We start from the raw sequence: 143675 nt of genomic DNA, 5'->3' as shown, positions 1-143675 counted from the left end.
GAAAAGTGTTCTAATGGCTTGATAAATCTGAAACAAAAGTCAAGTGTATACCTATTACTGTTGGGATATGTTGACAGAAAATCTTGTGAAAATCTTCTGAAAGATGATTTAAATTGTTTTGTGTTCCCGCATTACAGCTCGCCAAAACAGAGAAATTCAATGAAAATGGCTGAGTAATGGATAATATGCGCATTTAAAAGTTGTGGAAATGTTTCTCGTTTGCGAAGCAATTTTTTTTCACCATTAGTCAGATGACTTGTCTAATAGTTTGCATAATTGGTAGCTGCTGTTAAACAGACCATCCTCCTCTCAGCACTTTGGCAAGGAGCAACATTCAATATTTCAGAGCAATTCCTTGCATTCATACACATTAGTCTCCAGCTTAAAATGTCCCGTTAATTCCTGGTGTGTGATGGTCTGTACCAAGGAGTGGGAACCCAACACGAGCAGGAAGTAATCTCTGAGTGAGTCATAACAAAGTGATAAATCAAATTCCAGTTTTCACTGCATTTAAATAGCTTATTTTCCCGTAATTTGTTGTTTTTAGACCATCTGTAGTAGTTAATTGCAACCAGGGAGGGCAAACTCTTCGCCTTTCTGAACCCAATTTATAAATACAGCCTGTAAAGTACTTAGGGACACGATTGCAAACTGCAACTCCACCCCTGACCATAGTCAGTTTCTCTAAATCCTGTGTAGCGTTTTGTTATATCTGTATTAAAAGCACAAAAGACTGTTAATAATCATACTATTGCAAATCATATGTTACTTGTCACATGATTTACAGTGTTTGTTTTTTATAAATCTGCAGCTGTGTCCATGTCCTCGATGACATCAGAGAGTGACTATGCCATCCCTCCTGATGCCTACTCCACAGACACAGAGTGCTCTGAACCAGAGCAAAAACTCCCCAAAACCTGCTCCTCAGCCAGTGACAACAACAAGAGCGTAAGTTAATTCTATATTTAAAGAATAAACCCTGGTTTCAAATACATCTGCAATCCCATTCCAATTGATAAACACTGTGATGAATTTTGAATTGTGGAGATTCTTTCGCTGTCTTTTAATGTTCGTATATGATGATCATTTTAGCATATCCTGCAGTACTATACAGTACAGCACACTCAACTTGTACTTTGGGATCTTGTTCGATTTTGTGATTATACATTAAACAAAGGATGATTAATTTTTAAACACACATTGGTTACTTCAGTCTTTGAATTTTGCTTGCAAACCAATTTCACGTTTGTGTTTCACCTTTCTGTGTACATCATTAGTATCATGTTGGATTTTTTAAGCTCCTGGGCCAGATTGATGCATCTGTAGACTTTCACGCTGAAAAGCCCGTTTTACATGGATTCATCCTGCCTCGATTGCAGTCGCTCACCTTAGTGTGATGTGCACAGGCATCGAGAGTAGACTTGGTAGAGTGTGACACAGTTCTCCCTTAAAATAAAATCAATTGACACAGTTAATCTTTTTGGTTTCACGGTGGGAGAGAAGGAGATGTCGTCCTAAGTATCCTGAAAGAAAGAATAGCATTTTTCAAAAGACAAATAAAACAATGAAAAAAGAAAAGGTTCAAATAAAGTGTCAAATCATTTCTCAAAGCTGTCCCGTTTCGTATAAAACCTGTCAGGAGGACATTCGAGAGGCAGAACTGAACGTAGTTACATTTTGTAGGAACCCATGGAGAAATCAGGCTATTTGTTGAAAATGGTGAAGACGTGGAAGAAAACTTGGAAGAGACGCTGGTTTGTCCTCAAAGATGGCGAGCTGCTCTACTATAAATCACCCGTGAGTATAAAACTGTGCTTGGTGGAATTACACACAGTACAGTGTTGGAAGGGGGAAGTGGAGCAACTACACACACAGCAGCATTGACAGATTTCACTGTGCCTGAAAAACACATGTTGCAAAATGCTGGCCTCCCTTTCAAACTAAAGTCTTGAGATATTTTTCATTATCTAATAAAACTTGTTCATTTTCAACTGGATTTCATTTGTTTAATTTGATCTAGGCTGCCAGCTCTGCTCAGCTACCAGGAGCGCAAAAACTGTTGATAGCAAATTTGATATCAAAGAGAGGTGTATCTGTTAACCTTATACAGGTGTATCTGTTAACCTTATACAATTAAATCCACTCTGAAGTGGAGCAAGAGAAATCAATGCTTTGAGATGAATAAACATCCTGCTAATAAAAAATGGGATTAAAGTTAGAGTTAAAGACTGTCATGATTCAAAAATCAATGAAAATTCCGCTAAATAACACAGCAAGAAAGGTGGAACAGGGTGTTGTTGCTTAAAAGACTATTTTTGAGCCAAAAATAGAAACTCAAATGATATGTTAATTACATTAATTCTGCATTCTGTTGGATTAATGAATCTCATTTTCTGAATCTCTCATCTTTCTCTTGAATTTCATCTCCACCGCTAAACAACTCCGTGTTTGTTGCATACTAGATGTAATTCTTGCCTGTTTTATGTCTGCAAGATGAGTCAAACAGGCTAGATGTATTAGGAAATATTCTCTTTGGTCTCTAGTTGCTCATTACTGGACACCGTGTGCTATGTAAATGTTTGCAAGTATAAGAAGTTTCATGCGTTGACGCAACGAGCCGCCCCTTTAACCTTTTTCCTCCTTCTTCAGAGTGACGTGATCAGGAAGCCTCAGGGCCAGATTGAAGTCAGCGCAACCAGCAGCATTGCACGCGGAGAGGGAAAACAAGTCCTCCAGGTATTCAGCCAGACTCATCAATTGCATTGGAAAGACGTGTAAAACAATCTTCACCTGCTTCATTGTTCATTTAAAGTGGATTCACAGAAAATAGCAGAGTTGATTTTCATCAGACATCAGATGGTTGGTCCTTACCCCTCCTTTTTATTGTATTGTTTTGCGCAGATTGTGACCGGGAAGCGCGTGTACTACCTGAAGGCTGACTCTCCAAACCTCCTGGAGGAATGGCTCAGAGTGCTGCAGAGTGTGCTAAGAGTCAAAGCGGCAAGTCCTCTCTTCACACAGCCTGATATTCGGCCTGGCATGAAGGGATTTCTGACCAAGGTTAGTTGACCAACCTGAATAAATATCTTTTTTTTACTTCTGAAAGATACATTTTCAATTATTCATTTCCCATTAGCTTTTCAGGGAAGTCACTGCTGTTCTGTCACTCTCAGGTAAAACATGGCTATTCCAAGAGGGTTTGGTGCGCTCTGATTGGCAAAACGCTGTATTACTTCCGGAGCCAAGAGGATAAGGTACCGCTTGGAACTTTTCCACCATGCATAAACAGACCTGAAATAATTCTTCATGTTTTTATGTCTATATATTGTGCTTTTTTTGTAAACTATCCAAAGGATTTAAAAATAGATGATGCATTGCTCGACAACATCTTAATCAGAATCTCATTCTATTTATGTGTTCTCAGTTCCCTCTGGGTCAGATTAAGCTCTGGGAAGCTCGGGTGGAGGAAGAGGACAGGTCTCGGGATTCAGATGACGACCTGAATTGTGGCCGGGGCTTACAGGGGGTTCCCTTTACCATTGCCATCCATCCACAAGAACATGGACCAACTTACCTGCTTATTGAGTCCCGTCATGAAAAGGTCACTCATTCCCTATTTATTTATCACCGGGGCAGGTTGAGCCAATGATTGACTAGAGCATATTTCTTTGATTCTGAATTAATGATGCTCAACTTCTTGCTTTTGGAAACTGTGATTATTACATGTAATTTAGTGCATATTTTTTCAATCAGCCAAATTCAAACTTTTTTTTAGTGGTGTGGAAGGTCCAGACTATCATGACTGGATTGATATTTGCGATCCGATGAAATTGACAAGAAAAAAGGAAATCTTGTAATCTTACTTTTTTGCCCAAGCAAAATTCTGAATAATTTATGTATGCTTATGTTCAAAGTGGTAGGGTTGTAAAAATACTTGAGAAACTTGTATTATATAGGAAGAGTGCAGGCAAAAAAAAAAAAAAAAATACAGGTTTAACAGCCGATTTGAAGAGAGCTTGGATCATTTCAAGTTTGCAGCGTTTGAAGTTGGCTGCATTTTACAATAGGTCCTGGCTTTTTTGCAACATTTTGGTGCATCATAAGATAAAAGTCAGGTCAACAATGAAAACTTTACAATTTTGTGACTAAATGACAAGTGAAGCTTGTATTTTATCGAGAAATAAGAGGTGGTGGGCTTCATCTTCTTCTGTCGAAACATAGCATTTGTAGTTATTTTACACTCTGTATGCTTCATGGCCTGCTCATTTTATTAATTAAATTTAAATAGCTGTGTCAGTCTATGTGTTTACAGTTGAAAACTCCAAAATGTAATCACACTGAAAATGCTGCACACATGATCAGGACTTTGTATGTACACATTTCATCGCATGTTAATAGTGATCCAAGTCTGTAAAAGCCTTCAAGATGGAAATGTTTGCTCAAGGCGAAGGACATGATAATACAAAATGAGATAGTATAAAATCTAAAAGGGTCATGTGGCTTGTTTTGTGATCACACCTGAGTGATGTTTGTGTTAAAATGTATCGCTAAACACTTACAATTGTGCCGCTATATTGTAGGACTCGTGGCTGTATCATCTGTCGATGGCGGCGGGTACAATGGTCGGCAAAGTCGGCACTGAGTTTGAACAGCTGGTTGGGAAACTTTTTCATCTGGACGGAGACCCAAGTATGTGGTTTTTCTACAAAATCTTTGCACTTTAGAATACCATCACACTAAAATAACCAGCCCTCTGAATGGAATAGCTGCCATTTATAAGATTTGCAATGGAATATGTGTGTTTATGATTAGTCTAGATCATGTTTATTTCTGCTTTATCTACTTATAGGATGCGGCTTCAGTTACAGTCTGTTTGCCCTTCAAACACTTTTTCATAATCACATATCCCTTGAAGGCTTCCAGCTAATTTCTTCAAACTTCTTCATGTTTATTCAAGGAATGAACACTGGCCCGGATTGAAATATTTAGCCTTTTATTGCTTCAAAAACCTGTTTAACTTTAAAAACCTACCAAACAAGAAATAGGTATGTCAAGTGGGCACGGCACTGTTGGCAGATAATTAGCAGCGACATGAAATGATGATAACTATGAAAAAAAAAAAAAACTTGTAGGGTGTTGGTTGAGACATTGATCAAGTCTTTGATTTATGCCTCAATATTTTAAATTTAGGGGGTCATGATGGCAAATTGGTTGGTGCTGTTGCCTCATAGCTAAAAGGCTGGTGGTTTGATGCTGACAGGAAAAGAGTTTGCACGTTCTTGTGTCTGCAAGGGGGTTCCACGGTTGTATGAATGAGAGAGTTGTTTGTCTCTATATGTTGCCCTGTGATCAACTGCTAACCAGTCCAGTGTGCACTCTTGCCCAGTTACAGCTGGGATAACCCCCCCCCCCCCCCCCCCCATCCTGAGTGCAGGATCAGCAATATACTGTAGATAATGAATGAATTGATATTTTGAATTAATCCGTTCTTGATGCTTTCAGAGTTTCTTCTATCTGCACTTGTATGATGAACCCTGCTTTTAGTTGAGTTTGTCTCCATCTTGCAGGCTCTCAGATCTGGAGACATCCCATGTTATGTTTCAGTAAGGAGGCTCTGTCATCTCCCCTCACCACGCTGCCCTCACAAGCTCTGCAGACAGAGGCTGTCAAACTCTTCAAGGTACAGAAATCTCGATGGTGTTGAAGATAAGATAAGATAAGATAAGAACAACTTTATTAATCCCGAAGGAAATTGTTGTGCCAGAGTTACAGAAAATATAACAGTAATAAATAATAAAAAGAAAAGGCAGAATTAGAAATAAAATAAACTATAAACTATAAAGTGTCTCAGTGAAACTATAAAGTGTCTTAGTAAACAAGTGATAAAACTATAAGTGTCTTAGTAACAAGTGAGGTAAGGAGTGCACAATAGTATGATAAAGGAAAAATTGTCGTGTACTGTTATGAAATGAAATATTGCACAGCTCTGAATATTGCACAGTGAAATGAAATATTGCACAGTTTTTGTGCCAGAGCATTTTATCCAGATATGTCATCCTTTTAGTTGGACATTAATCCTCTGACTGCTTTTTATAGATAAAGTATTTTGTTTGAACTTAAATTTTATTAACTTGGGAATCCTTCTCAGATAGCGCAGCTCATTTTGAAATCACTGTTTCCCTTCCTTGTTTTTTGTAGACTTGCCAGCTTTTCATCAATGTGGCTATCGACGCCCCGGCCATCGACTACCACGTCTCTCTGGCCCAGAGTGCCCTGCAGGTGTGTCTGACCCACCCAGAGCTACAGAATGAGTTCTTCTGTCAGCTCATCAAGCAGACCCAAAGGAAGCAGCCTCACAGCCACCCTGGACCCCTGCAGGTACATTCTCAAACCACTGGGTGGCAGCAGTAACCTGTGAGATATGTGAGCAGGAAGCTTCATAGAGAGACTCATCTTTCCAAACTGTCCAAAGATATGTCAAATCCGATTAATGTTGCAATATGATTGCAGATAATTATTCACAAGTTGAAACTCGCCCTGTCAGTACCATTCATACTCCTGGCAAACGTGCTCTTTAAATACCTCAGGAACCCTTTTATTGAATCTTAAGGGGTCCATTCCACCGAAACACAAGTGTACCTTTATCTTCTGCAGGCGAATCATAAGCAGAAGTCCCACATTCAAGTTAAAGGTGTGGAAGGTTACATGAATTCTTTGGAAATATGAATTTGGCTTCCCATAGCAATGGATTTGAAAGACACATATACAGACACATCGTATAGTTGGTGGACTGATTGACAACTTGAGTGCCACAATGCTTCAAAATAAAACACTGATATCGGTTTGTCTTTGCAAATTGATACTTCCCCCCTTAAAAACTCTCAACATTATTTTTGTACGCACACACGTGTGTGTGTTTGCGTGTGTCATCCCCTAGGGCTGGCAGTTTTTAGCCCTGTGTGTTGGACTGTTTCTGCCTCAGCATCCATTCCTCTGGCTGCTCCAAGTTCACCTGAAGAGACACGGAGATGCCAGGTGAGAAAACAACACAGACCTTCTTCTACTTCTTCTCCTTTCGGCTTTTCCCTTCAGGGGTCGCCACAGCGAATCAACCCTCTCCATCTAACCCTATTCTCTGTATCCTCCTCTCTCGTACCAGGAACCTTCATATCCTCTCTCACTACGTCCATCAATCTTCTCTTAGGTCTTCCTCGAGACCATCTGCCTGGTAGCTCCAATTCCAACATCCGTCTACCAATATATTCACTTTCCCTCCTCTTTACATGACCCAACCATCTCAGTCTGGCTTCTCTGACCTTCTCTCCAAAACATCTAACATGTGCTGTTCCTCTGATAGACTCATTCCTTAGCCTATCCATCCTGGTCACTCCCAAAGAGAACATTAGCATCTTAATTTCTGCGAACCCTAGCTCTGCCTCCTGTCTTTTCGTCATTGTAACTCTTTCTAGGCCATACAGCATCGCTGGCCTCACCAGCAAGGACCATGCAGTACAAAATGTACCAAATCTGTTTGCGGTTTTCCGTTAATCAAATCAGTCAGGCACATCTGACCCATGCCCCATGTCATTACTAAAGCTGTCAATAAGAAACATGTCAATATTTTCTCATAAGTTACAGTCAAATAGCAAAATATTACTAATACATGTAAACAATGATCGACCCTAAGGATTAACTATTTAATCCCCTCAGCTGCTGAAAAAAATCATGTAGCCAAATCTTTCAGATGAAGCCTAAAGGGTATTGAAGTATGTCTTGTTTTGTTTTTGTTTTTATATATTTTGTCACTGAATGCTTGTGCACTTTTCAGACCTTGTTTTACAAAATGTTTATATTTACCACTGTAACAATGCAGATGAGGGAGAGACATTCTCTGTTCTGCTTTTGCAACTTGTGGGTGCAGCGGTTCTCTCAGTTAGGCTTGATCAACATGTTTTTAACCCCAAGGTCCACCGGTTTCCATTAAAAGTCTTCAATATTACTTTTAGTATACTGAACTGAAATGTATATTCCAGAATATGGAGGAGCAAATTGTTGTCATCCTGTCTTTCGCCTTACTTTCTTTTATTCTTTTATTTATTTGTGGATTTTATTTTTGTCTTGCTATCTCCTGTCTTCTGCCTTTCTATTTCTCATATTTATAGTCATATTTATTTGCTTTTTTTGACATTATTTCTGTTACGCTGCTGTGACAAAGGAATTCGCCTTACGGGGATCAATAAAGCTTATCTTATCTTATCTTATCTTATCTTATCTTAGAATTTGAGTGTATTGAAACTTCAGCCTTGTATAATTTATTGAACAGAAAAATGAATTGCGTGTGTGAATGAATTGCTTGCATCATTACACCGCTGAGCCCCCATTATTTTACCTCCATTGCTGGTTCCAGCATTAAAACCATTCATAAAACTCTTTATCCCGTGTCCTCATCTTTGCAAGCTATGCAGCAATTGCTAAATTAATTATTCAACCATATGGTGCCATAAATGTTTGTCTCTCTTGGCTAAGTACCTTCAATAAACATGCAGATTCATGTCATATTTTTGGTCTTGGTTTTGCTCCGTGTTAAGTTTTATTATGTGAAAGCACTTACTTCTTCTCTTTCTTTAGAAATGAGGTGGGCAAGTATGCTATCTACTGCCAGCGCTCGATGGAGCGCACCCAGCAGAAGGGCGAGAGGCAGGCCAGGCCGTCCCGCATGGAAATTCTGTCCATTCTGCTGAGGAACCCTTATCACCACTCCCTCCCCTTCAGTGTGCCGGTCCACTTCCTCAATAATACCTACCAGGTAACATCTGATGCATCGTATGACGCCGAGTAGAGGATAGCAGAGCTTGTTCAAAAAAAAAAAAAAAAAAAAAAAAACCCTCACTAACCCAAGCTTACTGCTCTTTGTATTTCCTGTGCATCGTGTATTTGCGAGTGTATTTGCAGTCCCTATGTCCTCTATTGTAAGTCGCTTTGGATAAAAGCGTCTGCCAAATGCAATATAATGTAATGTAATGTTCATGCTAACGGTTTGAGTGGTGTTGCAATTGTCTTTGATTACATAATGACCAGTTTAATACTTATCAATCAGTCTATCTAAACAGCCAAGCAAAGATTCACCATGCTACTTCTCTGTTCACTCTGACATTTATTGTATAATTCCACCCATGACTTCTCCTGTCGTGTTTTGTATCTTACGAAATTTTAAGAAATAGCCAGCTCTTGATATATATGTTACAAGGATCCTGTTCCTTTTTTTTCTACAGATGGCTACCTGTAAAATGACTTTAATAATAATAATAATGACGAAGGAAGAAATTACCTCAATTGCAATAGACTGACAGAACACTCAGCAAAACATTGCTAGACTTTGGTCAGGAATAAGGAAGAAATCGACACAAAAATCAGCAGAAAGTACCAGGAACCTGGAAATCACAATTAGTATCGTTTTCAGTTTGCACCTTTAAACAATGCTAAAAATATTATTGATTCCAAGCAAATAAAAACTAATCTATCAATCTCCTCTCACTTCTTTTGGCACAATTTGACAGCCTTGAGATTTTACTTTTGATTGTCATATCGAGATATAGCCGTAACATGAATGATAATGAGTAGGCTTTTAAAACAAAGATTCACTTTTCATTTGTTTGTTGCGTAAGACCTTCACCTCACATTGTGTTCAAAGCCTGACATACAAAACGGACATACAGCATTTTATTTAAAATTCTTGAAAATGATGATGCACCGATGCATTTATAAATTAGTGTGTAATATCCGTAGAGCAAAGAGAGAGAAGTAAGTGTGAGAAATAAGGGTGGCTGTGAACAGTTTGCAGAGCAAGCATGAATGTAGAAGATTTGGTCTTGCTGTATGACGAAAATGCAAAACATTTCAGGCATTTTGACTCAATCTATATCAAATAGACCCCTGTCTTAGTTTGTACCTTTAAGATGTCTTGGATGGAAATAAATCATCTTTCACTGTGACAACAGACTTATTAGAAAACACATGAATCAATAGTTGATGAAAAGCTCAGGGTTCACAGCTCGCAAATCTCCTGCAAATCGCTCCGGCACTTACTGCAGGTGGTGAGCTTCGATGCCTCGACCACCGTGGACGAGTTCCAGTGTCGCCTGAACCAGGACACTGGCATGAGGAAACCAGGCCTGTCGGGTTTCAGCTTGTACACGGACGACCCCACCGGGAGAGAGCTGGAACACTGCCTGCATCAGGGAAGCATCAAGGTGCACCCGCCGTTTACACAAACACCACTTGATGGCGTCCCGACATAGACTTGGTCAGTAAACATTTTTTCCACCCACCCCTCCGGCAGATTTGTGACATCATTTCCAAATGGGAGCAAGCATCTAAGGAGCAGCATACTGGCAAGTCAGAAAACACCAGGACAGTCCGTCTCACATACAAAAACAGGTAGATATAACGTGACTAAGTCGGCCTCTTTAGAAATGAACTAAATCCCTCAAAATTAAAAGTCCCATCTGTGTGATGCTAACTTCAGCTCAAAAAAAAAAATCTCCTGTCATTATCTCCTTTCTACCTCTTTCCCCTGTTCTATCCCCCTGCTCTGCCTGTCCCTCCCCAGGCTGTACTTTTCAATTCAGGTGAGGGGGGAGTCAGAGAGGGAGCGGCTCCTGCTTGCTTACCAGACCAATGAAGCCATCGCGGCGGGCCACTTCCCCGTCAACAAGGAACTGGCTCTAGAGATGGCCGCCCTGCTGGCCCAGGTCTGAACTTTTTTTTATTTTTCGATTGTGTTTGGCTGGTATTTCCCACGCCCTGTGAGTCAGTGCGTCATCAAGATGTAGAATGTGGCCCTAGAAGCACATAAAAAAACAGAAACCACACCAGGGACTGTTGTTGATGTGTCTGTGTGCAAATTTAGTCCCTGATATGATAAAGGGCAGGGCTACACAGATGCCACAGTGATAAGCACTTACGCTTCACAACAAGATGGTCCCTGATTCAATTCTGACAGCTCGCCTTTCTTTGTGGAGTTTGCATGTTCCCCTCGCATTGTCCAAAAATATGCAGTAGGTTCCTTGGAGACCCTAAATTGCCCAGACATGTTAATGAGAGAGTGAATGGTTATACACTGCTCAAAAAAATAAAGGGAACACTTAAAAAACACATCCTAGATCTAAATGAATGAAACATTCTTATGAAATACTTTGCTCTTTACACAGTTGAATGTGCTGACAACAAAATCACACAAAAATGATCAATGGAAATCAAATGTATTAACCCATGGAGGTCTAGATTAGGAATCACACTCAAAATTAAAGAGTAAAAACACACTCCAGGCTGATCCAACTTTGATGTAATGTCCTTAAAACAAGTCAAAATGAATCTGTGTTGCTTCCTGAGTGGACACTATGATTTCACAGAAGTGTGATTGACTTGGAGTTACATTGTGTTGTTCAAGTGTTCCCTTTATTTTTTTGAGCAGTATATATGTCTACATATGATTGAATGGTCCCCCACCTCACGCTCAGTTAAAGCAGGGAATGTACAGGATAAGCAGTATAGATAGTGAATGAATGAGAATAAAATATTTCTTGAGAGAACGGTTAAAAAATGAAGTATTGAAAACTATTAAAGAAGTGCCTTTTTGGATAGAAATTGGCAGATGATGCCATCTATGTTGCCGTGTAGAAAATGGCAGTAGATCAGGTTAAAGTTAGCCTGTATTCAAATGAAATAGAAATTAATTTTTGCATGTTTTAATACAGATGTATGTTACAGTAAATAGCACTTGAGGGCGTGATTAAGTCATTGATATTTTTGTCAATTGGTGTTTGAGATCTAGTAGAAGGGAAGAGTTAGGAAGCAGAAATTAGCAGTCACATCAGATCAGTTGCAGATCAGATAAGTTAATGTAAATTGGGAAACGTTGACCTACAAGTACAGAGTAAGAAACATTACATAACTTTCCTGCCTTCGCTTTCTTTATTGGTGTGTTCAGGTGGAGTTTGGGGATTCAGAACGTCAGTTTGCGGCTCCTGGTTCGACCCAGACCAAGTCCAACCAAACTCTGAAGCAGGTCCTGGACAGATTTTACCCCAAGCACTATCGGCGGGCCACGTCTGACGACGTGCACAGGTAAAGGCATATGCTAAATCCCGGCTCTCACTGATCCTCCCTGTCTCATCCATCTCATTCAGACTCAGTTATCAGTGATTGGAGGATGCTCTCCCACCCTTTATTCATGCTATTCCAGTCCTATTAGTTCTCCATGAAATATAAAAAAAAAAAAAAAATTATTTGCTGTTATTTGTTATTACAATTACACAACAGCGAGCTTTCTAGCTGTGCAGCACAAACAACTTTAAGGATGCTTGAAGCCGATCTTCTTTTCCCTTCAGCTGTTCCCTTCAGAATCACCTGCCTACATCTAACCTTGTCTTCTGTATCTTCTTCTCTCCAACCAACTAACCCCAAGTCATCCTTGACTCCTCTCATAAATCTCCTCTTTGGGCTTCCTTGAGCACTCCTGCTCTACAGTTCCAGCCTTGAGGTCAAAAAGAAACCTAATCTGTCGCTGTGTCCCCTTCCAGACAACTTCTCCAGCGTCTGTCGGCCCGTTGGGCCTCGCTCAGGGGTCGGAGCTCATCAGAATGTGTCAGGATTTACCTGACTGTTGCCAAGAAGTGGCCTTTATTTGGTGCCAAACTATTTGAGGCAGAGGTAAGTGTGTGTCCCGCTATCTCAAGTAAAATCGAGGTTATCTCACACATAGTCCTTACACAGCTGTATTTGCTCTCAGATGAAAAAAACTGCAACTTGCACAATTGATATTGTTTTTAGGAACTCAGTCGCCTAAATGCAACTCAAGGAAAAATGTACTATCTGAACAATGTGTAGGTTCTACCACGAGTAGAATACCATAAGATACCATACCATAAATGTATAGACCAGATCACTTGCCGCATTGTCTTTATAAAACAATCTACCATTCGCTGTGGGGTTGTTAAATAACATATACTTTTATGATTTTTATGTAGTCTATCACGCCGTCTCCAGACCAGGGCGTACGTGTTTGGCTGGCAGTACATGAAGATGGAATCAGTGTCCTGCAGTACAACTCAATCGTGAGTATATCTGACGGAACCGGTCATTGCTCTTAGCTGTCATAGGACACACCGAAAACAGAGGACCGTGCAGGCTGGGAAAACCTGTGCATGTGTGTGTGCATGTGAGTATGTGCGTTTGTATGGTTGGGCAGGAAGTTTGGAATCTTTATTGCTGATTATTACAATATGTAGTCTTTGTTTCACCACATAATAGCAGTCAGCATTCTTTTCAGTTGTTCACGAACGTTTAAATGTAAAAAAATGAAAACAATTGAGCAAAGGGGGATATGACCAATGATTGTAAAGAGCTACGGGAAATCACAGACAAATCTACTTAAAATGACAACAGCAAGTGAAATTCAAATGAAGTATAGCAGCATTTAAAAAAATACTAATATTCATTTAATTATCTTGTCAATGTTGTCAGAATATATAAATATAATGTAAATAGTCATTGTAAAAGTTTCATTTAGAAATTATATAGGTGTATACACTTGTATGTGTGTGTCTTCAATGACAGTATTTAGTATTTACTTGTCTATATGTAGTCATATAGTTACTAATCATGACTTTTTTGGGTCTGGATCTAAAAATTGAGGGGTGCTCTCCAGCAGTGACTGATCTGAGACATTTAGTCCAAAAGTTCAAATCAAGGAAAAACTAAGGTTACTAAATCCACAAAAATGCCTCATGTCAAAACGTCTTTATCATAACTCATGTTATATTCAGTGTATACATAGCGGCAATTTACACACAACATATGCAATGCCAAGTGTGCAGCTTTGCACATCCTGCATGTTTTTGATCTAATACTGTCTTGATGTTAACGATTGTGTTCAGAAGCCATTGGTGTCCCACCCCTATAAGCACCTGATGACGTTTGGAGGCTGCAAACAGGACTTCATGCTGGTGATGGTCCAGAGTGCTGGGACCAACGCAGCCAAAGACAAGCCATCTGAAAAACATCTGTTCGCTATGGACGCCTCCAAGGTTTGAGGGAATAATGTACATGTATATCTATCTATATATAAAGATAGACAGACAGACAGACAGACACACACACACACACACACACATACAGTATATATATACTGCTCAAAAAAATAAAGGGAACACTTGAACAACACAATGTAACTCCAAGGCAATCACACTTCTGTGAACTCATAGTGTCCACTCAGGAAGCAACACAGATTCATTTTGACTTGTTTTAAGGACATTACATCAAAGTTGGATCAGCCTGGAGTTTGTTTTTACACTTTAATTTTGAGTGTGATTCTTATCCAGACCTCCATGGGTTGATACAATTGATTTCCATTGATCATTTTTGTGTGATTTTGTTGTCAGCACATTCAACTGTGTAAAGAGCAAAGTATTTCATAAGAATGTTTCATTCATTTAGATCTAGGATGTGTTTTTTAAGTGTTCCCTTTATTTTTTTGAGCAGTGTATATATTTATATACCGGTATATAAACACCAGATATTGGGTGCTTATAGTGTGAATTTGGACCCAGACTCCATTTTTGTCTCTGACGTTGAGTGACTGCAAAGCCCAAAGCATGGTCAAACATTGTTAAAGAATTACACCAATTGCCAAGAAATAATGCTTGAAATACATACGATAAAGGGCCCGAAAACTCGATCCCTGGAGGACTCTGATCTCCCTGTCGTTTTTCATCCACAGATCAGAGAGATCACCCTCCTCATCTCCAGTTACATCAACAGTGGTCATCAGCAGAAGGCGGCCGTCCATCACCTCTCAGCTCCGGCCCTCATGGTGGCTCAGCCCATCAGTCTGAAGAGCAAAGAGTTGAGGAGCAAATCCCCGCCAGCACTGGGACGTCCCAGCAAAGCCCCCACGCTGCTGTGATGGACAGCAGTGGAAAAACCCTCACTTCAGTTTACTGACTTTTTATATTCACACATGAAAAGATTTTGTTCTTCCGTCATGAATTCAATTTTACTTGTTTGGACAGATTTCAGGTCACACTGGAAGTGGCACCTCAGCGTGTACCATACTGGATTTCTGGGAGACGGTGGCCTCTTGAGTGATTGATTTCAGTGTATGTAGCCCTGTGTCAGATTTATGAACCTGAGAGCTGCGACCGACCTTTATAGGTACAAAGGTCTTTTTGAAAACAACTCAGCGTCTTTACCCGACTATCAGGTTGTCTTTGCCTCTCCATGGTATGTCACCTTTATGACACCAAAGAGAAAAATCAACATAAAGTTGCAGAGTGTCTCATCAGTCTGCATCGTTTCTACAGGTGCTGTTTGTAAATACCACAACATTTCTGATATAAAGGCACTAATGATGCTTTTTTTATCAAAACATAATTTAATTTTTTTTTTTAATTTCGGGCAAACACCCTTTTAACAAATGGTTGTTTTCATGAAAGGTACTGAACACTTTAATGTGGCAGGAGATAATAACCAGCAGCCAGATATAATTAGACAAAATGAAAATAATGCAACTGTATTGCAATAGAAGTAACTGATAAGCTCGTGGTTTTAAGACTGGTTTTGTCAGAGGATATATGTTTCATACCAGTATGAGGTTTAGTTACTGAATAGCCAGAGTTGAGGAGGGGAGTTCAATCACTTACAAATACTGTGAAGCCTTTCTACATTTAGTAAATGTCACTCTGTGGGAGATATTGTGGTGAAATGCAAATTCTGAAAGAGCATCGGGGAAGATCACGAGGAATTGAAACTTTGGTGAAACAATAAAGTTTGAAGGAGATAAAGAGAAACAGAACGTTTACACAGCATTTGGCATTCGTAATAACGCAGTGTTTACCACAGCCTATGTCACAGATAAGCAATATACAGGACAGTTCTTTTCTTGCATCAAGCTGTAGTAAAAAAGCGACATGCCAATCACCACCCAAAGGATTTAGCTACAAAACCATCGATCGACACTTGAGCGACTCTAAAATAATCTGACACTTGTTTTCTGCCACTTCCTGGTTTGGATCAGTGACGTGCTGATACCTTGGACAGATGAAAGGAACTGACACACCTCATTCCAGCTCCGAGTTGGGGGGGAGGGGTTGATATGTGATACCTACCTGCCTGTCTCAACAACCAAGAGACCTGCCTTTGTCACTGTGTTGCCATGGTGTCAAAGAGAGGGAGGGCATCAGGGAGGAAGTGGGTTAGGAAAAAGGGAAATGCATAGACAAATAATTTAACCTGGTGCCACACTGTGATTACTGATAGCAAGCGCATGTATCAGAAGTAGAAAGAGGAAATTGGTATGGAGTTGGTAAACTGATGTGTTCCCAGAATAAAGTGAAGAAGACCGACTTATTGAATATCAGGGTGTTTCAGTGTTTCTCTGCTTTGGTTATTCTTAATTTGCAGAAGAGGCTTCAATGGGGACTGTCTAACACTGAACATATTGCTGCAAGTGTTCTTCCCAACACTCTGTTTAGGGAAACGCTAACACTGAAATGTGTGTTTGTGTCTGTACAAACTACATAGGGAATTTATGACTAGATCAGAACAGGACCAACAGGTTAGACACAGAGCCAGATCGTTTCAGAGAGACAAGCTTCCCCGGCAAGAAAGACTCACCCTTTTTAGTTTCACCAACAGATAGTGTTTTTTTTGTCCTTCAACTGCCATAATATCTCAGTGAATGCAGTTAGACATGAAGTCATCTGTGGCTTTAGACAATTATTAGTTAGTAGAGACCAAGAGTAGAAAAAATTAACAGGTGGACAAAGGGGTGCCAAGAAAAATCACATGATTTAACTGTCGGAATGGAGGTTTTATTATTCTCTGGCTTTAAGAAAGACATTCAGTAAATATCACATTTTGTTTGTTGTCTAAACTGAAAAAAAATCTTCAGTTTTGCAGCAAATTTAGGGACTCGACAATGGGCTTTAATAAACTACATCAACAATTTGCTCAGCCATTTTGAAAACATGAGCTGGATGATACTCTAAACTTATTGTTCAAATATGGTCTGCAATCACAGAGCAGGACTGAGAAATTTGCACTTTCCTCAGGCACTAGGGCCGATGCACACCCCTTCATTCCCACATCCAGTCAACCTTTGTTGATAGTTGGACATATTATCCCCTCGGGAATAAACTATTTGATTTATAGACAGGATTATCCTCATGTTACAGGTCACGCATTTCGACTTTTTTTATTAACCCTGAAAAACAAACTTTTTTTTTTAAAACGTTTATTAAAAACAATCCAATGAAACACATTAGTAAGAAACTGTACACGATGACAGAATTGATACCATTCAACAAGTTCTAATGCTAAAATCCATCATTTCTGATGTAGTTTTTGTGTTAAAGCATCATTCTTTATGGCAGACAGATTAGATATTGCTGAAGACGTAAAGCAGTTCATAAATAAAAAGGCTATTGCGAATAGTGCCGATGACAAAAAGCATGTTAATTGTTCATTTACATTTTGATTCCTCAAGTATGATGGCACAGTCCCACAAAAGGATGTTCACCCAGGTGCTGCTCATTGTCTCCTGCTGCCAGGGAGAGATTACATGGCTTCCATCTCCCTTTGCTGGAAAGAAGAACAAATAGATGAGGGAAAACTTTCGAATCCATGAAAACTTTCAACGGCAGGAGGGTCATCTTACCTGAGCTTTGTTGTATTGCTGCTGCCTCCTTTTGGTAAAGAACTGCACACAACAAAAAAGAACAACTTAACAACTGATTTCTTTTTTTACCTTAAAAGATACCAATGCTTTGAGTACTGTTCACTTACAAGGATCAGAAGGCCTGCAACCACCGCCAGTACCACCACCACGATGACAGCGATTATGCCACCAGGCAGATGCTGCATGGTGAACGTCGGGGCCTCCTCGTCGACGTAGTATACCAGAATGTTCTCCATCTGCAGCTTCTGGTCACCCACTGTGGGTTCAAAGTTTTCCTGGTTCTTGAAGAGGGGCAGCACCTTGACCTACAGGACCATAGCAGGATGTGCTCAGTGAAACTGACAAGAAAACTGAGAAATTAAATGAATAAATAAAATTTAAAAAGTGACCTACATCTTTCTCCATGTAGTAGGCCATGTTGGTCAGGTCAAACTCGCGATTTCCCTTTGGCTTCTCCACATCGACCACGATCAAGCGGCCATCGGCATCGTACTGCCAAAGGGATAGAACGCTTTACAAATGTGTCTGGGACACCTTTTGAAATTGGAAACCACCATTAACTCATTCTTCACTCACCTCAACGCTTTTCACCAGATCCTTATTGAAGTTGTCATAGCGATTGTACATGGCGTTCGCAATGGCACTGTGACATAGACATAAAGGTTATGATTGAGTAACACGTGTTAAATTGTGACAAAAGCCATTTTAAAGTGTACTTACTCCTTCAGGAGTTTGGTATCTACTGGTTTGTTCACTGCTTTGTGCTTCAGCTGCAGGCGAACCATGCTAGGCAGAGGAGGAAAAGAGTTAATGAGACTGAAATCACCTGCAACTCAAAACTGAAGGTGGTTGAGAGAACTTACTGCGTCTCCACCAGCTTGTCACATTTGAGGTTCGTGTCTCCCTTATCGGTTCGGCGAACGCCAGCGCTATTAACACACCAGCACACTTCGGTGTTGTTGCACTGCTTGGCCCGAAATTTGCCGTCGGCCTCACAATCAGGGTCATAGATGCCATCGTTGTCCACAAAGGCTGTCTCCACTGGCTTGCCACCAATAAGGCGGGTGTCCCAGCCTTTTTTCGCTCTGTACATCTCGGCCTTCATCAGGAAGCACTTGGGGATCACTGATGGAGAAACATAAAGTGAAAAAGCGCTGTGGGGGAGCAAGGTTACATTGTTTAATGTAGAGGTTTTACTTACATTTGTCGCAATTCAGTACTTGTTTGTTGCTCTCACCAAGAGGTATGGAACACTTACAGGGATTTCCATCACAGGTGGCCCACTTCATGGAGTTACATGAACCTATACACACACACACAAAATCCCCTTAAAATACAACTATCACTGACAAGGACTTCAACCTCAACACAAAAAGCCCCAACACACAATTACTTTCATTCAGACAGTTAAAAAATATTTTTGAAATGAAGCACACAAACGTAAGCTAACTGCATGCCACAAATATTCTGGTTAATGGCTTTTCAAAAACCGAAGAGACAGAACAGGTACACCTGCACGACAAGCACCTGGGCGTTGGTTTCTCCAAACAGAGTCCCCGGGGGAGCGGTGCTAAGCGTCCCAACCCCCACTCACAACGAGATCTTGATTCAAGTGCGGTTTTAGGTGAAGTTTTCATTTTTTCCTGATTATATTTATCTATAAAATCATAAAAATGGCCACGTCACCTACATTTCCGGGTTGAACTCTTTTTTTTTTTGACGAATTTAGGTTTTCAGATAAACAATTATTTTTAGAACAACAATTCAGGAATACATACATATATATACACACATAAACATAAAAATATAATTAAAAAAAAACTCACCAAAAATAATAAATTCTTTTGATACTAAATTCATCGAAAAAAAAAAGTTCAAACCAGAAATGACAGGTTTCACTAAAGAACTAGGCCTCCCGGAGTGTTCGGCCATACTCAAATAAAAAAGGTAAAACGAAATACTTACAGCTTTGCGCAGAGGCTCCGGACGCAAAGGCTATCAGAACGAGAGCTATCCACACCTTCATCGTCGAAGTGTTAAAACTTTTATAGCGGGTAAATATTAAAAAAAACAACAACTCTTCCTCGACTTCCTTTCCGTGCGTCGTCCTCAGAGATCGAAGATGGAGTAGCGTCGAGTCGCTCGAAGCTTCCTTGTCTTTCAGCAGGTGTGTCCCGGTCAAACCTGTTTAGAGAGGAAGACGCGGCAAAATTGAAGGACGCGGGGACGATACAAGTTACTCAACCCGCTCCGAAGACTACAAATTCAAGAAGGCAGGTGTTGTGATCACTGATACAAATGAGTCTGGAACTACATTTATAAAAAAAAAAAGACCTATCGTCTGATGACGTCATGCTAATTTGCATACGCGATGGGCTTGCCGGTTTCAGGCTCACCTTGTTTCCGCTTTGACCATATATGGTGTCTCTCGCTCCCTGGCTCTCTGTTGACATACCGAAACGAGCGAATCCTTCAATAAACAGATCTTTGCTGTCGACAAAGTTTTCCACTCTGAACTACAATAAGAAATAAACAATTAACTGACTCATTCGTTTGATATAATATATAAACGATCCATTTTACTGGGGTTATTGTTGATTTTCCAGTTACCGCGAGTACCCCCAGGGCAAATAAAAAAAAGCCTACATCTACCTCTGTGGATAACATGTGGAGTCTTGTCACTTCATTAGTTGTGTCTTTTCAAGTAATAAGCCGTCACTAAGCTAATACTACATCTTAGTGTGCATCTTATTTGTTGTGAAAGAGATACCTGTGACATCACAAGATCAACTGTCCTGCTTATTTCAAGACAGAAACCTGAGGTTGGGAAAACATTTTTTCTGGTGGTGTGAGTCACATGGTATGAATGAGTCATAACCTTAAGTGACAGAAATCATTCTCAGAAAGAATTAAGGAAATATTTTTTACCATCTGTTTTTCAATGGAGGATATACTGTGTGTTAACACAACTTCAGTGTTGAATATAGGAATACTAGAAGCTGAAGTCTTTCCCTTTTCAAATACAAAAACACGGTAGTCCACCGTACAGACATTTCTATTTATCTTGGGTTTTAGCAGATTTATTTTCTTTTAATAAGATCCCCTTTGGTAGATTGTCTTCTTAATGTAGCTTTATACTTTGTTGCCTGTGATTAAAAAGTGTCAGGATCCCTTTATTCTCTTTGTTGATACTGTAGACACATGTATGTGTATGAACAGTATTCAATTAACCAAGTCTAATTTAATACACCTTTTCATCATAAACATGCCTGGCAGACACCCGGCAATTTCAATTCATCTTCTATCACACTTTTAATTTAGCTATATTAAAGGTCAAAAATTTAAATCAAACAACTACATGAAGATAATGACATGTTGTCTTTGGCATTTGGCAAAAAAAGTTATAAAAATAAATCAACCTGTAAATTTAAATTATGAATCTTAATATTTAGTTTTCATCAAATCCATTTGAGACCTGATGATATGTTTAAGTGTTTTTGAAGAGGCTGCATGTGCTGCTGTCAGTTTACTGGGTCAAAAAAGAAGCTGTGTCGTATATTAGCATGCATCACATTAACATTAACTGTATATTTGACATGAAAAGTATGAGAGTATTAAAACATCTTCGACAATAGCACTTTTAAATTACAATAGTTTTATATGCATCCAGGAGGAACCCCAGACAGCATTTCTCAGCAATAAAACAATTATTGTTCAAGGCAAAAACTCCACATTCTAAAACAGATCAAGGACACCCACAATGTATCTGATCATGGGTAAATTCGTCTGAGCTTAGGATATATAAGTTTCTTAATTCTATAGAGTCTTTAGGGTTTATTTGATTATCAGGTTTTGCATGTGTTTAACTCATTACTTTGATTTGAGTTTGTAAAGTGTTTAATTGATATCACGTGATGTGTTATAGTGCTAGGATTTTTTGATTCTAGAATCCAATTGTGAATTTCAAAGGATCGTAATTTTGTGTGTCTTATTTCACATTTGTGGAAATCTTCCTTTTTGTGTCTCTCAAAATAATTTTTCATGCTTCTGTTTTGAGGGAAAAAGGAACATGAGCAAATTGTTGATCTGCATAAAGTATAACCGCACACTCTATAGGTTTTAGAGTACCATCTAGTGGTGACAGTTAAACTTACAGGAGCGTTTTGGACTTCATCCATTCATCCATTCATCCATCCATCCATCCATCCATCCATCCATCCATCCATCCATCCATCCATTGTTTGCTCTGTATCCTGCACTCAGGGTCGCGGGGCGAGAGGCGGATATACCCTTGGTCAATTGCAGGGCCACATATACAGACAAACAACCATTCAGTCACTCATTCATTGGGAGCAATTTCCTGAGTAATTTCCCAGTTAAGGGCTATGGGAGGAGAGCTAACGTCTGCGCCACCGTGCCGCCGCATTTGGAACTTTTGAAATTTTATTCAAATTCCGAAATGAAACCCCAGAGTGTCATTGAAAGTCTTCTTTCTGTTTACAAAAAATGCTTTATTGGCAATTCAACTGAGATGACATCATTAACTGAAGAATTATTTTACACTAAATGTGCGCCCCCCCGTATTTTTCCATTTCCTATAACTATGTTATAAGGCTGGGAATTCAAAACAATTCATGCAGAGTCACAACACATTATGTAAAGGGCAAAAGTTCAGGTTAGTGATGCAGTGTCAGATTTTCTTTTTCCAACCCCTCCCTCAGAACATTTTTATTAAAGGATAATTTAGATAGTCTTATTTGAGTAAACACCTAGTATTGATTGTATTAATTACACAGTAAAAGAAAAGAAAGCGGAATCTTATGTACATGATGTCTATACATGAGGCATCTGACTCTAAATACAGTACATTCAAACAGTAAATATCACTTAATTCCACTTAATCTTCTTCTTCTCTTATAACAGTGATTTTGGATACCTGCCTTCCTCAACTAAGGTGATTAGACCCTCGGGGAACTGCTGTGTTTATTGTGTGAGAGCTGACACATAACCAGGGCAATATGGGTGTTCCCCTTCCCAGAGGTTTAAGATGTCAGGGCAGTGCATGGCAGGTTGAGGTGGGCCATTGTCCATGGTCCCTGGGGCGGGGGAACCAAGACAGAGTCAGGGAGAGAAGGAAGAAGCTACTGGAAGACAGAGATTCAGCAAATAGAAGGGGAAAGAGCAGAGAGAGAGCAAGTGGAGGGGAGACCACACTTTCTCCCCCAAGAACTACTCAAAGGCCGCCAACAGAAGGGAAGATATGGGGTGAGAGAAAATCTCCATGGGCTACTGTATTATCTGCTTTTGTTTTACTTTGCAATTTATTTTTCAAATGTTTTGACGTTATAAAAAGACTCAATTGGTTCTGATTTAATCAAAGATACACTTAGGAAAGAACAATATGATTTAGATTCTTATGCATGTTTTATGACGGTGCCATTATATCATCTTCGGACTTTATTTCTAATAGTTCATTTTGAGGCTACAATTGATTTGCTTTTCTTACCCATATTTACTCATGTGTACTTATATTTTTTTAATACTCCAAATGCCTGAGTACAATGGTACTAGGATACATTAGAGTAACAAACATAAGTACACAAATACTGCGGCCGAAAATGAGAATAATTTAATGGGCAGCAGCCAAGTCATATGATTTCGGACATACAAGGAGGAGTGGGGAAGGACATAAAATGTAAATAAAAAGATAAATGTATGGATTTATATCTTCATTCAATGGACGCTATTTAAACATCGTAAATCAATAGTAAAGTGCTCACCATTGGCTATGCTGTATCCTGCAACCTAATGCCATGAATTAAAAGTTATTGAATAATTCGGCATTTTGAAAGTAGTTCACTGGTTTCTTGTATTTGTTATAAAGCCTGCTTGCTGTTACCTTAGCTCAGTTTTAGGACCAGACGCACGAGCGATCAAAAAGTGAAAATTCAAAAACAAAGTCGTGTGGAACTATTTGCTTAAAAAGAAAACCAATGTTTGAGAAGAATAGAAAACCCAAATTGAGGCATTGGATAAATAACCAACTGCACCTCAACAGGAAAAGATTTATCTGAGTATCAAATGCTTTCTATGGGCTAATTGTGAGATGAGGGGTATTTTTGCAGTCTCTGTTCTCCGTCCTTCAGGGGAGGCTCCATGTCTTCTACACTCGACTGTTGTGCTTTTATGTAACAGGAGTCTGCCGCCGTTCTCTCACTGTTCGCCCAGAGCCCTCCTCTCTCTCTCTCTCGACACGTACAATAGCCCTCCGTGGCCAGGAAGAGAGCTGACATTTATATTGTAATCAAATCGGAACTAACACAGAGACCTGTCATTTTTCTAATAAGCCAAATGAATAGCCGAGCAGTTGGCTGTAGAAGAACTGAGGTGACTGACAGAAATTTTCAGCCCTTGCCGTTCCTCATTAGGTGGCCATTGTATTTTTAAAACATCGCCCCTTTTCACAGTGGATTGTTTAATATGTCAAGAGTAGTGGAGGCACAGTTGGAAATTGTTACATTAATCATGGCTGCGTTCAATTTAGTTGAGCCAGACAGGACGTGTGATTGACTTAGGATGAGTTCAGGTAAAATCCAGCACTACCTCTCCATGACTCTGTGTGGTGGGTAAGATTTATACATTATAACTTAGCGGGATGAGTGCGTTGCCAAAAAATTGTCTGTATGAGTAAATATGAATTAATAATCAAAATCATTCAATTTTATCCAGTAGAATTAGTGTGTGATGTACTTGCAGAATGGCATTGCATGACCTCTTTGCGTAGTGTGTCAGGGTTGGACTCCACTTTTGTCCTGGTTGTGGAAACACAAAACTCTGCACAAAGGGAAACAAATACCCTACAAATTAGGTCGAATCATGACTTTACATCCTATTTCAGGAGCAGACATTCATGACATATACTGGCTTCATGTGATACACCACTACATGAAACTTGATGCAGTTTAAAATGTTATGCTCTTAAAAAAAACTACATATATAAATACATGTATCCATTAAAAAATTATTGCAAAAAAAAACAAACATACACACTGTTATTTTTTCTGACAGATTTGTACCTTTGTGGCTGATATCTGTCTTTACGGTGCTGGAGTGCTGCTGGGCAGGTGAGCAGTTGCATTAAGGGCAGAAATTAAAAAAGAAAAAAAGTTATTCCACATATCAGATTATCTCTTTCTGAGTCTCTTTTTTTTTTTTTATCCCCTTGTTATAAGTCGCTGACCTGCGGGACTGTGAGGCAGCGGGCAGCAAGTGCCACGCCCAGGCCGAGTGTTTGAAGGCCACCAGTAATTTCACCTGTGTGTGTCGAATGGGATACCAGGGGGACGGCGTCCTGTGCAGAGATATCGACGAGTGTCTCAGCGGCCTGCACAGCTGCCACCCCAGGGCTCACTGCAACAACACCCTGGGCAGCTACAGCTGCGTCTGTCGCAACGGATACGTCGGTGACGGCACCGAATGCCGAGATGTAGACGAGTGCCAAAAAGAAAATGGAGGTTGTCACGCTAACGCTGGCTGTACTAACTCGGAGGGAGGGCGACAGTGCCAGTGCAAAGTGGGATTCAAAGGAAATGGTTTCCAGTGCGATGATATAAATGAATGCAGCAACCAAAGGATATGCCACTGGAATGCAACCTGCACTAACAACCCTGGATCTTACGTGTGCACCTGTAACACCGGCTACAAGGGCAACGGGAACTACCTGTGTCTAGATATAGATGAATGTTCAGAGACTCCACACGTGTGTTCGTCTTCCCTCGGCTACAAAGGCTGCAAAAACCTGCCCGGCACCTACCGCTGCTCCTGCAGCAGCGGCTTCGAAAGTAACGGGAGGAGCTGTGTGGACATTGACGAATGTGCAAGCGGCATCTGCAGTCTGTACGCAGAATGTGTTAACACCATCGGGTTGTACCGCTGCACCTGCAACAGTGGCTTTGTAGGAAATGGACTGACTTGCGCGGACGTGAATGAATGCAGCGAAGGCAATGACTGTGACCCGAACGCTATTTGTATCAACAGGATGGGGAGTTATGAGTGCTCCTGTCTCGGGGGGTTTGTCGGGGACGGGAGAGGGTGCGAGGACATTAATGAGTGTGCCACACCCAACATCTGTCCATCTACCACGACCTGCGTCAACACCGGAGGGTCATATTACTGTGATTGCGGCAGCGGCTTCATCTTTAATAACTCCCAGTGCCATGATATGGACGAGTGCGCGGCAGGCCTCTGCAGCCTCCACGCCACCTGTACCAATACCCCCGGCTCCTTTGCTTGCCGGTGTGCTGAAGGTTACAGGGGTGACGGCTTCACCTGTGCGGATGTGGACGAATGTTCGCTGGCCAAGCGGTGTCACGCCAACGCTCTCTGCATTAACCTGCCAGGAGCTTACAACTGCTCCTGTCGGGTGGGTTACTTCGGAGATGCCGCGATCCAGTGCGGCGATGTGGACGAGTGCTTGGTAGATAATGGAGGCTGCAGCAACCAGGCCACATGTATCAACAACCAGGGTTCTTTCATTTGCCTGTGCCAGCCGGGCTTTGTCTTGCTTAACAAGACCATTTGTCAGGATACGAACGAATGTGAGACACTGGACAATCCTTGCAGAATAAATGAAGAATGCAAAAACATCGATGGGTCTTATGAATGTCCCTGCCAGGTGGGTTATTACCGCCCCGCTGCAAACATGGACTGCGTGGATATCGACGAATGTAAACAAAACCTCTGCCATGTGAACGCAACGTGTCTCAACACAGTGGGGTCTCACGTTTGCGCCTGTAAGCGAGGATTCAAAGCAAACGGCACCTTGTGTGAGGATATAGATGAGTGTTCTTTGGAGGGAACCTGCCATTCACGTGCACTCTGCACCAACTTCATCGGGGACTTCTTTTGCTCCTGCCAGCAGGGGTTCATCGGGGACGGTTTCACCTGTGAGGATGTGAACGAGTGTGTCCTCTCCGATTCTATTTGCCCGAGTTTCTCCACATGCATCAACTCCCCAGGTGCCCACGTCTGTTCCTGTTTGAATGGTACGGTGGCTTTTAATGGCACCTGTGTGCCTCCCAGTCTGACATGCAACCCACCTTGCCACGCTAATGGACTGTGCCACCCCTCGCCTGCTGGATACCAGTGTGTGTGTGACCTGGGTTACACAGGCCATGGGAGGATTTGCTCTGATATTGATGAGTGCCAAAGAGAAAACATTTGCCCGGAAAACAGGACCGCTTGCGTGAACATCCCAGGATCGTTTACCTGTGTTTGCAAAAAAGGCTACATTCTCAATGGAACACAGTGTATCGGTAATACACACTTCTTTCTGGGTGTATTTATTAGCCGAATGATGTATTAAGAATGATAACATTTTCATACTTTATTGACTACCTGGTGAATTGCAGTGATTGTATACAATTGGGAAGAAGAAGAAATACCTTTATTATCACATACAGTTATACATACAGCACATCAGCAAGATTTGACCGCTGCATTTAAGCTATCATGGATGAACTATGAGCAGAAGGCGCCATATTCGGCATCCTTTAACAAGGCTCATATCAACATTTGAAATTGATTTTATTTTGTTTTTTTGCTCATGTTGTGAATCTATATAACCTTTGTCACTCTTGTGTGCAAAATGTACCTAATGCCCTGAAAAGTACTTATTATGCAGATACCCACTTCATCACTCATATAATCATTACTTTATTGACAGTTGAGAAGTGTTTTTGAATGTTCACGTATCAGGGCAAATTTCGAGATGTGATGCCGAACAAATGGCGAATAATTAGCAGCAGTGGACATTTAATCATCATACGTTAAACTGTAGTCGAAAGCATTAGAAAAAATGTGGAGAGCCAGTGTCCTAACTTCAAATATGAATCATTACTTAACACCAACAACTTAAGGTCATACTAAAATTTGACGTTTTCTATGTTAACATGTGATTATTTGGAAGATGATGGATTTCATTTTACTGAAAAACAAATCTTCCAAAATTCAGCTTTATTCGAGTGTGACAATGTTGGTTTCCACTTCGGTGCCCGCTGGGTATGTACATACAAACTGAAAACATATGAGATGAGATGAGATGACATGAGAACAACTTTATTAATCCCGAAGGTAATTGTTGTGCCGGAGTTTCAAGTAAAAAACATAACAGTAATAGATATTAGTAGAAAGGAGGAAGAATAAGAAATATAATGAAATATGAATTGTCTTAACTGTTAGCAGTAACTACAAAGACTGAAGATTCCCTGCGGCTGAGGGAAGAGGAATTAATTAAATATGATTAAATATTTTTATTTTCATTAAATATTTTTATAATATTTAATATTTTTATTTAATATTTTTTTATTTTAATTTTTATGATTAAAATTAAATATGTCACTAATGAATATATATATATATATATATGTATTGATCTCGTACTTACATATTTGCCAAGAATATGCTGATAATGATACATCTGAATGCACTATCAACTGAAAAGTATGGTCTTGCTGATGAATCGGTGGGGTTCCGGGTTTTGTTTTCGATTACTATTGAATATCTAATTCGATGATAATGAGTATTTGCAGTTGTTTTCCCCTCTGTTCCCGCTCTCTGTAGATGTGAATGAATGTGAGACAGGACTGGACGAGTGCAGCCAGTTTTCCCTATGTGTCAACACTGTCGGCAGCCACTCTTGCTTCTGTCTCCGTGGCTTCACTGGCGATGGAAAGAACTGCTCTGGTGAGTATCGGCGTCTCATCATGCACACTGCTATTAGTTGGTCAGTTTGCGCTCGTGTGTTGACTTTCTTGTGAGTTTTCTTCAGTGCCGCCTGGGGCTGTTTCCTTGACACTGTCCCATTTTGGATAAATTATAGACCTTGATGAGTGCCAAGTCCAAAATGGGGGCTGCCACGAAGTCGCCAGCTGCACTAACACACCTGGATCTTTCGACTGTTCCTGTCCAGCCGGGATGGAGGGCGATGGCTTTGAGTGTCGAGATGTAAACGAATGCGAGCAGAATTCAACGCTGCACAACTGCAGTGACCAAGCATTTTGTCGCAATACAAATGGGTCCTACCTATGCCAGTGCCGGGATGGATACCGAGGCAACGGCTTTATTTGCGAAGATATAAATGAGTGTCAGGTGGACGCAGCATGTAGCATGAACATGACGTGCACCAACTATCCCGGATCCTTCACCTGCTCTTGTGTCTTTGACATGGTGTACGACAGGGGTACTTGTGTGACTGAGGACACCTGCAAGAACGCTACTGATGCCTGTCACCCATTTGCAGAATGCCAAAAATATCAGGGTTCCTTCTACTGCCATTGCACAGATGGTTTTCAGGGAAGCGGCACCGAATGCCGGGATGTGAACGAATGTGAGCAATCACAAGGGCAAATGTGCCCCCCCTTTTCCCGCTGTGTCAACACTAACGGTTCCTATATATGTGACTGCTGGGAAGGGTTTTTTGCCAATGGGACACACTGCCAGGACGTGGACGAATGTGACACGGGGAATTTCACCTGCCCTGTTAACAGCTCCTGCGCAAATATAGAAGGAAGCTATAAATGCGTCTGTGACACGGGCTTCTCGGGAAATGGCTCCTTGTGTTTGGACATCGATGAGTGCTCCCTCGGACTCACCCACTGTCCGAATTCTTCTAATTGCTCAAACACAGTGGGATCTTTCTACTGTGACTGCTGGAATGGTTACCAAGAAAACGGTACCGACTGCGAAGATATCAATGAGTGTCTCGACAGCGCTATCTGCCCCGACTACAGCTCATGCATCAACACCAATGGTAGCTACCTGTGTGTATGCGATCCCGGATTCAGCGGTGTGGATTATTTATGTGAGGACATTGATGAATGCAGCATGGAGATGGACCTCTGCACCAATGGGACATGCATGAACTCCGTGGGCTCTTATTACTGCCAGTGCTTCGGTGGATTCTGGGGCAACGGTACAAAGTGTGTCGACGTGGATGAATGTTCACAGTCCCTCAACTCTTCAGTTTGCCAGCCCCACTCAACGTGCATCAACATCCCCGGCTCTTACCACTGCCCTTGTAACAAGGGTTTTTTTCTCAATGACACAGTGTGTCTCGACATGGATGAGTGTCAGAGCCCAGATGGCCCACCGTGCCCTAATAACTCATTGTGTTATAACACAGCTGGGTCTTTCTTTTGTGTGTGCTCTCCCGGGTACGGACCCAGCAGCTCAGGATGTGAGGATATTGACGAATGCGAGTATAACACCACCTGCCGCTCTGACCAGGTGTGCACCAACCTTCCCGGAGCTTACAACTGCTCATGTCCAGGGGGTTATCACGAGAAGCATCGGGCGTGCGTCGACACCGACGAGTGCAAGGGTTCACCGTGCCATTTCTTGGCACGCTGCTGGAACACTCCGGGGTCCTTCTCCTGCCACTGCCCCCTGGGCTTTGCTGGAAACGGCCTCTGGTGCGAAGACGTCGACGAGTGTATCACCCTGACCAAACCATGCCACCCTTTCGCTCATTGCCATAACACCCCCGGGTCATTCATGTGTGTGTGTAAGGCCGGGTTCATTGCAATCGGATCACTATGTGTGGACATTGATGAGTGCCAACAGGCGAAAGGAGGGTGTCATTCTGCTGCAATTTGCATCAATCAAGTGGGGAGTTATACATGTTCATGCATCGAGGGCTGGAATTCTACCACGGACAATGGTCGTGGAAGAGGAGGATGTGTGGATTATGATGAGTGTGTATCTCCCACAGTCTGTCCCAGGCAAACCTGCAGAAATCTGCCGGGGTCTTACAGCTGTTCCTGTCCTAAAAACAGCACGGAGTGTGACAAAATGTCTCAGAAGGGTTGGCTTTGTTTTTGTTTTGTTTTTTACCAAGCTTACATGAAAATGCACTGATGTTTCTGATTTCTGATCTATCCTGTCTCTAATTTCTAATCTCACTGAATTAGCAGTCAGGGGCTCCGTCATTAACTTTTTTAAAGAAATCAAATATAATTTGAAAATGATCAGAAATAGCTTGCTTTTGAATTTTACCAAAAGGGATAAATGATCAAAACACAGCAAGCTATTACATTGTTACCTGTTGCTTGGCATGAAGTCTTTTGGCATTTGGTTCAATTAAGATATCTTAATAAATACTTGAGTAAAGTAATTTTAGTTTTTTAGTAGTTTACCTTAACGCAATTCATGTAAAGTTTTCAGGGATTGCCATGCAATACTTATCAATCATATCAAAATCAACCAGAAACTATTAAATATCAGTCCTCTTTCCTACATAGTGGTCATGATATTAATTTGATAGTCAGTGGCTAAACTCTGGGATTTTTTCCAACCAGCCACATGGATATCCCATTTAAATGCATTGACAAATAGATGCACTGACTAATCATCAATTTCATGTAAATATAAAAAGATGTAAAAAAAAAAAAGCAATCTGCAGGAAGCTGAGATTCAAAACAATATTTTTCTTTTTAGATGTCATTTGTTATCTGTGGTATAGTTTCATTCAATGTCCAGATCTTAAAGAATGACCTATTTGGCTTGCACTGAGTAGATGTAGAATTTACAGTTGTTTCTTATTCAAACAGACAATGTTTTATATTGCTATTTTGTTTGTGTTTCCCGATTAGAGAGTAACATGTACCCCTACGGAGCCGAGGTCGGCGATAAAGGAGTTAGAGTGGACACGGAAGATGGAAATTCTCCATACATCAAGCCACCTATTGGTTTTCCCTTGATGGGGAAACTGTACGACAGGGTTTACGTAAGCAACAATTTCGACGACGGCATTGGAAGTACCGCTTAGAGAAATGCTTGCATCTGAATCCAGATGTGATGATCATTCGCAAATGATTTTTAAAATCCTAGATTTACACCAGAGAGTATAATCTAGCTTAAAACTAAAATTTCATTGTAACGTCCATTGTTCATATTATCCTCCAGTAGGAATTTCATAGTTGTCATAGTTGATGGCATGAAGGCATGGCTTACTTATACATGTTGATGCCACTTCACAATAGCACAATTCATCTATAATTACATTTGATTATATTTTTTTAAATACATAACACATTACAAAATGTATCTCCTCTCTCTTTATCTGCAGTTTTCTGACAATGGCCTGGTCCAATTTCAAACTGCCTCTGAAAACGAGCAGTACTTGTTTCCTGCTCCTTTATCTGACGGTTTCCCTGATGACCTGAATGTGTCTCTGCTGGCTGTGTTCTGGGATGATGCTGACCTGACTAAAGGCGATGGACAGCTGCACTATCAGGTTAGATATCATGTGCATGGGCCAGTGCTCCGGATTCCAGCTGAAAAAAATGACTAAAACCAGACAAAGAGAGATGTGGCCGCAAGTATTTGTACACTGGATTGGGTAATATAACAACATTATTGTATGAAATATGATATCAAGATATTTTTAACAGAAATTGATTTGAAATGTTTTTAACGTTTGCTGTAACCTACATCTAACTATTTTCAAAATGCTAGGATAATATTGGGACCCCTCAAACATAAAATTTGATCTTAAAAGACATCAGTCAACCAATGAAGCGTCTTAAAATCGGCAATGAAATAAAAATGTGAAAGAATTATGCAAGGTCTATGTTTACAAAGCAGTAACAACATTAGCTGGGAGAAATAGCAGCACAACCTTTTTTTAACTTCTGATCTAATTATAATTACTTATTTAAACTACCAGATTGTTGATTCTGCATCAGCAGAGATTTTGATGTTCATACCCAAGCTGATGTAATTGTGATAAAATTAGATATAAATCTATCCCTTGAATATGTTTAATTGTTTTACATATCCACCAAGTCCTATTTTTACACGAATAAATGATCGTTTTTTTAATCTTCACTTTGATCCAAATATATTTAGGTCAAATGCTTTCAACTGTAATTCATCCTAACTATCATCAATCATTACAATTATCCCCTTTTTCAAGGAGTACCATAAACTGGATGTGCCAGATGTTTACGCCCAGATAGTGTTTAACCGAACAGCAGAGGAAGTGACAGCCTTCAAGGACAGGAGAGGGGAGGAAACATTTACACCGGTGTGGATTCTCAAGATCACGTGGGACAAAGTGATGCCCGTGTCTTACCAGATGGTCAATCACTCCGAGGTGAGGAGACGGTACAGGTCTTGAGAAAAACCCCACTGTAAAAAAATAGAATGCTCTGATTTAATAAATGGACTTATCAGTACGGACGATAATGATCGGCTTGGTTGATCATTGCACAAATAAACAAGATTGAACCAATTTGTTTATTTCATTTTTTTTTTTTTTTTTACAGACAAACACATTCCAGTGTATTCTGACCACTGATGGCATGCGCTCCTACGCCCTATTGCGATACGGGGAGATGCTCTGGGGTCCCGGTCAGAGACAATATCACGACGCTCTCATTGGGTATACGGATGGAAAACACGTCCACAAGGAGACCACCGACCCCCCTGAAAACCTATTCGGCCCCGCGGGCAGGTATCGACCTCAGGAAGTGAAAGGGACATCGGGGAAGTTCGGTCAGCTGGTGTATGATTTAACGGGACCGCCGGGATCTGGCAAGGATCCGGGGTTCATGTGCCAGGCATGGGCCGCAAAGGAGCCCGACCCCGCCGAGTGGTCCACCGGTTTGTCCTCATGTCCCTGTACCCGCGCTCAGGCCCTGGAGGACTTGTCGTTCCTGCAGGACACCACTGACCCAGGACCTAGGGTGAAGATGCTGAGGGGTCAGCAGTGGGGCGGAGCCAAGGGGCACGTCTTCCTCTCCGTTCTGGTCAACGGTCATGGTTCCGGGAAGAGGTGTGTCTATGAACCTGAGGGACCTTTGCTGGCAGGATACACTGATCGCTACTTCTCTGCGCATCGTCGCGTACAGAAACATATTGGTATGGGACTCCGTTTTCTCTCAAATGTTTCACAAGTAAAACAGCGGAATAAAAAAATTAAAACAAACTGATGAGTTAATAGATATCGCTGTCATTCATCTTCTTTTTAACCGTATATCTAAACTGTTCACAAACTGATCATTGCACAAATACCAGAAAAAGAACATCGTTTTAAGACTGAATTGTTTATTGCTATGACAAGTTTATAATCTGTGAAATATTGAATAGATTTTGTAATTCAACATCTCCCCGTAGACGAGGATCTCCTGCCGTTCCAGTACTGCTGCCTAGAGTCTCCTTTGTGTCACCTGTACCTCAGCAAGAGGCCGTTGGATCGCTGTGACGGTTACAGCTGGACATCGTATGGCCGGGTTGCTGCAGACAAGGCCACCCAGGGCGCAGGTGAGGGGCGCCGATAAGAAAATATTTTGCAACTCAAAACCAGAAAAATGGTTTCGGCATCAAAGCTAATGCCGTCCAAGCGTTTACATTCAGCTGGCAAGTGTTACATTATTGGACATTGTTCCCATATGCCTTTCTTGTAACTGAATACCACAACTGAAGATGAAAAAAAAAACAAGTTTTTCCTTTATTGAATGGTTACCATATTGTAGGCTGGGAAAATAAACACTTAACATTTAATTAATAAAGCAAGTTCATTTTAATGATAGTCTTAAACATACAACTACTCAGTTATTTGTACCTTTTCATATGTGCTTTGGTACTACCAGTTGATAAATAATCGGTTATCACATTATGTCAGTGATATGTTAACCCATTATAACCCATTATGGTTGTAGTTTTTACTAAACTGGTTAGGCTACCTCACTTGTATTATCATTATTATTATTGATGTTGTTGTTATGATTATAATCATTAGTAGTAGTAGAAGTCACGGTACACCCTCTCACAGTTATACACTTAAACACATTATACACAACATAACATTTATTCATCCATCTGTTCTCCCCATATCTGCGCGGGTTTCCTCTGGGTTCGTTGGTTTCCTCCCACATTCCAAAAACATGCAGCAGGTTAATTCGGGGAAAAAATGGGAAAATTGTATATGTATATGTATATACACACAAACACCCAGACAGCTTGATGGACTAAAGTTTTTCCACATTTCCGCGGCAGGGATGGTATACGGCAGCCTCCATTTCATCACCTTCGATGGAATGGAGTACTCCTTCAAGGCCTTGGGAGAGTTTGTGCTGGTGCGTCTCTCTTCCAACACCGGATCTAATATCTTCACCCTGCAAGGACAGACGGAGAGGCTGCGCAGTGGCACGGAGGGGATCATCGAGGTCCCGGTGGTGGTACGCATGGCTGCCTTCCACCAGGGCATTGGCAAGGTCGGTGTGTTTGAGTGTGTGGAGGAGGAAGGACAGTATACATGTCTTCATAAAAGTGTCTGTGTGTCTGTTTGACAATGTTTTGCTTATTTCGCTGGTTATTTCTATATATTTTCTAATGGGACTTAATAAATGTTTATGGGAAATCCAATCACAGTTCTTTTGCAAAGTATAAACATTTGGTTATTATGATTATAGCAAGTAAAATTTTGTGTGACAAATTAGATACTGTAAAAGAACAACAATATGTAATCAAAAACAGATATATTTCCCATCCCTACAGGTGTCATGTTTTCATATTTATTTACTCTTGATTTTCATATTTTTAAACCAATTAAACTGTCCAGTGTTGCTGGGCTTTCCCAAACAGTGTCCTTGAGCAACAAACCGTGTTTGTTCTTGATTTAACACTGTCAATGTGTGAATGTGTATATTGTGTGTAAATGCGTTAGTGAAAGTAAACACCCGCTCCAGCCTCGTCTGCTGTGCGCGAGTGAACGTGTAAATGGAGCAGTGGTGTAAATGCACTTGAGCTGGTCATCGGGATGAGAAAAGCAGTCCGCTTATCTTTTATCGAGCTGGAATCATCTTCACCTGTTCTCATGTTACCTTTGGCTTCATTTTTTTTGCGATTACATAAACTCAGCGTAATCACCTGTAAATAGTGCGTATTAGAAACTCCAGGTAAAATTGATTGGAAAATTAAAAAAATGCAGTGAAACACTCCAAGTATGTCTGAACAACAGACTGAACTTTTCCATCGCAAGTAACCCTTTTGGTTTTAAACAGATGCAGTATTTGCTTTAAAAATGTTGATAAAGAAGTCCAGAGAAGGTCAGCGGTGGCTGCACCATGCGTTTGTAGATTTAGAAAAAGCATACAACAGGGCATTGAGAGAGGAACTGCGGTGCTATATGAGGAAGTCTGGAGTGGAAGAGAAGTATGTTAGAATGGTGCAGGACTGGTGTGAGAGCTGTGAGAGCCATAGGTGCAGGGGAGAAGTTCAAGGTGGAAGTAGGACTTCATCGGGGATCAGCTCTGAGCCTCCACTTGTTTGCAGTGGTGATGGAAAGGCTTACAGATAAGGCTAGAATTGACTTTACACGAACCGTAATTGCAGATGACACTGTGATCTGTAACGAGAGCAGGTGGAGGAAAATCTCGAGAGGTGGAGCTACGACCATTAAGGGAGAAGAATGAAGTTTACCTGCAGCAAGATGGTATAGGTGTGTGAAGAGAAAAGTGGAGAAACGTTTCAGTTGTTATGTGTGATAAAAGAGTTTCAGGCAGAATGAAAGAAAAGATGTAGAAGCGGTGGTGGGGCCAACACTGCTGTATGGTTGAGACACATTGGTATTGAAATAAAGTTGGTAGCAAGAGCTGGAGCTCGCAGAGATGAAGATTTTTCGGCTCTCTTTCTAAGTGAGGATAAGGAATTAGTCTGTCAGAGGAGAAAGCGTATGTAAGTTGTTTCGGAGAAGTCAGAGGCCAGACATGTGGTTTGGACATTTACAGAGGACGGATCAGGAATCAATATATTGTAAGAAAGATGCTGAGGTTGTAGCTGCCAGGACGGAGGCCTGGAGGAAGACCAAAGAGGACATTTATGAATGTTTTGAAGGGACATGAAATTAGTTGGTGTGAGAGAAGAGGATTCAGAGAATACAGTTAGGTGGAGGAAGTTAATTCGAACCCTGAAAGGAAAAGCAGAAAGAAAAAAAAAAAACACTATATTCCGCAACAACATCTCTGTAAACCCCTATATTTTGAGTTGCTGGATAAAAGAGGATAAAAGTTTAATTTAACCCTCTGTATTTGCATGTTACTTCCAGATTGAATGGAGATGTGCAGAGGACAGGGAGGGACTACAGATTTTTGTGGACGACATCGATGTCCAAGTAACTCTTGGTAATAACATGCACTTCTGACACACTCTGGAAAGAGTAAATATTCATCCTATATAGTTGTATTATATCTGTCATTACACTCTTTGTAAGTATGTGTCATAGCTCCATTCGCTTCTGTTTTCCAGGTGTTGTTTACATGGGCGAGAGGGACTTTGCCGTGCGCTGTATGTCAGTGGATCGTTGCGCTGCTGTGTACGCTGGGGGTCTCCACGTGGTCGTGTGGCGCGTCACGGGTTACTGCCAGCTCGGAGCCATGGCGGAGGTTCCCCAGACGTTTTACAATCGAACTGTTGGTCTGATGGGTCTCTGGAGTTCCAACCGCTCTGATGACTTCCTCATGTCCGACGGCAGGGTCCTGCCCCTGACTCACCTCAATCCCCCTTCAGAAGAGAAACTGCATTTTTTCGGAATGTCCTGTGAGTGGGCAAATCAAGAATCCGTTTTCGAAAAGTCCTCTTAAATGGGGAATGCAGATGATTTTAGCAACATCACATATGCCGCATTTCCAATTTGGCATAATTGGAGAGATATCTCTACCATTTTAGGGATGTAATTTCCAGCCTGTAGAGACAACCCTGTCCATGGGAGCTTAAGTTTAGTCGACTGAAATCTAATAATGGTTTGACTGTTGTTTACCATGTATGAGCTGAAATCCTTGAGTAATGTAAAGTATCATAAGAAATGATTGAAGGTTAATGCAAATTAAGGCAACTAAAAGCTTGAAACCAATGGAATACATGTAAAGTTGCTGCAGTTCCATCAAGGGTTTTTGCTGAAAGATTCAGTTTGGACTTTTACCTCTGACAAAAAATTATGAACTTAATCCTATTTTCATTTTTTTTTTTTTTTTATCGACATATGTCACGTACATAAGAGGATTATCTAAGTCGGAAGTCTTTAGTTTTTGTGATTGATTTCTATGCTCGTGCGTGTCTAGGGGCAGTTCCGGTACCGGAGAGCCTTCTGTTCTCCATACCTCCACTGATTCCCTTGGACCCTGTTTCATTTGAGGACCTGCTGAAAAGAGTCTCTCCCTCCACGTTGGACGAGCTGAGAAGAACCTGCAAAGGCAGCATGCAGTGCATTCATGACTCCTTAGCATCCGGTAGCTCTGACCTGGGCCTGTTGACTCTGGATGCCAAGAGGAATTTTCAAAATCTGGCTCTTATCTATGGTAACATGTTTATTCACTTTTTTTTTTTTACAAAGAAAGGAGCATTCCATGCATTTGGAATGCAAAATTGACAGAGTTTATTTCATGTAATTTAATGTTGGCTTTGGTAGGAAACATGCCTCCTATAGTGACAGAACCAACCATTGTCCGGGGGGTTGTTAACTCCACCGTCAAGATCCAGATCCTCGCACAAGATCCTAATGGAGACAAAATAACCTACTCCCTGCTCTACCCCAGACCTCTAGGAGCTACCATTGGCAGCAGTAAGACTCATACAAATACAACTTTCCCAAGATATATTGATACCATAGAGGCCCCATGGATAAAAACAAAAAGAATATCGCAATTCAATTATGATGTCGTTTTTCTGATGTTGCTATACATCACAATATCAGCATACCAAACTCATATGTCAGATACAGAGTAACTAGAGTAGGACTCCAGCATAGCATACTTTAGTTTTATGTTCATTAGATTGCTGGTTAATGTTTTCACCATTTGATATGAATCTTCAACTACATAATTCACTTGAACTTTTGAATATTTTTGACATTATCAGATTGTTGGATTAGTTTTAGGTAGGTTTTTAATGTTTTTTTTTTCAGGATCAGGATCAGGTTTATTTATTATTGCATTGCCCAGACAATTAGACCCCTTCTTGCTCTCTGCCTCAGGTGACGGCTACCTGACCTGGATGCCTTTGAGCATCCAGCCAGTCCAGCTGACGATCAAGGTCAGCGATGAGTTCACCAGCTCCCTCCTCACCCCTGTCCTACGCCTCTGCAACTGCCTTAACGGTGGAAGCTGCCAGTTTGAGAGCACCACCGAAACCCACCTGCAGGGAAAGTTCCAGGTGAACCTTTCAGTCACAGAAATAATCTTGCTGATAAAATGCAATAAAAGCAACTTAAAATCTGTTTTGTACCACATCTATTGTATCTTGTTAGATAACATAACATAACATAACATAACATAACATAACATAACATAACATAACATAACATAACATAACATAACATAACATAACATAACATAACATAACATAACATAACATAACATAACATAACATAACATAACATAACATAAGATGTTGACCATGTGATCTGGAGTGGAGGGAATTCACAACATTTATGGTAGTTTGCAGGTAATTAATCTTTCACAGCTTGATTAAACCTTTGGGAATACCTGATACAGCAGCTGCCAGAGAAATTGTCTAAATCCAATTTAGGTCAGGTCATACATGTACACTTAAGAAACAGAGCTGCATCTATTTATGTGTGTTCATTCCTGCCAATGTAAAAAAACAAAACAACAAAATGCTTTTAATATTTATTTTTGTTTGTATTTATCACTATGAATAGACCAGAACTTTATTCATTTACAGTAGTATTGGAAGCTAATTATATTATCCATGACATTTTTTAATGTGTTAAGATATGTCTCAAAAAAAAACCCCATCTTTCTGCAGAATTATGGGATCAAATTACAATAATTATTCATTACCCCAAATCGGGGTAATATGACCGATCCACGCTGAACCCCACCTCTTGTCAAATGACAGCTGGGATCGGTTCCCTGAGTGCAATATAAGCAGTATAGATAATGAGTGAATGAAAAAAAAAATCTTTGCACATAAACATCAGCTGCACATTGATTACAAATATTGATAGAACATGATGTTATCTTTTTAAATATCCATAGCCTTATTTCTGTGTATGTTCCTGTCTGTAATTTCTCAGGTGGTGGGCTGCCTCTGTGCAGAAGGATTCAGGGGGAAGTTCTGTGAGAGCATTTCAGACGTTTGCAAAGGCAAACCCTGTTTCCGAGGGGTGCAGTGCCTTTCCCAGTCCCAGCCCGACCTTTTCACCTGTGGAGAGTGTCCTGATAATACAGTCTCCAGTGGGAAGCAAGGATACAAGTGCTTTGAACATAGTCAGCAGAAAACTAAGGATATTTCTTTTTAACAATAATTCTTGTGCAACTCCATGATTGGATTTAGAAAAAAAAAAAATGTTTCTCGTCTTCACATATCTTCTCAGACATGTGCATGCCTCCTTTTACCTTTCCGTGCCACAAAGATGCCACCTGCTCCAGCACCAAACAAAACTACACCTGCACATGCAAGCCAGGATTTTCTGGAGACGGATTTAACTGCACAGGTACCGAACATCCGAAGCATTAAAAAAGGGAGCTCTCTCGTCCTTGACGGAAGTAAATAAATGGCACAGCTGTCTCTCAATGCAGATATAGACGAGTGTGCCCAGCTCTCCACCTGTCCCAACGCAAAGTTTGAGTGTAAGAACAAAGCTGGTTCTGTCGACTGCTTCTGTAGGTACCAGAACACCAAGGACACTGATGGGTGTGGTGAGTGTATGTCATCCATTTAGCTTTGCCTCCGACATCTTGTGTTTTTTCCAAAAAGTATTCTACACTCTTAGCCCTCGCTGTCCTTCTGAGCAATGAAACTAAATTACAGGTATGTGCTTTCTCTGGCGCCCCCTTGAGGTCAAAACAAGGGATGAGCTGAACCAGAATGAATGACAACGTTCAATGTTATTTTTCATTTTGTTAGAAATTAATGTTGTTTCTTCACTTGCTTGGTTGATTCTAATGGATATGCTGGGATGACACCTTGTGTGGATACAGATGAAACAGAAAAGTTAGCTGCACGGTCAGCGTGACCGACTGAGCAAGAATAAAAAAAAGTCCATCAATAGTGTGCTGTGAGTTGCACTGGCATTCAGGAAGTTATGATGCCTGGTTAAACAGTTACAGACAGTTAAAAGTAAATGTTTTATACGAGTGTACTTTTATCCCAGCTTGTCCGCTGCAGTGCCAGGTTTTTATTGAACCCTGGATGAAAGTTTATCTTGAATATGTCAGTTTAAAATCAAATTGCTGCATACGCTGATTAATATTATGTGGAGTTATGTGTAAATCTGACTTCTTTTATTATTTTACAAAACTGCACAAGTACTGTGCGAGAGACCAGTAAATTACCAGGAGGCTTTTATAACATGAAAACAGTGTAAATGTACTTTAAGTTTTACATACGCCTTCAGATACGACATTTAAATAGTTGCTACAAGTCCAAATCAGACTGGTTAACCCCCATACGCACAGATGCACGCATATACTCACAAAGGTCAACTCATGGTACGGTTACACTTTATGTTGCGCAACGTTTATCAATGAATTATATCGACTTCATTTTGAGGGATCCACAATCACTTTCTTGTGGTTTTCATTGGTGTTCACTTGCTTGTGGGTAGGGGAGGATCACAAATTTTTTCAGGGTGGCTCCAGATTATTAATGAGTGTAGATGTCAGATTATTTATGTGTGGTGCCAGCAGAGCTGCAAGAAACTTTACGTTTTTTTGAGCAAAGTGGTCCAATCTTCAACACAAACATGTGAAACTGATTTTTTTCGCAATACGAAAATTTGTGAGAAAAAAAGCAAAACGTAAGCGCACAATGAAAAATTGAATTTTCAAAATAAAAAAAGAAACAGTTTGGAAAACTGCAATATATATAGGGAGTGTGAGTTTTATAGCCGAGGTAACTTTGTGCTGGAGTTGAAAGTACAGACTTTGAGTGACCTACTCCTCTTATCAGCGAACAATTGTGATTCTGTCATGAATTTCATTTGCTTCTTTAATCATTGACAGAAAGGGCTCAGCTTTCCTTTTCAATCTGTGAAAGCAAAATACAGTTTTGCTTTGATTGCTCAAACAGAAGCATAATAAAATAATCAACCCCATTAGCCCTACTGCCAGGCAGGAGGAAGACCAAAGAGCAGATTTATGGATGTGGTGAAGGAAAACGAAGTTAGTTGGTGGGAGAAAAGGGGATACAGAGAATAGGGTTAGATAGTGGAGGTAGATTCGTTGTAGCGACTCCTGAAAGGAGCAGCTAGAAGGAAAATAATAATAAGAAGAAGCCTTGTTTCCTCGAACACCCAGAGTTATCTGCTCACTTAAGTGCTTCGTCAGAAAATGATGAACATCGCTTCTGTCAAACATATTAAAAGACATGATTAAATGAAGCCAACTCAAAGGAATTATTTCAGAATTTGATTTCTGTTAAGAGCAGTTCTGTAATTCATTACCAATAAACTGAAATACCAATGAATTTAGTTTTACTTTAATATACAAGGTGACCAAGCTTACCTTTCAAGTCTTTGTTGCGGTACAAGTGTATCATTGTGCAGTTAACATACATCCACTAAGCCAGGAGTGTATTCAGATGCATCTCTGAATATTGTGTGTCTCTGCAGGTGACTCTGCCAATCCTCCAGGTAAGACATCCTCTGCATTACCCTTGCGATAACCCATCTTTGCCTTTGCTGTGACCATGGTGAACGGCCCTGTGTATGGTAGTAAATGGTCACCAGCTGTCGCTCCCTTTATGTGTCCAAAGGAGGCAACGTGTTCAACGTGTCTGTAGGCTGGAAGAGCCAACCTGATGGGCTCAAGCAGGTGTGATGCTGCTATTATTAATGTATTACAGTTGTAACGTTACTTGCATAAATGCATACACTGCTTATTTGTTCTTTGGTGTATTTCCTCAGCTGGTGGACATCCTGTCCATGGGTTTCCAGAATAAATTCTACAATGCCAGTAAAAAGGATGTTGGACAGGTCTCGGGTTCCCGGCTCGCCGAATACCGCATCAACGTGTCCAGCGACACCCCCCACTGGTACATCAGAGATTACCTGGTCAGAGCAAGTGGCCACTATGACATCACTTCCGTCGATGTGGATGGTAACCTCGCTTCTTTCCAGTTTTGCATTTTTTTCACTTATCATTTAAATGCACTGTACTGTACCACAAAACCACTTCTGGAAAAGGCTGTTGCTTTGGGCTGTTTTGACCTTAGGCTTTATGGAGTTTAGGAAATAAACAATTGTAGGACATCGATAGAACCAAGCAGAGCATCCAAGTCCGACTAATAAGAACACACAGAAAATTATAAACGTGCAGAACAGAAAAAAAAATGTCCATGGTGCTAAAACAGGCAGCATCATCCCTTCCATGCTGTCTTTGTTTGACAAGCGAATTAACCTGATTAATTATCAGGAAATCTGGTCTGGAAATCAAATCATCTATATTTCTAGATTGCATGAACTATGGTCAAACTGAATAGATGTAAAACTGCATAAAACATTAGATTATTACATAATACTATATGATCAGGAGTGCATCATTGATGAAATAATGAGTGAAAATTGTTTTCATTATCTGATGCTTGTATCAACTTAATGGACTTGTGCAATGAATGTTGAGTAATCAATTTCTGGGATTGAAAAACTAACACATCCCTGTTAAACACACTGTGCTAAGATCATGGCTACATGGGAAATTAATCTGTTGTAAGTCAAATATGATCATTGGTGGCAGCATGGGGATGCAATGGTTAGCGATTCTGCCTCACAGCAAAGTGGTCCCTGGTTTGATTCCGACAGGGGACTGTTCTGTGTATGCATGTTCTGCGTGGGTTTCCTCCAGGTTCTCCAGGTTCCTCCCACAGTCCAAAAACGTGCAGTGGGTTCATCTGAGATTCTAAATTGTCCAGAAATGTGAATGATGGCACTATGTCGTTATACGTGGCCCTGTAATTGGCTGGCGGCTGGTCCACGGGTGAACCTTGTCTTTTGACCAGTGACAGCTGGGATAAGCTCCAGCTCCCCTATGACGTTAAATGCGAAATAAGCAGAATAGATAATGAATGAACGAGCAATCGTTTTTACTCGGACAGAACATATTCTTCAAACATACATTGTTGTTTTGTTTTTTAAAAACAGAAACAACTGAAGTGCACCCATAAACTGAGATTAGTAAAAGGAGAACTGATTAAAACCTGGAATGTAATACAAACAATAAGAGTACAGGCACATTATAAAACAGGAAAAAAAACATAATGGAAATCTTATCCAATAAAACTAACACAAACAAGGGAAATATGGAAAAACTAAGGTACCAAATGAATAAGGGACAAACTTAAGAACCAGATTAAAAAAAAAAACAACTCCCAAAATGGAAAATCAGATGTCCAAATCCAACTGAATAACATGATATTTTTGTGCAACAATTAATATTAGATTGTCCATTGTACTGGGACCTTCAGCATTAAATGTGTGTATTTTCCTCTTTAAACATCTGCATAAATAAACATTAATATGGCAAGTCAGAGTAATTTATCGCCGCATCAAAAAGCTTGACAGCTCCCAGAGTCATTACTGTCACTGAAAGTACTGTCAGTTTCAGAAAAACTAGTTTATTTTATTTTATGTGTTCCTTTGAAAAAGACAATTGAAAAAATTCAGGATTTTTTTTTTCTATCTGAACTGCAAGAGACAATTGACGGTTCTCAGTCATCCAGATCATGGTCTCTTTTTTTCACTGAAATCTTTTCATGGCAACTGAACTTTGAATTTCTTCCCTTGAGGACATTTCACCTCTCATCCTAAAGAAGAACTGAGGAAGCCTCTCTGATGAGAGTTGAAACATCTTCAAGAGAAGAGATTCAAGTCCAGTTGCCACAAAACGATTTTGACAACAACTGCTATGAGATATGATGCTCTGCTATTCTTATTCATTAATACACTGGACAAGTATTTATGACTAAGAATAGCAGAGCATCATGTTTCTGCTGTAGTTTAATAAAAACCATCCTTGCAGTGTTTGCTGAATCTGTCTGTTATTTCAACATACTATCAGTTATATTTGTTTTGTTGCGGTAGTTGCGGTAGTTTTCTCTCCCACTTGCTCTCTGACTGTCCACACCCACAGATCTGGATGAGTGTAAGGCCAAGGAGGCGGTGTGTGTCCATCCTGCCCTCTGCACCAACACTTACGGAGGCTACAGGTGCATCTGCAACGGCACAACTGATGTGGATGAAACTCAGTCCTGCGTATTAAGTGAGCTTTAACTTCCACACACACACGACATGAATGCACATTCGGTCTTGACAGAGTTGTGTATGATGCACCTTTATGTGACACTCGACAGATCGGGACCAAATGGGCGATGCAGAGCTGGACCTTGTTCTGGGATTGGTTCTGGGCATTGGCATCCCTCTACTCCTGTTGCTCCTGCTTGCCGCCGTGGCCTTTTTCTGCTGCTGCAAGAAGAATGTGACCAGAGAGTGAGTAGTAGCACTAACTTCTCTGCACAGAAGCTAAACTGTGATTTTTTTTTTTGCACTGGTGAAGCATGCAAAACATCCATTACCTAGACATAATGATTACAGTTAACCAGTACTCAGTGTACGATGGCAATATTCTACATGTGAAGTTTGATTTTCCTACTGATGGGAAACTGGTGACAAATGCGCTCAGAGGAATACTTTTATAGTATTTTTAAGTTGCTGTTAATTAATGAGTCTTTAAAGATTGCGGTTATTTTAGACAAACATTCAAACCTGTGGTTCCGCTGGATGATCTGTAAGATACTTTAGTGCGTTTGCCTCGCTAAAAGTATCTAAAACTCCATTTTCTCCTCTTTGTACTGTCCACCTAGTAGTTATGCACCAAAGAATGATTATCTTCTTAAAACAGGGCCTGTCAAGAGGATTGAGTTTATTTGGCAGGATATGAACATGTCCTCCACGTGAATGAAGAATGAAAAATGGACAAGTGAAAGGATGTGAGCCACATGGTGATGGCTCGACAACTGGGTCAGAGGATTTTTAAAACTATAGCCTGAGTGAAGTCTTTCTGGTCCCGCAGTGGTCGGTAACAGTCTGCAAAGGTGTCAGAAGGCACAGCGCTTCCCTTTGCTCAATGTTCCCTGGTGGTACTGGCCGTCAGAATCATTAACCTTGGCAAATGCAGAAAAAAAAGGTTCTGGAAAGGTGCAAAAAAATGCATGGAGGCCCCATGTATTAACTTTTAGGACTTCAAAAAATCTGATGTTTTGGTAACAAAGTCCCCTGATTGAACCTTCAGAGGTCTAGAGCAGCCCCTGATCATTTAGCACCAGGCAGCACAGAAAGAATAAATAACTTCCATTATTTTGGTTTTATTTATCATCCAAGTCTGAACAATGTTTTATTTTGAAAAATGACCAAAGTCCCTCCGTTACATCTGTCTCGGACTAACTCTTGACAGATGTCAAGATGCTTGTCTTGGTCTTTGGAGAGTTTCTTTGCAAAGGAGAAAAAGCCCAGTGAGGAGACAGACGAAGAGCCTATGACCACTAAGAAAAAGAAAACTGCATTAAACAGACAATAGCAGGAGACCTACTTGGATTTATCACGACAGGTTATTAACTCTCACCAAGCCCACTCAATAATATGCGACGACTGGTTCTCAAATGATGCAATGAAGTCTTCAAAACTGCTTCGCCACTTGGAGGCCAAGCAACCTGCATTAAAAAAAAACAAGCCTTTGTAGTATTTTGAAAGGAAAAATGTGGGAATATTTATATATTAATCTGTACTTATTCGCCACGCCTTAAAGGCCGGTCTGTGAAAATATTGTCTGATATAATGGTTGATATTAAACCGGTCCGTGGCGCAAAAAAAGGTCGGGGACCACTGGTCCAGAGGACTCTATGCCTTAAAAGGTCAGGGCTGTTTTGGCAACAAAAGAGGAAGCCCCAGAATATTAGTCTGGTGGTCATTATGTTATGGCTGATTTGTGCATTTTCTGGTATTTGAGGATAATTAAAAGTTTTTCGAAGACTACATTTCACAGCTGTAGTAACGTCATAGGAAATGAAAAACCCTAATGAATAAATATGAGATGGGTCAGTCACTCCTTTGGGCAGGGTGAGTTAGAGTTCAGTGCAGCATAAGACAGAAAATACCCCTGTAGAGAATAACCAGCTGACTGTATAATGCACACACAGACAAAGACAAACACACACCAAACCCTCTACAGAGTGTAGAGTTGAAGTCCTGTTCTGACGCAGCTGCAGCACCGTCTTCCTTGTGTTTAACTTCTTCTAAACTGGAGGATGAACTGCCCACTCTCTTACTATATATATTAAACAAAAAAAAAAAAATTCTTCTAACAGCTTTGGTCTCAGTTATGAAACTGCATTTGGTTTGTACTGAGGGGTGTTTCAGAGAGAATATACAATAATCATGATGCAGGAAAAGAAACTCATTAGAAGTAATGCAAGGAAGCGGCATAATACGGATTAGAGAAATAGCATCAGCACAGCATCTAGTATTACTTCATGGCATAAAGCATGTGATAATATCAGATTACCAATTTGATACAAATCTCTTAATCAAACACATTGAATCCACATGATATGTTAAGCGTGCACAGCAGCCTGTTCTGACATTGTGCTATACGATGTGTCCTTGGTTGTGGCATGTGTGCTGAGATGTACGACATCTGGACCAGGTGTTAGAGACATATAATCCCCTTGGCGACTGGCCCGCTTTCTCTATTATCAGTGAACTAGACCCTATGGATTTAATGGATGCGCACGGCACCGGTACTGTGGGATTACGTTGTTAGATGAGATTGAATGAGCTTAAACTGGGGAAGTGCTGTTGTCTCTTTACGAGATACAGAGATATTTGAATCGCAGTGTGCCATGATACAATGATACTTCCAATCCAGATGTGCGGATGTGCTTGGAGGAAGCCAGTCTCAAAGATATCACAGTTAAAGGTGAACATTTTCACAATGTGAAAATGCAGTATATTTAATAAGATCTGACTTGTGCACAACACACGTCAACCTTGAATCATTGAGAGCTGTGTTATTGTGCAGCCGAAGGGCACGTGAAAGTATCGTCTGCAACATGGCTATTTCTCTCATTCGCTGAATGACTCGTGATTCCCTGGTTTCCCCAATCAGTACCTCAATTATCGCAGAGGATATTTGCATGGAGAGAAACTTTTTAAACTGCAAATGAGACAACAACAAGGCATCTGGGATGTGCGGTTCATGTTTTTAATCAGCTTTGTTCCCAGATTTCAGCATCATACGACACTGAATATATCTAAGCTAGAGCTTGAGTGAATATGCATGAGAGGCTCAGGATTTCACAAAAAAGCGCTGTCTGTCCAATCACTGGCATGCCTGAAATGGTTGCAGAGGAATCGGAGAATCTGAAGCAGGGAATCATTTGAATATGCAGAAAATGTGATTCTACAAAGATGTTTAGAGGAGACAATGAACATTATGCATCAGTTCAGCTACTTACATTTTCTGTAAAGCTGCAATCAACTGCAAATTTTTGCTACCTTTGAAAGACTGATCATCAGATTTCACTTTAGGTTTCATCTTTACTTTGCGAATTTTGATTGGCTTGTGTATTCTATTCCAGCCGGCCTCACCTGCTACCAGAACACATCCAGGAACAGCACAACCCTCCTCCCTTCAACCACTTGGACCTGGCCCTGCACTACATAACCCACAGCAGCCCGCGCATCATCGACAACATCACAACCAGACCACGACACAGATAGCATATGCTGAATCGGTACACACACACACACGCACACACGCACACACTTATTCACGTGGAATGTGCTTATGTTCATCAAAAACACCCACAATCTGAAAGGCTGTTACAAACTCAGTACAAGCACTTCGGGACAATATGAAGATGTTAAATACAACAAGATAAATGACTCTTATTTATACTGTAACAATCCCTTAATTACAGCTGAGAGACTTGGAAAGTTGATCTTTCTCAGTCTGTCCGCTGATCAATGGAGCTGCCAGGTTTGATTAGGATGTTGTTGTTTTTTTTCTCCCCTGTGGTCAACAGAGTCTGACCAGCAGAACAACACAATCTGTTGGCTGTGAGATGGTGATAAAAAGTAAAACCACTGCAGGGATGTTTACTTTTAGCTTGATAACAAGCCATAGACCTCCTTTACAGCAGCAAGTGGTTCGAATAAAAAGAGGTCTAAACAGGCAGCTATCTGGGTGCAAAAAGATGTGCAATTTTAACAAATGAAAATGCCATTTAAGGAAAATATTATCGAGATTCTAATCTATGAATAACCAAGGCGATACATGATGAAGTGAAGCTGCTGATATCTGATGCTTTCTGTGTGTAGTTAATGACAGGTTGGCACATAATGGTCTCCACTTACATCAACTGCAATGATAATAAAAACCACAGACAAGCAGATTGTATCAAATATTTAAAGGTAATAATAAATTGAAATAAAACACCTTACTTGATTTGTATATTTTTTCTTTCTCATTCATCTAATCACCCACGGTAATGTCAAAATTACCAGCAGCATTATTTTTTTCAATAGATTATTTTATTGCTTCCATAATATAACCAGATTTTACCATTGATCATCATTGCGATAAAGAAGTCTCATAACTTTAAAACAAGTTTAATCATTTTATATTGGATGTGTTTGTGTGATGCAGTAAGTGCTATACTTGCATTTTATGAATTCTGCATTACAGGTGCAGCATTTTTACATCACCATTAAGAAGTGGAGATGAGGGTACAATTAAATTTCGTATTTTTAAAATTTCAATCAGTTGACTCAAGCTGTATCTGTTAGCAGATAACTGTTTTTCTTCTGTATATAATGGGATTGAAAGTGCCTGATTAAAAGAAATAGCTCGAAAGTTAACATCAAACTATAAACAAAAAGTTTCTAACAAAAATAATTTAAGTATTTGCAACTGTAAAGTATTGTCATGACCAGAATTTCTCCTCTTGCCACCAGATGTCGCAACCGAGTCATCCACCCAATGCAGATCGATCACGTTTGTTTATGAGTTTAGTTTTTTTTCACAGAAACGGACACACGCAGACACACGCAGACACACACATACACACACACACACCCACACACACGATTCCTCACAGGCAAGGAGACACCTGCTCTGCAGCTTTCATCTTGAGGGGCCCCAGCGTGCAGTGGTGCTGCTGCCCCCTGCAGAATGAGATCATCGAAGAGGTGCAGGCTGAGACACCCTTGCGGTCTCTGACACCGCAGAACCAAACCTGGCCTACACACCACAACTCAGGTCATGAACAGGGCGCCGCAAGACACTGTGATGCTGCCAGTTCGGAATTTGCAGCAACACAAAAACTCTTGGCACATCCCCTGTCTTGTATTTTCCGCTTGTTACACTTTCAACATGACTGATTAAAAGAGTAATCTGAGATCGCCCCATTTGTACCGCATGGAGAATGTGTGGGGAAACTTCTGACAGCAAGGACCATAAGACACGTGAGAGACATAGACCAAAGCGACGGGGAAAAACAGCTTCATAGGAGCGCATCTTGGACAGCAACACACTTCTGGAAGGTTCCAAGTGGCACTGTTTCATGTGCTGCTAAAGGCTGCAGTGTCTGAACCCAAGCTCCACGACGACTGCAGCAGACAACCTGGAGGCATGCCAGCGAGGGAACGAGGGAGCCAGAGAGGGGACAGAGTCAGATACAGACATAGAGATAGAAAGAGGACAGATGAGTGGTAATGGAAATAGCAAGGGTGAAGATAAACCGCAGGAATTTAATGTGACAGTCTGTAAGTGGTTTTGTCCCTCAGATCACCTGATATGTGCAGGTTTCCAGACAGCTGATGATGTAGTGTTAGACCCAAACATAACACGTCAGGCAGATAGAAAACTAAGTGCACGCTTTACACTATATCCATTTCATCATAACATGATTGAAATAGGCAGGGAATAGCGGCTTCACCAAATCCTTTTATCCGATTTGAGGCCATTAATCATTTCTGCTTCATGATGTAATATTTGAAAACAAGTCATTTCTCCGTAACAGGTAGGCCAGCATGCCTGTGTGATTGGCTCAAATGCGGCTAGCCTGTTTCTGGACTTTATACGGCTAATACCCTTATTGCACGACTGCTGCGCTTACAGGTGCTGTTCGTGACAGGCTGTTAACTTTGGGCAGACCTTTTTGCCGCTTACAGCTTTCAGGTCATAAAAACGATACATAACGCGAATGCCTTCTACGTCACGCTCACCATCAATCCTCAGACAGAAAAACAGCAATGTGGGCTGGCCTCCTATGTACTGCGGTTTCAAAAACACTTGACAGCAAACACATGCAATCCTGCTCGAGCCAACGCTGACTACACACAATGTAAAGGTCTTTTCATGATTGCTGGTTTCACATATATGCTATGCAAACAACTGCCATTCTCTCCCATGAAAGGGGATCCACTCCCTTGGCAAAGGAGCAGCAGGTGCATTACAAAGCCTCTTTCATTAATGATGGCAACTGCATCTTTTAGTTACTCAGGTCAACATCTTTTCATCTGTGTCACTGGACCTCAAAGTCCTCGCAGATACAAATGCTGGCCTGTTTTTTTTTTAATAATGCGATTGCACAATATCACCATTCGGCAAAGTTAACACCCCATATCTTGTGCGCTGCATGCCAAGTTGCCCTTGCTGCCAGAAAGAACTGACATGCATGTTGATGTTTTTTCTGCAACGTGAACAATGCAAACTGCTATCAGCGGCAGTAATGTTACAGGCCATTTGGAGGTGGCAACAATGAAGATGGAGGGGTAGACTTCAGTCCTGACCATTGGATTTCAGTCCTGACCACTGATCGGAGACTGTCAAGTACAAACGAAAGCTGCCATATATAAAGAATTTCTGGGTTACAGCTTGACTGATAAGGGCTCATTATATTCAGAAGTTACATATTCACAGAGCTGATAAAAGTGAATAGCCACAAAAGAGAAAGTGAGCATTGTCCTCAATTCGGTTAAAAACTGGGGGACATCTAGAATCTCGCACTGGAAAAGTCTTGTGATCCTTGGCTCCTATCATGAAGATTAGTTTCTGGTTTTATGGACTATCAAGTCATGTCTCCTGGATTCAACTATGGCCTTTCCATAGTAACCTGCAGCCTACGATCACCTTTGACCTGCAGCTGGTCCCTTGGGACCCGGGGATCATTGAAGGGTGTGTCATCAACCAAGCAAAGAGCTGATTCTGCATAGCAGATGAAGTGCGGCTATAGATATTGAGCAGGAGGACAAAGACAAAAGTCAGTCTGATTTTGAAATATTTATGATCCGACAGCAAACTATTCTCCCTGAACAACCATTTTATTATGGCAATTGACCTCTTACGTTGCATGGTCATGTGTGGTACACCGTCTTTCACAGAAAGAAGACACTGAGTTAAGAATTCATGGCTACATACACATATTACATGTATGAACACACATCAAGCCATTTGACTGAGGCACGTGGTGCATTCTTACACCACATACAGTCACTCTCACATGCATCAGCTGATCTGCGTCTTGTGACAGATTTAGGCTTTGACTCGTCACCTTTGACATTACATAATCTAAAGAGTTACAAAAAACAACAACCTCAAATCAGAAAAAAAAGGATTGAAATAAAAAAAAAAAAAAAAAAATTAAAAAAAAAAAAGAATCCAATGTGCTCCAGATTAGGCCCCGGCTGATTTTCGAGGCTGCTCAGCTGCGCACATGGTACAGGCAGTATCACCTCTGCAAACAGCACAGATGGATGTGGGAACCACTTCTGTGCCTCGGGTCTTGCATTTTTTTTTTTCAAGCTTTTTCATAATCCCACCTCTCTTTTAAAAGTGTGCCATTTAATATATATGTGGAGAGAGATAGATAGATATAGATATAGATATATACATGTATGCCAGTCTAATTGCAAAAGAGCTTTCTCCAACAGGTAACTCAAATCCATCACCTGGCACATCTGTCTTTCTACCTGCACCTTCTCCTCAGCGTCTCCCAAAGGATTCTGTCCAGAGACAGATGGTCACTGGGAGATGGTGAAGCAGTCAGGCATAAGTAATCATGCTATCTGATACTCTCATTCCCTCCAGCAGCATAATTAGATTTGAGAATCCACAGCTATACATGTCTAATACTATATAACAGCTTGCACATGTGCAAAAAAAAAACAACCAAACACCTCATATGAGGCCTACAAACTAGTCCACACAAACAATTTAACCCTGACACTGCATCTTGTTGTGCGATAGACTTGCACTAAAGACAAGATAAACTTTTTTTTTTTTTTCTGCATCGCTCCATAGTGGTTGTTGGTAACCATGTAAACAACAATTTCAAGCATAGCCTCTGCTTCTACTGCTACCACTGCTGCTACTACAACTGCCCACCACAAAAAAAAGCAACTTAAATAACCAGAAATGACTGCAGCAACAGGCAAATCTGAAAACTCCAAGAAAAACAAACTGGATCATGAATAACACAGTTGTATATGATAACAGATTCCAAATGGTGAATCTCCTAACAGCAGTGTTTCATTGGGTCTCCCTAAAAATAATGACTGTACATATGCACACTTTGCAACACGCTTGCCTGCTATGTGTGGCACTAACCGGGGTTTCTATGGGTAGGATGCAGCGGCAGCGCAGACCATGGGAGTGACGCATTGCAGGTACAAACACACCAATCAGAGAGCGCCATTTCTTTCCGCTACGTATTTTGCCGCATCACAGCGTAGCAGAAAGTATTCCTACGCCGTAATGTAGACTCTCAGCAACACGGATATTATTTTAATTTCGTGGCCCAAACAGCACCAGAGACCGCACGGATCTATATCAGGTATATTTTTTAATCTATCCACATAGTCAACGAACCTGTCAGAATTCGTGTGGGTAATTTTGCCAAGTCGGGAAGAGGGAAGTTGGCGGAGTGATACTGAAAAGAGGAGGAGTTTAGAATAACCGTTAAAGGCGAGTCCAGTAGCTTCTATCTCACTGTGTTCATACTGATTGTCAGGCCGGTGGGTTGACGTCGAGACTAGGACGCTTTGCGGATTTTGTCGTTGAACAGCAGCTGCATTTACATTGACATGGTAAGAAAAACCAACCGTCGTCTCCATTCTCGTTTGTTTTAACTCTAAATCCCCGTATAGGTTCTTACCTTTACAAGTAAACATTTCGAAACCAATACGAGAAACCTCACTTGCAACAGAAATGAAAGAAACGTTGATGGTGCGACGTTTTCCCCTCACTGACGGCTAATTAAATATCTTATTATTATAATCTTATTTGGGGAACAGCAGAGCTATCGTTAGCCATCAGTTGTAAGACGTGCCCCCTGCGTGAACGGAGTTTTGCTCGGAGTAGTGTGTCACTGTTACATTCTTTATCAAGCAATTTAAGATCTCAAGACCAGAAGTAATATTCCGTCGTTAAATTGTAATGTTGAGCAGACAAGCGCCTGTTTTCTCTCCTCACTCCCCTTACTTAACTGATAGACTGTGGCTATTTACCAACCTACGAGCTTCATTTCGAACCGGCACATAATGGAAGCTCTCTTTAGCTTTCCTCGCTAACGTTTACCGCCAAATTGGAGGCTGTGCATTGTGCATAGCGAAGCTTTCCCTCTCGAACACACGAACGGATTACGATTTTATGTGAAATATACCAGCCACGGGGTTGGACGCTTAATTGCATGCTTTAATAAACGCTCATTCAAATGACTGACGGGAAAATCGTGTACAGTTTGTCCCATATTAGCCGTTATGTGTTGCAATATGTATTGCAGCGGCGCGTCTACATGACTTTCTTTTACTCATTTTGACATATACTTAATTGCTCGGTTTTTCTTCTTTTTTTTAGGCGGATCAGCTTACAGAGGAGCAGATTGCCGGTAAGACATCGCTGCATTGATCTTCTACTTTCCTCAGATCCAGTAAAGACGCCTGCATTATGGATCTTTGCATTTCATGCAGTGGATTTATACTTTTGCCTTTTAAGGCGTACCACAGAGCGGCCTACTGGTCATAAAAAAGGAATGAATGAAACTGCTGTTGCTTGCTGCCTGAGGAGCGCAGGAGGACTCTCTCATGGAAAACTTTGAATTTTCATGGTTTCCATGTAATAGTGACGAAATCGGGAAGGGCTGTGTGCTCTGGTGAGGTGCTGCATGATGTGTCCTATTGCCCTGGGTGTGTTTTCATCAGATGGAATGCTTCAAAGGGAACTACTGTAGACACTCAGGTCAACCATTCCGATGTTCTGGGGTAAAACTCAGCGGTGCTGTAAAAGTCATACAAATGGGATGTCTTTGTCGATATGGAAGTCAATCTGTGATCAGATACATTGCAATATCTGCAAGTTGGGATGACACAAGTGTAGTGACTTAATTATTACATTGCTCAGAGCTGCTTTTATGGTTGATTTACAGTTGTTTTTTTTTTAAACACAGTGCTAACTGTATTGTTTCTTTGTATTTTATGGAGTTAGTTTCACATAGATGCTTGTGCTGCCATGACGTTTTTTTGATGTTTCACATTTTCGAATGATCGACATGCTAAAGGTGCATGAAACGGCTTGTGCCGCTGCACAGCAATGCGGCTTTATTGAGCAGTCTAAGATTTTTTGGTTTTTCACATCCCAAGACTTTACGCACACAAAAATGGGTGTTGCTCTGTGTGTTTGACCCTTAAAATGGCAGGGCAAGTTGTCGTTTTATGATGCTGACAAGCTGCTGCATGACACTACAAATTGCCCATTGGCCTCATCACGCTTGATGAGTGTGTCATCCTTCATGGCTACACCAAACTACACAGGCTATTTGCTGCACAGACTCTCCTGAATTGTAGGCTCTATCCTTGTTTACCCAGACACAAGAGAGCTGAAGCAAAAACAGGGGTCATCAATATGCTTTAGTTTATAATTGAAACATTGGTGATGTAATGCCCTTTTAGGTTTTAAGTGAACTTGTGCTGGCTCTGTTGTTAGCAGTGTTACACAACAGATGACAAGTTTATTGAAAGTCGGGGGCCTTTGCTTTTAACAGCGTCCCATGTATCGTACTATCTCTTACAATGACTTACTACTTCACCTGTTACTTATGTTTGAGCTTTGACCATTTGTTTTTTGCACTTTTTGAAATCAGAATTCAAGGAAGCCTTCTCGCTCTTTGACAAGGATGGAGATGGCACCATCACTACCAAAGAGCTTGGCACAGTCATGCGCTCTTTGGGGCAGAACCCAACAGAGGCTGAGCTGCAGGACATGATTAATGAAGTGGATGCCGATGGTGAGAACCTGGGCTGGCGTCAAAACTTGCTAGCCACGTTTAATTTGGAGGCACCGGAAATATCACTGGTGTCTTTTTTGGTCCGCAGGAAATGGAACGATAGACTTCCCTGAGTTCCTGACCATGATGGCAAGGAAGATGAAGGACACAGACAGTGAGGAGGAAATCAGAGAAGCATTCCGTGTCTTTGATAAGGTAAATATTCTCAGCCATACATGTTTCGCATGTATGGTTGCGATAGAACTAACTAACTAACTGTTGTGGTTTTCAGGATGGCAATGGATACATCAGTGCTGCTGAGCTTCGTCATGTGATGACAAACCTTGGGGAAAAGCTAACTGATGAAGAGGTGGATGAGATGATCAGAGAAGCAGACATTGATGGAGATGGACAGGTCAACTATGAAGGTTGGTGTTTTCTCTAAATGCATTTTCTGTCTTTGGATCCAGGGTTAGAAACAGAGTTAAAGCATCTCTCTCTTCTTCCTGCAGAGTTCGTACAAATGATGACGGCGAAGTGAAGGCCTTGTACAGATTTCGTATATAAATAACTTGCCTTTTTCTTTGTGTAATTTATCTGTAAAATCTTAATAGCCCCCTTCGTCCCTGCCCTTTCTGCTGTCCAAAGGAACTGCATGTAAACTGCATAGGCTCTTGTCCCCATGTCCCTTTCTTTTGCTGTCATGGTGTTTTGGAGTGACAAATGGTCATACAACCAGATGCCTGTGGCGGCCCCTGGGAGCCGGAGAACTTCGTATCTTCAAGTCTTGTGCTCGGGGCCCCTCCACGCATGGCGACATTGGAAACCTGTCAGCTGGTTGTCACTTGGCAACACTGTTGGCATGGAAACAATGTAGAGGAGTATAAACTCTGCATGGACTATGGACAAAATATATATGGAAAATCTCTCAGCATTGCACTACTGCAAAAAAATGACACGGGTGTATCTCCTAGGTACTCGTACAAACTCTTTTTGTATCTGCTGTTCTGTATACCAGAAAACTACTAATCTTACCATGCTTTTTAATGTTTTCTTCACTTATTTTCTTTTTTTTTGTTTGTTTTTAATGGCCTCTAGCCATGTCTCAAATAATCCATTCCAAGTTGTATATTTTTGTTTTCCAATAAAATTTACAATCTACCCGGATTTGAAAATTGTCTTGTTTTCTCAGTTCTAATGGAACCTTGAGTTTGTATACCCTGTAATAATTACCATTTTTGTATTGAGGACAGGATGCTCAGTTTTTGATAGGATTTTTTCTTTTTTTTTTCTGAGAATACTCTTAAATGTTCCTCATAAGTGTCCCCTGTTTAATTCCCATAAGCACTGAGGAGCATCAGCCAATGCCTCTTAATGTCAAGATGAGCTCATCAAGCAAATGTCATTAAAATAGGAGTGGGATCAAAAGGGTTCTATTTCTGAAGTGGGTGTGATGGATCTCCAGGTTCGGTCAGCCCTGTTCTGTCCGGGTCCCTCACTAACTGCAGGCTGTGTGTTGTCTGCTACTGTTGGCACAGAACCATGTAGAAGCTGCCTCATGTCTTAACTTGACATTTGCCCCACTCACAAGGTGCAGGTGATGGAACCTACATCAGAAACCATGGTGTAAATAGATGTAACTTTGTTTTTCTTAGTTTCCGAGTTTGTTACAGTAGCTTGCAGAGATACTAAGTTTGTTATTTTGAATGACAAAATAAAGCTCTATTGTGGACCTCTGCTCTGCCTCCCGTGGATTTTGTGCTAGGTTCTTTTTTTGTTTTGATACTTAATACCTGTGTGCTTAACTAAAAAATCCTATAAGTAAGAATGTGACTGTGCTGTTCAACCAGATTTGTCAGCTGGCTCTTTGGCTCTGTCAGCCATGCTGAGAATTCATATTCAAACTGCTCATTCTAATACAGCACAACACAATGTTACTGAGTGAATCTTCACCTGGAATACTTATTGTGTGTATAAATGTCTTTGAGACAAAACTTCAGTGTCACAACAGTGTCAAATGTAAATTGGTGACACAAATAGTCTGAAAACCAATTATCACAATCCTATTAAATTGTCATTACTGTCCATGTTTTCATACCTGTTTATTACTCAGTAACTGCCCTACCACAACGAGGAAGTGGCAGTGGAGCCTCAATCAGACTATACAACTGCTTAAAGAGTGTGTGTGAACATATGTATACTCGGGTCACGTGATGTGCTTCCTTTGCAAGCACTGTAAACATAAATTTTTGACTCCATGTTGCCTGGCAACGAGGCCAAATGTTGTGCTTTTTTTCTGCCAGAGAGAGATTTCTCTTCAGGTGATGGGCTTAACTTCTGCTCCTGAGAGGCAGACTCTGTGTGTATGTGTGTGTGTGTGTGTGTGTGTGTGTGTGTGTGTGTGTGTGTGTGTGTGTGTGTGTGTGTGCGTATGTGTGTGTGTGCTTGCACTCGCACAAACATGACACAACAGGAATGCTAGAAGAGTTGAGGTACTTCAAACTTCATAGAGCATTTGAGAGTGATGACTGTTTACCATGTAAAAAGTAACTTCATAATGTTGGGAGCAAATGAGGAATATTTCACTTTCAACCTGCCTGAGACAAAGAAACATTTTCTCACCCAATATAGAAAATGTAACTACATTAGGGACGTTACAAAAAACAAATGTGTAATTAAATGGGTTATTTTTCTCAGTTGAAAACAAATTACCAGTCTCATTGGTTGTGAGGGCATGAGCTCTGGGTTGGTCATCTGATCTGTTGTTGCAACTCTCGAGAGGTATATTGTTCTGTTTGGACATTATGTCATCAGTGTTGGGATGCTGTACTATTCACATATATAAAAAAAAATTAAAAAATATTATGAAAACAAGAAATACATTTATCAATGATGATGTTTGTTATAGCTAACTTGGGTAGTAGTTTGCTAGGAAGTCTTAGAAACTTAGAAACACTTGCAAATTTAACCTCAAAAATCTGCCTGAAATTACTTGAAAATCATTTGGAAATTACATCAAAAAAACATGAGAAAATTGTCTGAAAATTTATAAAAGAAAGAAAGTAAATAAAATTGTCCCTAGCCATTCATCCTAACACACACATGGTTAATACATACTGTATGTGTTTGTATTGTTGTTAATATTTTAATCATACATCTGCAGATTCAAAGATATGCAGTCTATTGATTTGCGGGAAAAGAAAGACACAGTATATATCTTCTATTTAGATTGCATCCCCAATCCACTTTTGACACATAACAAATTATAGAGGGTATGAAAGTACAGATAAAGCTACTGTATACAAATAAGGGTATTGGAAAGAGTGATGATATCTGAAAACTAACTCATTTCGACCGTTAAGTCTTTTGGAATTTTTTTTAAAGAAACAAATCCTTCTTAAATGCTATACCCTTCATGTCTCAATTGTAGTTATGTCACCATTTGGAAAGTCGGCTCTATGTCCTGTAGGTACTGATATGGTAGATATATTGATGAAGACCAGTGAATAACTGCAGTGCGCACCTTGCTTTTGTGTCCTCCTCTCAGTCAAACTCTAACCAGTGGGTCTAAATTTAGACCTCCACCGGGCCAGCTTGTTGAAAAATTGATCGATAGTAGAGTCGCTGCTATAGTAACGGTCCCAGTTTTAATGGTGGTCAGGTGTCATTGGATCTCCAGTCAAGTAGGCAGTGAACGGCAGGGAAATGACTACCACGCGGGATAACGAAAAGCAGAAAAACATGGCAGACTGTAAATTCAGCAATATCTCCAAGGAGGCTAAAGCGGGAGACAAGGTAAGGCTCTAAATTCTTTGGTTCATCTGAGCAATCAGAACTGGTAAACATGAGGTGATTCACATGATGCATCAACACATTGTTGGCGTGGTAAAGCTATTAGAAGAGAGACAATCCACTGTGTCTTGGCTTGCATCCTGTGTTTATCTCCAGGGTGATGACAAGGTGGACCTGTGTGGCCGGGGGAGCTGGTGGCTCGGAACACTGAGAGTAGGTGTCTGTCAGACTGCAAGCTCTGCTACTGAGCAGAGGCTGCCATGTTGTCACCTAGTCAGGCAAAACACTTGTCACTGCTTTGCCAATTAGTGCTCGTGCACAAAAATAACAGCGCGTCTGAATTATGCCTACACACACCTTCCAATAGCATAATAAAACACGCCTAATCTACATATCTTCCTAATTTAATGGCTTTTATGGTACAGAACTCTCCCACCGTTTCAATCCAAACTGCGCGGTCCATTAAACATAAATTACTTTCATTGCGGTGAGTCCAGTCTCCTAAGTGCCTTACAGTGCATTCATGGTAATGACACATAGACCAAATTAATTATCAGTTAATCTTAATGTGATCCCGGTTTTCATTGTCAGTTGGCTGCCCTCTCCTTTACGAGGATCTTAGAGTGCTTGGATTGGGTCATATGGCTTGTAAGTCAAGTAATATTAGTACCTGAATGGCAAACATAGCACACTGAACTCAGTTTTACATTACTGCTGCCTTTTGAGGGTGTTTTTTTTTTTTTTTTTTGGTGTCTGTTACTCAAAACTAACAAGCTGATTTTCAGCAGGGGCAGTGGAGGAGCGATTGACCAAAGGGACAAGGAGGAAGGCTTTATACTCTCAAACCGATAAGAATCGCCCGCCTACGTTGGGGGGATAGAATAGGTTAAGCATCGTGAACTGTCGCCAGATTCAGTTTAACTCATTCTCGCACCCATAGTTTTAACCGTTTCGTTTTAACCAAGTATTTTTTCATATGCATCAAACTCATTTTATGTTGACTTCTGCACAATCATAGCATGCTCTATAACCTTTCAAGTGGTGGCACTACAAAAAAAAAAAAAAACATATCTAGTTAATCAATGCAATTTTTTGATTGTCATTCAGGAGAACTCTGATGAATCCTTTTCTCCTTTACTTCAAAATATGGGTGTGTTTGCACAGGATCTGGCAGGTTAGTGAGGTGCTTTGTGGTGGGATTATTAACCTTTTTCCCTGATCCTGTGTGTTATCATGTGAGGAAGTTATTGTTGCAACGCTAGTGTTAAACTACATTTAGTCTCCTGACAGTTTTAAATAAATGCATGATTTACCAAACACTTACAAAACACAGACATTTCTGTCATTGGGTGCTACATTGAGTAATATATCGCCATGTCTAGTTTCTAGTAATTTGCCAGCGTCCCGCTGCCCATCTTCTTCTCAATACAAGAATTAATCTACGCTGTGTGTGAAGACGCAGCTGCTGTTCTCATTTGGAACACAGCATACTTAAAGAGATATGTGACAAAGTAGGTCATCATACATATAATTGAATAAAATATCTAGTCGTGAACATAAGAAGCTGTGGAATCTGCCTTGACTCCCTGTTTCTGGACATTTGAATTAATTGTTATGTCCTCTCTGCACTTTAACTATGAGACGTCCACATCAATCTTTGGGCGCAACACTAAATAGAAATTCTAGGCTCAGAGGCCTTAACAGAAAAGCCTCACTTTTACTGGATTATTTGATGGAACAGTATGAAAGGTGAACCTTTCTGTGTACTTATTAACACATATGAAGTATGTTCAAAACCTACAGTCAAGAGTTAAATCGTAGCACTGACCAATTTCTCACATTCCCCAAACTGCACTGCTCTCACCTCATTCCAGGACACCCCAAACCCAGGTCTTTATCACATCCGTGACTTTATCGAGGAGGCCGAACTAAACCCAGTGAGGAAGACCTATGGGTTCAAAGGTGCGGGGAGAAAAATGCCGATCACCGGTACACGCAAGGGAGAATCGCTGCTACCCGGGGCCTATAACTTCACCGACTCCACCCAGGAGATCCTGAAGCATCAGGCGTCCTGCTCTTTCAAAACCTGTCCACGACCGGAAATTGTTACCTTGGGCGTCAGAGACAAGGTGGGGCTTGAACATTGTCGGCAGAAGATGGATGGATAAAATGAATGGATGATGGATGGATAAAATCGTAAAGTCAAAACAATCTAAAATCTTGAAATTAAGACAAAGAAGTAACCTCTGCTCCGTTTGTGACTTAGACAAAAGCTCTCTTCACCTTCTTTCTCAAAATATTTCCCTGTGTGGGTTTTGCTAAGCAGTTGTTGCTACGATGTTGATGCTATAAACAATAACAACTGACAAGAAATTATGAGACAAATAGAGACAATTGTGTAACCTTAAAGTAGAACCTGTATCACTGCAGTCATTTTAACCCTTGAAGGAATTGTTCCATGCTTATATAGATACTTGCTTTGATTGGTATTAGCTTTTGACCACAAGCAATGGAAGAAATAAAAGATGGGTTCCAGCTACTGTTGATGTACCAAAAAAAAACAACCAAACATGATAAAATATGTTCCTGGGCTTCTTAATTGATTGTTCCTCTAAAAAGAACAGAATAGAATTTGTATATCGGGAGCATAACTCCAAAGAGTACCTTTAAAGTCAAGGCTAGAACCAGTATCAGATTAGTTTAGATTAGCATGAAAACACAAGGCAGCTGAAGAAAGTTAGCTTAGCTCTGTTCCTAATGCAGGGAAAGGGACACACACAAAGTATATCATTGCATGACATCTTCTGTATCCTGTGTGCAAGAACATTGAGGTATTGCTTTGCCTCATGACTGGAACAGGAAATAGGTGTATTTTGGAGACAAATTTACAGATTACAATCTTCATAATTTTCTGCAAGGAGCTTGGGCATGTAGAGCGAGGGCCGAGTGGAGTCGATACAGTGACTCAGTACGACCTCTCGAGTTGGAAACTTTTACAGAGGCGACGTGCTACCGCTCGCTGCTCGACGGATGAGGTCAGATGGTTAGAATTCTATGGGAAATTGACCCGGCTTTTCTCTTGATTTACTACTGCAGTAAAGTTTTAAAGTTAGGGTCTTTGTCAGTGGTTTCAAGACAACACGTTAGCTGGTTGTTGATTCAGTACTATGGTTTAGCCATCTACAGGAGGCAATCGCTTTTTCGGGTCAAACCGGAGAGGGTAGTGCAGGGTATGCTTCGGGAGGTGATTGACAGGTCCTTGCCATGGCAACCTGTTGATGTCAGACACACCCTTTGTAGTTCTTCAACTCAGGTCTGACAAGTCTACCAAGTCTAACACTGCTGGTCAAAAGCTTGTCAAAACAAGTATATCTTTAGGTATTGCATTTGGGATTTAAAGGAATGCAGTTACAGAATGTTTCTACCTTGAAGCCACAAATCAGCAATTTGTAACTAAGCAAATGACAGAAGTCTTTTCATCCTTTTTTACACACAAAACAGTGTGACATTTGTTCAGTAAAACAAAACGTAAAACTTCGAATGGGTCATGTTATATTTTGCAAATAACTTGCTAATGTTGTTGAAAACACAGAGAGATGTTATGTTGATACATGGTATCGCAGCAACTAGATTAGCATGTAACTTGGAGATGTGCCACCTTTCATCCAAGAGGCTTCTTGAGCTGGGCCGAAACATTCATTTCATTTGTAATCATTAATTTTATTCCAATTTTACTTACCTAAGAGGCTGTGCCCCCCGCAGTGTCTTTCTTGAGGCTGGCCGATCCTTTTTTAATATTTTTCTCTACCCAGTGACGCAAATGTCAGCAGCTTGACGAGACACTGAGCATATGTCATCACTTCCTGGTCAACTGAATTTGAAATTTCGTACTCATCACTGTCACTTTTCATCCAACCTTTACATTGCAATGAAGGAGTGCCAGGAATAATTCCACATCGTCAATCCATCATGAACCCGCAGCGACTGACAGTTCCTTTAAGCTCCTTGCCAGATTGAGTCTTTATTTCATTCTCATCAAGGGCTGGAGCAGGTACCGAAGAGTCAACATTTCTCTTCTCCGGTCATTTTGCATCATACCTCCCTATTTCTCTGCCGTACTCCAAATTTCCTCTTACTGCAAGTTTTTTTGTGGAGCACCTATGAAAACACCTTTAATAGGCAACAGCCTGGGTCACTCAGGTATATTTTATAGCCCCTGGGAGCCGTTTATTTGAACAATATCACTCGATCGCCCTTTTTTTTTTGTGTGCATATCAGTCACACTTGACATAATCACATTTCCTGTCAAAATAGCACAGGTGACTGCGGTAGAAAAAAAAAGACAATATTTGTTTTAAAAAGAAGCCTTTTGGTAAAAAAAAAAAAAAAAAAAAAAAAATGAACTGCCTGCAATAGTAATACGAATCATATCGATATTCATATTACCATTAATGGAAATGGTGATCCTTTCGTAAGAAAATACTGAGTTCATATGTATTTCCTTTACCAGCACGTTAACACTTCACCGTGTGATTACAATGTGGCGTCGAGACCGGTGGAGAAGATGACCTGCAAGTAAGCACTCGACAATCAGCCCCTCTGTTACTCTCAGATCACACTGGAGCAAACGTCTCATAAATCACCCCTTGATCACTGAGTCCTTTCTCCTCACACAGCGTCTCCTTCCCTCTCTCATCTCCTTACAGCACAAAGATAGAGGAACAATCACCAACCTGCTCTCTCATTTTCTCTGCCTCTGATCACGCATGGCCTTATTCCTTTGCTCTATCACTCCTTCACTCACTGTTCTTTTCTTTTTTATGACAGCCCCCTCCCTCTCTCCTCTCCTCTCCTTGCAGGCATGTGATGTTTCGGTCGGCTGTGCAACGGATCAGCTTTCCGCCTGTAAGTATCTAGTCACCGAGACTTGTTATTAGGACCAATCAGTCTTTCCGCTGTCCACAAAAAGGCTTCATGACAATCCACTATCAATAGGTTTTGGTTACAAGCTGCCGTGATATGTATCTGGTATGTGCTTTACATGAGTGGGTTATGACAACCACAAGGGCCAGGGAAAACTGATCCCAGAGCCTGTCTTATTGTATCATTTTCCCCATTTGAGACCCTGTTATGGCACTGTCCTGGCTGACCAGTCAGCTTTGGTTCATGTTGCAGAGTGTTGCAGCCTTAGCTGTGTGTCCATGCTGGTAGCTGATGGATATTGGAGCTGTGTTGGCAGCTGCTGTGTGTTGACAGAGAAGGAAAGGCGCAAAGAAATCCCAAGGGTGTTATTATGGCTGAGATGGGAGCAGTTTTTCTGCTGTTAGTGGTGTCAAGGTGACTCTCAGACAAGTTAATTGTCAAAGGTTAAGCAGTTACACAAATTGTATAGCTCTTTCTTTACTGAAAGAGCCATTCATTCAAAACAACTGGCCTGATAAAGGCCAAAAGACAGTTGTAGGTCAAAGAGGAAGTTAATGGTTTAATATGCGATCTCTCGATCCACGTGGTGTATGCTTTTTTTGTGAATTGTGATTCAATTTCTCCATTCTCGGAGTAGTTATTTGTTATATGTATGTGCATATAAGTTGTGTTTATTACTGAATCTACTGCATACAACTGAAACTCAAGCCTATTTGAACCCAAGTCCAAATGCATGGCATTTCTAAGTGAATTGGCAACCCGCTGCTGCGGCATACAAGAGATTGGACTATTTAGGACTGCTGCATGAGACCTGCCTACCCAACAACACCCGTCTCATAACCCTTGTTTCCTCTAAATTTTGGGGACACCGAGTCTGAGCCATTTTACGAGCATAAATTTTGAGGTCGTCTGAACCTTTCATTCTCAATTTTGTAGGATGTTGGGATGTGTGGGTAGATCTTCCCAGCAACAATAATTGCATGTTTCAAGGCATGTTAATGAGTTGTTTTTGTGCAGACTTAGCATAGTAATCAGAGTAGTGCTTTTTTATACCTGGTTTACTGATATTTTGTGATAGCGAATATAGACTCACGAGTCAGAATGTCTGTCATTATTGACCATCTGGCCTTTCTCTGCATTTACCCGTTAGGCAGCTTACACTTGCAAATTAGTCCTGTCTAGTTGAAGTTAAAATCTCCAATTCATCATTGCTCACCTGAGCCATAATATAAAGCCAGAATCCCAAAACTCAGCAAATCACCATATTACTGTAATTGGGTTACCAACATTGATACAATACATGCTCTTGTAACCAGACTAATGATTGCTTTGTATCATCCAAAGCACTGAGTGCTAACTTCATCATGGTGCTAAAGTGAAAGTTAGGGGACATAGTCACACCGAACGGTACTCAGCATCTATTACTCTACTTCAATATGACCACTGCTTCAAAAATGCCAGCCTTGCATTTTGAACAAGGTTATTCTGTTAGACCAATAATAAATGTGAATTAATTAATGAGTGAAGGAAACTATTGGTATGCGTGTTCCTTCTGCATTCCATTCAAATTAAATATGTTGGTGCAAAGTGCCTACATATTATGTCATTGATGGAGCAGGCTAAATGGGATCTCAAAAGCACTATTTACAGGAATAGATTGTCAGAGATCTGCTCATTTTTCTGAGTAGAGCACAAATTACAAATGTTTTTACTGCTGCAGTTCCCAACACTTTGCCCACTCAGACATGACTGAAGAGATCCTGTACGTCCAGCAGTGGGAAGCTCCAGATCCTGTCGTGCATTCGTAGGGTAGACTGTTGCCACAACAATGCAATATTCTTGTAGACAAAGTGGATCAACTATATGTCCTGACAGTTCCCATTGGTGATCTATCTACAGGTTGAAAATGACGGCACAATTTTGGAAATTTGTCGGCCTGTGGTGTCCCTGTTGGGTGTCACTGTCAGTGATCATAACAATAATATAGAGACCATAAACAATGGCTTCTATATTAACATTACTGCAACCATTACAGAACGTTGAAGTATCCTGGACTTCACAGAGCCGGAAAACAAATGATAGTAATATCGACCAAATATCGTCCATCCATATAGTAGTCTATCCTTACATGGCTGAAAGATCCTATCTCTTTTCTCACTTATGCTTTACATAAGTGGGACTGAAAAATACCCCAAACTTGGATAAAATTCCCTGGATCGCTTGGATACATCATCTTTGTTTATTCATTCAAGATGTTCATTCATTTTTTAGGATGGCGATATTAAATGTCACTTCAGAGAGCAACAGGGTTGTTTCATTGTAATTTACCCACAGAAACTACAACAAACAATAGCAAATAATCCCTATAAAATTAAAGGAGGAGTCAAAATTAAAGGTTTCTTTCTGATGTGAGGGACGGCATGCTCCAGGCTGCACATTAAAAAAAAAAAGGTCAAAGATTAAAAGTTTAATAGACATTCTCAGCAGGTACCAGTTACCTTTGCCATACAGGAAAATGTTTCAGTTGGGCAGAGCCACAGTATGAAAGTAGGCCAGATGCTTTGGGTCCAACACAGACACACATAGACAGACACGTAATGTTCCTTAAAGGCGCTGCTCGTCCTGTCCACCTCCTCCCTTCAAAAACACCTGCATTTACACCTCTCGGAACACAGGCCATGGCGCAGGGGCAAGAAGGCCAGTCGCTGAAGATCAGGGGAACTGACAGCTGGGTTCAAATGGCATGTCTTGATACCATCTCCTCCAAGGAGCGGAGTGCAGGAAAAGACACCTTCATGCGCCACAACCGCATAGTGGCTGGAAATGAAAGGCTGGTTCTCCGTTCAGGGACCTGGAGACAGTTTTATGTATGAGGAGGAGGGTGGTCGGGGGGGTGATGCTATTTCTGCATGCCGTGCTGCTGGTTGTGACCAGTATGTGTGTTAGTGGGTAAGAGGAAAGGAGAAGTGAAAGGCAAGGAGAGAGAGGGGGGAATGACAAAGAGTGAAGTCACTCAACTCTACTGACAAAGGCCATAAAGACCACAAATGTCATAAAGTCAAATGATATGCCATAGCTGTCAAACCTATTGGATCAACGGTGCAAAATATCTCTGGTGTATATTATTGGTACATCCCATAGATGAGTAGAGTATCAATGTGGTTTAACAATAGGTTTTCACGAGTACAATTAAAATCTCTTTGAATACGTCGGAGGTCATGATGCACAGAAGAACATTGTGCTGAGCTTGAAGCTCGGTTAAGTACGAATGCGGTGGCTCTTGAAAGAAACCGTCATTCTATATAGTCAGTGCTTCAAAAGCGATTGATCGCTCCGGCTGTGTCCCTGTATGCCCTTGAGTTCTGTGAAAGAGTACAAAACTATACTAGTGCTATGAGCCCAAAACAGTTGATTATGTTTATTTAAGTTACACTAGTATGCAGTCCTCTACTGGAAATATTAACTCCAGTTGATTAAACAATATCCTTGCCAAAAGCCTTGCCAAGTTAACGTCTGATAAAGGTTACTTTAAAATTGAAGAAAACGAAGAAGAAGAAAGTTGAACCAACTTTTTGTGATATAGCTGGTCATGCAAACAAAATACTGCAAAGGGAACTTTGATATAATTTGATTTTTAAATGGTCTGAGAACAGAAGGAGATTGTTCACCTTGTGATTTAAAATTCAAGATGAGTATCTATGAATACGAGTTATGAGACCCGTCTACTTCCCAATTGTTTCTGTTATGTCGGACTAACATTAAATGCAAGCGCTCAATTTTTGTCATTGTCATTTGCTTAAAGCTACACTTGAACCTGATTTCAATGCTTCCCCTTTGTAAATGTAAACACTGAACAATGATATTCACTTCAAACATGATGACGCATTCTGGACTGGAGAGAAGTGGCATCAATTCACATCATGGATATATTTTTTTAAGCAGGCAACGTCTTAGAAAAAACGAGAATAACTTGTTCTTTTCTAAGTTGATGGAGAAGGCAAAATGTGGCAATGCCGCATGTTCTGCATGTGTAAAGTGCACAAGGTGATAGTGCAGAAGGGTTAAGGTACGTAATAACCCTAATAATAACCCTTTTCCGAGGCTAATTATCTGTAACATGAGCCAACTAGTACAACAATGTTACTTTATCACATCATACATATATCATTTATTCACACAATTATCCCCTGACTAACATGATATGCAAATGAAGGTACCGGTTGGGAAAAAAAGCGTTTACCCACCTAAAATTTGCTTTGAGGTTTAATCAGTCAGTTAATAACTTATTACAATCATATCTTTACCTTCATCATCTCTATAAATAAAATCTTTTCTTTCTTCTTGTTCAAGAAGGAGGGACTTGCTCCATGTCACTATGATCCCAAAACCAGAGAAGCAAACGGCATCACTTCCTGTTTCAAATCCACATTGCCACGGCTCCACCATGTTGTTTCAGTAAGTTCTACTCTACTCTGCTGTTTGCGGTTTGATTCCCATCCTTTTTAGGCTTTATATCCTCTTCACGGCACTGTGATTATGGAGATGGGTTTTTTGATTGTGATTTTTGGGAAAGACCTCCAATCAAAACAGATTTGTTGATTAACTTGCCGTTCCCATCATTATGTAACATGCAGAAAACACCCTCTTGATGGATAAGCGCAGGGCAAAGGTATTCAAAGACCTCAGCACCAGAGCACAGGCAGTAAACATTATCTGTTTGAAAAATCCACAAACTATCAGAAATGAAAAGAAATAGATAGTTATAAATACAAGGAAAGCATGGGCCTCCACCACAGCTGTGATAAGTAAGTAAGCTACAGTAAAATAAAATAATACTAAATAAATATTTAGGTGAATGTAGCTTGTAGCAGACAGGTAAAACCAAAAAGATGTGAGGGGAAATATTGTGTGTATTTTTTTTTTTTCTGCATTACAGGGAACCCCAGGACCAGGGGCCTATGGACCCAGCTGGAAGTTCGGTGACCGTCTGAGCATGAAGGCTACGTCGGAGCCGTTGTTTAGCTTCTTCTTTCGTGACATTCCCTAGGGTGGACATTACTTGCCAGAATGCCCTGATCTCATCATTTTCTCCTCTCCTTGTCATTTAACCGTCAGATCGAATGATTAAATGAAAGACGTATCATGAACGTACCAATGAAAGGCAGTCTGTAGTCTGTTACTTCCCACACTGATGTTGATCTGCATATCACCCAGGGATTTTGTGATCTGCCAACAACATAACAAGCTGCATTTTTTATTCTGAAATCACTTTAGTGACTCCAGCCAGGGAAGCAGAATGATCTTATCAGCAACAAAGGGTACTTCATTCCACTTAACTACATGTTCCCGGTATTGCTCTTCCCCCTTCATCTCTTCTCTCTCGCTCCTCTCTCTTCCTCTGTGTTGTTGGCAGTCAGGCTGCTTCGCCTTCCTACTATCTCTGCCCTGCGATGCACTCAGGAGGAGGAATGCTGCTCAGCCATGCGTCACATGCACATAGCTTAGTGTGGCATGCTGCACCCTCAGATAACACATTCAGTATTAGGGGCCAAGGCAGTGGCACACAATAAAACAGCTATTCTTATCGCTACCTACTCCGCATACCCTCTCTTTCTCTGGACAAAGCAAACAAATGTCTCCAATAATGTCAGGGTATGGTGAGAAGCAGTGATAGGAATCGAGTCGGCGTAGGACAATAACAGCGGGGAAGATTATAGCCCGGCAGGGTGTAGGTTTATGAGGTAAAAACAAACACACTGCAAATTTGTTATTGGTGTGATCCTTTTTTTTAAATTGTGTATTTATTGGAAGAATGGTTTTGCTGACCATGCTTACTCAAAATGTCCATGCCTCTGAGCAACAGAATTCCTCATCGCAGTTGCTGAGGGAGTGGAGAGTTACACTCATCCGTTCAGCCCACACAACTTCTGCTTCGAGGTTAAAAACAAACAACTGTAATTACAGCCCACTTTATTTGGACGGTTTTGGTTGAGGTTTAAATGCGTGAATAATCGTCCAGAGCCACTTATAGTACAAGGAAACACGATGTCATTATCACAAAAGTCTTACAGCTCTCTTTCACAAATGGAGCTTTTGGCTTAGATTGAAAAGCTGATCTTTAGTTTGTATTGTGGCAGACGTTCAGATAACGGACTGATATTAATGTAGATGGAGATAAACACTGCAATATTATTAGCTGTGGATCACACCAAAAAATGCAATGTAAAAGCAATAACAAACAAGCATGTCACCCCTCCACCCATAGGCAGCTTCTTTCATAATCTTTTAGTATATTATTTTGGTTCACCTTCAGTTCTCACATCACTTACCATCTGCCTGTTAACTATGAAATAAGAATGTTAAATTCACCCTGGATGTGGTGGAAAACCAGCAAAAATGATCCATGTAATGATACATGGAACTCTTTCCATTAGATACTTGTCCAAAGTGTCAGTTGGGAACTTAACGTGATGAAATAATGAAAAGTATCAAATGAAAGTTAGTGAGGGAATTGTACACATTCTTAGAGTCCTTGACGGCAAAGGCAGTTTGGCCTAAATCTCTTTTCTCTTCAGGTATCTGATGGTGTTGAGTGAGCATGAGTGCGGCCGACAACCTCAACAACAGGCCCGCCGTCTGTGGCCCATCCTCGTCCAGCCCACACAATGTGAGCCATGACCAAAATCAAACCTGTGTTATTTTATCAGGTTCCCTAACATCCGTCCTGGTGGAGTGACCGAGCCAAATGTGTCCCACATTAGGGCTGCTATCTGACTTCAAGCTACTGGGGATGTCTTGCTCAAGGGCACCAAGTCTCATGAACAAAGGGATAGGACAGACTGGAGAGGCCTATTTTGGCATTGTGCGATTAGCGACGAGTGGACTCGAGCGACGTTAAGATCTATATTATATCCCATTAGTTCCCGAATTGCATCTTCTGCATGTTTTGATAGTAGTTAAGTATTCAGCCTGGGACAAGAATCATGCGAGTTGTCGTGAATATTATGACATGAAGCGTCTAGCAAGCTCCGAATTTAATCCCCCACCACTCTGTTTTCCTTTGGTTGCCTACCCTTAGGAGCTTGAAGAGGTTCAAGGGCTGCCCTCTTATTATCCTTGTCATTATCAGAGAGACAAAAGAGAGCGCAGTTCCACTGGAAGAGGAAGACAATCTTATTATCGCGGGGTTTCAAATACGAACTCTGGAAGGCAGGGCATGCGGTACTTGTGAGGAAGATTGTCCATGGCAAGAGAAAAGTAATGAGACACGGGAATGTGTGTTTGCAAGTTGTGAGCAGCTATTCTTCCCGTGGCCAGGGCATCAAGCCCCGACTAATCTCTGCCTCTCTTAACCCTCAGAGCCCTGCCTTCCTTCTCATGTCAGTGATCCCCACAGTCCAGCAATGATCTCTGACATATGCCCCATACTGACGACTTAACACCCTCCACCTCCTACAGTCTGCCTCAACTGCAGGAACAGTGAGGCACCCGCTCTTCCACTGCCAATCAAGCTCTGCCTCATAGACACACATAGTTTCCGAGAATACCCACAATGCGATGAATGCACACGCACAAACACACACACTCAGTCATCCTTTACAGCTTTTCAAAAGCACACACGCGAACTAATGTGTAAATGAACACTGGCACATTCTCACTTCTCATAGGTTCTTTGCACTACCATCCACACTGGCTAGTGAACATTTCAAATAGTTGTCTGTAGAGTGTTTTTGTTGTATTGAAGCTTTGAAAGGACATCAACGCGGCGGTGAATCGGCACAGCGGTTTGAAGGCTGAGGTGAGGCTTGAGAAAGAGGTTTAAGATGCGAGTTGTAGTGGCACAGTGGAATTATATCATTGAAAGGTCATGAGAACATCTGGTGTCGGGGAAGGTCACAACAACAGACACAAACATCAACTTTGGTTTCCCAGAACGGCTTAATGAGATCCGGTCGACATTCAGGAAGCAGTGCAGCACATCAGTGGGGTAAATCTGTGTTTTTGGCAGCTTACAACAGGAGTTGACCCCAGTGCTCCGCAATACAGCTGTGCAGGAGTCAAAGATGACAAATTAACAAGTAACTCATGGCAACACGCTGAGAAAATGCGACGTTTGTTCCAGAATAATGACATAAGAATGCAGGTGGAATTAAAAAAAAAAAAAAAAAAAAAAAAAAAAGCAAGGTTACATGTAATTGCCCGCTATTCAATTTCGATGAAAGACAGAAGCCATTATCGGCGTCTGGGTCTGAGCGAAATGTTGCCGAACAGACAAACATACAAAACACAGCAGCCATTGTTTTCACATTGACATTGTGCCGAACTAAAATAGCCCCCCTATATTCTCTCGCCTGCTGAGTCACACAAGTGCCTTCATAAACTGCAGCGAGAGAGCGCAGCGAAAAGGTAACAGGTTTTTACATCAGGTTTCTTTTAAGTTCAGGTCACATTCCCTTTCAACGCCACATCCCACACTGTGGGTGATGACTAGCGAGCTGAGGAATGTGGCAGGCAGAGTGACAAGCCAGGCGGGTGACCAGGTATCCTCTTACCCTCCTCGAGCTGCTGACAGACACATGGGAGCAACATTAGGCTTCTATTAAATGGCATGTTAAAGTTTAATCAGCTCCAATGGGCAACTTTTGGCAAACAAGGGGGTCATTGTTTAAGCGGGTAATGGTGCTGGCACTCTCGGGGTGTGTGTGTGGACGTGGCCCAAGAGCGTTGGAGGGTGATCAGGTGAGTTTGGAGTGACTGATGAATAAGAACACATGGGCTGCCAGATGACCGATAACCGCGACAGCTGTATTTGTAATTTTATTTCACTGTACAGTTTATCATTATATATGTAGTTTCAGTTCTTGGTCATGTTGTCCCTCATGTTTGTTATTAATAACAGAATAATGCCGCATAATGAGGCGAAAATATTTTTACTCATTCACTTCGAACAGATGCGGCTTATACGAGTTTTTGCTAAACTTGCTAAACTTGATATAAAGCTATAGGTAGCGTCATTGCTTAAACACTGGAAAATGACAAGGACTGCTACACAGTGCATTAATAAGAATAAAAAACATGCATTGGTGTCAGGAAGTCTTTCAGTTTTTCTTCAGTTTTTTTTTTTTTTGTTGTTTTTTGAATACCACAGATGTTGTTCTCTCTTAAGATTACTGGCTTTGTATTGACAACTCCGCGTGTCAGTTGTTAAACTACAATGTGGTTGTTTTTTTTTTTTTGCTAAAATTCAAAACTTTATTTTCCCATGTGATCAAAAGCATTTTTTCCATATACTGCAGCAAAGATTTCAGGAAACCATTAATGTTCAGTAATTTCTGACTGTGAACTGCCAATGAAGTTTTTTAAAGTATAGCCTGCTATAAGTAGCCTGTTAGTATAAAGAAAAAATATACACTATTATTCTGCTTTTATTAGGGTTTGGGTTAGATAGATATAATGTTACAAGATACAATGACTTCAAGTATTGACTTTGATCTGATATTTTTAACTTCATACTGTAGATATACTATGTGTTCTGTTAGTAAAAACTAAATGTAGTTGGAATTAAAATGTAGACAGCATTGCTGTTTTCTTCTGTTTCAGCATCACTTGACAACTCAAGTGTAAGGAAAATCAATTCATCCCATTTTGTATTTAATTTATTTAGGAAGCTTATAACAACCTTTATCAATAAAAGGAGATCAAATATCTTACATATAAACACTGTATTAACTCTACATAACAGGATTAAATTAGATAACTGGTTCAAACAACTTCATTTTTTTTTTCCATTTTATATTAATCTTCCATGTATCTGCTGAAGCATACAGTATGTTTTACTTAATGTTTCTTGACTGCATTTTTACTACATAGTTTGCTGACCTGTGAACATTAACATCATTCCCAATCCTAATTTCATTTATATATCAGATCATGGACCCACATCTGATCCAGTTAACCTCCCTCTCATACCCCTCACTCTTCCATGACTCCCCATCCTTCTTTGGACATCACAATGATGGTTTATGGTTTCCTTCTTGGCACCAGGCACGACCCAGCCTATGCCCTCCATGTGCCCCTGCAGGGTTGGCAGAATCACGCACATACACAACCATGACCTGAATACCAGGCATGCACACATGCAGACATGCACGCCCCTTGGTTTATTGCTCAGGGGCACTTAAAATGTGAATATTTCGGGCGGGAGAAGTTCTTATATTTTGATAGGCCCTCTGGACCAGGGAACTAGCAACATGTTATCTACAATTTGCGATTCTTTTACATTTGTTTGAAGGGGTTTATGTTAGGCATAAAAATAATAATAGTACACTTTATCTGTTCTGCCCACCTAAAATCTCATGTCACACACAGCACTGTGATGTTAAAGTATAACAGCATGTGTGATAAGAGTAACACATACATATAGCTACCATATGATATGATGCATTTGGCTCATTGATCCCAGGTGAACACATATTTCTGTGTGTGTGTGTGTGTGTGTGCGCGCACCTGTGATGTGTGTGTCTATGCGCATGTCATGACATTCTGTCCGGTGAATAGAGCTTCATCAGCCCATTGTCATTCTGAGAGGCTTTACAGCAGGCCGCTTCCTCCATTAATCTGTCTCCTTTTAGCAGAGCTGTCAAGTCCACGGTATGTGTATGTGCATGTGTGTGTGTGTGTGTGTGTGCAAGTGCATACCTACTGTACCACACAGTGTGTGCATGAGGTTGTCTTTTTCAGTGTGTGCAACTCTGTGACCGCATGTGCGTGTTTGTGCATGTGTGCGTTCACCATGTAATATTTCACTCCTTACCCGCAGGGATTAGACCATTCATCTCCCAAAGCCCCCGTGTAGGTGTCACACACAGTGCTAATGAGGAAAGGCTGGAACAAGGGAGCGCTGGCGAGCGATGAGGGAAAAAGTAAAGATAGATTTTTCTCTGACGGCAGCAAAGGGGTGACCCCGATCAATAAATCCTGCACGAATCGAAGTATTGATGAATGAGGGATTTTCATACTGAGTGTGGGCGAATGAGGAACTTGAAAAGAGCACCGAAGGCAGGAGATGAGGGCCGGTAGGCCTGCGGTGGAGAAAAGGGTTAAGAAAAAGGGATTTGCTCAGAGCACAGGCAGGTACTCTTCCCATAACACAAATCAATTTACACCAGCCTGCGACATTGATTATAGTTGGCTCTTACCTCACATGGCAACAGCAGACATCAAACAGACACTGTCAAGCCTGTAAACCACACAACGGGGGCATTATCTGCCTCTCATTGTGTGTGTGTGTGTGTGTGTATTGTTCAGCGGACCAAATATCTCTCCATTTTCCCCAGTTACTCAAACAAGGGGATGGCTGCTAGGCAACCAAGCCACATCACATCACATCAGGCAAGCCTGAAGAGAGGGAGAGACATAGGGAGATTGAGAGGGGGAGAGAGAGAAGGAGGAGGAGTAGGGAGTTTGGAGGCAGAAAACTGTACTGGCAGTATTACATAAGCCAGTAGCCCAGTCCCACTGCTCATATTAATGTGGTTAGACACTCGGAAGTGATGTCCATTAGTCACAACTGACAAGGCAGGTGAAGACGCAACATCTAGCAGTGATTTTAAAGCTATTATTATTTATAATGGGGAGTGTTACCAACAGATGATTTTTTTCAAAATTCAAAATTTAAAATGTTACAAGCACAACAAACAGGGAAAAACTATCTTCCCGATGAGATAATTTAAAAACCCATACACGTTCACGAACGGGCAGAATGTAGAAGAAGACGCACCGCATAAAAAACACATGCTTGCACATTAATGACGTGGAATGATGAGTAAACGGCCTCGCTTTTACATATGAGCTCCCATTTGATGATGAGTGGGAGGAGCTGATGTGTGTTTGCCTACATAAAAGTAGTGCCAATCAACATGATCTTTAAAAATACATCAAAAGCCAATGCAAAGATGAAGTGGAGTAGCTTCCGTGACCGACAGGTTATACAAAATTGATACATCTGCAATTCAACATACAGTGGAACACAGCAACAAACATTTTATCACAAGATGTAACCAGCACATCTCAGTGATTTATGAATTATTTAATGGATATAAATGGGACGATTCAGCCCAGTATACTGTATAAGTATGTACCCGAAGTTGCGTACGAAAATGTTACTCCCTGCATGAGTTGTGAGATGTTTATGTTCACATGAGAGCTTTGGATGTAAATTAGCAGATACAAAACTGCGTTCTATAGGAAGAGTTCTTAATGTTACAGAATTTAAAGATTGTTTAGTTAAGTCTCACTGATTCTTAGCCAGAGCAGCCTTGTCATTCGATACCTTTATGATCTTTGTCTGTAAAACTTAAATGACAGGAAAAAAAAGAAAACCTTACATCTATTTCGGATCTGATCCAATTAAAAATGAAACAACATTGTCAACGTTCAGATAGTTATTCAGAAAATGTTAGCCTGGTGACCCATTGTCTGTTACAGAGTGAAAAAAAATGATCACATCCATAAATGATCTGTTCAACATTTGGTTTAAGATCCTTATCTGAGAAGAAAAATAGAAGAAATACAGAAATATATCAGTAGCATAATATATTTCTGCTATAAAGTGTTTGGGTTTGACAAGATCCATTGTAATTTTTAGCCCGACACCTTAGGAATGCAAGTAAAAAAACATATTTAAAGTAATTATATATATATTTCATCGATATCTACATCTATACATATATATATATCTATATATATATATCTATATATATAGATATATATATATATGTCACCATCACTATAAGAGGGCTGTTTTACAGCCCACAGACAGAATGCTATGCTAAACCCAGAGCTAATATTTCCTATGCAAACACAGAACTATGGATGAAAACAAACAAACAAAAAAAAAAAACATAATTATTTTCACTGAGTCAACCTTGGTGCCATTCAAATATTTGGTTATTTGAGCTTAGCAGAAAGAACAGGGAAGAACAGCTGTCCCGGTTGTGTTCAATCATGAATAACCAACATTCCCAGACTTCTAAAATGAAAAAATAAAAAATAAAATGTATATATTGAATATTTCCAACATGCTTGTGTTTCCTATGAAAATAATCTAATCCTGACATTTACAGTAGGTATTCCGCTGTGTAAAATGACAAGCGCAGCGCTCCGGCTGCACCCATAACCATTTGTTCATCAAATCCGATAGAACAAGCAAATAAAGCGCGATCCCTACCTCTGACTATAACCATGATAATTAATAAACATCTACACAACTGGCTAAGCGCTTGACGAAAAACGAGAGTTCGACGTAAACCCCTCACAGTTCTCTGGGGATGATGGTGAAAGGTCGGATGGGGCAGGAAGCCTCCAGCTCAAGGGCCGTCAAGAAGCAGTCTGGGGCCTGGCTGGAGCCCAGAGACTGCAGGGCTTCACCCAAGCCGCTCCATGCCTCATGAGAAGTGCTGTGGGCTTGAACCGCTTCTCGCAGGACCTTCTCCCCGAGGTGGGCACGCCCGGTTTTCACCAGCAGCCGGCCCTGGCGGGATGACTGAGCATTAGTTTCCTCACATTGTATTCATACAGGACGATATTTACAATCAAAACTATTGATTTCAAGTCAAAACCATCAACACTGCAATTAAAAAAAAAGACCCCAAAAAATCTAAACCAAAATACTACCAAACCAAAAAGGACGGAATGGAAACTTATTGATTCCAAAGCTTTTGTTAACAATTTACACAAATCGGATTTGGGAACCATCATTGGCGGAAGAATCGAGCAGATGACAAAATTCAAACGTGGTAATATTTGGTTGGTATTTTTGACCGAAAACAGCATTTACTCAACACTGCAATTAAAAAAAAAAAAAAAAAATCTAAACCAAAATACTACCAAACCAAAAGGGACGGAATGGAAACTTATTGATTCCAAAGCTTTCGTTAACAATTTACACAAATCGGATTTGAGAACCATCATTGGCGGAAGAATCGAGCAGATGACAAAATTCAAACGTGGTAATATTTGGTTGGTATTTTTGACCGAAAACAGCATTTAGATTTATTTACTGAATTAATTCATGGAAGGTTGCAGTCTCATTGTCTCTGGATGGGGGCTCATTTTTTTTAATCTATAATCACATATTCGCTCACACAATAATTCAAATTAAAAGTTTTTGAAGAACAGATAAAAAGTAGCTGAACCTACAATGGTTTAATGGTGCTGTGCTACATTTAATTTGTCCTTTTATATTTGAGATAATTGCAGTATACCAGAATTAACCCCACTCTTGAGGATAGTTACCGACTAAAAGTTGGCTTATGACATGTTCTACTTTTAACAACAAAGGTCATATCACAGGTTTTTGCTGTTTTTTTCCTCCTTCAAACCACTTAAAACATTCTTTATGGTAAGATCAAGCAGCAGATGGTGGCTTTTACAAAAAAAAAGAATAAATCTTGGATTAAAACATCTTCTGTCCCTTGGTCTAGTTTAAGATGACCAAATACCAAAGCCGTGCAATAGGAAGGTACTGTGTTTGGCTGGTGGGAGATTGGCTGGGGAAAATTCACAAATACATGAAATTGCAAGCATCACACAAGCAATATGATGAGAAAGTGGATTATATGTGTTTCCATCAGTTGTGACTGCTGGGCCAACATAGTTTTAAGCCTGTGAATACTCAAAAAACCACAACGTGGATGAACCTTCTTTTTATTTTCCTTCCGCGAACGGACAAGTATTTCAGGTTTTAAATATATCAGCTAGCAATGTTATTCCAGTCTTCCCTCTGTTTAATATTTTCACTCTGGAATCAAAAAAGCAATACAGGTTACGAAGTGGAAGGGGGAAATAAACTTAAGAGGAATTTCACTTCACTAGAGAAGTCTGGCCAAACTGGGGATTTGTTTTCAACCTGCATGACTGTGTGACTTCTGATGCTTGTTACCCAGTTGGGATCTATTTTAAGAGATGTCACTGTATTCCCTGATCTCTGCAATTAAACCTTGGTGTAATTACAACTGACAAAAGCTTAAAAAATAAAAGACAGGAGGTTGTCTTCAATGTGGGGACCAAAATGCCTCATCACCCATCTTATTGGTCACATGACTTAAAAAATGTCGTTAACAAATATAAACTTGAAAAAATAATTTTTTAGTGATAAAAACCTGACATTTAAAGACAATTGTATTTATTTTAATGAATATACCAGTTCACTGTTCATTTGCTGTGGCGTGACAGGCAGTGAAATGCCTAGGGCTCGACCAGGAAGTGTGCTGGGTATGCATGCAATCTCTCACTGGTTTTACTGTGGGAGCATGATTTGTGTGTGTGTGTGTGTATGTGTGTGTGTGTGTGTGTTTGTCTGGTCATATCTGTGTTAGACTTGAAATTGAAGGACCAAAAAGGATATTTCATGAAAATTGTATGGATACATTGACTGGTTAAATGTCTTTTTTAAGGCAGGTGTTGAAGAAAATGTTTGCGTGTGTGTGTGTGTGTGTGTGTGTGTGTGTGTGTGTGTGTGTGTGTGTGTGTCTGTGTGTGTGAAGGACATTGTGTATGATATCAGTTGACATCACATGAAAGGTCAAGCCAAACTTTGTGTTTGTGTGTGTTTTGTCTCCTCAGAGCTCTTCTCAGTTGGGGTGCAGTGTGTCTAAGAGCCCAGTAGAAAAGGGCGTCACGCAACAGAGTCAAATATGTCAGACATATCATACAGAAACACACACACACACACACACACACACACACACACACAGACACAGCTCTTGCACAATATCATTCCAACTTAGGTTGGCTATGTGTGTCTTTGTCTTAGTCTTTCTCTCTCACTGACACACACACACACACACACACACACACACACACACACACACACACACACACACACACACACACACACACACAACAACACAAACACACAGCCTGGCCTGAGGTCAGACAGACGAGTCTTGTTATGCAGTCTCTGCTCACAAGCTCCAGATTAATTGGGCTGAAATTCACATAACTGTCTAGGGGCTCTGATGCAACTTTCAATAAGAGCAACACACACACACACACACACACACACACACACACACACACACACACACACACACACACACAATCAGATTCTCACTTCCTCTTTTTCCTCACTGCTTCTGTGAGGAAAACACAGAGGAAGATTTAAACTCCTGGGTGCGAATAAAACCTGTCAAAGGATGTGCAAGCTCATGTGTGCACTGAAAAAAATGGGTGTATGTTGTATTCCTTGTTATTCCTAAATAAGCCTAGAGCACTGTTCAGACAGGACTTATTTCTCTAGAGGAGGGGGAGATGATTTAAATGTGGTCCAGAGAAGGATCCTTGTAGTAGGTTTTAGAGCTGCTTCTTGTACTAAAGCTATTGAAAACATTAGAAAACCAGCATAGGGAACCTGGATGATGGGTAGAATATCAATAAGATCATTATTTTTTGTCACTATATGCGTGGCGCTTTATCAAATCACCGCCATTTATTGGAAAACAACCCACAGTTTAAGGTGTCGACTGGACCTCTGAAATCCTCGTAATGCTTTCCAGCTAAAGACACGTGGGATGTGTTGGATATGCAATCCAGCCTCCCAAATTACATGACCTTTAAGATCTGCTTCCTTTCTAGGTGCAGGATCAAACCATGTCAGCAGAGCAAACCCTTATCAATAGGGAGAAGACTGAAAACATTTGTGTGTCCGAGGCATCACTCGTGAATGGCTTCGTCCTTGCATAGATGGGCAATCGAAAGTGATTAAATATCCAGCAGGTGAAAAAGCAGGGCTGTTTGAAATTCATCTCTCCGTCATATGAGCATATGATCTGCTGAAGACTATACTGAGGACTAGTTTGCAACAACCAAGCATTTTTACCATGAGGTAGTTGATTAAATGTGAGATGTGTTAATGCAGCCTGGTCCAGACTGACACGTACCGTCTCACTGAAATGAGATGTTGCTTAAAAAGTTACTACGATATCATTTATGGTCAAATTGTAAGAAAAAAAATGGTTTCAGCCAAAGAAATGATACATTAGAATGTCAGAGATATTAAGAAAGCGTAGAGGAAAGGACTGTAGAAATGTGTTTCTGAACATTAAGACTGATAGCAAGTGTTTTTGGCATTAAGATGATAAAGCTGATATCAATTGGTTTTGCTTTAATTACTCCGAGCCATCTGTCGGCAGTTTTTACCTCGGCCGATTTTATCTGGCTTGCCAACGGAAGTTTGTTTCCTGTCCCTCCAGAAAAGCACGACTGAACCGAGCTAAGCCAAATTGAGCAAGTGGGCAGTTGTGCTTTCATCCTTACAAAAAAAAAAAAAAAGGAAAGAAAAACATCCAACAAAGTGTTTTTCCACAAGTACTAGAAGTGAATCCGAGAAAAAAAAAAAAAAAATCTTGAAATTTGCTTTATATGGGGATTATTATTGTTAGCTTGCATTTTTAAGATAAGCAGAAATGAATCAACTTTGTGCTATTAACATGGCAAAAGCTGAAAGAAATTTGAAAAACAAACAAACAAGAATAACAAAACTCAATTCTTATGATACCTTTCCTCATTCTCCGATATGATATATTCATCCATCCAACTTCTAAACTTTTTTGAACCTACGTATGTTACCTCAGTATATGACTGGAGTGGAGAGTACAAGTAATGATAGACAGATGGTTGACCGGCTACATTTGTGCACACAAAAACATGACAAGCACGAAATCAATCAATGACCAACTGGTCATATGGATTTGTTCCCAGTGAAAAAACAGCACATAAATTGTCTTCGGGACAGCGTTCAAGCAGCTGAATTCTAAATTTAGACTTACAATCTGCCGTTATCAGCCATGTTGCTGGCAGGGCTGATGGGATCTGACCGACCGAAAGTAAGACAAAAATGTAAAAATAATGAATGTGACAACAGGGTTAAACAACGTTAAGATGGGAGACGAGTGTATATAAGTTAAATGTGCCCGGCTTCTGTTTTAGGAATAGGGGGCTATGAGTTCTGAGCAAGAAGAGAACCCCGACTTAAGTAATTGCACTGAATTCTGTTTGCTGGACTTTCAGCGTAACTGACCTGTAATTGAGCATTTGTTAAGGAACGTTATTATTACATATAGGTTGATTTCCTTGCTCTGCTCTGAACACGAAGAATGCGTTACATTTCCGTACCTCTGGGATAAGTAATCCACAGGCTCCGCGCCAGTTTTCCTTCAATTTTTTCCTCCTATCAACAAAGTTTTCAGATACATTTTTCTTTACTTGAACAAAAAATTGAGGGCCAGGGAGCCTATTTATGCACACTGATTGTAAAAATGGGCCTGGGGAAAACTGATTTTTTGATTTTGGTCCATCATAAATTTCCCCTAGTCACTTACAGCTTAGTCAAATGGCTTTTGGATGTGTGCAATGGGAAATGCATCTCACGCACTAGTTCTTGGAAGGTAATAAGCCTCAATATCATCATCGACTCCCTTATATTGCATAAATTGCCCTTGTGTCATATTCTAACTGTGACCTGTGATACCAAGCACCGTGAGACAGCAGATCCGATCGAGTCCTCTGAGGCGCGAGGTTTTTCCGCCACCAATTAGACTATGTGTATCGCCATGTCGAAATGGGAAAAGCTATTCCTGTTCACTTTCATTTTCCTTTCCTACCAGACACTAAGACTTGTCCTTGGTGGCATAGATATGGACCCGGAGCGCGAATTGAAAAAAATCCATTTTAAAATACACCGTCAATTCCATTGAGGCCAGCCTGGTTGCACAAGATGAGGTCTGAGGGGATTTAATTAACCAATATATCAAATCTCGTTGACGATCAAACAAACAAACTGAAGGACGAGCCGACTGATTTTAAAATAAACCAACAGTGACATGGCAGACCCGAATACAAAAAAAAGGTGAAATTTGCATTTGTAGATATGGTATTCACAGTAAAGCACAGGAGCAGAAACTCAACTGTCAGCGTGGAAAATAAATGTGTTAAAGGTCATGATTTACTTCATCTGAGGATGCTCCTCGTAGCCGTCCTGTAAACTAAATTTGTTTGTGTAAAATCTTTTGCTTGGGGTTGAACGCATGGTAGGTTTTCTCCCACGCATTTGTATTTCATATGCTGCACCAGAATTATCCCTCTGGGGACAATAAAGATTTATTGAATTAAATATGCATATTTACACAGAGAGACTGAACAGGAAGGGGAAAGAAAGGGCAGAGGATGATGGAATGACTGAGAGGGGATCTATAGAGGAAAGGAAGAGGAAGAGGAGATGGAACCGAGTGTGCGCGAGGAGGCGAGAAAAAGCTAAACCGGGAACAATGAATAGGGAAAGGGTGATAGAGTGAAAAAAAAGTGGCGTCAAAGAAAACGGAAAAAATAAGTGAGCCCAGATGAGCCATACATAGCAACGGTGGGACCAACCAGCTCCCAATTGTCTCTCTGTTCTCCTCCATTGGCTTCTTTCTCTCTCCCTCTATCTATCTTTCCTTCTTCTCCCTCTTCCCATCACCCTCTCCCAGTCTTTCTCTCTCTCACTCTCTCACGCCGGCACTCTCTCTGTGGTTATCAGAGGTCTTACTCAATAGAATATATTTCCCTCCTGGTTGCTAGGCAATATCATAAAGTGGCGAGAATGAGAAAAGTGTTATAAATAATGTATTTGCATGATCTAATCAGCTGACAACCACCCCCATCCACACTGGAGGAGAACGAAAAGACCGAGAGAGAGACGGAGAGAGAGAGAGAGATGCAAAACATTTGATAATTGGAACGCAATTAATTCAATGAGCTCAAGTTCTTGTCCTTGAGAGTGAGGATGCATACGTGAAGAGGTATGTGCGAATGTGCTTCCGCTGGAGAGCCAGAAAAGTAAAGTGACTGACTCAGAGCGAGGGGAGATGTTGAAGTGGGGGATCGTTGGGAGTGGGTTGGATTCATTTCATTCCATCCCAGAAACAGGGCAGGGCCACATTGCAAGATCAGTGACCTATCGGAAGTCATACAGCAAACCACATGCCATGCATTTTACGGCAACATTTTGCACCATTGCAACATTTATGGCAACATTTTGTGGACAGCTGAAAAAATAAAGGCACTGAAATAAAGGTAGATAACAGCAGAAAACATTAAAAAGAAAACTACAGGGTTCGGCCGAAGCTATTGGCAGCAGTAATGAATACATTAAAATGATACTCCTGAGCTAACCATTCGCGCTTAAACGCTACGTACCAAAACCCTATACAGTTTTCCGCGAGTACCACACCCTCACCCATCCAAAAATACCAGCAGCTGAAAAGAGCTGTGAGTCACTGTCTCATCACTACACACACACTCACACACACACAAGGTTGATGCTGGTGGTGTGTTAGTGTTGTGTGCCACGCCACAGGAGCTTCCACTTATGGGTTTCCCTTACTCATATTTCCCTTTTTCTGTGGCTGCTGTGGAGAGAATTACAACTTTACTTCACTCAGGTTGGCCCCGAAGTGACGCACGTATTGTATAAGAGTAACACGTAATTCTGAATGCACAGAAAATTATTTTCTACAAATGGAAAAAAGCAGTAAGGGAAAAATAACAGGATGTGTCAATTTTCATCGCTATGAAATCAGTGTATAAACTGGTATACTAAATTTCTTGCTGATTTTTTTGGGACAGATGTTATCTTGTTGAATTTTCCCATGACTAAATGAATGAATTTGCAAAGAAAACTGAAAAAACTATAATGTCTAGGTAAGAGTAAAATTGTGAATCTATACATTTGATGCTACTTTGATGCTTGTCTGAAACTATATTCTCAATATATATCTATAAGCTAACTCTGTTGAATAGAAGTGTTTTATTTGAAGGTGCGAGATCCATGTGAGTTAAATGTGAATTAGTCTCACTTAACTTTTCAGTTGACGTCTAGGCTAACCCACATCTACTAAAACCAAATACAGTTATTATACTGTCATACATATAAGTATTGCCTGCTGATTAAAATGCATGATAAACTGAATTCAAAATGTCGTGAATTCCAACTTCTAATCTTCTGTTGCAGGTCAAGCCCTTCCACCCCATGGCTTTCTAAAGCCAAAATGTTTAGACAACAAATCCAAATATTACTAATTTAAGCTGCTTTTCTGTGATATTGTTTCCCGATGGCACTGTGCAATCGCATAAAATCTTTCACTTTCAGTATTCTGCAGGATTCCAGGGTGGGTGAGGAGTGCATCCTCTTTTATCTGTAACCCTGATAACCCACAGCTGAAAAAGATCATAAGGACATTCAAGGAAAGTACAGTATGTACTTTTGCAGAATAATAGCTCAAGTATAAGAATATAATCAGAATTCCCCTTAAGGCAGAGGAGAATAAATGGGCCACCGGCACATAAAGTGTCCACAGCAGATACAGTATAAAAATAAATGCATGAAGCCAGTGACACAGAGAAAGCAGCAATTGCCGGTTGTATTCTAGCCGTCTGATGCAAGCCAGAAATATGGGAATCACTCCAAACGAAATGTCCCACACACTGTCCCACTTAGGCTCCATCACAATTCAAGGATGCCGCTATTTACCGCAGTGGTCCATTAGTATGTCTAAGATATAATCCACAATATGTACTGCTCTATAATAGCAGCATTTTTGTGGTTTGGTCTATTAGTGCCTACAACAACATGAGCCTTAATCCACGTACGCACATGCAGTGTGGTCACCAAAACACACAAACAGCCCATGTGTCTCCGATCCACGGAGGGAGAGAAGGCACACACAAACACAATCATGTTTAAACACACACGCACACACACACACACTGTGACAACACATCTGCCCTGTGTGAGACCCAGAGTAGGACACTGCCAGCTGGCTTCATTTCAACGTTTCACCTCTTGGGATTGGTTCTCCCCTAGGCCAAATATGGAAGAGAAGCGCACCTTCCTTCATCCCAAAGGGACAACACACACACACACACACACACACACACACACACATACAAAACAAAGTGCACAGAAAGAACAAGACCACTAGCCTTATGTGGTCAGGGAAGTCAAGAGATATCATCTATGGTCACGATGGAGACTATGGGATTGTATGCTTGTGTTTTAAGACAGCGTGCGTTGAATGGACGCTAGTTTCAGATTTAAGGAATAGCTCTCTCCGCTCCGTTCACCATGACAACAGAAAGAGTTCATAGGTCGAAGCAGCTGTGGTTAATCCAGTGGATCATCTGGAAGACAGACTGGGAGAGAGACTAAGCGCACGAGTGGGTGGAAAGTGGGCGAGGAAGGATCTTTATAGAGCGGAAGTGAGACAGTGGGTCCGCTCAGATGAAAGAAATGTGGGGGATTGATCAGGAGGGAGAATATTTGAGCAGAATTTGTCATTGCTCGGTTATAAACCAAAGTTTGTTTCTATTTTGGGAAATGCACCTATGATAAATCTCGCGAAATGACTGAATATTATGCAATCATTTGGATAATAAAGAGATATCAGTCTTGTGCTTGTCGAGGAGACAGCGTGAGGGAAATGAGCCGATGTGACCACGTTCTTGTACAGTATGGCACATTGGAGAGAAAGAGCAATGATTATGAGCAGCTGCCATCACTACTGCCAGCGAGGGAGTTAATATTAGCAGCTGATAGCTGGCTAGCCCACTCATTTATATTAGACACACACACACACACATACACATAGACACACACTAGTAAACACTTGCCATTTCATGTATTAGAAACATTAGAATGTGCTTGCAGTAAATTAAACAAACACAAAAAAAGAGAAAAACTTGTCTCGAGCTACCTCGCCATCTGATTTAACTTAATAAGGTATTGATTAGTTACTGATTAAGCACGCAAGGCCAATCACAGACTCACAGATTCGACTCAGTATTGATCGGTACATCCTTCCGGTGAAAGACTTTTTTATCCGCATCAGGGAAGTTCTTTGTTCGGTGCGGTTTGTGTGTCCGTCAGGGTGATTACGGAAAAATAACCCGGCCATCTTTCATTTTCCACCAGGGAATTTACCCACACATGTTTAATGGATCAGTTCATGACTTGTACATTTGTATATAATAGTAGCTTACTGTCCCAAGCGCAGGCCTAAATTTACATTGTGTGCTGCCTCCACTTCATGCATAAGGGGATATTGTGTAATGCTCTCTTCTTTTTTAGTGTGTAATTAAACAACTTTTCAATAAAGAACTATTGATCTGGACCTAAAGTCGTCAACCAAATGATCTGTTCCTGATGTTCCCAAAAGGAGTGAACTTTTAGTTGATATTCTTGTTTATTATTTTGACTTTTACTCGCTAGTGAGGTGTAATTCAGGTGTTTTTTTTTTTGACAGCGACTTAAAACCCATGCGATGGATCCTCTCCTTCTGCTTCCCCACGCATTAAAAGCACGTAAAGACGTGGAGGAGAGATGTAGTTGTCAAACTATGTTTTATTGCTGACAGAATGCAGTGTTGTGTAAGCTCTGATTTAATTAAGTGCACTCGGAAAAACACTTGAAAGTGTTTATGATTTACTGTTACTACAAGGCAGCTTGCGTGAGCAGCACTGGATCTTGGAAGTTCTTGCATTACATACAGTGTAGTGAAACTTAGCGAACTCAAGGAAAGCATTTGGAATTGTGCACGGATGTGTGTGTGTGTGTGTGTGTGTGTGTTTGTGCACATACTGACCATGGGCTAAAAAACATATTATATAAAATCCTAATTTGATTTAGCAGCCTCTACAACTGTGTCTCACCATGTGCACCAGTATTTGCTCTCCTGTGGGATGAATGGCCAGGGCTTCGTCGTAGAGGCCTTTGGCTTCGTCCACTTGGCCCTTAAGCTCGGCGAGGCGGCCCCGCTGCAGGAGCACGGAGTGAGAGTTGGGGGACAGCGAGCTGGCCTCGGCTATGCAGTACTGGGCCTCCTTTAACCGACCGTCCGCCATGAACAATTCCCCTGCGGGAGACGAAAGCAAAGAAAGAGGGGAAAAGAGAACGAGATGTTGTGAGATGTAGGCAAAACAAAGAGGAGTGACTGGATCCAGGGAGGAAATGTCATGGGGGAATATGTAGTGAAAATAGGTGGGGGTTTGGGGTATTCGGGAAAGAAACAAAGAGAAATAAAAGGACAGATAAAGAAAAGACAGAGTAGAGAATGTGAAAGTGAAAGGTGACCTGAAAGTGAGTTCAGAGGCATTATGCTTAAAATCTTAACCGTGTGGTCCTGGAATGCAAAGACGCTGCATTCGGATTAAGACACAGATTTGAATGAACACACACACACATGCACACGCACGCACGCACGCACTAAGACAGCGTGAAAGTTTAGGAGCCCCGTTGTGCCTGGGAAGTCATGAAACTCTTGACTAAATATGGCCATCACATACTACAGCTGCCTGCCTTCTTTCTGCTGCCTGCTGCTGCTGCTGCTGCTGCTGCTGGGAAGATGGGGACAAACCCCAGACACACACTTATGCACATGAGCACAAACACACACACACAAACACACACGCACACCAGCAAGTTCTTCATCCTCCAACAGGGCCCCAGACAGCACTGACTGGAAGATCTACCCTCGTGGATGGAGCAGACCATTATGTGGATGGGACATGATGAGCTGGGTCAGTGCTCAGAGAAACAAACTCTGTTGTGTAAACACGTTGTGTGCGCCGTCTGCTCCCGAGCATCATGTGAACCCATGTGTGTGATGGTAGGGTATGTTAGGTTTGTTTACCTGTGTGTCATAGAGGCACAGATGGGAAATACTGCCTGCATACTACCACTGCAAGATGAAAAAAAAGAGCCATTTCCAAGCCTCGGGGTTCATTTTCGTAGCTTCAATTCGGGGAAAAGGGTATTCAGGGAATGGTCTCAAGTTATATAAGGCCTTTTCCTAGTTCTCACCTGAGCTCCGAGATAGTGAGATCAGTGACTGTATGTATATGGTGCATTTCATAGTCTGCAGGTGCATGTGTGTGACGTGCGGTGACGTGTATGACTCATTTGAACCCGTACGTCTTTTTTCTATTGCAGCCGAACAGGATGCAAGACTGAGAGAGAGAGGAAGTGACCGACGAGAGAAGGAATGCTGAGAAGGAAAGGGGGGAGACCGGAGCTGAGCCTCGATTTAGGGGAAACACCAAGCGGTCGGTCACTCGCTCGGGCACACCACACAAAAACACCCACGGTTCAAATCACGAGCGAGCATGTTCTACTTTGCCTCGGTTCTCAGCAGAGAAATAGCCAGGTTCAAAGGTTTGACACAGAAAATAACCTTCAAATTACAGTAGGCCACGAGGGACATGACCCTCTCCACCCATCCCATCCCCAGCAGCCAGCTAGTGTGCTGTAACACAGTGGTATGCTGGTTGCATCACTGCTCTCTGAACCTTTTCGGCCGCTGCATTCCTGGTTCCATTCTTGTGCTTCATCCGCTATACGAAGCATCACGCCGCTCTTTTCCCTTCATTCCCTGTTATTGCTCCGCTCTCCTGTGAATCTCTACCGGTACCATTAAATCTGAAGGAGTAACAGTATTAACGCGTATCATAGATCACAGGGCAAGTGAATAAATGTATAGCGTTTACACCTACACCCGTGGTCTGCTTTACACTGGAACTCAAGCAGCTTTAAAATCAAATATTCCTCACCAGTATGCCAAAAAAAATGGAAAAATACCATTTTATATTTTATATATTAGGAACATAGTTGTTGACATTTTACATCCCAGCAGCAGCATGGGTAGGAAAAATCAAGTGTTAGATGTGAATTGCTATACATTGGGTGTCTCTCCAGCCTAATGAAGTATATATGGCATTACCTTTCAAACATAGCCAATAATTACAGTTTTTCTTGGCCCTCTTCTTGTGACTACTTAAGTAATAATGTGGTATTATTCAGTTGATTTCTGAGAAAATTTTGGAAAAAGAAAATCACAACATATCACTGTTAGATAATATAAATGTACATGTTAATGAGCAGCAAATCATTTGAATTATAAATTCACAGCCTCAACAAATTGTTGTCCTGCATTTTAATTATTTTTAGGATATTCACTGTTGCTGTGCGGCCTACAAAGACAATAAGACAAAATTGAAAAATTTCACTGAATTCATTTTTTAGATTTTTTTTTTCAATGTGGAGCAAAGAGCAGTCCAAGAATAAACTCTCTCTCCAATTACTAGTCAAAAAATGTAATTACATAGCTGATATCATTTCAAATTGTAAATTAATTAAAATGTTCTTGCTGTCCAGAACATCTGAAAAAAAGTCATCCAGACTTTTTAGTAATTTTTTTGGAATTCCCCTGAAATCTATGAAATTTGGAAGAAGAAACAATTACTCAGTAACTGCAAAAATAAGTCTGATAAGTCTGCACCCAATAATTAGTCCTTTATAATAACTTATAACAACTAAAAGCTACAAAAACACAAACGTACTCTGTGAGACAGCTGTCAACAGCACACTACCACATTTTTGTGTTATTCAAGGTTATAATTGAGAAACACATTGGCTGGATCTCCACGTTTACGCAGCGCAACAACAAACAAAGTGGAAATAAACTCACACCGTACGATATTGTAAGCTCCGAATGGCCAAACTTGGGGGAAGCTTGTCGAAATGAGAAGAACTGCAGATGTAGCTTCATAAGCAATATAATCGATGAGGCTTTCATCGTGCCATACCTGCTTGCAGCCAAATACGCTCCAGGGTGGTCCAGATGTAGAAGGGTCCTTGGCGGCGGCTGGAGCTGATCTCAGAGACTTCAGAGAGCGCCGCTTCCAGGCGAGACGCTGCGACAGATGACGGGCTTGGTGACCCTAACAGAGAACAGTGAAGTTGCATGATGATCAAAGATGAACTCGATGATACCGCGGAAAGTAGAAAAGTATGACTACATACTGGAGAAAATTAACTGATAATAATGATAAAAGGAAAACACGCCATGGGGAAAATAGACAATTAATAATCACAACATCAATGGATATCAAATATACAACCCCCTCCTTCATCCCCTTGGAAACAGATGTGTCAATATCAAGAGTGTTTGTATTTAAAACAAGATCCTGCAAGTGCTTTGCAAACATTGCTGCCCTGAAGCAATAGTAAGAATAATTTTACGCAAACCGTTGGAGGTGTCTTGGAAATCTGGCAGGGTGAGGTGGTTGGAAGGTTTCCTGGCCACAGAAATGACTTCCGGCCTCTCAGCCACTGGAATACTGCTGCTGTCGTCTGTTTCACTGCAACACAAAATGTGCATAGACATATAGATTATATCAGAATAGAGGCTTTTAGTGGTTAAAAAAGTCAGCTTTACTACTGTTAGTTTGTAGTGGTTTGCATTAATGACAAAAGCAGATGATGGTCCGAGGTAAGGTGACTGCAAAAATTGAAAACCATTTGATTGTGAAAGATGAAAATCAAGACATATGAGCTCCTGATTTCTTTCAGAAGAGCCAGTTTTAGCATTTTGAGTAGACCAATAAGCATAATATATGTAAGTGAATTTCTAATGAAGTTAAAATCACTATTGCATTAATAACAATGCAATAATAAGGTGCACTCACACGATTTTACTGGGAATTATTTAGTAAAGAACTATTTTAATTAGATTTCAATAGATTTATTTCTTTGCAGTATTCTTGTTTTGTTTATGATGTATTTCTTTTTTTGTAGTCTCAATATTGGAACTGGAATGACTACCTAAATCCTAGAGAGCAACAGTTATAAAACTGGTCTGGGAAAACTTTGGTGGATATTGTATTAAAAATGAGGGCTCAACTAATTACTATACATGGCAAACTATTAATGTTATAATCTATGATGTGATGGCAAATACTGCGTTATGATTCCAAGCAAGAAATGTGTCTATAATTCATGAAGGCATAAATATTTATGCACCTTAACATTATTACTAATCAATATTTTCCCTCTTCCAGTCTCATCAGGCAAAGCAGTTAAAAATGCACTTGAGCTGTCGCACCTTCTCACCACCAGGAGCGAAGAGGTGCAAACACACAAACTCACTTGGATCGGCTGATATCGAAGTGTCCCTGCCAGCATTGCAGCATTTCCTCACAGGTCTGCAGGGCCTCAGCAGGGCCAAACAAGGCCTCTTCGAGTTTAACCTTTGTGAACAGTAAACTGAAACAGAAAGCACAGTGAGATTTACCCTTTTTTCCTCATTCTTGTTATTTCATAAGTCTATGACTTCATCCGCTTGCGTAAAGTGATATGACTCAATATCAAAAATAACCCCAGTTTACTAGACTCCATCAGGTCAACTGGTTCAGGATTTTACCGGCTTCCTAAAATAAAAAATAACGAAACAAAATGACGCATAAATGTGGGGTGGGCAGTGGGGGGGCACTGCCCACCCCACATTTATGCGTCAAAAAAAAATGCCAAGATTCTGCAACATAAAATTTTTTGGCTGAGCTACACTGCTTTAAATTTAAATTATAAAAGGTTTAGATAAAAAAAAAAAAATAATCCTTTCATTTTTTTTAGTCAAATTGTGAGGCTTTTCCAGACACCTATAAATATATGTATATATATATATATATATATGTAAATATACATATATATGCACCTATATATATATGCACCTATTTATATTTATATATGTGTGTGTATATATATATATATATATATATATACACACACACATACACACACATATATTTATAGGTGTCTTTTTTTATACATAAATATATGTATATATATATAAATATACATATATATGCACCTATTTATATTTATATATGTGTGTATATATATATATATATATACACATACATATATTTATAGGTGTCTGGAAAAGCCGCACAATTTGACTAAAAAAAAATATGAAAGGATTTTATATAAATATATACATATATATATATACATACACACACACACACATATATATATATTTTATTTATTTATTTATTTATTTTTCACCTGCATTTGAATTGACTGTAAACTGAGCAAGCCAGGCTAAAAGGCTGAACCAAAACCCAGTCCAACATGTTTTTGTTGTCACTGATCACATTCGCAGTGAACACACAACATGATATTCAGAGCAAACCATCCACAGGATAAGGCTAGTATAGACTTCTGGGATTCTCATATAATGCTTATCCTCTCTCAAAACAAGAGGTAATTGCAACTTTCACGTTTCAGGTCTGTCTCTGGAATTCTCTTTGCTCAGACATATGAGCTGCAGTCTCTGTACAGACCTTTTTAAAAGCAGCTGAAGATCCATTTATCCAAACTGGCCTTTGGTTTGGCTTGTGATGTCTGAGGTTTATAAATCTTTCTGCATTTCAATGGTATTTGGATGCTTATGTTCTCTCTGCTTGTCTACACGAGCCCTCTTTTAATGATTTAAATGCTTTCTACTATTGAATTGGCTCTGCAAAGGGCGATAAAAAAAACAACTAATATAGATATATTTGAATATGAATATCCCTAAATTACAATTTAAAAGTAGCATTTAACATGAAAAGTTCTTCCTTGGAGTAATTTTGCACAGTGGCTGATACTGATTTGGGGTTACACAAAATATAGTGTATTACATGTGGCACACAGGCTAGTCAGTCTACAGGAGCTGTGTAAGTGAGCCTATCAAGGTTTCACTGATGCATGTGGAGTGAAGCATGTCAGGATCAATAACAAGGAGAAAGAGGGGAGCGAGAGCGAGAAAGAGCAAGAAAGAGAGAGAGAGAGAGTGTGTGTGTTAGTGTTCTTTGCCCAATGTTGAGAGGTTGATGAGTAGAGGCCATAGAGCGTTTCCGCTCAGCCCTTTTAGTTGAAGACAACTGGTTAAGTGATGCGGGAGTCTCTGATGTGAGTGAATGTGTGTGTATTTTGCGCATATGTGTGTGTGTGTGTGTGTACTAATTGCCAGAAGGGGCTCTCAGAGGATGCAGTCTGTCGTGGGCATCACTCACAAGTGTGAGAAGAGAAAGAGTGAGGTAGAAAGACATGGACAATATAGTGTTCGGCACATTCTGATGCCTGCTATCAGCAGCCTCCCTGTCGTTGAAGGCTCCTCCAATTATTCTGCACTCTATCTGCGGGCGAGGGGGGAGGGAGGGCACATGCTAAAGGAGAAAAGGATGGACGTAGCGATGGATGAAGGGATGTAGAAAGAGGGAAGATCAATAAACACAAAGAAAAGAGCTCAGTGGGGAAACCGAAATGTGGCAGGCTACCTACCTACTCTCCGGTCGCCGGATGACTGGGTGGGCAAGGGGGGGTGGAAGTGTGTGTGTGTGTGTGTGTGAGCGTTGGTGGTGTGAGGAGAAGAGGGAGGCATGACAAGAAGAAAATTGAAAGTATGTGCAGAGAGAAAGGAGTTAGATTTTCTGATGTGTGGATGACATGTACTACCGAGGGATAGTGTGAAGGGTAGGGGGTCCGTCAGTGACTCTGTGTGTGTGTGTTTGTGTGTGTGTGTGTGTGTGTCTGGGAGGGGGGAGGTGGGGGCTCCAGGCTCCTTATTACCAGTGTGGTTTAGCATTTAGAAGCATTTTGATGGTGTGAAACTATAGCACTGGTGGAGTGTGACAGGTTGAGTGTGTGTGTGTACGTGGGGTGTTTTTAGATTACAAAGAAAGATATTATTAAATGATTATATTATACTTCGAAGGGGCATACACTATTCACCGCCGTAGGTCACGAGATTCAATGACATTAGCTGCGCTTTGATTGCTAGACTGGCAAAGCAGCGCGTACTCACATGTAGGGTAGTAGGGTGTGTTTGCATTAAGGTCGGGGCTACACACTGTGTGTGCTTGTTCGAGCTGTGTTTGCATCTCGGGATCCACTGCTTTATCATATTCTTTTACTCAAGAATGCGCATGGTACCAAAAAAAAAAAAATCAAAACCAGTTCGACGCTTCTCACTTGAGGTTCAACATGGCAAACTTTTGCATGCTATTTTTCTATCTGTTTTCTATCTATTTTTCCAAATTGACAATTCAAACAATCATACCATAACTCATCCATCCATTCATCCATCCGTCTTCTTCAGCTTATCCTGCAGTCAGAATCGTGGGGGATACTGGAGCCTATCGCAAGGCCACAGACAGAGACAGGCAACATTCACTCACTCGCTTATTCGGGGCAATTTTTTCCAAATTAACCTGCATGTTTTGGGACAGTGGGAGGAAGCCAGAAGATCCGGAGAAAACCCACGCAGACACGGGGAGACAGAAAGGTGCCCTTGTTGGAATCGAAGCAGGGTCGTTCGCGCTGTGAGGCCTCATATCATAATTCATCAATCAAAAATAGGGCTGTTGTAATGTTACATTTGTTACTACTGAGCTAAATCATTAGTGCTCTAGGCTCTCATCTGGACAATTTCTGGCCCAATTTCAGATAATCAGGCACACTATCCATGTTATGTACCCTTAACAGAGTGGAAATAAGCCAGAACAGGTCCAGCATTGAATTCTATCAGTGATAAGGCTCATGGTAGTAGCACAGCAAAAGCAAAACTATCTCAACACCAGAGGCGTTTGAGTCAGGGAACAAAGCTCCTCTTTTATTCATCCTTCCCGGCAAGTTACTTAACACTCAGCGAACATGAGTCTTAACAAAATGGATTTCACGAGCACGTTGTAATAGGTAATAACAAAGGGAATCCAAGTCATTCTATGATTAAGTGGGGTGTTATTCAAAAATAAATCACAGTTCCCATCTTCCTTGCAGCTCCAGCGAAAAAGAGATTTTGAGATTACCCTCCTCTTAACTACACATCACATTGAAAGGAGGTTGGCATTTTCAACCTCCTGGGAATGTGGCTAATGTCTGCTGAGTGTAGTGTTGAGGACAGGTGGCAGGGAGCAGCGCAATACAAATGTTTAGTGGTGGCCAGCTAAGAGTGGTGAGTGCCAGCGTAAACTACGCATAAAAATAGCTAATAATGTTCCCTTGAAAAAAAAAAAAGTTATATCTACAGTATTACTCATTCTGCACTCCCACAGATCAGAGTGTGTATTCTCTACAGGCACACAAGCACATGCAAGCACACAAGTGTGCACTTATTCATACACACCCAGGTATAAATATATACCATATGCATGTTCAGCACATGCATAGAGATTAACACACGCGCACACACACACACACACACACTTACAGCCCGTGCAGACATGCTCGTATCATGTAGCAGAGCGTGTGCATGTCAACACAGAATTTGCACAAGTGCACATACAGTTGCTCGTGCTGCAATATCCCGTTGGATGAATGCAGAATCAAAGACTGGGATTAATCATTCTCTTTAGTACAAACTGTGGGGCCATGATCACTCTCTCTCTCTCTCTCTCTCTTTTCCTTTTCACACACTCGACCCCCCCCTCCATCTCTCTTGCCTCAGCTCTCTCAATCTGTTGCAGAATCCCATTTCACATTGAAATGCAAGCCTTTTTACTGGGTGATTAAAATTTCAAAGAAAAAGGGAGAAACAAGAGACAGAAAGATAAAAAAATAAAAATAAAAGAAAGTGAGAGTAGAAAAAGAGAGATGGACGGATGGTGAGGCAGATAGGAAAAAAAGACAGGAGCTGCCAAAGAGGATGTGAGAGAAATGGAGGAAGGAGAAATTCGGTATGCCACGGCGAGCTGACAGTTTGCCACGGTGCAGAGAGGCAGTGGCTAACAAGGTTCACAGACATGCACGCACAAACATGCATGTGTAAGATTACAATCAAGGAGACACCTGCCCCCCCCCCGCACACACACACACACACACTGAGTACACACACTATGGACTGTTGTGGAATGCCCAGCACCACGCAGGCTTTGATCTGTGACGCTCACTCACACATCTACAGCAAATGATATTCAGTGAGCTTGTTATGGAGAAAGCACCGCTTTCGCTCTCTCTCTCTCTCTCTCTCTCTCTCTCCTCCTTCTCTCTCCTCCTTTCCTCCCTACTTCCGTCTCCATCTCACAGACTCTGTGCTTTGTAACTCAGCCTCGAGCCCTGAGGATGATTAAAATACGAGCTGATAATTTTCTCCTCTCCTTGCAGGGGCCTTTACCCCCCTCCCCCCATCTTTATGTAATCAGAACACGCACAAGTTCCTCTGTGATCTTGAACCCGTTCTCTATACATCAGCAGGTATGTTTTAATTACAATATTAATGCTGTTGACATATTATTTTTAGTACTACACAAACATGGGGTTGTGATTTTGCATGCTTTTTCGCTGCCTGGGAAAAGTAAACATTTATTAACACCGTAATAACCATATTCAGTTCCTTTTTGGGGCAAAACAACCAATTTAGACCTTCAGCAGACTTCAGAGTAACTTCAGTACTTTGGCCCTTTACATGGTCTGTGTAATTCCTACATTAAGCATCGACTACTGCAAGAAATTGATACTCTTCATCTATTTTACACAAGTATTGCTTAATAAAATAACATAAAATAAATAACAAAGTCAATAGAATACATTTAGATTAGAGCTGAGTATAAATCATAAAATGAAATAAAATAAAATAAAATGTCCTTTCATCAAACACCAAACAATGCCCATTACAAAAGGAATATGAGTCTATGTTAAAAAATTTCACTGATCAATATCTAAGGCCAATACTGACTTCAGAAGGGATAAAAAAAAGAAACATGATAAAAAATTTTAGTGGGATAAAATACTGTGTATTAAAATGACAAAAGGTGACAGTGCAAAATAGCTATTCAGAACTACCTAATGCAGAAAACACTCATTCTTTTGTGTTTTCTGGCAAAATTGGAGGATGTCACCTACTACAGTGGCTAAGAAAGCATGAAATCGAGAGTCGACAGACTCGATTAAGCTCCATGGAAATAACCTGCTGAGATGCAAAAATATGATCTGAGGCAGCTATGTTGACATGCCACGGTATTGACTGTCTTCACTGACAAATTATGTCAGAAAAAAAAGGTAAATTTACATGAGAAAAAAAGTGATTTTGCATTAGCCAACCATCGAACCATGTTATTAGTCACATTCGCTCAAAAATCCGAGGGTAAAAAGATCTACAAGATATACAATACTTTTTCTTTTTTAAAACCGCAGCATTGCAAATAGCCATCATTACTATCATGGGACCGATTTTAAGGATTCATTGAGGATATGACATGGTGCAGCCCGTGGTGGTCCAACTTTCAGCTGTTTGCCGCCGGAAAGGGGATTGGAGATTGAGTCTATCAGACCTCTTTTGGCGAAAAACAGCTGCTCGTCACAGCTGGAAATGGCTCTGACGAAAGCAGCAAATAGTATAATTGTGTCCAGAACTCGAGACGACTATCTCTATCACTTCGTGCTTTACTGGCATGGCAGACACTGTTTCCAGTGCAACAAAATTAAATGAGGTGGTCCAGACATCAACAAATTATTAGTTACAGGCCAATAAATCTGGGATGTAAATGATAAAGTTAATGACCATCCTGCACATATTGAATCCATTCAGGAAAACCAGTTTAGATTTGTCTGTCTGTCTGTCTGTCTGAGCGCCTCTCTGTCTCTCTCTCTCTTGCATTCTCTGTCGCTGTGTCTTCTTTTTTTTTTGTGTCTTGTCTCTGTCCCGCTCCATAACAACAGCTTAGTAACAACAACTGATGCTGCATGCTCTACCCATATGACCTCATGGTTACCGTGGCGATGGGGATTCCTGGCGAATAAGGCTATGTGATTGGCTGAGCCTGAAAAGAGCACTTAAATGGGTCAAAGTAGTCAAGTGTCTCTACGGAAGCGTGGTTGTGTGTGTGTGTGTGTGTGTGTGTGTGTGTGTGTGTGCGTTCGTTTGATAGTGTCTCAACAGCGAGAGAAGAGATTTCATTGTATACGGAGCACAAATCAGGAAAGCTCATGTAATCTTACAACTGTCATCTTCAGTCAGCACACACTGTCTCTGTTTTTCTTCGCTGTGTCAGGCCTCCATGTCCTATCATCCCTCCATGTTTTAATCAATATTTCCTGTTTTGTTTTTTTGTTTTTTTTTTCCCATGTTTTCTTCCTTTCTTCCTCTGCCTCCTGATATTTGGATGTACCCCAACTGTCTATGCAGGGACTTTGGAAGCCAACACTGACCCCAAATGGATAAATTATGAAATGCTTTGAAGCAGACCATAAATATCGTCTGAGAGATGATGCAACATGCTTCAATATTATAGCCCATGTGAAACAACCGCTATGGACCACTAACATTCCCAATATGATCAGTCTTCTTCCACCTCTAATAAATATGTTTTTATTTAAGATGACCGACCGGAATTGGTCCCGGTGAGTAAAAGGGAGGCACCTGAACCCCCGCTAGGTCTGTAAACTGCTGCTAAACACTTTATTTTGAAAACTGATCCCTTTTTAGAATTGTATTTTTCAAAAGCCATATTTTAATTATATCATTTTACTTTATATAACTGTACTATCTAGGAAAAACAACTTACAACTATTATTTGGATTGCTTTCATAATTTGCTGTAATATGATAAAATATTAGAAAAAAAAACACAGAGTAGATAAAATATCAAAATTAAAAATTATCAAGCATAATTACTTGCGGTGACTCTACTGGGACGGTATGATCTTGTCAGGGGAGCAGAGGGGGCTACAGTGTTAAAGGGTAAGGGTGTGTGAGGGGCATAGGTACCGCAATGCAGGCCTACACTCTGGCACGTCTAAATAAGGCATCGGGAGTGTGTTTGTGAGAGTGTGTCTGGCCGCCAATGCAGCGGAGCTAAGACACCCTATCCCTACGGAGATGACGAATGCTGCACCTCTTGCTGGAGTTACTAGCAAGCACATGCGTGCACACGCCCACACACACACACACACACACACACACACACACACACACAGATAATCAAAGTAAATAAAGAAATAAAGGGGAAACTATAAATTGTAATAACTGCCGCTTAGCGAGGAGTTCCGGTATAGTATCCCATATTCAGTAACCTTTTCATTTATGTGTGCGTGGGATAGTAAAGTGGGTTTTACTTGAAGTTGTCGGGGTGCTGGCTGACGGCCAACAGCAGCGTGTCCAGGGCTTGGCGGTTGTGTTTCTGAGCACTGAGGACAAGGGTCAGGAGGTGGAGGGAGTGGAGGTTGTCGCCATGGAGGGACAAAGCCTCCTGCAGGGGCGCCATGGCTGCAGATACCTGACACAAAACACCTCAGTCAAGTTTATAATCTATGATATTTTCAGCGGATGATCAAATGTGACACTATTTACCTGGCGCACTAGAGCCAGCTGAAGAGCCAGGTAAAGAGCACACTGAACATCCTGGCGGTCTAATGAATGAGCCCTGTTGAGAGAGGAAAGGAAGCAATGAAGGTTAAAACCTGTGCCAGCAAAGTTTACGGTAACAGCAAGTGAGGTGGTACTTTGCCGAAATCAGCACGCTTAGTTTTACGGCCACTGTTGTTCTCCTGCTGTTTGTGATTAAGTCAACTCAGAGTTCTTTGTTTGAACCTCTTTTTTTCTATTTTTTTGTTTTTAAATTGCATATCAGTTTGGCAGTGAATGTCATGCAGACCAAGAGAATTGTAATTCCAAAAGAATGTATACATTTAAAGCATTTTTTCCCACATTTTCACCTTCAACTTTGAGTTCTTGACCTTTCAGCGCACTGACATATTGATCGGTTGGACCCAACTTTATATCGTTATTAGCAGAATGTTAGCATCAGTGCTTTTATATCTTTTGGGCTCCTGCTTAAACGTAGAGTGACCAAATGTCACAAGAATGTTTTCACATTCTGTCTGGTGCATCCTGTTTTTCACAGGACCATTAAACATGTATTTAAATTGACCTGTGTTTTGCACAAAACACTCCAGTCCTCACGTAATACCGCACAATGACGGCAATTCTGTTAATGCAATACAATTTGCAATTGTAAGGACTGTATTTATTTATTGACCCCTGAAAACTGATGGGAGATAGATCAGCGGGACAGCAAACTATGGATGGGCAAACAAAGAAAAAATGTTGTTAAAAAAGGATTTTCTAATACAGAAGAAGTAGTATTTGTAACATTTTTTATGATGGGATTCTATAATAGGATTCTTATTTTTTAAGAAGAATTAATTCTCATCATCAATTTATTTTGTAATAAATCTTAAGGTGGATAAATTCTCGGTATATTACGTCATGTCCTTGATTATAAAGAAACATTATTTTTTTGTATCACTAAATTTAAACTATCCATGCATGGGTGTATTTTATAGGGCATTTTTGAGTAAACTTCGAGAGGGTCCTATATTTTCTGAATTGACGTGTGATCACTCTAGGTAATTATGCTTCACTGTAGATCAGTTAGGGAGTTTCCAACTTCCAACTTTCCACCTCTAATCACAAACGTAACAAAACAAGCTGATGATGATCCACCCACAAGGCTATGAAGGCATCATCAAAATGATCACATTTCACCATGAAAAAGAACATAAATATCTGTGCAAGCTGCACTAGAAAGAAAAATGACTGCAAAATAATATTACTAAATCACAACAAGACACCGAGAGACATGCGAGGGAGAAGATATAAGAACTGGGACCCACTTGCTCAGAGCTTGTATTGCTTTTTTGTTGAACGTGTCCCGATCAGCTTTCAAAGAGGCTGGACAAACAGGACAGAGTCACAGGTTGGCTTTAGACATTTACACCTCCCCACCACCAAAATACCAAGAGTACATTGTATTCAGTAATGAGCAGTAGGTTGAGTCAACACATACTTGTGCCGAAACAACTCTATCATGTCATGTAATACAGTAAAGCCCTGAGATTTAGCCTAGCTTAGCATAATGACTTTTTACCGCAATCTCTCCCTGTCTTTTCTCTTCCTGTAAAAGCTGTTTAAACCGTTTGATGTGTAACCCTGCACTCAGGGGGCTTTTTGCATCCAATTAAAAACTGTTCACTGGGGTTTAATGTTCCTCCCCCATGACTACAAATAGTGCCGGTTACCGGTACAGCACAGGACCAACAAACTGCAGAGAAGATGCTGGTCGTTGTGTGTTTAGTTGTGCTATCGACGCGCACAAAGACTTTTGCACATGATTAAGGGGATAATGCCAGTCAGAATCCACAGCAAGTCTGCCATGCTTTGTGTTTTTATCTTAAATACAAAGACAGGCAGACAATAGATATAAATCTTTAAAGGTGGGCAAAGAGTAGACCAGTGGTTGAATGCAATCTCTCCAAAATTATTTTTTCATCTTTGTCTCTGTAAAACAGCGATCATTAACCGAGCGATCACTTGGCGTCGACTGTCATAACGAGAATTCCTTTTTAACGTTTGCAGTAGATTTGAATAGATATATTCTGCTTCGTGTCCCCTCACCTTCAGAGGCCTGCAGACTGTAACAAAGTCCGAGAGCCAAACAGGCCCTGGGAAGAAACTCTCCAGCATTCTCTCCCATAGACACGACGCTCTGGGACAGACTCTCAGCCTCCTTGAACTGAACACAAACAGATGAACTCAATGAACCTCCGTAGAGGTTTCCCTCATATGTGTCCTTCAAGCTTATGATGTGATATTGGAAACAATCGGACTTGACAACAAGCTTTCAATAATGGGATGTAAGTGTGGTTGTAGGCTGCCTGCCAGGGAGCGGAGTATGGATGGTTGCGGCTGGTGTGGGGTTTTGTGCAAGTCCATACTGGGTGGATTCAGCTGAAGGACAACGCAGAGTTTACAGAAGGACAACGCATACACACACACACACACACACACACACAGGATCGCCCACTCACAGCAGTAGACTGCGGGTGGTGCGTAGCAGAGTCGAGGTGCTCTGAGTGGAGAGAGAAAGTGTGTCACTCTGTGCGAGGTACGACTGGTGGCGGCTGGGCGGGTGGGCATAATGTCTTTGACGGCACCGGCAGGCCAACAGATTTTAGACCCTCCATCCTCCTTCCTTTGCCCTTCCTCCATTCATAGTCCTACTCTCTCTCTTCTCCTCTCCCTGTTTTTCTCTGAATCCGGTGCTCGGGGGATTCAAAGCCCGCACACAATAGCCAGTCAATTCAACACAGAGTCCATCCATGTGCATCTTAGGGAGGATTAAGTTTCTCCTTTCTTCTCTCCTGAACGGTGTGAAAGAGGAACACGTTGTTGTCGGGCAAAAACCTTGCATCTGCAAAAAACTGCTCTTCAGGAATTTAGAAAAGAAGCTTTGCTTTCAGATCACCAATCATGCAGTTTGCGCCTATGCCACGGGTTCGGTGATGGTTTCAAAGGGCCTTAAGAGCCTTTACAGTTTATGAGAGCGCCGAAGGAAACCGCAAAAAAAACTATTTTAAGACATTTTGGAAAGGTTGCCGGTCCTGCGCTCCCCCCCTGCAATGAGCAACGAAAAAAAGCGAGGGGAACATGTCGCCGGCTGGATAACGATCCAAACTGTCCGGTCGAGCTGATGCTGGATAATGGTGGCCCATTTATGTAATGCCCCACTGCACTATGGCCATAGTGTCCCATTGTGATTAAGGCAGTAAGCTCCTTACTGTCTCCAGCCTGCCATGATCTCCAGCCACTGACAGATGTGCTCTCCACGCTCACCCTGTGAGCTCCTCTTTTCTAATCTGACCCTTTTCTCTCTCTCTCTCTCTCTCTCTCTATCTTTCTAACTCATCCTTGCTCATTCTCTCTCTCTCTCTCTGTTTCTCTGTCTTTCTGTCTCTCTCTCTCTCTCTCATCAGCCTAAATACCAATGTTGCTGTGACTTTCTCCCTCATGCCTGGATCACGAACAGCAGGAGTATCTAAGCTGGCCCGGCTCCGCGGCCACGTCTGTCTGCCTGAGTGACCCACGCATCACACGGGAACATTAGCGACACACTGACTGTGTAATGACTTTGTGTTCCCATATTGATACTCACAAAAACATTCTTTCCTGTTAATGGTCATGATTTTATAACATGATGCAACATTTAGTGTTGGCCAAGTGAAGGAGCGGGAACAATCATGGGGGAGAAAAAAATGTATGAGTTAAACAATTAGATATGTTATTGTTAAAGAAGCCCTTCAGGTATAGATCTGTTACCCTGTATCTCTTACAACTTTTCTCTTCATAGAGGAGTGAGCAGAGGAGATAAGGATGACAGCCCCACTGGCAGAACCTCATCTGAGGAGAGCACAGAGGTTTCCCAGCAACGAGTATAATGAGGAATTACAATTAAAAAAACACCCCCCCCCCAAAAAAATACAAAAATCAAGCAAACAAAAAAAAACCAACAACAGAAAAACAGACGCTTAAAGTAAATTGGCAAAGTGACGGATTCTTTTAAGCCACAAGTCACTGGTTTCGAGTAACATGAATAATTATTTTTGTGCAGCCTGAACGTAGTGCAGAAAAAGTCAGAAGAGGTTTACCCCGAGATATCCTCTCAACGAACCAGTAAAACAAATTATTTATACGTGTTATATTATTCTAGATTTTAGGTGTCATTGAGGCAATGATCACATCTTTAGGTCAAATTATTTGTCATTTTCTAATGGATAATATTATTTCAAATGAGATAGTCTTGGCTCATTTTTCACCTTAGCTGTCCTAATGCTGTTATATATAATTTCTTAATATTATTTATAAACATTTTGGAATTGTAATATATCTCATGGCACATTGTGGACAAATTGACTGGCTTTTACATGAAACTCCTCACAAGGTTGGAGTGTGTGCAATGGTTGCGGCTGTTCCAACATGAGTGTGTGGTAAGGGGTCTTAGATTGTTGTATGTGTGTGAACAGTCATGTAAACAGGTGTGTGTGTGTGTGTGTGTGGGTGTGTGTGAATATTAAACTGGTATTCACCCAATTCAGTTGACCAATGCAAACTTTAGCCGCTAACAGGGGCAACGAAGGGTCTTCAGGTCTCATCCTGGCACATTCTTTAAATACAGACACAGCACCAGCCGCCTGGAATACACAGACACAGAAAAACATGCACACACACACACGCGCACACACACACACACGCCAAATGAATGTCCATGACAAATTGTGATCCAAGTCTGTGAAGCAGGCAGCTATCATGCAGCCTCAGATGAGATGGATTACCTATAAGTGAGTGTATCAAACATACATGAACTGTCCCTGCACAGCCCTAATAGACCCATTTAGTCACATCGTCACTTAATACATGTAGGTCAATCATTAATGGACTACGTGCACACGCGCATGAGCTTGTGCATGCACGCACACACACACACGCACATGCACGCGTGCAAACCCGGCTGGCCCTAAATAGAAGTGGATCTGACGACACTGAGGCGGCCCCTTCTCCTTCTAGGGAGCAACCTATTTCTGGAGCTCTCCATTGATCTGCACTGTCACTTTATCTAGCAGCCCAGATCAATTTTTCTGTCACACACATGGGCGCGTCCACACTTTTGAGATGGAAGGAGGGAGGGGGTAGGTGTATGTGTGTGTGCGAGGGGTGGATCCTTGAGTTATAAACTGCTCCGTTCCCATTTGAAGGATGACATGTTTATTAAATCATAATTTTTTATGTCAGCTAAGTAATGATGTTTGACAAAGACAATCAATGTTTAACGAGGATTCATTTAATATAAAGCGTTTGAGGGTTTAATTGAATTTATTGGAAGTAAGTCACCACCTCGGTTATCAGCAACATTTTTAGTTACATGCCGAGGCATGAAGGTGAAGGAGGCCAGTAGAAGATGGATATCTCCCGTGTGCATGTGTGTATGTGTGTGTATGTGCGCAAGAAGCTATAGTTGGTACTTCAGGAGAAATGAGCTCACCTTCCCAGCCGCCATGAGAGACAGGCCCAGCTGGTGCCAGAGGTGGAATTCATTGAATGAAAACTTCATGGCTCGCTCCAGACACTGCAGAAAAAAAAAAAGCATATTCTAAAGTTTCAGGTGCGGGATTAGTAAGATGATCGGGTAAACCAGTTGTCCTAAATAAAGAAAATTAGATTTCAACAGGAAATTAGTTCTGTAGTTGCAATAAATCCAACTTGTCCTTATATAAAGACATCGCATTTTGAGTTCTCTACAATTACTTCATTTAACTCGGATTGGCGTTGTCCTCATTAAGGGAATTTGTTTAGTTTTTATTTTCAGTTATGATTGTTGTTTTGAAATGCACATCTAATGAAAAAAAAAAAACTTTTATAACATGCTATGATGCTGATGACTGGAATAAATGAAAGGGAGAAATACACATGGTCCGCTTTGGAGGATTTTTTTTTTTTTTTCTAATCAATCTCCTCCGAGATCAGAAACAATTCTTCTAAAAGGTCCTTCTGATCCCCCATAGAAAAGACAAACTAAACACGGATGATAAACAAAAGCTCAGGTCTCAGGAAACCAAAAAAGTTTTTGTCTTTTTATACATTGTCGCCAAAGTGAATTTCCACTTTCCTTGGCTTCAGTTCACTTGCAGTCAGTGCTCCCTCGCTGCTGTCCAACGTCACACACATAATGATTGATTGATATGATTAATGTACCATGTGTATGTGTGTGTGTGTGTGTGTGTGTGTGCCTGACTGAGATCAGGATGGCGAGCGGAGCCGCTCAGTCAGATGCCGTCGGTCATGTGGAAGGGCGCTTAGGCTATTCTGATGAAATAATGTACAGTAATTATAATAATGAAAGGTAGAAAATGGCAGTCCCGCTGTTCGGACCTCAACAAGACACGTCTTTGGACAAGACTGACCCCGAGTATTGACGATCCCGGCACCAAAAACGTCTGTCGGGTCTTTCATAATAGACCTGGGGGCGTTGCTGATATATTGAGTGTTGACCTTTGTTAACCCTTGTGGTTTACCCTGTCTCACCCTCACCTTCAACCTGCAACCGCTCATCTACCTTTCAACATCATTTGAAATAACACTCTGTCTTGAGGGGACAGTACTTTCAAAATAAAAGCACTTGATAATGAAAAAAACAAAAAATGATGACACCTTAAGAATCTTCACAAAAGTAATTCACATATTGAATATTGTTGACTTGTTTTTCATTTTCTTGCCCCATGATGTGGCCTTTTTTTTACTCATTTAAGAGTATCTATGCAGCAACCATCGCCATGTTGAATGGGACGCCATTTGTACGGTCTAATGGATATTTTTAATGGCCGACAGTATTGCCATTGTTCTTCAAACTGAATGTGGTCACCGCATTTATTTACTTGACTTATATAGAGTTGGATTGACTCATTGAATTTTTTCTCACTTTTGGGGCTGCCTTTAAATTATCCATAAAACATTGTTCCCCATTTTTTGGTCATTACTTGCTTTCTTGAACCATTTATTGACATTCAGTGACATGGATACAACAAAATTTTTCTATTCACAATCCAGACAGCAGATAGTTTGCTATTACACACATTTTGTTGGAATAAATTCAGATTACTGGGAAAACATGAGCTCTTATTTTAATGCCGTGCAACATACAGCTCCTGCATTCGTCCTTTGAGCCGGTCTCTTTTACTTCATTCTTCCAAGAGTGTGAAACCATCTGTGAGATCCAGAAGTGTAAAAATAAACAAGCATACTGGTACTGTTACATAATCAGAGGTGATCCGAGACTGAAAAGTTACCGGGGACACCCAATGGACTGATAAATGCTATAATAAGCAAGCAATCAATCAGAGTGAGTCACTCCATCAGAGGAGGATGGCTCTGCCTGGCCGACATCTCATTTTTAGTAAACCAGCCTCATAATTCAGCCAACTGAAACAGTGCTCTCGGAGAAGCTACCACAACTCACGTATTGTCTTTTATAAAATGACCGATTCCAGCGGTGCCTCGCTCAGGCGGAGGTATAAAACAAATCTAAGACGACTCCTCAAACCTCCACCTCCCTGTCTTCCCACACCTGGATAGAGGTCATGTCGCAAAGCTTGTAGAAGCGAGAGGAGCAATATGATGCAGAATACTGAAACAGCAGCGGGCGTGTGCAGGGAGGCTATGACTGGGAAGTGGGAAAAAAAGAGAATACGTGGAGAAAAAATAAAGAGAGTGAAGGGAATGCTGAGGGAAAGACTCATAATCCCCTTTGCTCAAACTGATAAGCACATTCATTAAAAAGTTTGGCAAAGGCAAAGCTCTCCCTAACACATCTCATCTCTCAATCCCCTCAGACCTCCAGCATAGTTTGTGTGTGTGTGTGTGTGCCTGTGTGTGTGTCACCTCAGAAAGCATGGTGTACTGCCCCCTCCTGGCCATGCCAATAGCGAGCAGGTCGTAGACAGAGGTGGCGTCCTGAAGACTGGTCTGGCGAGCTTCAGCCTGATCTGGCGTGCGACTGATAACGGCATCACCGCTGGCCTGGATGAGGGGTGAGGAATAGCGAGATGTAGGAATCTGCCGGAAACCCTGGTTGAGCCACACTGCTAGATTATTTGGAAAAAAACTTGTGAAGTATTGAGTATTTCATGACATTTGTTAAAGACTTGAAATTGAGGTGCCACACAACAAAACGAGTATAAGGTTATTTAATAACCCTGTTATGTAAATTCTATAAAAAGGGTCCGGAAGGCATAGCTATGAAATTCGGTGCAGAACTGACCATTACAACCTTTTGTTACCACAATAAAATTTAGGTATCATCACCTTCTTCAAATAATTGCCAAAGTCATTATTCGACAAAAATGTTTTTCTTGTGCCGAAATCAACTACTATATTTTACATACAGCTCTGTATTTTTCTGTTGTTTGAAAAACTTTAAGAAGGCATATATGTCTGTTATTCTTCTGAATTGTAATTTTTGGGAGGCTTAGTAATCTTGTAATCTTGAACCCTATTTCCAGTTAATTCTTGGGTGAGGATTCACGAATTTTCTGCAATTTCTGGCTAATACCTGGGAGCGTTTCAAACTTTTTTTTAAGTTTTGTCTCGCTATGCTAAATGTACGGTCTTTGTATGGTATGAATTTGGCTACTCTAAGTAGCCAAGAAATTGTAATGAAATAAAAAATATATAAATATATAGCAGCCAAAACATTCCATGTCTGGTTGTAAGCGACAAATAAATTTCAACATAAATTTGAAAAGTTCCCAATTTGTCATCATACTTAAATTATATATTACACAGGCCTTTGGATCTCTCTCTTTGTCAGTGTGTGTGCGTGTGTGTGTGTGTGTGTGTGTGTGTGTGTCTCACCATTGACTCAGTAATAAGCAGCAGCAACACAGCCTCCTCTACCACGTCCTGGGGGCAGAAGCAACTGCAGGGTCACAGGAAACAGGAAATAGTCAAGAGAGCAGCCAGACTGTCACACACTGGCACACGGAACATAGCCCCACACACACACACACACACACACACACACAAACACACACACACACACGTATATATATTGCTACTTTCATACGAGTCTACTGTTTCTGTCTCACCTGGTGCTGTAACACAACACGGACCACCCTCAGAGTATCACTACACAGCACTATCTCAGATAACACTCAAACACACACACACAAACACACACGCGCGCACAAACGTATGCACGCACAACACATACACACATATACACACATACACACACACACAGACAGACACACACACACACACACACACTTTTATTTCTCTCCTATCTTTCTCATTCATCACTTTTCCATCTCTGGTATGTTCCTCATCCTATTAAGGGACACATTTACCAGACACCAGCATGGCCTTTCCCAAAAAGGCAACTGATGAAAAAAGCCACGAATAATAGAGAAGTACACCTATTCCTGAGGGTAAATTCTCCTGTTCCTCCTCTTCTTCTAATCTCAGACATGGATTTAGATCTTGGCGTATGATAGTGTGGGCAGGATTAGTCATGTGGTGGTGACTAAGTATGGCTTGCAGGGCCTAAGCACCCAGTGCAAGATCCATGCAAAGAGGGAAGTCTGGCGATGTCGGGTCCAAACCGTGATACAGGTTTATGTCCTGATGCAGATAAGCAGCTTGTTCAGTTAGGACTCCGCAATGCATTTTCATGCTTCCACAACATTATGTCATCTCATGTTATTTCTCAATTCACGTGTCTCCACAGTATAATCTATATAAGAATAAAACAAATATTTTTTCCTTTAATTTTTTTATTAACAATCATCTTAAAATAAATAAATAGCAAAATTAGCACAAAAAATAGTGACAAATATCAGCATTAAAAATCCATGGAACACTTTGGTAAAAATAAAATATAGAATCCATTTTAAAATTTGCCAGTTCCATGCTTTAAACACCTGGAGATAGCTCATCTGCTACTCTGCCCAATCTCATCCCCCCATTGGTCAGAATTTTTTTTGCTGAACTGTAGGAATATGTAGGACTGCACTGTAGAAATATTATAAAAGGAATATTAGATTCATGCTGCCGCAGTTTCCACATTTTCAGGTCTGCCGCTGTTAAATCCCTGCAGTTAATTTGATTCAACACATGCTCAGCAACACGACCCTATTTCTCTTTCACTTTTGCCAGTCGGAATGGAGGAATCCTCTCTTGCATGAGAGCTAAAACGACTTCAAAAAATCAAGGAGTCCAGCTGCTGCCGGGATCAAGGAGAACAAACCACCACTGCAACATTACTCAAAGAGACACAAAGCTTCTCTGCTGAATATTTGAAATAAAGGGCGCCGAAGCAATGGAAAACGTTAACGAGCCCAAAGGAACGCCCCGGATGGGAGAAAGGATGGAAGAAAGACAGGAAGTGAAATGAAACCGGAACCTGTCCGTGCTGTAACGCTGCGGTGGTTTGACGGTGGGGTAGATGGCATCTTTGGAGGTGGCGGCCCCTTCTCTTTGGAGCCAGGCTGAGGGCGGGGGCCCAAGCGGGGGCCAGTAGGTGTCCTCACTCACTGAACTCAGCAGCACTTGGGCAAGCTTCTTAGATGCAGACTAAGATGCAAAAAAAATTCTAAAGATATAATTTTGAACCGTAGGACTTTGGCGTGAGCATGTGTTCAAGAAAAGCAAAGCAAAACAAATTTATTTATTAAGTCAAAGCGCATTTTAAACTACATTGGTGAATATTGCAATGCATTACAATATAACAATATATTAATGAGTTGACAGAGTCTGAATATCCAACCACCTATGACATCATGTAGACATCATGTTAAAAACTATTTCTCGAAAATATATATTTTTTTTAAGATAATCATTCTTTTTGTTTTGTTTTTGCAGATATAAAAGGTACATTTAAAAAATGGTTGCCTTTGAATACATATCACATATACTTACAGTACATATATATATACATATATATGTATATGTACATATATGAGTAAATGTGCTTCATATTTAAACCAATGGAATTTTTTGAAATAAATAAAAATGATATATCCCAAATTAATCTGTTAAAAAATCCTCTGCAAATTTATTCTCCGAAATCATCAAATTAAAATGTGAACATTACTAAGGAATCACCTTAGAAAAACTAATAAAACTAATAAAAAAATTAAAGAATTACAAAATGAATGAAAATATAGCAAGTATTGACCCTATGGTTGGTGAGAAAAGCAGTTACAAGAAAATATATAAAAACCTTTGTGGTTTTTATTCATTAGAAACATAACTTTTTTTTTTGATGACAAATTAATGACATTTTATGTTTGTGTGTGTTTATAGGACAGATAGGACATACCATTGATGCTCTGCCAGTGTATCTTTTATTCAAAAAAAAACTTCAACAAGGAATTATATAATTAGTCATTAATGTGGGGGAAAAGATTTACTTTAGTTGCTTTTCCATTTTAAAATCCATGAGTAATTAAGTTGTTTCCATGTCACCCAGCCCTCGTTTATTATTGATATGAAGCCCTTCTGTGTGATCTTCTGCCTAAACAAGAAGTCCTTATTCTTATATCTTTGTAAAATTCTATGTGGATAAAGAGGTACAAGGCAGCTATTGATATCCACGGATTCTGGTGAATAACTTTTATGCTTGTCTTGGATCTGTCTGTGTGTGTGTGTGTGTGTGTGTGTGTGTGTGCAGCAACACTTACCTTTCTGAAGCTCTGAGACCCTCGTGACTCCACCACCCTCAGCACCCTACGCAGCTGGTGAGCACCTTGAGCCAAATGACTAACACACACACACACACACACACACACACACACACACACACACACACACACACACACACACACACACACACACACACACACACACAAGGCCGTTTGTGTGATGTTTAGGGTGTGAAAGTAAAAAGATCAGACATGATAGCATGGACATGAGGGAAGGGAATGTAAAGCTCTAATACATTAAGGTAATAAAGACATAAAAAATTAACAATTTCACTCCAGTTAAACGCAACACTCAATTCGTCGACCTTTGAACAGCACTGCCACCTGCTGCTTGCACATTTTAAAGCATTGTTGCCGTGTCGATATCACATGATTGGTGTTTTCTTTGATTTTCTCTTTCCCACTTCCTCAAACGGCACAAGATGAAAATCACAGAGGGGATGAATCAGCAGAGACTGCATCCATTAACCACACAGCATCAATCTTGAATTAATCTCAACTCAAACCTTTGATTTCTTCCCTCTGATCACGAGCCAATGGCTATACAAGTAAAATAAATAAGAATCATGAATATTTATTTTTCTGACCCAAAATCCTTTTACGAAAAAAAAAAAAAACTTTTCTTAATTTCATCAGCTAGCTTTTCCTGAAAGCTAATGCTGATATTTTGTTTTGGAGTTATTGGGGTTATTGGAGTATAGATGCCTCAACTTTACATTACATTTTGTAGCTAATCATCAATCAAAATCATGTAAAGACATTGAAATAAAGAAACAAACAAAACGAAGCGCTTGACAGCTTGCACACAGTGTCGTGTACTAATGTGTATACATCCCATCCATAACTCCAGATGCGCATGTACAGTACAAAATGGAAAGACACATCCTGGTCCTGAATGTAAGCTCATGTATGGAAGTTGATGAAATGCAAAGAGACATATTAATTATGGCATATTTTTTAACCATTTTCTCACTGTTTTAGTTTTGTTTTGCTATCTTACTGTCTTACTTTACTGTCGTTTCTTATTTCATAATGGTGTCATACTCCCCATGTGGTCTTCCCAGTGAATTTACTTCACTCTTGCTGTTGTCATTTCTTATTCATCAACGAGCCCTCCTCAGGCCACAGTATGTGTGTTTTTTTCCCCCAATCCGTCTGTATATAAAGCCAAATTTACGGACGCCTGTTGCGGAGAAATTACACCTTAAAGTCATAGTCTCCTTTTTTGGTGAGCACTAATTGGTTGTGCTGTGACAGAGAGTCCCTGCAGGTATTCCATAAATACACAAACACAATGGTTCGCTGAAAGCAGAACGCACAACAAAACCATTTATCCTTTCAGAAAATGCGTTATTCCCATATCTGGCATGTCATTTCTGGATATAAGCAGATGCATTGCACGCCTTTACAGATGAACATCAATAATACACTGATCATTAAATTGCTATTGACCAAACACATACATTAGAGAAAACACCTCAAGTCATGAACATCAAGTTAGTCATGAGCCAATTAAACATCTGAGCACGCTTCATTTTAAGAGTGACAAAGACAGGGACACGCAGATGGGTACATTGACACTGGGTGTGAATATGACAACTTCACAGTTGGAAACCAGACACTGGCACCCGCACTGCACATTGTGTTGCTTTTCAGCAGGCTAAGATGGAGCCCTGTATGTGTGTGTGTGTGTGTGTGTGTGTGTGTGTGTGTGTGTGTGTGTGTCACACTACCCTCTCTGCAGCAGACACAGGTAAGCACTCTGTAAAGCAGCCTGGAGGAAGAAACCCGGGTCGATGTCCACAGGAGGAGGAGGAAGATTGGCTTTGGCTGTCTTGGCATGCGGCGTAGTAACAACCTAAAATGTAAGCCGCAAGGAAGTTAATAAAAATACAATGTCAGTGTAACTAATGACTCCAAATTATATGCATAAGATATTGATTTTTAGTGCAAAATTGATAGCTTATTTTCAAAAAGCACATTAAAGGTATACCTGGTGGATTTTTGTTAAAACTTAACCATAAAATTCAAATTTTGCAAGCATATGCAAGCTTTATTTTCCTATCTATATGTTACCCTCACACACCAGAGGACCTGGGCAACTTGACACGGAAGAGACTCAGGGGGGTTATGTCGTCAAATGGGTACTTTCTAATTAGCATCATAGCTTTTTACAATTGCTAATTTTGTTTAAAAGATACATATATATCCAAAAAGGAAATTTAATTGTCATAAAAAGTAAATTTAATCATAAAAAAAAAAATGCATCTTGACTGCTTCTGTCTCAGGATCTGCTGCATAATGATCATCTGGCGTTGTTTGCTTTTACAACCGTGTGTCATATTTACAAAATTAAGAGCACCTTATCAAGCTCCTGCAGGTAGGACAGAGCGGCATCGCAAGCCCTGAGGTAACAAGAGAGACACTCCTCCTCTCTTTCCAACAGACGGACACGAGACACTGCGGAAACCGTCTGGTGGTCCAGAGACAGACCTGGAACACAAATAACAGCGTAGGCATAAAACTCTCCCTTCCCGCTACCCTAAGCATGGTGAAATTTGTCACTTAACCATGTAAATACATTTCAAATGATAATTACATGTCCGAAAAAAAGGGTGGGGTGGGGGTATCTTCAATGTTTTTTACCCATCAGTGGTTAGCTAAGTTGCACTATACATTTTGATGTTTCTCTGCCATTTGTTAAATGTTTTAGCTACTGCTTGCTGACAAAAGTCACATCGGAATTTAGATGCTTAAAGACTTTGACTATGCTGCCCACAAGTGGCCATAAGCAAGTGTGTGTTGTGTGTGTGCGTGTGTGTGTGTGTGTGTGTGTGTGTGTGTGTGTGTGTGTGTGTGTGTGTGTGTGTGTGTGTGTATATGTAAACCATGAGGCTGCTGGAAAGACACAGCTAATTTCTGTCATCCTGTACCATGTATATGTATATTTTTTTGTTTGTTTGTTTTTTTTATATATATATGTATATATTTTTTTACACACACACACACATATGTATATGCTAAAAAAACAAAGCTTTCACACCATCCTTTCCTTTTTTTCTTTTCTATTTTAGTCATCTACCTACATTATTTTTGTTAAAAAGAGATTTGGAAATAGATGCTAGACTTATGCTTAATTTTGTGCAAAAAGTTCGATTAGACAAGCACTTCTTGATTTTTCTTCTCTAATCTAAACTAAGCGATTCATTTCTATCCAAGTCAAAGCTTCCTTGGAACAAATAAATAGTGGAGACGTGGAACTTTTCATGGGCACAGGAAGCCTGGGATAGACAGTGTCCTCAGGCCAGACACCAGGCCTAATCAAATAAGCAGACAGCTGCCAATAGGCGTCACCATCTAAACATTCACCTAATTCCCAAAGTAATATGCAATATGTCTACATCCAAACATGGGAGGGTGGCTTTGCTCCCCCCGCAGGGCTTGGTCTACATTTGAAGGTAACCTTTGACCACCTATCTTCAGCCTGCCTGAAATCTCATGCAGCAGGTCTCATTGAAATTAAATCAGCGTCTTACAGTAACAGTAATATCATTATCTCTCAATGAGCATGAGGTCATGTCCACATCTGAAGTAAATAGGGAGTGCAGTATTGAGATGACAACGATTGTAATGTTATAATCCAGAACTCCGGGGACGATGGATAATGTTCTACGGGTGTGACCCTTTAATCTTGCACAATGATGGAACTCAATTTGCCAAAATAAAATAAAAGAATGACGCGCTGATTCTATCTGACTGAATAGAGAGCATCTATTCTTAAAGGGACTCCAAAATAATCCGCCAGAGAAGAAGTGCAGACAGCAGTGTGACTGTGAGTAATTGGAAGCAGTTCCCTAATATAACAATGAAAATAAAAATGGATAACATCTGTCAGGACTCAGGCCAGATGTGGTTGAAACCTGTCAGATCCTTGAAAGTTCAATTCCTATTTAAAAAGCTCAGTAGATATTCCTCATATATTCATTATGCAAATTTACATAAGCATTCTCTCTTTTTTTCAATCATATTCGAGCAGCATTTTAACATTGTCATACTAAAATTAATTCCACAAATTAAAATGCTGGACATCCCTTTAACAACCGGCTATAGCCAACATCAATGTTTACATTGGAGAGAAGGCAATTTAAAGTCAAAAAGGGTTTAATGTTAGAAGCGTGGTAATTATATGTCAGATGTACACACAGATGATGCTTGACCTTCAAACCACATGCTGTAAAACCATCAAAATATCAATGTTAACAGATGTAACAACATAATTTTTTTTAGCAGATTTTAACATTTAGACTGCTGTTCAAATGTCAATTTAGGCACATTTACAAAATATACTCCATAGTCTTCACCAACACAGATATAGTTGTGAGAGCCTGATAAAATCTACTGCCTGATATATCCAGGGTTTCGCTCTATTACCTCCCTCACGCTGTAACGTCTCGTAAATTACTACTCCCAAGGTCAACCGCGTCACACAGAACAGAAAGGCACTGTGTTTTGAATTTTGCAATCTCGGCTGGTGGATGACAAGCAGAGCGTTCGCCTCGGAGAAGAGGTTACCGCATAACTGTAAGCCCAATCGAGCCGATGTTTCCCAGCCACGTTACATTCATTTCCACAGATTGGATTTCATGTGCTGGTCCCTCCTCACTACTTCCACCGCCAGAAGCCATACAAGGCCAATGTGATTTTTAGGACTGTAATACCACCCAGGGTGAGGATAAGGAGCGGGAGCATCAAAGAAATGCATGCGGGAGGCTTTTCAATCTAGTCTGAGCACAGCAGACGTCAAGACGTAAGCCTTCAGATGGGACATTTGCTGCCGGTGTGAGTTCCACAGCTCCGGCCAACAGACGAACAACACACGACCTGCTATTGCAGGTTGAGGAAACCTCGATATAATCGTTCTGTAAATAAGATAATGACGTGTCACTGCTACATTGTGCAGGTTCTTAAACAAGGAAATCTAATAAGCACGCGTAATCTGTCAGCGGACCTATTGATAAAACAAACAACTTTGTAAATCTTGTCAATATAACTGCGTATTCACAGGAAAGGTTAGAGCAGTCGTCCTTGGAACCGAAAATTCCTTGTTTGGTTTCTGGGTCCTCCTGGCCTATTCAAGTGTTGTTGAGCAAGACACCGAACCCCTTATATATATATATATATATATATATATATATATATATATATGTATACTGCTCAAAAAAATAAAGGGAACACTTGAACAACACAATGTAACTCCAAGTCAATCACACTTGTGTGAAATCATAGTGTCCACTCAGGAAGCAACACAGATTCATTTGGACTTGTTTTAAGGACATTACATCAAAGTTGGATCAGCCTGGACTTTGTTTTTACACTTTAATTTTGAGTGTGATTCCTAATCCAGACCTCCATGGGTTGATACAATTGATTTCCATTGATCATTTTTGTGTGATTTTGTTGTCAGCACATTCAACTGTGTAAAGAGCAAAGTATTTCATAAGAATATTTCATTCATTTAGATCTAGGATGTGTTTTTTTAAGTGTTCCCTTTATTTTTTTGAGCAGTGTATATATATATATATGTATATATATAACGAAAAGCAAAGAAATTCCTACAGATTCCGCCCACTAGGAGATTAAGGCAGAAATGAACAAAATGAAAGTCAAAGAAGACAGAAAAGATTATCAGATTGTTCTGCGTCTCCAAACTTCCAAACATCCGTTTCCTGTGTGTTTGGGTGGAAAACAAGAGATAAAGGTCAGCAGATTTGACACTGAATGCATGAAGCCGGATCACACTATGTGGAAAATTTGCATCGGAGGGATAAAAATAAAAGCCATTTTAGCTCACTCAATAGATCATTTATTATAGAATAGCAGTCCATAATAATAAATAGTATGTGTGACATCAATACTGAATAGTAGCGAGGCATTTTTCTTGCCAATAATAGACTATAGATTACTACAGAACATTTGGGAATAGAATGAATTTGGAAATGAATAGAAAAATGTAACATGAATGGAAAATATTCATTAAAAATGTAAATTCCTTTAAAATACAAAAACAACATATTGAAATATCAGATTTTCATTTTTAGTTTAAGTAATGGATTTAACTGGAAATTAAAGTCCACCTTGCAATGAAATGTCTGTTGCATTTCATCCAACAAGTTTTTTTTAACCCTCCAGACAAGTTCACACTGCCCTTTTGCACCCCCCCAAACTGTCTTCATCCTGTTTTATAACTGCCTAAATAAATATGAGCATTTTGATTCTCCATCAATGAGTGAATTCAACAAGCGTTTCCTCTTCCTTTTTCCTTTTTTTTTTATCCTCAGAAATATCAGCAAGTGGAATTCAGCTGTAGTTAGACACCAGAAAGCAACTTCTTCACTTATTGCAAAGCCTGCGACAAAACTGCTCCTCCCCAAGCGCCCGTTTATCCCAGCGTAAACTCAGAATGTGGCCTGCAACGTTCTGATCCTGTGTTTTTTTTTTCAAGCGCCTCCCCCTCGTAGGACACGCTCACGACACCTCACCCGGCCTCATCTTGTTCCTCTTGATGCTGAGGAGCGGCGGCTCGACTTCGAGCCCCTCCCAGATGACTGAGTTTCTCACCCAATTCTGTGCAAAAGCTCTTTTATTTCCGCTTAAAATCACCAGGCCTCCTTACAAGGATACAAGATGGGCGTCTTTCTCAGCCAGCACACAGTATCACATGTTTGCAATGCTGAGGAGCATTATGAGTGTGAGGGGGTATAATGGTACTTCAGACTAAGTGCCCCCGTCTAACTACACCTAGCGGGAGCTACATTGCCACTCAGTGAGAGCTCCGTCTGTGAATGTGAGTTAAACATTTACTCCCTTAACTAACCTCTGGTGGAAATATGTGGCTGCTGTAGTCTCCTCTATGTCAGCGGCCTGCAGTTAAATGATTTGATCTGCGTTTTTTTTTTTTTTTTTTTAATGCAGTTTTTTCTCGATGAGATCAGGGAGAAAGCAGCAATGTCTATCATGAAGGACAGCTTTTTGGCATCCACACAACGTCTAGTGAGGTATGAAAAAATGTAGGGAGGCTGAAATCCCTCATTCAGAGAGCTCTAAATCCACGGTGTGTCCAGTGACAGTGAGATGTCTTTCACAAACACTGCACTAAAATTAATCTGTCCCACATTCACAAACGTGCCTTGCAAATAGAGTCCGGTCTTGATAATTATGAGCCGTTTTTTACTACTACCTTTAAATATCTTGCAACATTTTCCATAAAATTCATTCATATTTGTGAGAAATTTTGTGCGGATTGATTGACTGATTGATTGACAATTCCCTTTTATAGGGTTTTTAACCTGACTCTAAGTTCACGGTTAATTTCTGCCAATATACTGTATTTATACACTAATTATAGATAAGGGTCTAGTCCAAGGTTATGCATGAATGCAACCTGCAAATCTGGTATCTTCTATGAGAAAGTATTCCTTAAAAACTACGACTTTAATTCTGCGTTGGATATGGTGGTAATTCAGATGGTGAGTTACTTCTTGTCGAGGAGTGACAATCCTGTATCTCAGTTTACCTTAGCCGTTATTCTGGCAATTACCAAATTATTGACAAAGCAATGAATGTAATACTCATCATATGTCCATTTAGGGCTACAACGTTCAAGGGGTTTATTTACCTTTAATGACAAAAGCCTCGGCCAGCAGGCGGAAGTGGTAGGTGGGCTGGTCCTCCTGTGTCAGTTCCTCCAGCGCCACCCTGGCACACATTCCCTGAGCATCCCAGTAGCGACCCTGCACGTAGTGCACTTTGGCCATAAGCAGCAGAGCCTCATTCAAGTATCTTGGCTGCAACACCAAAGATAAAAATGTTAATGTTCCGTGCATATTTGTTGATAAATTAGTGGGGAAAAAGACTGTTTTTAAATGTATAGCTTTACACACGGTATGCCTTTAAGGCCCGAAAAACAAGCAATACTATTGATTGAGCAGATTTCATGTGGTCTCAAAAAATGGAAAATAAAGAAAAGATGGAGAGAAAAGGGGCAGTTCTGATGCTTGCGTATTAGAACTGAAACATGTAAACAGACTGAAGCCGAAGCTGAAGAACTTTTCACTTGTGTATCAAACTATAACGCATAATAGCACCAATCATATTCCTGGGATGGATCTTGTTGTAAGGTTATAACACAAAGTGTGTATGAAAAACATATCCTGTGACTGACAGCGAGGCAGCCCCGGCTCAGGATGCCATTGAGGTGGTTCTTGGCCCGGCACAGTTTGGACTGGTGCTTGTCTATCAAGGGTGTGGAGCACCGTAGAAGGTCCGTGTTTTCCTGCAGGCACTCCTCCAGCAGAACCTCGGCCATAAGCAGCGTCCCATAATCATCTGGGGGCAGATGATTGGAAAAATGAAATAGTGCACAGTGTACTAGAGCAGGTTTGAGTTCAAGGTCATAGGACACTTGTCTCTGTAGCCAAAGTAAACCTCTCTCAGTAGATTATAAATCTGCTTCCACCCCCCACCCCCCAAAAGGAAGAACAGTTCAAATATGCCTGCTGCGTATTTAAATGTTTCCATTTCCTTGACTTATTCCTAAAATAGCTTTTATAAGCATTCCACTGACAACAAACCAAAATATGGGTGATTGAAATATACACAAAGAGTACACCGGGGACCCCAAACAGTGATAAACCTTACATTTTGTGTACACTCACTTGATCAGGGCGTGTGTATATGTATGTGTGTGTGTGTGTGTGTGTTCTCTCTAAGCAATGTTTATGTGCTGACATAGGTTTTATCAGTACAGCATGGGTGGATGTCTCAGGGGGGGGGGCGGCGTCACTGAGGGACATCAACTGAAACCAGAAAAAAAAAAAACAAGAGATTCTGGAGCCTTGAATCCAGGAATAAACACACCACCAAAAAGGGTATGAGAGCTCGACATGAGAAACCTCACTGTATTCTCACCAGGGTTTTTTTTAATCACTGTTATTTTGTTGTCTATGTTGTCTACCTTAAGTCAAGTAAGAGCTCGCAGCGTGCCGAGCGGTATCGTTCTGACAGCTGCCAGTTTACACTCCTGCAACATGAGAAGGTGAATCAGTATCTCCGACAGGCCAGGGTCGCAGATGACAAACTCCCGGCCGCCATCCCGTCCCTCAGCTGACTTTACATCAACGCATCTTTCGGTGTAAACCCAGTGCAAACTCGACACAAATGATCTCTACCTTTATTCAGCTGGTGATTCCTTCTGTTCATACACTGCTCAAAAAAAAATAAAGGTAACACTTAAAAAACACATCCTAGATCTAAATGAATGAAATATTCTTATGAAATACTTTGCTCTTTACACAGTTGAATGTGCTGACAACAAAATCGCACAAAAATGATCAATGGAAATCAATTGTATCAACCCATGGAGGTCTGGATTAGGAATCACTCAAAATTAAAGTGTAAAAACAAAGTCCAGGCTGATCCAACTTTGATGTAATGTCCTTAAAACAAGTCAAAATGAATCTGTGTTGCTTCCTGAGTGGACACTATGATGAGTGTTCCCTTTATTTTTTTGAGCAGTATATATATGAACAGTTGGTAAATGAGTGAAATGGCAAATCCCACATTATTTGTGGAGGCATTAACACTTAAAAAAAAACAATTTTAAAATAGGTCACATGCTTCATTCTGACAAGGAGCCTCCCTGTGCGGAGTTTGCATGTTCTCCCTGTGTCTGCATGGGTTTCCTCCACGTTTACTGTTTCCTCCCAAAATCCAAGCAGTAAATCAACTAAACACTCTAAATTGTGCAAATGTGAACGGTTGTCTGTCTCAATGTGTGACCCTGCGGTTGCCTGGTGACCATTCCGGGGTGACGCCCGCTACCTTGACCCTAGGTGCACTGAATGAATGATCAAATGAATTGTCATTTGTAGCAACATTATTACCACTCAGGTGTTAGCCTAGCTCTGAAAGGGACACTCGAGGAAAAGCTCGAGATCTGCATGGTTTGACCAGCGAGTGAATCCAAGAACACATCTGACATTTTCATGAAATTTTGTCACGATGTGCTGGGGCGGACTCGAGCAGGGAACCACACTTCGGGACAGAGATGGGTGGAAAGCGCTTTTATTCGGTTGAAGTTGCAGACTGGACTGGACGGGTTGCAGACTGGCCGAGATGCAGACAGAACGGCAGAAGCTGGGCCTTAACAGTTCGGGTTGCAGACGGGACGAGTTGCAGACGGGACGAGTTGCAGACGGGACGAGTTGCAGACGGGACGGGACGAGTTGCAGACGGGACGGCAGAGGCTGGGCCTCAACCGTACGGATTGCAGACGGGGCGGGCCCCAGGCAGGGTGGCAGACTGAACAGTACGGGATGCAGACAGGACGAGTTGCAGACAGAACGGCAGAGGCTGGGCCTCAACAGTACGGGTTGCGGGAGGGAACAGAGGTCACGCCGGCCGTCTGGGCCCGGCCGTGACTCGGGGAGGGAACAGAGGTCACGCCGGCCGTCTGGGCCCGGCCGTGACTCGGGGAGGGAACAGAGGTCACGCCGGCCGTCTGGGCCCGGCCGTGACTCGGGAAGGGAACAGAGGTCCTACCTGGGGTCCGGTCATAGCAGGGGTGAGGTCCGGGTTGGCAGGGGTGAGGTCCGGGTCGTGGCAGGGTCCCACAGTAATCCATGAAGACCACAATCCCCCCAGCGCCAGGCAGAGAGTGCCGCTGCCCTTTATAGGGATCTCGATTAGCGGCATCTGCTGCAGCTGGCGCAGATTACAACGGGGATCAGCTGTGAACCCTGACAATTTGCCTGTATTATGTGGTTCTAGCAACAACTTTTGGGACAATGAGGGAAAAGCTACGATCGTATGTCCAATTTTTTGTCCAAATTTGGGACGGGGCAATTTAGGGCCAGTTAATGTGCGCCACAACAGCACAGAGTGAGTTGAAAGCAATTATCCAGTCTGACCTTTTTGTCATTTCATTGATTTGTGAAACGTTATTTAAGCATTCAGGCTGATGGGGCTATAATCAGGTGACTGCTGCTCCATCCATCCGCTACTGCAACATCACGTGAGACAACTCATATTGAGACTAACCAAGAACCACCAGAACAGAGTATGAAAATATCTCCAGGAGCAGGGTTTCTTCCATCCGCACGTTAAAGTTGTGAATTCCCAGTTGCGGGACTAATAAAATAATGTCTCATTTCAGCTTTTACCATGTAGCAGTTAGTGCTACCATTATTAATGGAGACTGATAATGCCTTATCAGAGCTGTGCAATACTTCCTTTCATAACAGCTACACTACAATTTTTCCTTTTATCATACTATTGTGCACTCCTTACCTCACTTGTTACTAAGACACTTATAGTTTTATCACTTGTTTACTAAGACACTTTATAGTTTCACTGAGACACTTTATAGTTAATAGTTTATTTTTATTTATAATTCTGCCTTTTCTTTTTATTATTTATTACTGTTATATTTTCTGTAACTCTGGCACAACAATTTCCTTCGGGATTAATAAAGTTGTTCTTATCTTATCTTATCTTATCTTATCTTATCTTATCTTATCTTATCTTATCTTATCTTATCTCCTAACCCTCACACCACATCCGTCAAAATCTTGGTCTTCTCTCTGTCCTCTGTTTGGTCCAGACCTGCTCAACATTGGGAATGTCATGAAACAACTGTGTTGTGATTTGCTGCCGTGTAAATAAAATCGGAATTGACTTGACTTCTGCTTTTTCCATTTGGCGTCTACATGTTCCCATTAGCGCTGAATGACTCCTGATCATGTGACAGCGCGCAGGTTTCTCCATGACGGCCCAATTGCTCATGGCTATAGCTAAAAGCTGAAAGCCGAGATACGCTGATCCTTTCATAAGATTGGGGGACGCTTGATTTCCTGATCTGCCTCCCTCCAACCCAAACCTTCTAAGGGAGGGTGCATCAATTTCCTTCATAAAACTGCTGCTGTTGCTGTTGTGTGTATCAACTTATGCAAATGTCTGCCTTTGAGACATTATCTGAGGAAAACACTGACCACCAAAACGAATTTCTGATGTGTTTCAGCTCCGGCTCCATTCTTTTTTTGACTGAATTCCAGAAGAATGTTGCTCTTGGGAAACTGGACAGTTATGCCTCGGATCTCTGCCCAGTCCAAGAAGCCGGTTTTCTGGGTTGGTTTCATGTCGGCAGGTAACAAATATTCATCAGATCTCCAAAGAAAGGCTGGCCCTTCAGAATGGACCTCTTCTAATACGCCGTTATAGAAAGAGGGCTCACTTTCACGAATGACCGTCCATCCAAAACCAATTCATATCTCTCTGCGTGTCCTCAGCCCGCGTCCCTCTAGTGTTTTATCGCACCAGTTACTCTGCCTACCAAAATCTTGCAGTGGTTGGATCCTCAGCAACAGCCCAGTCAGGAAGGAAAAAGCGAAAAAATAACTCTTGTGAATCTTTGGGTGATATCACGATGGCTGCCCCCCCCCCCCCCCCCCCCCCCGGTCCCTGGTGGCAACAAGATGTACACATCTATTACCTGTCTTGTACTTGATATAAGTAAAAAAGAAAAGACAAAGCAATTTTGGTAAATCATTTTCATTGTCTTTGGGAAATAACCCACCCTGCTAACTTTAAGTCTTATGTTTCATTTAATATATAACTTTAACTGGCTTCACGGTCAACCTGCCAGTGAACCACACCTTGAGTGTGCACTAGGAACACCCTGCACACACACACACACACACACACGGGGTAATAACACTGGTTTAACACTTCAGTGCACATACAGACAGGGAAGAACACCGGCTTTGCGCTTGTCCTGTGCACAATAAGGCCGGAGTGGCGAGCAGGTTTGGTCCGGTCAACTGAAGGCATATTTACTCTGCCATGATAGGTGGAGACAGGTGCACTGGCGGATCGGAGAGGTAAAGCTTCATGAGGCGCACGTCGATAAGTGTGTTTGCCGTTCTTGGGAGCGCAAGCACAGCGCCGGCCACGTCGACAACAGGCAAAGACACGGCAACACCGTCTGAGCGGAGTCATGTGTGTAATGACTCTGTTATTGTATACACTACAAACTTCTAAAGACATTACATGGAGAGAAAGCGGGGAATTGGAGGTGACCCCGGTTTGACACCTGGTCTGATTACCTACCACACACACGCACACACACACACACACACACACTTAAACCATTACTTCAACTCAGTCCAAAGGCTATGGAAGGATCATTTCTGTACTGAAAAAACAATCTGTAACAAGCTGGGTGGTTTGTGACTTAAAGCATCTTGCTTACCAGTAGGAATAATGTTAGAATAAAGTGATTATAGAGTAATAATAATATCATATGAGAGAGTGCATGTGTTTTGTTTTGTTTTTTGTTTCATAAATAGCTGACAGGGTGATTCTGTCACTTTCTCAACAAAGTTTAACTTCTGTGGAAATGAGATTCAGAGCAAGTTTGCGACTCTGCCAGAAAGAAAAAGACCAGCAACCACCACACACACACACACACATACACACACACACACACACACACACACGCGCAAAGGGGTGTGTGTGCATGGCTCCAGGTGCCACTCACCGTCCTCGTGGATCCGCGCCGCTTGCATCTGCTCGATGACAGCCGGCATCTTGTCCCACTGACACTCGGCACGGTGGCGCTCCAGCTCCGCCTCCAGCCGGACCTGGGTGAAGGAGACCCGGGCCGCCATCGCCGCTCTGTCCCGGTGGTGGTTGTAGTCCCCGGACACGATGGGAGTAACCGCTGACTGGCGGGTGGAGTGGGGGCAAGGAGGGGGGGGGGGGGGGGGGGGGGGGGGGGGGGGTGAGGAGGGCAGCAACTTTTTTTTTTTTTTTTTGCCTCTGTGAGGGAGAGGCGTGCGTATGTTTTCGTCAAAATGAAAAAAAAAATTGACTGTTTTCACAAACTTTATCATTTTAGAATAGTTTTATGTATGTATTTATATATATTAAAGTATAATTTCTAAAATATAAAACTTCATTTTTAAATGTATTCTTTTTAAATACATTGCCGCCGGCAACCATAAAAACCTATCTTTAACCTAAGAAACAAAAACAGTGCAATATTTCATTTCACTGTGCAATATTCAGAACTGTGGAATATTTCATTTCATAGCAGCTACACTACAATTTTTCCTTTTATCATACTATTGTGCACTCCTTACCTCACTTGTTACTAAGACACTTATAGTTTTATCTCTTGTTTACTAAGACACCTTATAGTTTCACTGAGACACTTTATAGTTAATAGTTTATTTTTATTTCTAATTCTGCCTTTTCTTTTTATTATTTATTACTGTTATATTTTCTGTAACTCTGGCACAACAATTTCCTTCGGGATCAATAAAGTTGTTCTTGTCTTATCTTATCTTATCTTATCTTACATGTATTTAGTAGCTTGTTCTTTAATTACCTCACCCATTAACGCGTAAATGCCTCACTTTGTTGTCTTTTTTTATCCTTGTTGGTCTCAGCCCACTCCCATCCTGCATATTTTTGTTTATTTATTTTATTCTTGTCATTTGCTATTGTCACTCTGTCTGTTGTCGTGTACTTTTGGTTGTCTATTTTCACCTTTACTGTCTTTTTTTTCTCCATTCTGTTCATTCTTATCCTTGATGTTGTTTCTGTTGTTGTTCTCTTTGCTGTCTATTTATTTGTGGATTTCTTTTGTGTTTTTAAATTGCCTTCTAATTGTCTGTCTATTTATATTTATATTTCATATTTCTTGAGACTTATAAATGTTATGCAGTTGTGACAAAAGAATTTTCCCCATTGAGATTTATAAGGTTTATCTAACTTGAAACTAGTGTGACATTTTTCATCTATGAAGTTGAAGGGAAGGAGGATCTTTCTCAAAGCGCCACTTAATCTTTTCGCTTAACACTTTAACTGGATCAGGAGGGACTTAAGAAAAAAAGCCAAGGGACTGCAGCAAGTGAGCGGCTTGCAAGGGAAGACCTCATTTCTTCTCCTTGGAAAAAAAAAAAAAATTTTTTTAAATAATACCTATCTGATGACTTATCTGAGGAAACTGATTTAAGTTTAATGTCCCACCCTGATAGTAGCTGAAGTGCTGGAAAAAATTAAGATCTTTAAAACTACAGCACAGAAACAGTGGCCACTGACTGATAAGTTGTTTTTTTTTTTCTACCAACTACTGAAGGACATTAAATGAACCTCGATCCTTTTGAGCAGTGATTTTGCGGCCTCATTTTCTTTCTGGAAAGTCGACATTTGCCCGTCAGGGAAGGCCAGGTCTTCGGTCCAGCATGTACTGACGAGCGCTCCTGAGATTTGCGGACCCACAACATCTCAACGCTGTGTGTTTATGTCAAGATGGTTCAAGTCATCACGTTTCATACGAAAAGCGTGGTGTGGATAGTCATTGTTTTCTAAACAATTTATTCAAAAAAAATTGTAAATGTTGAATATCAATGTAAATTCAAAAAAAAAAAAGATACAGAATAAAAGGGGATATGATAGTCCTACAAACAACAAATGACTGCATCTTAGTATTTACATACTGGGAAAAATGCACTACAAAGCTTGTCTTTTTTTTTCAGTGGTCTACAATCAGTGATTGTGGTTATCGGGGATTTCAAGATATTTCTATAATGATGTCATGATTTTTAAATTTCTCATGACATCCTATGTCTTAAAACCACATTGAGACAATTCCTCAGCCTGGAACCCAAAGGCCACAAGCAAGGCCACATATATAAACAAGCAACCATTCACTAACTCAATCATCGGGGGCAATATTCCCATTTTTTTCCAATTAACTTGCATGTTTTTGTAATGTGGGAGGAAATCAGAGAACCTGGAGGAGATCCACGCAGGCACAAACCAGGGTCGGTCCTTCATGCTGTGAGGCCAACGCACTGACCACTGTGAAGCACTGTGCTGCCTATTATTATTATCATTATTATCATTATCATCATTGTTGTTGTTGTTGTCATAGTTCACAGTTCTTGAACTAGCAAAGGCTGTAAAAGCATCATATCAAAACGTGCAAGATCAGAAGGGCACGTTTACAAATCGTAAAAGAACCTTGTGCCAAAAGCTGCAACTCATATTCTCGTCATAAGTCTCTCTGAACCCGAAAAGGCGATCGTTGTTGTCAATGCAGTGAACCATCTCGCTCTACTTGTATACTCTTTGATATTCATTAACCAATCAAAATGCGCTGTCGTGTCCAAGCGCTACGGCAAGCCGGAAGCTTGGCGATAACTGACCGATCATTGAAGCCAGCTGACTACATACCAACTCATCTGAGAGAGAATCAGGTAAACACACTCGTTGCTTTAGAAAACTTACTGAAGTAGGCCTTTTTTCGACATTCACTGCTCAGTAAGTCTTAGTGCAAAATTAAAAGAAGTTGCACTTTATCGTGCCGATAATTGAATTATCCTGCTAGCACGTAACAGCCGCAGTATAGCAACCTCCAGTAAATGCATGTTGATGCACAATTTACACATGACAGACGAGGGGGTCATATTATTACTATATTTTGAAGATCTTTAACGCTTTACCACGCTATCTGTGTCTGTGTGAGTGCATATATGCCTATGTTCCCTCATTCATAGTAGCTGCTAATATTCTTTTCATTATTATCAATATGGTGTCCATTTGAACCAGCTGTTTTGCAGGACTTTTAACTCCAAATGGGGAAGCAACAATGGGAAGAGAGTTGATTGTTGTGAGCTGATCATGTCTTCCTGTCCCCTGTGTGTCCACCGTTCAGAAAGAATGAGGAGCAGCAGGTGTGTGTTGTGGGGGGGTCTCCTGGTCCTCCTGTCCTGCTGTGTGCACATTCATGCTCATGGGGATGGGCAGCATATGGACATTGCAGGCTCGGCCACCGTATCAGTTCATGGTCGCTTTGACAAAAATATGGTCCAGGACAAAGAGTGAGTGACATGATGATGAAACTTTTGCTTCATGCCAGTTAACTTTTGCTCACATCTGTGCATGGCAATGAACTGATAACAATCAGCCACGGAGTTTACACACAGGAAGGCAAAAACCTGTGACATATCTTTCAGCCACATCATGGAGCATCTGGAGGGTGTGATCGACAAACCGGAGAAAGACATGACGCCGCAGGAACTTCAGCTGCACTATTTCAAGATGCACGATTACGATGGCAACAATCTGCTGGATGGGCTGGAGCTAGCCACAGCCATCACACATGTACACAAAGAGGTAGGTGTGTGTGTGTGTGTTCTTTGAGAACATAATTCACATTTAAAATTTCCTCCCACATTTTCAAAATTGTTGCCAAAAATGATTGGGTTTCGCCGCAAACCTTTTTAATCCCCTCTTCATCTCACATGTTGACTATGAGGCAAAAAAGTTGTGAAATGTATGGTAAAAAAAAAATCAACAATGCCTCATCTTGAAATGGATATGGCTTTAATAAAAGATATAAGGTTGTAATGTAAAAAAACAAACAGGGAGAGAGAGAGATTGTGTGTAAATTTTTTTCTTTTGAAAACTTGCTTTGGTAACTTTGGTAGAGAAAGATGATTAGTGAATATCAACACCCGGGCAGATATCCTCAAAGGACTGGTGGTTACTGTGATGTTCCATTTCTTTACAGCATTTTTTTTTCTTTCTACAAGGCCATCTGTCTACTACCATTAAATTATGTAATTCCAAAACCTGCAGGGAAAGTTTTGGTCACTGCAGTCACTTTGTCTCCCTTCTGAGTATGTAGACACAGTTCTACTCATAGAGACGCTAATGGTCTACCCTCAAATTAAACAGCCGACAATTGAGATTAATTGATGAGATTTGAAATGTCTAAAATGTTGTTTTTTTACTCATCTGACCATATCCCTGATTATCTTGGATGTCTGTCGAGTAATAGATGCAAAAAAAAACAAAACAAGTAGGGCTTTGTAATTTTATACAATCCAGTCTTGCATTAATCCTGTAAAACCACATTTTAACCAATATAATATCCATTTTGTTTAATCCCAACCAATATCAAGCATTGATATCACATCCATCCACCAGTCATCAAGGATGACTGACAGGGTGCTTTTTATTTCTCAGGGAGGTGTGTCAAAGTGCCGAAGGCAAAGATCCTCTGACTTCTGCTCTTGGCGCTCTTTAAATTGATCAAATCAAACATTAAGCCCAAATTACCTTCCACTCTTGAGTGACCAAACTAAGTAGAAGAAATAATCACTAAGATTGCCATGAGCATGGATTAACATGGGCTGCAAAAACCTAAATGACCTTTCATCTTTGGACTCGCGTTTGTGCGGCAGATTAGTGTTTTCTTTTGTAACGCTCAGTCAGCAACACATAACACATTAATTGTGTGCACCCTTGAAAAAGCCACAGGTCACCAGGAATCTGGCCGGGTATTCCTTCCAGTTGGTCCACAGTGACCGATGTTTAAATGGCACGGTGACACTGTGGGTGCACAAATAAGAAACACTCCGATGCGGTCAACCGGCCAGCTCGACGGGGAGCAATAATGATGTAATGGTTCTCCGCGTGTCTCTGCTGCCCTCAACTGGCCCCCCAAAAAAACCTGTATTGAAAGTTGAAGTCCCCGCCTAAAGAGGGGACACGTGAAAAGTAAAAAAAAAAAAAAAAAAAAAAAAAAAAGAGTGTGCTTGGAAGCCTGAGTGTTGGAACCCCGAGGGCTTTGTTCATTTATTTATTGACTTGTCCTGCAAAAACTTAAGTTGATCAACATGTGTGCATGTGCAGGAGAAAATTTGAAAAATTCTCTTTTTCCAGGAGAGAGGAGAGAGCCAGCCATTGAAGGAGGAGGATCTGATGCTTCTCATCGATGACGTCCTGAAGGATGATGACAAAAACAATGATGGGTACATAGACTATGCAGAATTTGCCAAGTCCCTTGAGTAACGCGTAAGCCGGGTCTGGCGTTTCCTGTTTTTGGTGTTTGTTTTGTTTTTTTCTTTCATATCCATGACCCCGCTGGAAGGAAGTGACAGAGTGCTCATGGACTCCATCTGACTGATATTTCATCCTCAGCTTTCTGATTCTGATCAGAGTCTAGTGAAGTTTATCTTTCTTCCGAAGTTGGCTGTTGTTTACGCAACAATAAAACAATGCCAAGTCAGGCTACGGTGTACCCACATCTACCCAACCCCACCATTTTCTCATTTTTTTTTTTAAAAGTCCTGGTTGCTTGAAATCATGAGGACAAGTTTCATCCTTCACCCATGGTGGGAGCTAAAAAATGCACATGAAAACATCCATTTCTCCTCTGTCCCCAAATAAGCAAAGTTTGTCAGCATGGGAGGAGGGAGTAGACGTGTGTTTGTTTTTTTAAATTACTTCTCAACAAAATATGATTTCTTGAACAGATATCAGTGAACTGCTGTCAGATTTTCAGTATTACAGACTGGGGTTTAGACACTCAGGGACTGCGGTTCCCAAACCCAGTGGGCCTTAGGAAAACATTTAATAATTTTTAAAGCATTCTCTGCCTGATTATGCACCAAATGGATTTGTCAACGCACATACGGACATAGTACGCTTGCTAGTATCAGGATGCGATCTTAAATCCTGTGACAGTGGCTAGTTGAGTCAAAATAACCTGAGATCAGTGATACAGCTACAGATGTCAGATGCAAGAAACGGTCCGCTTGAGATATTTACATTTAATGTGGGGATAAAAAGGCCTTCAAACATCAGTATGATTGTTTATGTTTTACTTATGATCACAGAGCCTCCTCCTGATGCTGTGTGCTGTGCAGGGGAGACACACCTCCCATTTTAAAAATGTGTTGAGACCAAATGATTGTTTCTGTCACATTCAATTTTCCTTTCTTGAGCAGGTGATGTATTAGATTTACATAAACCAGGCAAGACTCTTCAAGCAAGTCAGTCAATAGCTGCTTCTTTCCCAGGGTTGTCGCTATTTTCCCGTCCTCTCGGCGGAGATAATCCAACCTCTTGTCGCCGTTTTCCAGCAGCTACTAGACATAAACGGTGTTACGGAGTGAATGTAAAGCTGTAGCAGATACTGCCTCAATAGCACTGGATAAGCTAGACTTGAAGCAAACTGGTTGATTTTGCTGCCAATACTGTTTTGTTTTGGGTTTTCAATTTTTTTTAATCTTCATTGTTTCCAGTAAAGCACTTGTACACAGTTTAGCTTCAGATGTTTAAAACCATCATGTGGTGCCTTTAAACCAGACACCATGTGATCAGACGTTCAGGTTTCTGAGAGTCTGTTCCTGGGATTCCTTCTAATGTACCTTTTTTTTTTACAGATGAATTCTATATTTTTGCCATCAGATACTGATTCTTCGATCACTTCAGGTTGACTAGTTCAAATATTTAATAACATCACAGATGCAACTGTGGTGTTTCTGGAATATGAAATATTAAAATATATATTCTGCACTTTCTGCTGTAATGATTTATTTGTCTGCTTACTTTACTAAGTCATACAGGTCATGTTTAATTGTCAAAATCTTCTTGTAGAAATATATAAATGGGAGAGTTGTGTAGAAGCTTGGTCAAATGGGGTTGTTGTGTTAACGGGGGTGTCATTAGGTGGGAACAAAGGTATAATTTCTGGGGACTTAACTGGATTAAACATTATTAAACGTTCTCTGAATGTGGAAAAAAAGAAGAGAAACCTGTTCAATCAGGTGGTCACATTTTGGTGGGGACAGCATGGTAGCACAGTGGTTAGTGCTTCTTCCTCATAGTACAAGAGATCTTGGTTAAAATCTGATGGGCAGTGGTGGGCCGTAGGGGCTTGCAAGGCCTTGTCTGCTGGGCTAAAAAAATATCTGAGTCACAGATTTTAATTATATTTTATCCATGAATACTTATGAAATAATTCTAAATAGTCTGTTCACTTCCTTTCATAGCTTTTCCCCTGGTTGTGCTGCCTCCAGATATACAGTACATTTTCATATTAAAGCATTGAACCAATCACATCAGGCATCAGCTGTTGCCAGGCAGGGTCAAAGCCTAAGAAATCTGCCTGGGGGGGGTTGCACAATCAGTTCTGCTAGCCCTTTATGCCAAAAAAAAAAAAAAAATTGACGCTGTTGCTTCAACCAATCAGATCAGTTGGCGCCATCATGGCCTTCAAGCAGGCTATAGCAACGGCAGCGTATTCCCAGCCTCTGATTGGATAGTCAGAGAGTTGACAAGTGTATTATCAGGAGAGCATACAAGTGCTAGCGTACTAGCGAGCCGCGAACAGAAATATAGTTGAAATATGCTCTGCTTGGTGTCCGTGCGGGCCTCTCTTGCTTACGGCCATACCACCCTGAACGCGCCCGATCTCGTCTGATCATGGAAACCAAGCAGCGTAGGGCCTGGTTAGTACTTGGATGGGAGACCGCCTGGGAATACCAAGTGCCGTAAGCTTTTTCATCTTTGTCCTCTCTCTCGACGGAAGGGGGTGCTGTTTCGCTGTCTCTCAAGAGCACCGAAGCGCCAACATTTTTACACACGGGAAACACACCGGTCTTTCCTCGTCTCCCGCTGCAGTCACAGTCGCGCCAAGCGCTACACGCGCTCCTCGTCTTCATTTTCCACATTCATCAGCTCTTCAAAGTACTCTTTCCATCTTCCCATGGGTCTTCTAGCATCTGTCAATACATTTTCCTCCCTATCCTGAGTCACCCGGACCTGCTGCACATCCTTTGCATCTCTATCTCTGTGTTTGGCCAACCTGTATGGATCATGCTCTCCCTCCTTACTGTCCCGCTGAGCATACAAGTCATGGTACGGCCTTTTTTTTGCCTTCGCTACCTCCATCTTTACCTTAGGCTGTAGTAAATGTCTGATTTACGGTTGAAATAGCTCTCAGTGTAATCATGGAGACTACAGTAAACAGAATGAGCTCCTGACAGATCTCCAAATGACTGGAGATAGACAATGCAGAGGATGGCTGCTTATAAAAGGCCCGTCCATGCGGGCCTCTCTCGCTTACGGCCATACCACCTTGAACACGCCCGATCTCGGTAGCTAACAGAGTCGGGCCTGGTTAGTACTTGGATTGGAGACAGCCTGGGAATACCGGGTGCCGTAAGCTTTTTCATCTTCGTCCTCTCTCTGGCTGGCAAAAGGGGCTGTTTCTCTTCACGCTGTAGCTCCTTGGTCTCTTGTTTCTTCTCGTCAGTCCCCGGGTGCCCCACTTGGTTTGGCTCACCGCCCTCTTTGCAGATACTCCCGTTTCACACAGCTATTTGAGATGCAATGCCCTGAGTGAAATTTTCCCGAGTCCGGCGAAGGGTCACTCACTTACTGATGCCAAACGGAGTCTGGAATGAAAGCAACGTTCTTGTGATGAGTGCAAACAGCGAACGCACATGTTCTCAATTCTTATTGATTGTTTGATTTTGAAAGACACAACATAGCTGTGCTAAGTGTGTTGTGGAACCAGAGCTGCGGGAGCAAAAAGGGTGAGAGCTTGAATGAAAATGAATGTAGTAAATGTCTGATTTACGGTTAAAATAGCTTTCAGTGCCACTCAGTGTAATCATGGAGCCTCCAGTCAATAGAGAGAGCTCATGACAGATCTCCAAATGACTGGAGATAGACAATACTATAGAAGATGGCTGCTTATAAAACGCCCGTCCGTGTGGCCCTCTCTCTTTTACGGCCATACCACCCTGAACACGCCCGATCTCGTCTGATCTTGGAAGCCAAGCGCAGTCGGTCCTGGTTAGTACTTGGGTGGGAGACCGCCTTGGAATACCAGGTGCCGTACGCTTTCTCATCTTCGTCCTCTCTCTCGCCGGCAGAAGGGGCTTTTTCTCTTCACACTGTAACTCCTTGGACTCCTGTCTGTTCTTTTCAGTACCTTCAGTGCCAAAGTTCTTCTTGCTCACCGCAGTCTCTTTATATACACCTGCATTTTCCTCATACCACCAGCTTCTAATCTACTTTCCTTCTTGACGATACACCAAGCACTCTGCTACCTGTCTTCCTTATAACATTAGCTGTAGTTGAGTTTGGATTTTAAACCAACATTCTTGTGATGAATGCAACCACCGAACGGACATGTTCTCAATTCCTATTTATTGTTTTCATTTGTAGACACACAATGTAGCTGTTGTCAATGCTCAGTGCCAGTGACAACTGGGGTCTAAGGGTTGCATGGAAGCCAGAGAGAACATGGGTGAGGCTAGGTTCCCCCTCATCGGGCTGTACCACTCCTCATGCTGGGCCTGCGAGGCCTGTTGCTGCGGGGGAACACCTGGGCATGGGTACTGGCCCACCGGGACCGGGTGGCGTGGATATACTCCAGAGGGCAGCATTTGTGTGATGTGCGGGAGGTGTGTCAGCGGCTGCGTGTAGTACTGGTGGGCCACAGATGGTGCAACACGCATGCCCCCCAGCAGTGCCCGGTGGCCTTGAATAACGCCTACTGGAAGAAGCTTCTGCGAGGCCAACTCGCATTTCCTCTGCTTTGCTCTTCTGTTTTGGAACCAAACCTGCAGGAACAAACAACAATAGAGCTTAAATGCAAAGGAATGTACATGTCTGATTAACAGATAAAATAGCTTTCAGTCTCACTCATTGTAATCATGAAAATTATATAGTTAGATCCTGAAAGATCTGAAAATGATCGGAGATAGAACCTGAGAAAGAGAATTGAAACTGGAGATTTAATGTGTGGTCCTCAAAGTTTGTAGTGGCTGTGCCTCGCAACTTGGATGTGAATTAGAGAGAAGGATAAATGCTGGAAAGAGTCAGATGAAGTGATGCAGAATGTCCCCAGAGATGAGATTGGTAATTGGTGCAGAATTCAATAGGCTTGTTGGTGCAGCAATAGACTGGATGAAGAAGTGATTGTTCGATTTGGTAAATAGGATAGGAACACAGAGGAACAGATGGGGTAGACTTTGCAAAAAGGATGGGAATAGCTGTAGTGAACACTTTTTTTCTAGAAAAGACAGGAACATAGGGTAACTTATCCGAGCGGAGGCAGGAGCATGCACATAGACTACATCTTGTATAGTCAAGGCAACCTGAAAGAGATCAGTGACTGCAAAGTAGTTGTAGGTCTGAGTGTAGCCAGACAGCATAGGATAGTGGTTTGTTGGATGACTCTGGTGACAAGGAAGATCATAAGGACAAAGTGGTGGAAGCTGAAAGGCTACCCTTGCTTCCCCAAGGGTAGGCAACGCTGGAAGAGGTGACTATTGTGACCACAAAGTAGCAGAGATTTGTAAAAGTGAAGTGAGGAAGGGATTGTACAGGATGAATAGTGGAAAGGCAGTTGGTCCTGATGACATACCTTTGCGGTATGGAAGTGTCTGGGAGAGGCAACAGTAGAGTTTCTGGCTAGATTATTCTACAGGATCTTAGAGAGTGAGAAGATGCCTCAGAAATGGAGAAGAAGTCTGATGGAGCCCATTTTTGAGAATAATGGTGATGTGCAGAATTACAGCATCTATAGAGGGATAAAGTTGATGAGCCATACAGAGTAGTGGACTGAGAGCAGAAGTCAGCATTTGTGAAGAGCAGAATGGCTTCATGACTAGAAGAGTACTGCAGATGCAGTATTTGCTTTGAGAATGCTAATAGAGAAGTACAGAGAAGGCCAGAGGGAGCTCTATTGCATTTATGTAGACCTAGAAAAAGCACATGACAGGGTGCCAAGAGAGGAACTCTGTTACTGTATGAGGAGGTTGACTGGTGCAGGACATGTATGCTAGTTGTGGGACAGTGGTGAGGTGTTCTGTAGGGGTGCATGTTCTTCCTGAGGAGACTGAGGTTGTTTGGCATCTGTAGCGGGCTCCTCAAGACCTTCTACCAGTCTATGGTAGCCAGCGCTCTCTTCTTTATTACAGTTTTCAGGTGGGGTGGTGCGAGGACTGGTGAGGTCAACAGGCTCAACAAGATAGTGAGGAAAGCCCACTCCGTGGTGGGACTGAACCGAGGCCATCTTCAATCTGTGGCAGTTGAGAGGGTGAAGGACAAACTGGGAGCTATCAGTGACAATCCTTCCCTCCCCCTGCACGACAAGCTGTTGCTGATGGGCAGTTCCTTCAGCCAACGGTTCATCCCACCTAGAACTGAATGCGTCAGACGCTCCCTTGTGCCCACGGCCATCAGACTGCACAAAAGCAGTCTGGATGGCAAACAACTCTGACCGGTCCAAGGTGCAACTGTGATGCTACCACAACCTCACTATCTCACCCCATTCATGACCCCACCCATTTACGTCGTGCCCTTACTCTGCCGTCTTTCTTATCGTTGTTGGTTCCAGCCCGCACGCATCCTGCCTATTTTTGTTTATTTATTTTATTCTTGTCATTGCTATTGTTACTCTATTTATTTTGTCATTAGGTTCTGGTTGTCTATTTTTCCACCCTTTCTGTTCCATTATGCTGTCCATCCCATTTGGCTGCTTATAAATGGCCCGTCCGCATGGCCCTCTCTCGTTTATGGCAACACCACCCCGAACACATCGGGTCTCGTCTCTTGGATGCTAACCAAGGTTGGGCCTGGTTTGTACTTGGATGGACTTGTACTGTACTGGGAATACCAGGTGCAGCAATCTATTTCACATTTATCCTCTCTCTCAACAGCAGGAAGTGCTCTTTTGCAGTCTCTCAAGAACAGCAACACACAACACACAAAATGATCCCCGTCCTTGAGCTCTCCTATTCTCACTCAACGGATAGGCCCTGCAATTCTGACACCATGCAAGGCAACTTCTTGCTAGCTCTCATCCACTTCCACCAATGGCCAGTCCGCCACACGAAACGTCATCTGCATAGTCCTCGCCACCCTAAATGGACACTGGCTCGAGCGCACTCCCACCACTGCTCCCAGCCGTCCGACCAGGACGACTTTCACATCACCTAATGGGCAGTACTGAGCACACTAGTTTTGGGAAAAGTGTCACAGAATGCCAGCTGATCTTGTCAAGGGAAGGAAGGAGGGACGCCGTTAGGCCATCCTCTTCCTCCTGTGCCCGGTCGCCCGAGCCCCAGCAATCACAGGGGAGATTGCTGGCATTCCAGCGTGAAACACAGAGCAGATAGATAGAATCATGCCGAGTGATCTCCTGACAGCCGGCATTTCGAGCCACGGACGGCAGTGACATGGGATCCTGTCGGTGCCATGGCAGGGGACGTTGGCAAGAGCCGCCGTCCAGGGAAAAGCCAGAAGGCAAAGAATTTTGAGAACTCACCCGAAGGCCGAGATTGCCACGCTTGTCGAGGTTCCGGCGACCGCCAGGTTGGGAAGAGGCGTTCTCACGAAGGTGAGCTGAAAAAGAGGACTGGGGTGAGCGTGGCCACAGCAGGAGATGCGTGCTGTGCATGAGCTGGCCAGCGTGCAGCGTTGAGTGTGTTTGCATGCTCCCCTCAAATCCCAACGCAGGACGCGATGCTGTCGGACACCGTGGAGATGGATGCTTATAAAAGACCCATCCCTGTGGCCTTTTCTTTTTACAGCCATACCACCATGAACATGACCAGACTTGTCTGTTCTTAGAAGGGTAGGGCCTGGTTAGTACTTGGATGGGAGACCACCTGGGAATACCAGGTGCCGTGAGCTTTTTCACATTCATCCTTTCTCTCAACAGCAGGAGGTGCTGTTTTGCTGTCTCCCAAGAGCACCAACACACATGCCAAACAATCTCCGTCCTTGATCTTTCCTATTTCTCACTCAACGGACAGGACCTGTACTTTTAATGCCATGCAAGGGATCTTCATGCTGGCTCTCATCCACTTCCACCAACAGCTAGTCCGCCACGGAAAACACCATCTGTGTTGTCCTCGCCACACCGAATGGACAGTTGCACACACGCGCTCCAACCACTGCTTACAGCCATCGGACAAGGACGGCTTTCACATCATCCAACAGGCAGTACTCAGCACACCGGTTTGGGAAAAAACGCTACAGAATGCTGGCCGATCACGCCTAGAATAACAGATTTCCTGAGTATTCCAGCAACTCTGGGTTTAGCCTCACAACCTGAGGACACCTGAAGAACCCACCTCTACAGGACAACTGCGCTCTTAAAGCAGAGAGACTCTGGGTTCAGGCGAGGCCAATGTCGACACACCAGCTTCACCACAAGCAACATCGGCTGATCGAATGCGGTTCCCACCTAAAAGACTGACCTTTGAACCAGTTAGTTCTGATTACAAGTAAAAAAGAAAGAGAATGAGAATGAGAATGAGAGACTTTTGAAAGTCTAAAGAAATTGTTAGACAGTTTGGTGTAAAGTTTGTTTAAATTGATCATATTCAGAGTTTGGGGGGGTTAAAGCTTAAAGGTATAGCACAGTTTTGGGAATTAGTTATTTGGTTATAATGCCATTTAAGGGCCGGTTTAGGGTTTAAAAGTCGGTGTTTCCCAGGGGTCTGTGATTGCTGTGACTGAGTAAAGTTCCAGTTTACAATGCATCTGCTTGACACCGTCTGCTTGATTATTTGACATTAAAATATTACAGTCCTCTTTCTCCTGCAGGTGACTGAGCTGAAGAAGAGGACTGGGGTGAACATGGCCAGGGCAGGAGATGCATGCAGTGCTTGAGCTGGCCAGTATGCAGGAGCACACTAGTTTTTGGGAAAAAGCACCATGGAATGTCAGCCGATCTCAGCCAGGGAAGGATGCCAATAGGCCAGTAGCCTCACCCGACACAAGGAGTGCTGTGCTTGCCAAGCTCCCGGTGATTGTCAGATAGGGACGAGCTGATGTAATGAAGTTAAGAATAAAGAAGAGGACCATCATGGAAAATGCCATCTGCCTTGTCTTTCTCAGCCACACACAGATACATACCAAGCCCATCTTTCATTTCAATCATCCTTGGTAAAACCAGGGGCCTTAAAGTGTCATAAGACAACCTTGTTTTGATGTGGCATTATAAAAATAATGCAACACTTTTGATTATCTTCAGCTCCACAAGGAGTGACGCATTAAATTTTTGTCTAACTTTGAGTGCATGCGTCCGTCTGCGCACCTGTATGCGAGCCTCGTTCAGCTTGGTGATGCGGGCCAGCTCCTCCCTGTAGTAAATGTCAGGATATTGGTTTTTTCCAAAGGCCAACTCCAGCTGCTCCAGCTGCTTGTGGCTGAAGGTAGTGCGATGGCGTCTTCTGGCTGGAGACTGATAGGCACGACCCTGCCGGTTGGGGGTGGCAGCCAGGGAGGTCCCTGGCAATGGCCCCTTTCCCACCAAATCTCCAATATCTGTTTTCAGAATGCAGAGTATGAGGCTTTGCTTTGGCAATGTGAAACTTTTCTTCTGAGACAATACTTTGACTCCAGTTTCCCAATTTTCAGCATTTTTCCCAGGTTGGCATCCTCTGAAATGGGGCCTCAGCTTTAAAAGTGGAATTTCACCAATAATTTACTCAATAAAAGAGGGATTACACTGACTTTATGGTTCCTACTAACATGAGGCAACCTGAGAGCCAAAGAGCTTTAGTTGCCAAATACAAGCGCGTGAGAAAGAGATACCAGAAACCAGGGGGATTTGACAAAGATTAAGAATACAATCACTGATTAAGTGACTAATCTGCCAAATTGGTGGACTGAGTTGACCTTGTCCATCAACCTGATGTGACTGGGAAGGAGATAGATGAAGGCTGATGTGATCAATTTAAAGAACATCTATAGAGACTGATTATTTACTTTTTTTTTTTTGATAGCCTCTAATGCCTTCAAACACAGGGCCAGTAACAAATGTTTGTCTTTTTATTGTTCATTATTTTGTTCATCTACAAATATATACTCAATTTGTTTTTTAAAAAGTCCTCTATAAATGTACTTTGTTGTACCCTTTTTCAAGATTGTCATTTAGTAAAGAATTGAAAAAAAAAATCAACTTTTATGTGCAAATTTACTCACACTCAACAGCATTTTCAACCACAGTTACATGACATCAAATAAGCCTTTTTAATACTTATAAAATAATTGCATCCAATAAATGTTCCATCATTATCAGTAGATTTAACTTTCTAACATTATTGCTAATTAGAGGTAAGTTGATTTTATCTCTTGTAAACATCTGATAAAATATATAACCAAAGGGTGTTTCCTTTTACAGTTCCAAGGAAATATAATCAATAATGACCCAGATACATTTGATAATAATAAAGCTGGCATTTTCAGTTTTCAGTTATGGGCTCACCTGAACCTGAGCCATATTTGGATATTGTCTAATTGCAATATGGTTTATATTTACTTTTAGTCTTTAGCAGCCTTTGGATATCAGCAGAAAATTCCTCCAAAAGAGCAAGAAAGTACCTGGAAATCAGTTAGACAATACCTGGGGCCCATCAAGAAATTAACAACAAATCACATGACGTATGCCACAAATAACGGCAAAGGATCACAATTCACAATATTAACAAAAATCTAACCAATAATTCTGTATTTAGGAATGTCAGATCATTGATTGGTATTTAATTAAATTGTCTTTAAATCCTAACCAGTCTCCTTATCACACACTGTGACTGTAATTAAAATGAAATTAAACGGCCGTCATAATATACATCAATAATAAAGAATTGGCCTTTGAGCGATGTGAGTAGTAAGTAATCTAGACCAACCTGCAGTGGAGCTTACAGTCACCATGTCGGAGCAAACCTCTGCACAGTCCTGGCGGCTCCTGGCTGAATCGCCTGCCGCCTTCATCTCAGCCATGATGGCAACTATTTCTGTTCCCCTCACTTACAAGACTACCAACAATCACCCACCTGCTCACCTTTACCTGCGTGAGTGTGTATCAATGCCCAGGATCCAATAATGTCTCTGGGTCAGAGGTCACATTAAAAAAAAACACCATCTAATCCTCAAATGATCCAGTTTCCTTTTGCGACATTTGTTGGACTGTTTAAACTTTGTTTTGTGGGGTCTAACATTCAAAGATATTAAAGATGTGCATGGATCTGAAATATATAATATAATATAATATAATATAATATAATATAATATAATATAATATAATATAATATAATATAATATAATATATAAAATATAATATATAAAATATAATATATAAAATATAATATAATAATATATAATATATTAAAAAAAAAAAAAAACTCACTAACCCAAGCTTACTGTTCTGTATATTTCCTGTGCATCGTGTATTTGCAAGTGTATTTGCAGTCCCTATGTCCTCTATTGTAAGTCGCTTTGGATAAAAGCGTCTGCCAAATGCAATGTAATGTAATGTAATAATAATTACACATAATTATTCTCATCACATTTATGATACTGAAGAATGTTGACATGTATGTTGGAGCTACAGGGCATCCACACATCATGTTAAAAGGTATTTAATGAAATAAACCACACTATTACATTTATGTGCATTTGCTGAGAGAGGATGAATACCAAAGAACAGGGTAAGTTCTGTTCACAGTTAGTTAATGTTCAGTTATCAACAAAACCATACAAATGTCGACCTCTCAAGCAATTTAAGACATCAACTTGTTCGGAAAACAAAAGCAACACTGACTAAAACAGCCTGGGGGGCTTGTGAGAAATCTCTGCCTTTAAATGAACGAACATCTTATTCAACTGTTAAGATTAAAAGATTAATTTAGACATTACCATAAATAAAGAATTGTAAGACTGAAACCAAAAAAAAAAAAAAAACAAACACAAACAAACATTTAATTTACTATTGAGTGAGCAGCAGTGTCACCTAAATATAGCCATAGTGGAGCAGTTATATACAGTACCACCTGCAGATCTCAGCTACAAAGAAGCCTCTAAAAAAGTCTACTTTTTATTTTGTCTCAATCCACTTGCAGCATTTTCAAGTTCATCCATCACTTGTGAGTTTCTTTGAATTACTCTTGCTTGAAAAGATACAAACAGATTATTGATTAATTTGTCACATTTTACTGCTGTTGCAACTGCGCTCTTAAGGCAAGAGTGAATAGTGGGTTTGGGTAAAACTGACACCACT

The 143675-nt window shown here is 41.1% G+C and overlaps 8 protein-coding genes and 3 pseudogenes across 9 annotated transcripts in view; 8 read left to right on the top strand and 3 right to left on the bottom strand.

The window, feature by feature from the left end:
• plekhh2 (pleckstrin homology domain containing, family H (with MyTH4 domain) member 2) overlaps positions 1 to 16412 on the top strand; it is a 34086-nt gene extending 17674 nt beyond the window's left edge. The window contains exons 12-30 of the mRNA XM_086164764.1: positions 812 to 948; positions 1684 to 1797; positions 2650 to 2736; positions 2902 to 3060; positions 3174 to 3254; positions 3425 to 3601; positions 4581 to 4689; positions 5568 to 5680; positions 6199 to 6378; positions 6938 to 7035; positions 8629 to 8806; positions 10092 to 10250; positions 10340 to 10437; positions 10610 to 10751; positions 11990 to 12126; positions 12582 to 12711; positions 13029 to 13115; positions 13938 to 14087; positions 14780 to 16412. Coding sequence (XP_086020890.1) covers positions 812 to 948; positions 1684 to 1797; positions 2650 to 2736; positions 2902 to 3060; positions 3174 to 3254; positions 3425 to 3601; positions 4581 to 4689; positions 5568 to 5680; positions 6199 to 6378; positions 6938 to 7035; positions 8629 to 8806; positions 10092 to 10250; positions 10340 to 10437; positions 10610 to 10751; positions 11990 to 12126; positions 12582 to 12711; positions 13029 to 13115; positions 13938 to 14087; positions 14780 to 14965 — 2522 coding nt within the window. The 3' untranslated portion in view covers positions 14966 to 16412. The remainder of the gene's footprint in view (positions 1 to 811; positions 949 to 1683; positions 1798 to 2649; positions 2737 to 2901; positions 3061 to 3173; positions 3255 to 3424; positions 3602 to 4580; positions 4690 to 5567; positions 5681 to 6198; positions 6379 to 6937; positions 7036 to 8628; positions 8807 to 10091; positions 10251 to 10339; positions 10438 to 10609; positions 10752 to 11989; positions 12127 to 12581; positions 12712 to 13028; positions 13116 to 13937; positions 14088 to 14779) is intronic.
• A 437-nt stretch (positions 16413 to 16849) lies between these two features.
• On the bottom strand, positions 16850 to 20062 carry epcam (epithelial cell adhesion molecule). The gene is made up of 9 exons (XM_086164776.1): positions 19703 to 20062; positions 18939 to 19040; positions 18601 to 18862; positions 18458 to 18523; positions 18314 to 18380; positions 18131 to 18229; positions 17845 to 18042; positions 17717 to 17758; positions 16850 to 17640 (listed from the first exon to the last, which is right to left on the bottom strand). The coding sequence occupies exons 1-9, from the start codon at positions 19761 to 19763 to the stop codon at positions 17617 to 17619; spliced, it is 921 nt and encodes a 306-aa protein (XP_086020902.1). The 5' UTR covers positions 19764 to 20062; the 3' UTR covers positions 16850 to 17616.
• A 4251-nt stretch (positions 20063 to 24313) lies between these two features.
• LOC147236183 (uncharacterized) lies at positions 24314 to 48846 on the top strand. The gene is made up of 25 exons (XM_086160555.1): positions 24314 to 24363; positions 24806 to 24861; positions 24970 to 27051; positions 28358 to 28480; positions 28617 to 30599; positions 31387 to 31520; positions 31863 to 32030; positions 32712 to 32891; positions 33064 to 33658; positions 33914 to 34060; positions 34796 to 35013; positions 36846 to 36921; positions 37046 to 37336; positions 37858 to 38094; positions 38205 to 38357; positions 38769 to 38947; positions 39834 to 40026; positions 40134 to 40253; positions 40339 to 40458; positions 42372 to 42392; positions 42515 to 42573; positions 42666 to 42858; positions 44887 to 45013; positions 45102 to 45242; positions 48389 to 48846. Exons 1-25 carry the CDS (start codon positions 24314 to 24316, stop codon positions 48528 to 48530), a joined length of 7788 nt encoding a protein of 2595 aa, XP_086016681.1. The 3' UTR covers positions 48531 to 48846.
• Positions 48847 to 53770: 4924 nt separating this feature from the next.
• Positions 53771 to 57811, top strand: calm2a (calmodulin 2a (phosphorylase kinase, delta)). Its single transcript, XM_086164751.1, has 6 exons — positions 53771 to 53900; positions 54670 to 54700; positions 55952 to 56095; positions 56184 to 56290; positions 56367 to 56502; positions 56587 to 57811. The coding sequence occupies exons 1-6, from the start codon at positions 53898 to 53900 to the stop codon at positions 56613 to 56615; spliced, it is 450 nt and encodes a 149-aa protein (XP_086020877.1). The 5' UTR covers positions 53771 to 53897; the 3' UTR covers positions 56616 to 57811.
• Positions 57812 to 59779: 1968 nt separating this feature from the next.
• stpg4 (sperm-tail PG-rich repeat containing 4) lies at positions 59780 to 70100 on the top strand. The gene is made up of 7 exons (XM_086160543.1): positions 59780 to 59869; positions 60023 to 60079; positions 61741 to 61995; positions 64377 to 64441; positions 64726 to 64771; positions 69140 to 69244; positions 69726 to 70100. Exons 1-7 carry the CDS (start codon positions 59780 to 59782, stop codon positions 69834 to 69836), a joined length of 729 nt encoding a protein of 242 aa, XP_086016669.1. The 3' UTR covers positions 69837 to 70100.
• A 6762-nt stretch (positions 70101 to 76862) lies between these two features.
• On the bottom strand, positions 76863 to 127184 carry ttc7a (tetratricopeptide repeat domain 7A). Its single transcript, XM_086160532.1, has 21 exons — positions 127176 to 127184; positions 126324 to 126510; positions 120951 to 121114; positions 120405 to 120573; positions 115092 to 115222; positions 114463 to 114587; positions 112709 to 112787; positions 111430 to 111599; positions 109881 to 109944; positions 108909 to 109046; positions 106516 to 106599; positions 105563 to 105667; positions 103095 to 103212; positions 102314 to 102371; positions 100989 to 101061; positions 100754 to 100914; positions 92808 to 92924; positions 91908 to 92020; positions 91466 to 91600; positions 88535 to 88737; positions 76863 to 78320 (listed from the first exon to the last, which is right to left on the bottom strand). The coding sequence occupies exons 1-21, from the start codon at positions 127182 to 127184 to the stop codon at positions 78102 to 78104; spliced, it is 2622 nt and encodes an 873-aa protein (XP_086016658.1). The 3' UTR covers positions 76863 to 78101.
• Positions 127185 to 129000: 1816 nt separating this feature from the next.
• On the top strand, positions 129001 to 133162 carry mcfd2 (multiple coagulation factor deficiency 2, ER cargo receptor complex subunit). Of its 2 annotated transcripts, none has more exons than XM_086161104.1 (4): positions 129001 to 129051; positions 129510 to 129675; positions 129811 to 129970; positions 131525 to 133162. In XM_086161104.1, the coding sequence occupies exons 2-4, from the start codon at positions 129515 to 129517 to the stop codon at positions 131651 to 131653; spliced, it is 450 nt and encodes a 149-aa protein (XP_086017230.1). In that variant the 5' UTR covers positions 129001 to 129051; positions 129510 to 129514; the 3' UTR covers positions 131654 to 133162. The 2 variants fall into 2 exon arrangements, with proteins under 2 accessions (XP_086017230.1, XP_086017231.1); XM_086161105.1 differs by having other exon boundaries at positions 129016 to 129051; positions 129514 to 129675.
• An 865-nt stretch (positions 133163 to 134027) lies between these two features.
• Positions 134028 to 134146, top strand: LOC147236178 (5S ribosomal RNA; annotated as a pseudogene).
• A 562-nt stretch (positions 134147 to 134708) lies between these two features.
• Positions 134709 to 134816, top strand: LOC147236177 (5S ribosomal RNA; annotated as a pseudogene).
• Positions 134817 to 135378: 562 nt separating this feature from the next.
• LOC147236176 (5S ribosomal RNA) lies at positions 135379 to 135497 on the top strand (annotated as a pseudogene).
• A 352-nt stretch (positions 135498 to 135849) lies between these two features.
• Positions 135850 to 142399, bottom strand: prop1 (PROP paired-like homeobox 1). The gene is made up of 3 exons (XM_086161096.1): positions 142306 to 142399; positions 140712 to 140941; positions 135850 to 136221 (listed from the first exon to the last, which is right to left on the bottom strand). The coding sequence occupies exons 1-3, from the start codon at positions 142397 to 142399 to the stop codon at positions 135850 to 135852; spliced, it is 696 nt and encodes a 231-aa protein (XP_086017222.1).
• Positions 142400 to 143675: the final 1276 nt, after the last annotated feature.

Source organism: Fistularia commersonii, chromosome 2 (genome assembly GCF_037954325.1).
Source record: "Fistularia commersonii isolate RoL2024-O1a breed Wild chromosome 2, RoL_Fcom_v1.0, whole genome shotgun sequence".
Taxonomy (NCBI): domain Eukaryota; kingdom Metazoa; phylum Chordata; class Actinopteri; order Syngnathiformes; family Fistulariidae; genus Fistularia; species Fistularia commersonii.
The sequence above is the reverse complement of the archived record's forward strand: the minus strand, read 5'-3'. Positions and strand labels throughout refer to the sequence as shown.

Excerpts from the sequence above, each read along its gene's own strand:
- epcam (XM_086164776.1), bottom strand. The coding sequence starts at position 19,763 with ATGAAGGTGTGGATAGCTCTCGTTCTGATAGCCTTTGCGTCCGGAGCC. Across the intron at positions 19,041-19,702 it reads CGGAGCCTCTGCGCAAAGCT|GTTCATGTAACTCCATGAAG; the intron begins GTAAGTATTTCG and ends GTGTGTGTATAG. Across the intron at positions 18,524-18,600 it reads GACAAGCTGGTGGAGACGCA|CATGGTTCGCCTGCAGCTGA; the intron begins GTAAGTTCTCTC and ends TCCTCTGCCTAG.
- LOC147236183 (XM_086160555.1), top strand. The coding sequence starts at position 24,314 with ATGAGTTCAGGTAAAATCCAGCACTACCTCTCCATGACTCTGTGTGGT. Across the intron at positions 36,922-37,045 it reads CGATGTCCAAGTAACTCTTG|GTGTTGTTTACATGGGCGAG; the intron begins GTAATAACATGC and ends TCTGTTTTCCAG. Across the intron at positions 40,459-42,371 it reads CAAGGACACTGATGGGTGTG|GTGACTCTGCCAATCCTCCA; the intron begins GTGAGTGTATGT and ends GTGTCTCTGCAG.
- calm2a (XM_086164751.1), top strand. Across the intron at positions 54,701-55,951 it reads TACAGAGGAGCAGATTGCCG|AATTCAAGGAAGCCTTCTCG; the intron begins GTAAGACATCGC and ends TTTTGAAATCAG. Across the intron at positions 56,291-56,366 it reads CATTCCGTGTCTTTGATAAG|GATGGCAATGGATACATCAG; the intron begins GTAAATATTCTC and ends TGTGGTTTTCAG.
- stpg4 (XM_086160543.1), top strand. The coding sequence starts at position 59,780 with ATGACTACCACGCGGGATAACGAAAAGCAGAAAAACATGGCAGACTGT. Across the intron at positions 59,870-60,022 it reads AGGCTAAAGCGGGAGACAAG|GGTGATGACAAGGTGGACCT; the intron begins GTAAGGCTCTAA and ends GTTTATCTCCAG. Across the intron at positions 61,996-64,376 it reads CCTTGGGCGTCAGAGACAAG|CACGTTAACACTTCACCGTG; the intron begins GTGGGGCTTGAA and ends TTCCTTTACCAG.
- ttc7a (XM_086160532.1), bottom strand. Across the intron at positions 105,668-106,515 it reads CTCTCATGGCGGCTGGGAAG|GCGGCTGGTGCTGTGTCTGT; the intron begins GTGAGCTCATTT and ends TGTGTATTCCAG. Across the intron at positions 102,372-103,094 it reads CAGTCTGCAGGCCTCTGAAG|CCTCTTTGAAAGCTGATCGG; the intron begins GTGAGGGGACAC and ends CTGTTTGTCCAG.
- mcfd2 (XM_086161104.1), top strand. The coding sequence starts at position 129,515 with ATGAGGAGCAGCAGGTGTGTGTTGTGGGGGGGTCTCCTGGTCCTCCTG. Across the intron at positions 129,676-129,810 it reads AATATGGTCCAGGACAAAGA|CCACATCATGGAGCATCTGG; the intron begins GTGAGTGACATG and ends CATATCTTTCAG. Across the intron at positions 129,971-131,524 it reads TCACACATGTACACAAAGAG|GAGAGAGGAGAGAGCCAGCC; the intron begins GTAGGTGTGTGT and ends CTCTTTTTCCAG.
- prop1 (XM_086161096.1), bottom strand. The coding sequence starts at position 142,399 with ATGGCTGAGATGAAGGCGGCAGGCGATTCAGCCAGGAGCCGCCAGGAC. Across the intron at positions 140,942-142,305 it reads GACTGTAAGCTCCACTGCAG|ATATTGGAGATTTGGTGGGA; the intron begins GTTGGTCTAGAT and ends TTCTGAAAACAG. Across the intron at positions 136,222-140,711 it reads TGAACGAGGCTCGCATACAG|GTTTGGTTCCAAAACAGAAG; the intron begins GTGCGCAGACGG and ends TTGTTCCTGCAG.